The sequence below is a fragment of the Hyperoodon ampullatus genome (assembly GCF_949752795.1).
Source record: "Hyperoodon ampullatus genome assembly, chromosome: 8".
Taxonomy (NCBI): domain Eukaryota; kingdom Metazoa; phylum Chordata; class Mammalia; order Artiodactyla; family Ziphiidae; genus Hyperoodon; species Hyperoodon ampullatus.
The window spans coordinates 93536249-93680427 of NC_136921.1; the positions used below are offsets into that span (position 1 = coordinate 93536249).

General features: G+C 36.3%; 1 protein-coding gene across 1 annotated transcript; it reads right to left on the reverse strand.

Moving 5' to 3' along the window:
• Positions 1-9403: 9403 nt before the first annotated feature.
• SESTD1 (SEC14 and spectrin domain containing 1) lies at positions 9404-96209 on the reverse strand (the record flags this gene model as incomplete). The annotated part of the gene is made up of 17 exons (XM_079710496.1): positions 96140-96209; positions 92956-93064; positions 82617-82707; positions 78515-78628; positions 53240-53353; positions 46729-46826; positions 44467-44522; positions 41078-41289; positions 30596-30718; positions 22409-22603; positions 21770-21884; positions 20153-20312; positions 16871-16952; positions 15652-15774; positions 14696-14887; positions 12079-12200; positions 9404-9533 (listed from the first exon to the last, which is right to left on the reverse strand). The coding sequence occupies exons 1-17, from the start codon at positions 96192-96194 to the stop codon at positions 9404-9406; spliced, it is 2091 nt and encodes a 696-aa protein (XP_079566622.1). The 5' UTR covers positions 96195-96209.
• Between the last annotated feature and the right edge of the window lie 47970 nt (positions 96210-144179).

Below are 144179 nucleotides of genomic sequence, written 5' to 3' on the forward strand. Positions count from 1 at the left end.
CAATTTCAAAAAACATACTTCTGTAACAACATGATACTCTAACCTTACAGAATAAACTTATTCAAACCTTTGGATTCTTTGCAATTTTTTATTCTTATAAACATTTATTATTAAATCTTTTCAAGATTAGACTCTTAAAGTGGAAGTTAAAATTCCAAAGGTAGCTAAGTTACAGTTTGGTGCAGTGCAAGGCTATTTAATAAGGGAGTATGATTTACTAACCATTACACTTTATTTAATCGTGGTTACAAACTAACTTTTATGCTTATTGTTCACTTCTTTTCCAGTTTTTCCACCTATTGTTTTTTAGATACTTTTTTTGACTTCTTCCTATCACTGTAATTCTCTTCCTCTTGGTCCTGGCAAAAACTGGGTATTTCTTGTGCTTATTTTAACTTTCACATAAGAGTTTATGCTTATGAGAATACTTTTGGGTAGATTTTATGCAGAAGGTGGAACAACTTTGTGGATACATGTGACTAATGGGAAATCTAGAGATGAGGGTGGATACTGTAACTAGTAAAATGAAAATATTAATAATAAAGGTACATTCTTTTTCATACACATATTCTGCTTGTATGTTGAACTGTCACTCAAATGTACTTAAATTTATTGGACAAGGTATAAGGCATGCCAACTTCCAAATTCTGGCAACTCTAAATTCCTGGTAGCCATTCTGGAGCTGCTACTATGTATAGCATAATATGATTAATTGTGTTATTTTTAAATACAGCTAACTTTGTTCTAATATGCATTCCCCAGCCCCAAATACATATTCACCTTTTCAGTCTTAAAAATGGACTCCTTGAGGGACTTCCCTAGTGGTCCAGTGGCAAAGAATCCACCTTCCAATGCAGGGGACGTGGGTTCGATCCCTGGTCAGGGAACTAAGATCCCACATGCCCCAGGGTAACTAAGCCTGCACGGCACAACTACTGAGCTCGCACACCTCAACTAGAGAGTCTGCTTGCTGCAAACTACAGAGCCCACGTACCCTGGAGCCTGCGCACCACAACTAGAGAAGAGAAAACCAGGACACCACAACTAGAGAAAAGCCCGTGAGCTGCAGTGAAGAGCCCATGCGCCGCAACTAAGACCCAACACAGCCAAAGATAAAAATTGAAAAAAAAAAAAAAAAAGGACTTCTTGGTAGGAACAAAAGAAATTTAACTACTACCTACCATGATAAGAACCTAGCAATTTCTGACAAAGTAGGATTTAGAGAAAGCCCTGAGTTTCTGTGCCAAGCTTGTGGGAAGGTAGGATGGGGGCTATTGACAAGGGAAGGAGAAGCACAAGGGAAAGTGTGCTTAGCCTCTGTCTTCTAAGAGTCCAGATTATTTCAGAATAAAGGAGTTACAGTTTTGTTTTAATCAAAGATTTCAGAGAATATTGCTAGAAAAAATTTAAAGTTAAAAAACTATTTTTTTTTTTTTTTTTTTTTTTTTTTTTTGCGGTACGCAGGCCTCCCACTGTTGTGGCCTCTCCCGTTGCGGAGCACAGGCTCCGGACGCGCAGGCTCAGTGGCCATGGCTCACGGGCCCAGCCGCTCCACGGCATGTGGGATCCTCCCGGACCGGGGCACGAACCCGTGTCCCCTGCATCGGCAGGCGGACTCTCAACCACTGCACCACCAGGGAAGCCCAAAAAACTAATTTGAATAGATTCAGAAATGCAGAATTCATCAGATTATGTTATACAGACTAGTATGACTTAATTCTCCCTAGATGGCATGAACAATCTTTATTAACAGAAACCAAATTTATTGTCCAAAGTGATAACATACAAAGAAATACATATCAAAATCTGTTGCCATGAATTATAGTTTTTAACATTTTTATTACATTTACAATGTGTGTGGAACATTATAAGGATTTACAGTAGAAGCCAAATATCCCAGCCCTTAAAAATCAAATAGGAAAGACTGGATGAATCATACATAAATATCTTTGAACACAAGCATTGGAAACATACGTATGATTATAATTTTATAGCCTTATACAGGTAACCACTATATGTAACAGAACAGGCAGGAAGGGTAAGACAAAGGGGATAAAAGTCACTGGGGTGTGAAATAACTATAGCTAGCTGGTACAGAATAAAAAGACAATATTGAAAACATGATTTGTAAAGGCTAAAATGTCCTGCAAAAACGTAGCTATCCCCTATGCACAACTGTGAGGTAGAATTCTCCCCACCCCACTTTCTGGTTTCTTGACCACCATTTGGGGGATTTTCCTGTCCAGATGGTTCTCTCTCACACTGCTGTACCTGGGAATGACTAGTAGTTCATGTTCTTTACTACCGCCATTGAAGAGAATCTTTTCTGTTCAGTTATCAGTCTTATTTTACCTACTGAAAATGGGTGGCAAAAGTAACATAAACTAATGTTGTTTCTTCTAGTTAATATATCACCATGCTTGGGTAAGTACTTTAATCTTTCAAGGAGTTAAACTAATTCTAAAATTTCAGGGATAGGAACCATTTGGGGAGCTGTTTCGGGCAGACAGGCATTTGCTTCCCTCAACACCAACTGCCAACCATGAAGAATGCCATTTCTACCCCAAACCCACTTCTAATACTTCAAATATGGGTCATAAAAATAGTTTACACCTTTCTACACATTCAAAATATGGTGAAAATCCAGGACACAGAACCACCACAATGAAAAAAGGTATGGCAGTTTCTTTTAAAACTACCCTGTGACACAGAAATTCTAATCCTAGGTATTCACTCAAGAGAAATGAAAGATTATGTTCACATAAGACTTACGTTAAGAATAATCATAGCAGCTTCATTCATAATTGCCAATTCTGGAAACTGCCCAAGTATTTATAAATAGGAAAGTGAATAAATAAACTGTAATATAGTCATAGAATGGAATACTTCTCAGCAATAAAAAAGGAACAAACTATTGATACACCCAACCACATGGATAAATCTCCAAAACACAGTAAATGAAGAGGCCTTCTAGAAAGAATACATGCTGTGTGACTCTACTTATACAAAGATCTAGAATGCACAAATCTGATTTACAGTAGAATAAAGAAGAGGTTGCTTGTGGGGACAGGGGGCGGGGGGAACAAGGACTGACTGGAATAGCCATATGGGAATTTTCTGGTAACATTTTATATCTTGATAGCACTGTATGCATTTGCCAAAACCCAGCAGATACACACTTAAGATTTACGCATTTCACTGTATGCTAATTTTACATAAAAGTAAAAATGTAAGCAAACATTGAATTCTAGTTAATGATATGTATGCTAAAGTATTTAGTAGGAAGTGTGTAGATTTCTGCAATTTAAAATGCATCAAAAATAATCTGAATTGATGAATTGATAGATGGATAGGTATGTGATAAAGCATAATGCCAACTTGCATCTGGGAGGTGAGTACACTGTAAATTCTTAACTCTCTTATGTTTGAAAAATTTTATAATAAAATGTTGGGGGAAAAAATCCAGGGTGCAATGCTTGCCAAATAATGTCACTGAGAATTTCATCATTGATTTCATAGCAACATAACCATCAAATTCATCCAAACAGTGTCAACTTAGAAACTTAAGAGTTTGTGAAAGGATATTCCTGAGTGTGAGGTGAGCAGTTTTCAAATCTATGCTGACTGAAAATTGTCAAAGTGATACTTCGATCTCCTCATACTTTAATAAAAATAATACATACATTGATAGTATATTCTGAGCAAGTTTGTTGGCTGTGTAGACTAACATAAAAGTTAAGATGAAAAAACATTAAGGGAAAAACCAAGCATAGACATTTTTACTGACTTCTAAAACAACCAGGGTAACAATAATAGAAGAGATGTGTAGAACCAAAATGTGATGTGAGGCTTGATCATAGTGAACAGGTCTCTTTTTCTGAATGGAAGGACATCTGAACCATCTTCCTGTCTCTTCAGGGAGCAACACATTTGGGGACACCCTAAAGAGATGGCATTTGACTTGTAAATACTTCTGAAGTGGCACCTTGAGATTCACCAAGAATGGCTTCAGAATTTAGCCTTTTGGCAGAAATAGTTTTCTACATGCCTTGGATCCATAACAACGCTGCTCATAATACCTAAAGCTGGTAACTATTTTTAGTTATTTGCTAAGAATTCCTGTATCATGATACGTGGGTATTATGTGTATTGCCTCCTAAGAGTTTTCTAACAAAAATAATCTTCTTTTAAAATTTTACTTACTGCTTTCACACTACGTAGTCATGGTTGTGGCTTTCCTGTGATCTCTTAAGTTCTTCATGTTCTAGTACAGGCTCTGCTTTTTCTTGAAGCACACGGACTAGTTTTGACATGCTTTCAAGTCTGCTTTAAAATATTACGGTCATGTTATTCAGCATCATATCTAGGAGGCTTTTCAGTCTTAAACATTCCCCCTTATTTATGCTATTTCATGGAGCACCCTTTGTTCTATCAGCCTCTATTACAGGACCAGTCTTTTTCTGTTATTATCACTGCCCAAGTTTACCAGAATTACTCGTCTAACCATAACAGCACTAACGGTGGTCAGATTCATGCTCTTGTTTCTATAGGTTGCTGCTGCCTCACTAAGATTCTGAGTATGATTTTTACTTACTTTCTTACTTATTGATGGAACTGTGCCGTGTCCTGTCAACCTCAAAGTAGATGATACTCCTCATTTGTCCTCCATCTGGCTGGCCTATCATCCTGTCATAAAAGAGTTAATTTGTCAGATTTAAAAGGCTTGCTATTTACTGCCAAGCTCACTGACCCCACCCTTGGCATTTTCAGTGTACAGAATGGAGGGAAACGGAGCGTTGGGAGGTGAGCAGACAAGGTTCCCTTTCCCCCAAGACCCCATGCTTGCCATCTGTGACAAGAGCAAGGTTAAAGAATGCTCCATTTTCTATTCTGAAAAGATAATACCTTCCACTTTGAATGACATTTTGGCTTTCAATACTTTAACATGATCGTGCTTCATTCTTAAAATTATTTGATATGATTTCTCTATTTTACAGATCCAGAGAAATTTAGTGATTTTTTTTTTACCAAGGTCAGTAAATGGCAAAGCCAGACTTTGAAGTCAGGTATTTAAACTCCAAACTCTTTGCATTATATTCACTATAGTTCTTATTTTAGCCTTTATGATCCTTCCTCTACTATTCTTGCCATTATTCATGTATCTCGGCTAAAACTAGATTTACTGTAGCATACACTAAAGTCAAATAATGTCAGGTGTTACATCTGTGCTTCATTTTGCCTCATCAAGGTATTCATTGCCCTACATACCAAGAGCGTATTTTCCACTCCCATCTGGAGCTTTTTATTTTTAGAACTGAAAGTTAACACTGGTTAAGTTTGCTAATTAGGTTAACTGGTCAGCTATGTTCCAGCCCATCTTCTTAATCCTAGAGATTTTTTCCTTTCAAGGTTTAAGCAAAGACACCCCAATCATAGAACTCTTGTCATTGATGATATTTACTGATGTTAATTTCCTCTACCGTTTTCAATAGGCTCAAGATGGGGAGGACTTTAGCAATTATAGTATGCTTGGTTTTTAGTAACCACAGTATTTTATTATGGTCCTGTGAGGACGGGAAAAGTACACAGTAATTTCCAAACTCTGGCAGAGAACTTACAGTGTAGTAGAGAATTCTGAATTCTTTCTCCAAATGCAGATGGTACAGTGAGACAGGTTCACAATCAATCATGACATTTGTTACAGTGGGTTTATGTATGATTTACTCAGCACCATCAGAACAGTAACTGTCACGTTCACATTAAGGAGAATGCACTAACTATAATAGTAATACACTAAATAGCACACCCCACACATGAACTGACAGGGTAATGAAACAAACAACAAACACGTTAATACTAGGTAACGCTTTGGAGCACTGGCCAATTTAAAGGCCTGTGAAGTGAGAGAAATATCCAACCTTCTACACAGCAAGGAAGTCTAGAACTGCCATTGATATCTTAGCTGGCAGGCTGAGCAGTTTCAGCAACATGACCAATGAGTTACCATAGTAGAACAAGGTCACCACAATGTGGACTGGGAATAAAGTCAATTTCATCTGAAATGAAGTTATCATCTTCACATATCGTAACTCTGCCGGGTTAGACATGTGTGAAGAACAGAGGCCAAAACTATCCTTAGATATGGAGCTTACACGGGAACAAATATATGACATGAAGACAAAAGGAAAAAAACAAAACAAAATGAAGCTGGCCCAATTAACATTTCAATAGTTCCCTGAGATGAGCTAAAGTAATGTGGAAAGTTGTAGCATATACCAATTAGAAATGATGGTTCTTTCTCCGTTATATCTGCGGGGCTAATGTTAATTTATGATGTACAAAGAACTTGTCATTTCAAACAGACTGCAGTCACTTCCTTCACAGGTATTCCAAGTGAACTATGACCCTATGAAAAAAATCACATTAGGACACTGTTGGGTTTTCATTCATAACTGTCTATGTGTATATGGATACACAAATAGAAAGTAGCAGCAAAGTTACAAATGAAAAGCAACAATATTTATTATGTGATAAAAACATATTCATCTTCATTTGAACTACTCAAATTACAAATATTTCCAGATGTGCCTTATTTCACTCTTGCTGTAGACTGGATAGCTTAAGGCATATAAAATTAACTCATTTGACAATCAGTAGGTGAGTTGATGGTAGAACTAAAGAGTGTCTTTACTTACAAATTCCTTTCTGGCAAAGTCTTAATAAAAACATTCGAATTCTGTGAAATTCAGTAAGAGAAATAGATATTGAATACAACTAAGTATCTAAATTAGCCAGTATTTAAAATACCAAATGACTTCCTGATGAATAGATTCACTCATAAGTCAGTTCTAACTTTAGGAAATCTGTTTAAAACATACTTCAGACTACAATACAAGAGGGATTATTGCTAATGCTTACAACAGACCATTCACATACAGGGGAACTGAGAAACTATTATGCATGAGCAAAAGGCTGGGAACAGGAGAAGTCAGGCCCAAAAGATTCCTTCCCTCAAAAGAGCTTATAATGGGGCTTCCCTGGTGGCGCAGTGGTTGAGAATCTGCCTGCTAATGCAGGGGACACGGGTTCGAGCCCTGTTCTGGGAGGACTCCACATGCCGCGAAGCAACTAGGCCCGTGAGCCACAACTACTGAGCCTGCGCGTCTGGAGCCTGTGCTCTGCAACGAGAGGCCACGATAGTGAGAGGCCCGCGCACCGCGATGAAGAGTGGCCCCCGCTTGCCACAACTAGAGAAAGCCTTCGCACACAAACGAAGACCCAACACAGCAAAAACAGATTAATTAATTAACTCCTACCCCCAACATCTTCAAAAAAAAAAAAAGAGCTTATAATGTAGCAGGTACAGACATAAACAACTGTAGCGCGTGGTTAGCACCATCATGAAGACTGAAATAAAGAATCACAAACGTTTACACTCACAAAAGTTAAGCCCTAAAAGACTGAGGATTATCGAATATAGAAAAACCTTCCTGAATGTTCTCAGAGCAGTGGCAGCATGAGAGGGAACAGCTGAATGTGGCCCCAGATTTTCTGGCATGTCTGATTATTTTAAAAAGGCTACATTTTTTACCAAAATTACTCCAAGAGGCGAAAGGTGGAAAATATGATAAATAACTTCACCTAGGTTGGAATGTCAAGTAGGTAGCTGAAAGTACAGGCTTAGAATTTTGGACCAGATATGTAACCCAGGACACTGGGATAAAATAGAAACCCTAAGGATGAGATACTTCCAGAAGCATTCTGAAGACAGAATCAGAGAGAGCACATTTTAGTAGATGTATTTTAAGTAAGAGTTATGTGACTGGACTCAGTTACAGGAGAGGATAACATCTTCAAGGGAGGAGACACTGTCTAGGAAAGGTTGCTCAATGGTATAAATGCTGCAGAGGCAAAGAAGGATAAGGGATGCAGACTGAGAAAAAAAAAGTCATTCAATTCGGTAACTGGGAGCCCACTGAGAACCACTGCATTGCTGGTCTGTGTAAAACCAGACTGCAAGGTGCTGAGCAGTGAGTGATGAGGGTGCAGGGTCAATGGATATGGATTTCTCCAAGATGTCTGGCAGTGAAGAAGACTGGAGAAACCAGCAGGCTCAGAAGGAGCTTTTTGCATTAGAAGATACACGAGCATTTCTGTAGACAATGAAAGGAACCAGCATACAATTCTTTGCATAATTTTGTATTGATCACAGACTACAAATTATTTTTAATCTTTCTCAAAAACATTTTCTGAAATAAAAATTAACAAAAAATTATGTTTTTACCATTTAAACTTAATATAAACTTAAAAGCACTAACATTTTATAAATTTTATTTCTAAAAGAGTTGTACAATTTTTGTTATTATACTACTTCAGAATCTTGCTTCTAGTCTATCTTGAGAAATTAAATTTTATTAACAATTGCTATTTTAGTTCCTGAAAGATTACTCTGATATAAAGGATTACACTTAAGTAACTATGTAGGCCTTCTTTCCCAGCCCTCCTCCCCCAGAAACAAAATATCTTCAGGGTAGTTAATAATTTGGATAACATTTTTCAAGTTGAAGAAGAGAAAAATGAGAAATAGTATTCCATTATTCATAAGTTCTTAAAGATCTAAATTGTTCTTCACAATAATTTTTCATGATAAAACATGCTTATTTATTATATACACATGCTTACATATAAATTTCCTGGCTAAAATACATGCAACCAACATGAAAAAGACAAATACTAAACCATCCTCACAATGCTAAGAATGCCCTTTTAAATAAGGCACTCATGTTTGGAAATAGATATAACCACCAAATTAAATAAGATGTTTAAAAGAAGCCTTTTATTAAGCACAAACAACTTTTATACATTATCAATACAAATAGGAAAATGTTTTTTAATGAATATGATATATCAAAATTCTGAAGGTTTTCTTCATACTGACACAATAAAAATAATCAATTTTGAAGGAGAATTACAAAGTAAAATTTTGAGGACACCACTGTCTACTAATAACAGTTTAACTAGTCTAAATTTACTACATCACTTGGGGAGGAAGGGCAACCATTTTTTATAGAGAGAATTTCTAAACTCTTATTAGCACCATTCAAAGCTTATTATCAGTTATTCATCTACAAACTGACAGGTCAGGTAAAGCTTTAAAGCAAGTTTTCAGTGCAATGTTTACAGTTCCTTCTTTTAAGATACGTGGAGTCTATGGTCTCAAAGCATGTTAAATAATTCTGCCTTGGTAGTTACAAGGTGTTAACACGTGGAAAGAAGTGTGTAATAGAAAGAAATGAGGCTTATCCTGGCTGTGAAATGCATCTTAACATATTGTAGCTGATGCTGCAGTATGCCAACGACATGCGGGATTATGAACTGCAGATCTGCGCGAAGAAGGCAGCTATTAGCTCTCTGTAGTCATCATTTCGGGATGTCTCAGCTGCTGCCTTTTGAGACTAACTAGTTTCATCCTGTCTCTGATGTGTTCTGCAGTAGAAGCCATGTCACTTGGACTCCCAAAATATTGTTCAGTTCTAAAAATCAAAACAGAAAAAGCCCAGTCAGATTAATACAAATCCATTGACTGTAGTGAATGCAAAAGGAAGCAAAAATTACCATAAAAATTACCTACGTGGTATGGTGTTAGTTCTTTTTGCAGACCATACTGTTTACCTCTGAGTAGCAATTTGGTAGGAGAAACATTTTTTAAAATGGCATAACATATATTAAGACATGTTGAGAAACATTTATTAGAAGTATAAATGTCCTATCATGTACACTTATGATAATCTCAATAAACCAAACAATTCAACAAATAAACAAAACAATGCAACAGTATAAATGTTATACTTTTAGCTTGGGGCCCATAAGCATACACAAATATAAAATTTGTATGTGTACTTCAGTGCTAAGGGCTACGGACACCAGTTGTCTAATATAGCTAGCAAGTAAAATATCCGTTTAATGTTAAGCCATCATTTGGGACATTAATAGATAAAATTATTTAATTTTATCCCATCTGCAAAGACACAGTATTCAGAGTCACAGAATCTTTTAGAGCTCTAAGAGTTCTTGGAAATAATCTGGTTAAGCTCCTCATTTTTTAGATCAGGAAACTAAGACCTAGAAAATTAAATGACTAAGATAACACAGTGGAAAAAACAGAATTTGAACCTGGGTCTTCAAGCAGTGAATCCAGAGAGACCACCTAATTTCTTTTATTGTTCTAGGAGAATATTACAAAAGATAAATCTGACTAAGCTTACTGTCAAACTTTACACAGCATAAACAAATTATCATATAAAAGGGAATGAAATAATAATTGCAAATATTAAAGTTGTGAAATTAGAATATACAGCCCTAACTTGCTCTTTTATCTTAAAAATGAAAATGACACATGAACTATTTGTAGAACACAGGAGGAGAAGCCCAAGCAAAAATACCAGGGGTAGATGCTCCTAGGATGACTTAAGTAGAATGAGACCGACTTTATGACAACTGGTTATGAAACACAGAAATGAGATTTTGGCGGGGGGGCGGGTCCTGGAATGGAACAACCAGAAGCACCCTACTTAATACTGTTACCAGCTGAATTTATAAACTTTTAGATTTTATTCTCTTTTTAAACATTGGAGATATACATGACTTTAAGCTACTTCCGATTGTTCAAGTTTAGGTACGACTAGAGATTATCTAAGTATAGACTATGAATAGTATTTGTTCATGGGCATAAAGTTATATCTTCTCAATATCAATTCCAAATAATCATTTGAAGTTCATGACACAGTAGTAGTGGCACTTACCATGTGTCACAATTGTTTTAAGTAGTTTATATACATTTAGCTCATTTAATTCCCTCGCTCTTGTAACCTGAGGAGGTATGGAAAATATATCCCTATTTTTATTTTTATTATTTATTTATTTTTTTGCGGTACGCGGGCCTCTCACTGTTGTGGCCTCTCCCGTTGCGGAGCACAGGCTCCGGACGCGCAGGCTCAGCAGCCATGGCTCACGGGCCCAGCCGCTCCGTTGCATGTGGATCTTCCCGGACCGGGGTACGAACCCGTGTCCCCTGCATCAGCAGGCGGACTCTCAACCACTGCGCCATCAGGGAAGCCCCATATATCCCTATTTTTAGATGAGGGAATTGAGGCAGAGAAAGGTTAAGTGGCTTGCCCAAGATGTCATAGCTCATAAGTGGCGGAGCTGAGATTTAAACCCAACAAATCTGGTTCCAGAGTCCACAATCGTACCTATTACACTATGTTTCAATGGAAGGATACCTGTACTCAATGGTTTGGTTTCTCTATTGTTTTAATTCAACGTCCTCTGGATTACTTCTAAATTATTTTTACTGAGAAGGTCTAGCTCCTTGTAGGTAAAGCTCCTTCTGATTCATTTACTGGTCTGTTTATTTTCAAGAGGCTATTTCTTATTTTTATGATCAACTATTCGAAATGGAAAGGAATGTGAGAATCACGACCCCATCATTTTACAAATGAAGAAATTAGGACTCCATACAGCACAGTGAAAAGAGAATGGACCTGGTGCCAGACAGACCTGAAACTATATTCTAATTCCACTCAGAAGCTGTGAAATCCTGAGGACCTTACTTAATCTTTCTGAGCTTTAGTTTCTTCACTTGTAAATCAAAATAATCATACTGCTCTAGCCCTGGTCAAAAGTAATTAAGGTGAAATGTTTAACTTGGGGCTTGGTATATATTTTAAGTTACTAAACGTTAGTTCCCTCCCCGTCCCTTCCATGAATGAAGCCCAAAGTCACCCAACTCCTTACCATCAAAGTCAAGGCGAGAACCCAAGATGTCAACCTAGTCGATGATCTTTATTCTACAACAAGCTATCAAGAGCAATACATCTGACAGCAGCAAGTACCAACTGCTACTATTGTTAAGAGCCCAGTAGGGATTTCTTTTCATTTTAAACTAAACTTTTGTAGAAATTGAAAATGTGAACCAAAGCTAATTTACCAGGACTTTTAAGAAACAGACTTTCTTCTCTTGATATCCCTTTAAGACCTTACTGATAAAAACACAGATTATAAGAACATGCACCATACCCATCAGGATAAACCACAGGAACAGTTAGTCTATCTAAAAGTGATTTCCCAACTGCTTCAACTTCATCAAATTGCTCCTCATCATTAATAGATTCAGGCTCTTCTGGACAGTCTTGCAAAATCTGCAACAAATAAAAATGCAACATCAATCAAGAGACAGAAAAGGAATCAAGTTCATGCAAATTTAGTAGACTGAAGGTGCTTTTGCTCTGTTCTTAGCATCTTCATGTACGCCATTATAGAAGATTGATCAAAGCTGGCCCAAGAAATTCAAACAAAATGAAATACAAAATGAAATACACAATCCCTACTAATAATATAATACTAATAATATAACTGGAGTATGAAGAGGTTTATAGTGATTTCCAAGAAAAAAATAACACTAGACTACTATTTGGAATCTAAGCTCAAACTGTGCTTAAGTAACTATTTATTGAATACTTACTTACTTTATGTTTATGTAGCAGCTTGGGATATGAATGAGATACAGATTTCGACCTCAAAGAGCTTATAGACTTCAAAAATGAAAGAAAATATAAATACATAACAACATATACAGAGTACAAACACATAATTGATGTGATTACCTAGCTAGAAACCTTACAGTTATTTAAAAAAGTGATCCGCTGACCTGAGTTAAATGATGTAAGCAAACAAACAAAACAAAAAGAACAACAAAAAAGATGTAAATTGATAAGGTTTTAATTCAAACACTGGGAGTTCTACAGTCCTTGATATTATTTTTTCCTTAACTATTACCATTTAAATTTAAATGGTACAAAAGAAAATAAGGAAAGAAAGAAAAAAATGCTGTGATTTGTAATAGTTATGTCTACAAGTACAGACCCACACACAGTAGCCGCTAAGTACATGTGGCTAGTGAGCTTTTGAAGTATGGCTAGTCCCAAATTGAGATGTGCTATGGGTCTAAGATACACTCCAGATTTAAAATAATAATACTAATTTTAAAAAATTACCTCCAAGAAAAAAACCTGCAATATTTGGGGCAGAAGAAAGTATTTATTTTTAGAACTTTTTTTGCATTATAGTTTACTTAATCCAATTATGTTTACTTTAGCATTACTCATAAAGGACATTTTCATATTGTAAAATTCTAGATTCAATTTAAATATTTTCCCAATCACTATCATTTGCTATACAATTTGTTTATAGTTGTGGTTATATTTATGCTTACTGGTATACAATACAACACACTCAAAAGAAAAATAACATCTGATAACAAAAGGCTTTACATAGGTTAGCACAATAAAATAACCTTAAATAGACTTTATTATAAGCATGATAAAGGCCATGTACCAGAAAAAATAAGAACATTAATTTTCTATGAAAAAAAGTCTCAACCATATTCATTCTTACATAACTTCTTAAAGAGATCTAGGTTTTAAAATGTCCTTGCAGATGCATTTTAAAGCATGATCCTAAAAAGTTATCAGTGGTGTTAGAAATCAGGCCAGTGGTCACCCCGGGATGGGCAGCAGAAGCAGGGTGATTAAAAGAGGGTGGAGAGCCTCTCGGGTACTGGTAACGTTCTGTTGTTTGAATAGTGCACTGATTACACAGGCATGCTCACTCTATGAAAATTCAGTGAGCAGAACATTTGAGCTGTACACTTTTCTATGTTAATATTATACTTCAATAAAAAGTTTTCATTAAAACAATCAGTAGATAAACAAGTCAAGCCATTTTGTGTACTTTCATTCATCATCACCAGGCCCATTTTACACTAAAACACTGACCTGTGGAGTTCAGTGACCAGCTCAAAAAGAGTTAACTGTGGACATTTCCTAACAGATGTACTGCATAACACAGACAGAAACTGCTTAATTCCTGAGGTTCCTGGCAATTTCTCTTCTGTTCTACAGACTAAGGCTATCACATTTACATCTTAGGTTTCTCATATCTTAAATTGTATTGAACATTCCCTACATATAAACTGTGATCGTTAAGAGATCAAAACAAAGTTAACTACTTAGTAAGACTCCTCTTTGGAATGGAAATATAAGGCTTGGGTGCTATAAATTTTCACTGTGCAGTTGAGAAAAAGGTTCTATTGAAAATTTGCCTGCATATTTCATTTTTGGTTTCTGGGACTAATGAATTCATTAAATAATAAATTCTAGAATGAATCTTTAAAGATAACACATTAAAAAAGAGGTTTTATTTTTATCCTTACTCTCATAATTTTAGCTGGACAGTCTCTAAACATTATAAAAGTCACAAATGACCTTTTAAAAAATTTATGACAATTAGTAGTAGTTGCCAAAGCAAAGTTTCCTTTCCTGGCATAATGAAACAGATGGGAGTCATGACACCTGAAAGAACAGACAGTACATTCTGGGCACCAGGTCTGGTGAGGAGAGACATGCTGCTGAGAGAGGACTACTGGATAGTTTCAACTCCTCGAACCATAGTACTCTAGCACTGGTATGGCTTACTAAGAATCTGATTTGAACTGTCTAAGACAATACATTATATCTAAACAAGCTTTAAACAATGGAATTAATATAAATTTTTAAAAAACAGACTAATAACAAAATTACAAGGTTAACACATTTTAAACAAACACTACTGAAACTACATTTTTAAAAAAGCAAACCTTTTCAGCATTTGAGTGAAATGCAATAGCCATTTCCAGCCTATGTACCCTCTCTTCAGATGCTATTGTAAATTGTTTCCATACTCTGTTCAGTCGAGGAAGTGTATCCCCAGATGATCGAGAGGTGCAGCGCAAAGACTGGCACAGCACAACTGTGGCCTGTAGCAACTGTCTTCCATAGTCATAAGTGCTCTAAAAAAGAAAAAGTCAACATGAAATTATAATAAAAGAATTCTGAAAAGAGGGATGGGAAAGTGTGCAGGAGGACTGAGATTACAATTAGGCAACACTACTAGAAATCAATAATGAGTAAGTCCACTGGCACTTATTGCTACAAATTGTCTGCATGCATAAATGATAAAGGGGAAGCAATACTTTCAGTTAATTTTTATTAAGTTTATTTCTTGTCTGGCTTCCCTCTCTTACTCTGTTTTCCCCACCTCGGTCTGCTCAACCATGACCCCCCACCCCACACACACAAAAAAAGGTTTGCTCCCTCATTGATCAAAATGAATGGGTGGCAAGTGGGCACTTTATATTACATACAGGAAACCACAGTTACAATGTGAACTCAATAGTTAGGAAAAATAAATTAAGATACTTTTCACATGCAAAAAAAAAATCTGTGTTGTTATGCTAACACTAGTGAGATGCAGAAACTAGGGTTTGTCATTTACTGATTTACTTTCATGAATGAACAGTTACTGCCTAAAAATGTCATAATATATACCATAAATCAGAGGAAGCATACAGAACCTGTATTCAGGAAAACATAAACCCTCTCAAGTTTATGCAGGCTAGTTTTGATTCACCCGCTGACACTTTCTTAGTTCTGTAATATTTCTGGATTAACGTAACCAATCTTCTTGGACTTGGAAGGTTAAGTTACATTACAATCATGCAGAGAGCTATGCAAACACAGAGCCTGTAGAAAAGGAAGATAACCAGTTCTGCACCTGTGCAACATCAACAAATTTTCTATGCTTCTCCAGTAGAACTTTCGTTTCCTGAGCATCATCACCCAATCTGATGTGGGTCTTAAGAAGAGCATCCAGAAGTTCACTTAGCCATTCTACTGCCTAAATGAAAATAAATAACAGTGAAGCTGGATTCATAACTCTTTATGTCTTATATCAAAACATCATATTTATATAAAGAAAGATTACTATCATGTGATTAATTAATCCATTAGTTATAACCTTAATAGCTTATTTCATTCAATGCCAAACTACATGAACGACCTCTCCTCCCACTCAAAATTTTTAAAAATCTAAAGACTAGACCTATTAAAGAGAAGCACTCATTTAAAATTAACATCACATGATTTATATTAATAGAACATCATGTGTTTATGTAATATAATCTTATTGGAATCTCATTATAGATTTATGTTACTACTTAAAATCGTAAGTTTCTTCTATGTCAAGCTGGAATCATGTTGTTTGATGCTAACTACACAAAGATAGCAAATTGTTTATCTAGCTGAAAAACCTCCTTGTGGGTTAAAAAGCAATAAGCTACACCAGCCTTCATCCTGGGATGTGTAACTGACAACCAAATCAACAGTAAGAAGTAGTAAATAATCCCAATTTCTAGCTCAATAGAGCATTTCATTGAGAAGATAAGTCAAATGAGACCAGTAAGGGCTTCCCTGGTGGTGCAGTGGTTAAGAATCCACTTGCCAATGCAGGAGACACCGATTTGAGCCCTGGTCCAGGAAGATCCCGCATGCCATGGAGCAACTAAGCCCGTGCACCACAACTACTGAGCCTGCACTCTAGAGCCCGCGCACCACAACTGCTGAAGCCTGGGTGCCACACCTACTGAAGCCCACGCACCTAGAGCCCGTGATCCACAACAAGAGAAGCCACCACAGTGAGAAACACGCGCACTACAACGAAGAGTAGCCCCCACTCGCCGCTATTAGAGAAAGCCCGTGCGCAGCAACGAAGACCCAATGCAGCCATAAATAAATAAATTAAAATAAATTTTAAAAAAATGAGACCAGTAATGTAAGTGGGAATACAAAACTTTATTATTTTGACAGGATAAACTAGAATCTGACTTAATGAATTTACTTGCTTAGGATCATGAAAAGTACACTTTTGTTTATAATTAGGTGAAATCCATCTTCTAAGAAAAGACAAGTACATAATGTGCCTGATTGATCTTTACCTGGGCAGCATCTTCTTCACATTTAAACAACTGCACCATCTGAAGCATCTTTAATCTTCGCACATCTACCATGTCTTCACATCTAATAAATCCAAACATAAATTTAGGACATTTCAGTTTTGTTGTTAACTAGTATAACACCACCATCTGGCACAAGTGTTTTACAGTATACTAACATACTCAGTCTTACACTATGGAGACTGTAACTATTTTGTATTGATTTGTAAGAATTTTAAGGATATCTGTATCTGTGTTATATCAAAACCTTAAAATACCTGAAATAGTACTAAATCACAAACCCTTCTGAGTATAGTATGGATTCTGCAAAATACTGAAGCAAAGCACAAACACAGCAGTACACTAAAACCAGAAGCAATATCAACTGCCAATTAACATTAAACAACCTCCAAAGATAAAAATGTAACGCTTCTAAAATACTAATGTAGAGAATGATGCTCCAAGGGAATAAAAAAAAATAAAGCTTTTCATTACATTACACATTACCCAGAGTAATATCTAATTTTGAATTTTAAAAAACCTCCATCTATGTTCTTAAGAAAGAAAAAAAATTCTGTTGATCTCTGGGTGGAGAGAAACACAATTCAGAGTATTCTTAAATTTTACTGTGGTCTGCCTGGATAATATACAGATTACAATTTTAAGCTGACTTGATCTAGCTCAGCTCTGATCCCTTCATTCTGATTCCCTTCATTCCCATGCAATTCCATGAACTTTAGATGGGAAGGTGGAAACTCACTGCAGTACCAAATACCAATAACAAGCTACCCACGAGGCACTGGACTCCACTATAGTTGATATTCTTAAGGGAACTTGATAACAATAGGTAAGTCATTGTCACAAGGCTATTTTTTATAAGGATGCCCTCAACAAAAGCCCATAACATATTGTTAAAATGCAACTCGGTTAAACAATTCTACAGGGGACTGAAGGGACGTAATCATGATAAGTATTTTTACAATTTGAAGCTAAAAGACAATGTAAGACACTTCAGTGATGAAGATGATATCATACACATATTCAACACCTATTGTCAGGTTTGAATAATGTGCTTGAAACGGATAAGACATGGTTTCTACTATTAAGATGATGGTCTCATTTGGGGAGATGGACTTTTAAATAAACAATGTGACAAACACTACTGCGGAGCTGTATGAGAACAGGGAGGAACAAGTAACAAACTTGCCTTGGAAATCTAAAAAGGTTTCCAAGGATAAGTACCCCTGAGTCTTAAAGAATAAGTAGGAATCCACTAGGCAGAAAACAAGGAAAGACGTATTCTAAGTCATGGATGCATGAAATAGCATGATGCGTTCAGGAAAGTGAAAACAAGTGTGTGGTTTTGTAGAAAAATTAAAGGAGGTAAGATCACGCAGGATTGGATTATGAAGGGTCTCCTACACTATTCCAAGGAGACTGAACTTCATCTGAGAAAATAGGAAGTCACTGAGAGGGGTTTATACGAGGAAGTTGGGGATTAGATGTGCGCTTTACAAAAGACTGCGCTCTTGCGCGACAGACTGTAGACGAGCAATGCCAGAGGCAGCTAAGATCGGGAAGAAAGAAGTGTTCCTGATTCAGAGACAGCAGAACTTGGGCATCTGATTAGGCTGTAAGGGATGAGGAAGAGTAAGGATTTTAAGAAATTCTTGGGATAAACTCCAAGTTTGGTAGCTGATGGTATTTTGAACCTGGATAGGAAACTAAAGGAGAAGAGCCAAGTTTTGGAGGAGAATGATTCTGATCTGTCCATATTAGTTTTTTTGAGTAGTGTATGGGGCATCCAGGTGGAGACATTCAGTAAGTAAGAGGAACTACGGGTCTAACATACAGGAGAAGGGTCTGGGTCAGAGTCATAACTGCTCAATCACGGTCATATTAAAGAAAGTCATTAAAGTAGGGAGAAGACAAAGAGTGAGAAGAGAATTTGGCCTCAGAACAAACCCTGAAAGCAGTGAAATTAGCTAGAGGACAAGAAATCACTGAAGAAAACCAAGAAGAAACAGAGTGCCAGGAGGAGACTCATAAGGGTGTTTTCAAAGAAGACAGGTTGTCAGGAAGTTTCAAGAAGAAAGAAAAAGTCATTTGTGCCTAATTCTATTCAGAGTGGTCAAGCAACGTCAGGACCAAAAGTATTCCCTGCATTTTGAGCAAGATCAAGCATTTGTTACACATGGCAATTACAAAGTCACTTGTGACATCAGTAAGAGTAGGTCCAGTGAGATGGTGAGGGGAGAATAGAGACTGAGAAGCGATGAAAAGTAACTAGAAGCAGTGAGGAAGTATGAGTGCAGATTAGACCATCAATGACAGCTGTCAGGAAGGAGAATTCTAGGGCTAGAAGACAAAGGGTTGAAGGTATATGCATGTGTGTAGTTGTCTAATTTTTTTTTAATAGGAGAGATTTAAGCATTTAAATGAAAGGCAGGGATCAGAGCAGAGAATGGGAATTGACGGAGTGAGAAGATGACGGGGACACACGGCTTTGATAAGAGCAGACTTGTGATGAGAATAAATAATGAAATGGATACGTTTGCAGATATGAGGATAGAAGGAATTTCTGTCTAATGACTATTCTCTCTGTGATGTAGGGGAAGAGTTTCTGTGAGGTTTTTGTTGATGACCTTAGAATTTCTAAGTGTACAAGGATTTCACACAACCGTGCTAGCCTATATATACTAGCATATGTTAATTTAATCCTTTACTTTGCAATACTCTGCAATTGCTATTGCAAACTGAGTTTTCAAAGAACCCTTTAAATTCCTAGTTCTACATCAAAGGAAACTAAACATCATCTTACCCAGAGTTTACTGTCTAATCCTTCTACAGCAAATATGAGAACAATGGATGCATGAAAATTTCTGAGACATTTAGATGAAGAAACACATCAATGTAAATGACAGATTTAATAGCAACTCTAAACTAAATGAAAATGGAAAAGCAAAATTCTCCAAAAAGAGTTTTCTTAAAAGATAGAAGAGTCATAGGCTACACTGGGGATATGGAATGTGATGTACTTGAGCGGAACTGAAATTTTTACCACTGAGTAAAAAGGGAAAATGTACCCATTAATTGAACAAACTGCCATTATTTGTTAGTACAATTATATACAATAATCATTACATTCACCAAAAACCTACTACATGCCTACTATGTAACAGGTAAGAATTTTTACTTTGTATGGAAAATATAATTACATCACTTTTCATTTTAATTAATATTAGGTTGTCTTAGCAAAAATTAACATGAACAGTCAAACTTTGCCTTTGTTTCCTAAGCTGCATATCTTCCATCACTCCTTGTATGTGGTCCACATTTTCTTTATTTTCAATGGTTACATCCTTTCCATAGGCCCAGGATGCCTGATTGGAGATCTGATCCAGAAGACCTTGACCTTTTTCACGCAAACCTTGCAATCCTACATCTAAAACAAAAGTTACTATATTTAATCTCTTAAACCAGAGAAGCTTTCCCTCCCTTAAGTAAATCCTCTCAGCAGATACTATACTTGGATTCCAAGTATAACAACTTTGTACATTAAACTACTATGGGGTGGAGCCCTCTGAATATTTCGATCAATAAAACCCCTTTAAATGTGGCTCAAACTGGAGCTCCCTCTCATTCAAATTCTCCCTAAAGAGAATTTCCAAAAGGTGAATTTCCACAGATAACAATTACTTTTCAAAACTGCAAATAGGAAGTGTGAGAATTTCTATTTTGATAAGATTTTCAATTTTTTCCTTTCTGTTTTTATGTAGTCCAATTTTTAGGAGAACAAGGCAAATATTCTGTTCAAAAAATGTATGAGTTACAAGACATTAAAACATTCAAGCAATGTATTCTCACTGTAAAGGACACTGAACATTTTGAGTATAGGCGCTGTCCAGCTTACACCCAACGAGAAGCAACACTTAGGATATGTTTACAAGACTCTAAATTAGGTACATATACCAGAATTCTTTTAGCATTTTTAAAAGAAAAATATGGTTTAAGAAAACTTGTGACATTTTAAAATAAATTTCATTTGGCATATTAAATACTAAACATGTATTACTCATATCATCTGTTAAAAATAACGAAGACTATAAGCAAGTAAAATGCCAATACAAACGTGATTTTTCAAACCCATTCCCTCAAGTCCTTTTCAAAATTAATTAAATTGGTTCAATCACATGTCACCATTTTCCACTAAATCTCTGCCTTAAGTTACTGCTTTCCTCTCCTCCATTCTCCTTTGCCCTCCTGTCCCACTCAATACAACCCCCCCCTCCCATTTTCACATCCACTATCCACCTCTCCCAGTCACATCTTAAGGAAATTCACTGTATTTCCTACTGTAGTAAAATGTAAAAAGCCTTGGTGTCAAGTAAGGGTACTAACTTAATGAAATTGGACCATCCTCTCCTTGGAGAGTATGTAACCTTGGCAGTATTCCCAGTTTGGAGAAACAAATGCACAGAACCAAACCAACTATTTTTTCACAAGGTTAGGCTATATAGCAACAACAAAAATCATTGCATAAAACACAGTTTGGGGCATACAGGGTTTACCACAGAACACTTCACAGCTAATTACAGTTTATGCATGCACTACAAATAACTGTTCATAGAATATGCAAGACATAGCACCTGTAGATTCGGCTGGGTAAATAAGAAAGGCTAAAGGCCCTGTGAAGGAAGGGTGACTGACCAACAATGAAAAATAAAAACTGTAGCATAAATTACACCCTTTAAGGGGATAAAGCCTTTTTTATACCATTTTTTCCTATGGTCCCTGTAAATAATTATAATTAGATCAGTGTAAGTTGACTTGTCTAACCATGGTAGTGATATTTTTTAAAAAAAGAACCCTTATGTTTCAGCATTTTTAAAATCTGCTTACCAACACTTTTCAGCTTCTCTTCAAGCAGTTTTAAAGTTTGCTGAATCGATGCTCCATCAGCTGGTGCTACATCTACGCACAACATCCCTAATAAGCCATCCAACTGCTGAGACAACTAAAGCAGAGGGACACCAAAGAGATAACCCTGATGTAATCAGCATCTAAAGTGTTTAATGATTAATGAGGTTTATATCTAATGAGGTTATCACAATTATACTTGAAAAAGACTCTGCAGTTAAAAGACAAGGACAAATAATTAGAATACATGTTATGTGAATGACAGAACACACAGATGCATGCACCAGGAAGACAAAGTATGTCCAGGTCAGCAGAATGTTAAAAAGTATTGAAACTTCCATTTCAATCTATGTTATAAAGCATGAAGATTGAAAAACTATCCAAATGAAATATATCTAAGAGGTTGGGACACTCTATTTAGACACACACAAAAAAGTTTAGTTGCATGCAGAATGACTTAAAATTTTTTAAAAAATCAAAGAAGTGTATCTTATTTCCCCCACCAGTAAATTTTACTGTTCCAGAAAAATAATTAGGAGACATGCAAACCTGCAAAAATGATGTGCAGATAAGTATTCAGATAATTTGAAGAAAAGAAAAGCAATCAGAGTAGACACTTACATCTTGGGCAACACCATGAAATTCAAGAGCTGCTTGTAAGAGATTCTGCCTAAATTCCAGCTGACTGGCCTGTCGATAACAAACATCACTAAGTTGTTGCTGCAGCGACTTCAGTTCCACAAGATCTTCCTCATCCCCAGCATTTAAGAGTGCTGCAATTTGCTGATTAAGTTCCACATAAACTGCAAACCATTCCTGTAATATAGAGGTTGTAAAGTAAATTAAGGATCAAATCAGTTCCTGAAGAATACATTACATTTTACAATATCTCCAGACATACTGAGTAACATATATGAGAGTTTTCTAAAGCAAAATTATTTAAATTGAGGATGAAAAGTGCCCGGCACCCAAATCCTTCCCCTGCGATCCCTGGAATTCACTCCTGCCAATAGCAGGATCTATTTGCTCATCCTGGCCTCTAAACGTCCCCTTCTCTTTCTTGTTGTATGTGAAACCTGTCACGCTCAGAGGAAGCAGTTAGCTCTGCAGCCCTTCTGATGGCTGTTTTTGCTTGTACAGCCAGCCTACCACAAGCCTGGAAGTGGGGGAGATGGCTGCCTCACCCCTCATTACTCTTTCCAAACCATTTCTTCTGCTCCTTCTCTCAAAAACCACATCTCCAGTGAAATGCATGTAGTCGGATTACTTCCTGCCAACCTTTTCTGTTGCGTGCCCTCATCTCAGAGCTAGCGGACTTCCCTGAACTTCCTCTCAGTGCCAGTCTTCTTCCTCACTTCCACTGTGTAGACATCCAATCAACACTGAACTCTTAGTTCCTTGACTGCCTCCCTCACTTCCAACTATCCTGTCCTCACCCCACCTCAGCTACCTACTCCAATAGACACAAAATTTTGTCATTATCATATACTACTATACAGCCCCCAAATCTTAATGTCAAGAATCCCATTCTCTGATCACCAGTTGCTGACTCTCCAATTTACATCCTTTAGTATGCCTGCTCCTACAGCCCCATGAGGTCCACCAATCCATTGATCTCAGCACGTTCTACTGTCCAGCACTCAGGAGCCTCATGTCCTCCCTTCTACCCTTTGTCAGAGGCTATAACCACCTCCCAGGGCACAACCCATGCTCACGCCCTGTTCTCTTTCCTTCCATCAGATTCACCTGTCAAAAATGAAGAACAGATGCAGAAAAAGCATCCATTTATGAGAAAAACTCTCCAGAAAGTGGGCACAGAGGAGACAAACCTCAGCATAATAAAGGTCATATATGAAAAACTCACAGCTAACATCATACTCAATGGTGAAAAGCTGAAAGCATTTCCTCTGAGATCAAGAACAAGACAAGGATGCTCATTCTCACCACTTTTATTCAAAACAGTTTTGGAAGTCCTAGCCACAGCAATCAGAGAAGAAAAAGAAATAAAAGGAATCCAAATTGGAAAAGAAGAAGTAAAACTGTCACTGTTTGCAGGTGACATGATACTATACATAGACTATCCTAAGGACACCACCAGAAAACTACTAGAGCTCATCAATGAATTCAGTAAAGTTGCAAGATATGAAATTGATTACAGAAATCTGTTGCACTTCTATACACTAAAAACAAACTATCAGAAAGAGAAATTAAGGAAACAATCCCATTTACCATTGTATCAAAAAGAATAAAATACCTATGAATAAACCTACCTAAGGAGGTAACAGACCTGTACTCGGAAAACTATAAGACACTGATGAAAGAAGTTGAAGACGACACAGATAGAAAGATGTACCATATTCTTGGATTGGAAGAATTAATATTGTTTAAATGACCACACTACCCAAGGCAACCTACAGATTCAGTGCAATCCCTATCAAAGTACCAATAGGATTTTTCACAGAACTAGAACAAATAATTTTAAAATTTGTATGGAAACACAAAAGAACCCAAACAGCCAAAACAATCTTGGGAAAGAAAAACAGAGCTGGAGCAATCAGCCTCCTTGACTTCAGAATGCAAAGCTACAGTAATTAAAACAGTATGGTACTGGCACAAAAAAAGACCCATAGATGAATGGAACAGAATAGAGAGCCCAGAAATAAACTCATGCTCTTGTGGTCAATCTGTGACAAAGGAGACAAGAATACATGATGGAGAGAAGACGGTCTCCTCAATAAGTGGTGCTGGGAGAACTAGACAGCTACATGTAAAAGAATATAATTAGAACATTCTCTAATACCATATACAAAAATAAACTCAAAATGGATTAATGACCTAAATGTAAGACCAGATACTATAAAACTCCTAGAGGAAAACACAGGCAGAACACTCTTTGACATGAATCGCAGCAATATTTTTTTGGATCTGTTTCCTAAAGCAAAGGAAATAAAAGCAAAAATAAACAAATGGGACCTAATGAAACATAAAAGCTTTTTCACAAAAAAGTAAACCAACAAAAATTACAACCTACTCAATGGGAGAAAGTATTTGGAAATGATATGAAAAATAAGGGGTTAATATCCAAACTACATAAACAGCCAATGTAACTCAACATCAAAAAAATAAATAGCCTGATTAAAAAATGGGCAGAAGACCTGAACAGACATTTTTCCAAAGAAGACATACAGATGGCCAACAGGCACATGAAAAGATTCTCAACATTACTAATCGTCAGGGAGACTCAAATCAAAACCACAGTGAGATACCACCTCACACCTGTCACCTCACACCTGTCAGAATGGCTGTCATCAAAAGGAACACAAACAACAAATGTTGGCAAGGATCTGGAGAAAAGGGAACCCTTGTACACTATTGGTGGGAATGTAAATTGGTGCAGCCACTGTGGAAAAGAGTATGAAGGTTTATCGAAAAACTAAAAATAGAACTAACATATGACCCAGCAATTCTACTCCTGGGTTTATACCCAAAAAAAAACCCAAAACGCTAATTCAAAAAGATACATGTACCCCAATGTTCATAGCAGCACTATTTACAATAGTTAAAATATAAAATCAATCTAAGTGTCCATATACAAATGAATGGATAAAGAAGATGTGGAATACACACACACACACACACACACACACACACACACACACAATGGACTACTACTCAGCCATAAAAAAGAACAAAATGTTGACATTTTTAGCAACATGAATGGACTTAGAGGACATTATGCTAAGTGAAATAAGTCAGAAAAAGATAAATCTATATGATACTGTATGATAATCCATATAAATGTGGAATCTAAAAAAATACAACAAACTAGAAAATATAATAAAAAAGATGCAAACTCATAGATACAGAGAACAAACTAGTGGTTACCAGTGGGGAGAGGAAGTGGGGGGAGGGTAAGATAGGGGGTGGGGATTAAGAGGTACAAACTATTAGGTATAAAATAAGTCACAAGGATATACTGTACAACATGGGGAATATAGCCAATATTTTATAATAGCTATAAATGGAGTATAACCTTTAAAAACTGTGAATCACTATATTGTACACCTGAGACTTATATAATATTGTGTATTAACTGTACTTCTATTTGAACAAACAAAACCTCAGACCTGGTTTCTCTACCTGCTGTGTGCTTCCAGCAGCTGAAGGTGGCTGGATCAAATCAGCTATGTGGATAGGTGTCTTTTTAAAGTTGTGACCAAATAACCTCAAATGGGCCTTCAGAAACCCTGTTGTATTTCTCTACTTATTTCACCTCCCTATTCTTATGATATGTTTTTTTCACTTCTTAAATATCCAACTCCCTTTCACCTCTTCACTCTAGCCAAAAATCCAACTTCATAATTCACTACAACACCATCAGAAGAGAACTCTTTCATCCTCTCACAGACAAATCTATGACCTTCCGTGCTTCTGTAGCCCTAGGCTCTGTCTTCTCTGCTAAAATAATGAAGGAACTCTGCCTGATTCTAAAGCCAACTGCTCCACTGCACTCTATAGACTAACCTCTGCTGCCTATGCAAGGCTTTGCTCTTGCAATTATCTTCTCTTTTCAACTGGATTATTCCCATCAGCGTACAAATAAACTGCATCTTCTACTAAAAAACAAAATATATACTTAAGATATGTGCATTTTAATAGATGTAAATTAAAGATAAAAAACCTTCCCTTAAAGGAGATCGTTATATTCACTCTATCTTATTTCTTATTCTTTTTTTAATTCACTCTGATCGGGATTTTGTCCTTCCCACTCTTATAAAAAAATCTCAGTCTTTATCTTATTGGACCTCTCAGTTGATTTTAACAAAGGTGACCACCTCCCCCTCCTTTTTCACTTCTTTCCTGAGCCACACAGATCCTTTTCGGCCTCTTCTGCTGGCTCTCCTTCCTCTCCTTGCCCTCTAAATTTAGGAGTGACCCAGGGTTCAGCTTTCCAAAGGCTCTTTTCTTCTAAACCAATACTCATTGGGTTTGGATGATTTCATCTTGTCCCATGCCTTTAAGTAACATCTATAGACTAATAATATCTTCAACCTTGACCTCTTCCCCAGACACTGATTCTCCAGCCTCCCAAACCTACTTCTCTCAGTCTTCCCCACCTGAATAGTCATTAAGGCTAAACACATGACTCCTCCAAGAGCCAGTCCTGCCGGCTCAACCTCGTAAGCCTGACAACTTCTCACCACTTCTGCTGCCTCCATTCTGTTAGCTTCCTGTCTTCCTATTTACTGTTTGTCCCTACTCCCTATCCCCTATACAATAGCTGGTGATCTTTTAAAAACATAAATCAATTATCTGCTCAAATACTTCTCCAATGATTTCACATAATATTTAAAACAAACTTGAAGTTCCTTTTTCTGGGCTAAACTCACATGACATGTTTTGGCCCCTGACTCCCTATCTGGCTCACTGCACTCCAACACTGCCAACGTACCTGCTGTTCCTCTATCATGGCAAGTAAGCTCCTGCCACAGAGTGTTTCTACTGCTGTGTCCTCGATCTGAATTGCCCTTTGCTTGGATTACTCCTTCATATCATTTCAAGGTCTCTGATTAAATGTCATCTGCTCAGAGAGGCCCTTCCAAAAAGCCTTACCTATATTGCTCTCCACTCCCTCTTTCCTCAACTTGAATGTAAGTTCCGTATGATAAGACAGTGCTATATTCTCAAGAGCCCAGAACAACAAGTGACATTTAGTATGTGCCCTACTAGCATGTACTGAGTGAACATATAAAACACTTTTTATATTAGGTATCGTAGATTTATTGACATTAAATTAGGTAGGTAACAGGTACTGTTCCAAATGTGGTCTCTCTTATGCCCTGTACCTAAAACTTGGGTTTCCCTAATTTGTCATATTGTCTTATTGCCTGAACTACTATGGAATTTTTGAGTATGATTACAGAGATGATGTAGTCATACGTAATGCAAAGAACACTAGACTTGAAAGACAGACTCAAGGTCTTTTTCCTTCCTAAGGGTGTGATCTTCATCAAGTCACTTAATCTCTCAGAATCTTTTTCTTTCTTTACAGCAGTATGTTCAACTGGTGGCGATTTTGCTCCCTAGAGAACATTTTGCTATATTTAGAGACATTTCTGGCTGTCACAACTGGGAGGGAGGGATGTTACTGCACCTAGTGGGTAGAGGCCAATGATACTGCTAAATACCTACGATCACAGGACAGTCCCTACAACAAAGATTTATCAATAAATAAATCAATAATGCCAAGGTTGAGAAAACCTGTTCTCTACAGCTGTCCCTCCGTGTCCTTGGGGGATTGGTGCCAGGGATTCCAAATTCCAGCCATGCTCAAGTCCCAATTTATGTAAAATACTTTCTAACCACACAGTGATTATAAAGCTTAATGGAGACTGACTGATTTAAAGCAGAAAATATTGCCTGAGAAAACGATCACTGTTGTGTTCTAAATAGAAAGGGATTTCACAGTCTTATCTATAGTACTTACAAATTTAGTTAATGCTCTAAATAAGTTGGTCTAATTCTTTGAAGAAGTAATAACAGTGATTCAGAGAAAAATAGTAAACTAAAGGATAAAAGACCTGAGATATAATTTCTTGCAGTGAGAACTCTCTACATCAGATCACCTGGGGTGCTTATTAAAAATACCTAAGCGCCCCCCGACCTACCAAATCAGAGTCTGTGGGGGTGGGGCTCTGCCACAGGCCTTTTAACAAACACATCAGGTGACTCTCATGACCATTAAGGGTTAAGAACTACCATCCTCAAGCTGACTTTTTTTTCCTGGTTTAAACTTGCAAACTATAGGCCCTAATAACCAGACCAGAGATGCAAACAATTTAAGAACTCGTATGTCTCATGAAATTAACACCTGAAAGTAGAACTGATGTTGTCACAGAGAAATAATCAGTCTCTCTGGGATGTGGGGAAAAAAATCATACACACACACACACACACACACACACACACACACACACACACACACACACATTTTAATCAAAATGTTCCTTCCTAGGAAATTGGGGAACATAAAATTTATAGAACCTCAGATGAACAGGCTGCATTCAGTTCAGTTATGGTCATTCTCTGGTTTACCTCTCAAAAACATTTAACTGTATAGAAAATGATTATTTCTAGCCCCACCCCCCCCCGAAACACACACACACACACACACACACACACACACACGCACAGAAACAAAAACAAACTTAAAAAAACAATCCACCACCAAGATATGGGATTTGGATTAAGATGGTAGATAAGAAATGAACCTGGATGTTCACATACCAGGCAAGAGCAGTCATCAGGACGGACACTGGAAATGTATGTGAATTGGTGGTGATGCACAGTTGGTGAAATGATGGGTATTTATACTTTATACTATGATATAGGAATCTCAATCTAGGAGGAAAGAAACACTGCCAACACACTTAGGCTAATACCTTAGGAAGAAATGGGGTCTTGATTCTTTATGCAGACCTGTTTTGCTTACTATAAGGCACAACACACCAGTATTCTCCTCGGAGACCAGAAGTCAGTACTGTGGGATGGGGAGACACTGACAGAATCTAAAGCAACTTCAGAGATTTATGCTTCTGCACCTTCCTATTCTGTGCTTTTCCTACCGCTCACCTACCTCCACCTAAAAGCTAAAGTAAGATTACTGGATTAAAATACTTTAAAAATTATTTTAAGTTATTATAATCATTTTCATACACCTTAATATTCTTTCTGTTGTGCTTCCCTACTATTCAAAAACCAAGGAAACTTCTCATTGCCACTCCTTGACAAAGAACTATATATTAGTAGCATTTTCATTTTCTATATATTAGCATTGAATATCCTAATCAATTTGGGTTTATTTTTAGCTTTATTTCTGAATTATGGTTTTATAAAGAATCTAAAATTTAATACTTGACAGAGTGCTTTAACACAAAATGGTATATTAAAAGTTTCTCCAAATTCTACCCATATTAAGCAATCAATACACTAGAAATTTGTCATTATAGTTTCATAAGACCTGAACAATTCCAAAATAGGCTTTAAAGTGTTGACTTTTATTTACAAAGAGAAAACTTTTAATAAAATATTAGAACGTCTTAAAAATCATAAGCTGATACACGCGTCCTGCAGCAAACAACCTATTCTCAAGGTGACAGTGCAGTGCCACCTATTGGTTAAAACAGCGCAATTCAAGTTTTGCCTTTTAGAACTTCATGGAATTTTTTTTTCTGAATATTTTCAATCTCTGGTTGGTTGAATCCTTGGATGTGCGTGGAACCTGTGGATACGGAGGGGCCAACTGTATATATATTATCTTTGCAATTTTCCTAGTTAGTACTTGTAAGAGACTTAAATATGAAATTCCATAATTGAAAAATCTATATATTTTATGCGTTTCACAGGTTCCAACATAATGGTTTTTCCTTTTATGCTGAAAAATACCCTGAATACTTTGTATTTAACTTACAACTCCTGTACCTGAGGTTATACTTTTTAAATTCAGGACTAGATAAAGGTTGTATTTTTGTACTATCATTCTTTCTTCTGTTACAGTAGTTTTTAAAATTTCACATGAATTGTGTTTCTATAAAAATATATAATTAAGCTATACTGGAGACAAAACCAAAACCAAACTTCTAATGAGTATGTACTAAGGGGTCAAAATGTACTTGATAGCCATTAAACATACTGTACTTTATGCCCCTAAACCAAGGTGTACAGCAACTTATCACTTACTACCACACATGCTATTAATTATGCACATTAATAATAGCTCTGTAACTTGCAGAGGAAAAAGCCTCTCACACTGTGCTGGCTCTCGATCTCTTCGTGCTTCTGCTGTAGGGCTTGGGAAGCCCGAATGGAGTCTCCAATCCCCCACTGGGCTCTCAGCTGTTCTGATCCAGGCCCTTCAAGCCAGTTCACAACCTATGAACGGAAGTTGAGATGAAATTTTAAAATAATCAAAAACTTTTCAAACTTTCATTCTAATTGGTTTTCCCTTCCCAAAGTTCCTCGAGTATTTTTAATTTAAATTCTTTAAATTCTATTGTATAGGCAGTAAACGTTTCTTCTGGGAACTATACAGCTATAATGTGACAACTTTTCCAAAACCTAAATTTGATAAAATGTACACTACAGCACCTTAGGCTTTCAGCTATCTGATCACCTGCCAGGCTAAAAGAAATATGACATGCTCCCATAAGAGAGGCTTAAAAATTAACTTAAGATGATAAAAAAATTAGAGAACTATAGGATTTAGAATTGGAAGGGACACCAGAAATGACATTGGTCAAATTTCTTATCTAATACTTAAGAAAACTGAGTTTCAGAGAGATTAAGTGACTTGTTCACGGTAACATAATTCATTATTAAAAAACTAGGACTAAAAGCCATGTGTCCTGACTCATACTCTAAAGTTCCTTCCAAAGCACTCATAAAACAGAATCAATTAACTGATATAAAGTTAAAATACTATTTTTCTCACTTTGAAAAGAAAATTAAAAACTGTAGAATTATACTACTACAGTACCCTCTAGGGGGTCTTCTTAGGATCAGCCAAACATTCAGACCCACAAGACCATCTGAAGTCCCCCTGGCACCAAGTCTACTCAGAAGGATGAAGGTTAGGGACTACAGTCTGCCAGGGTAGCAGCACTGGGTGTTTCTCTTCTGCCGGGTCCAACAGTTCAGGAGATGAGATCCATATGGGACAGATACAGGAGACACACTGGCATCAAAACCTCACACCACACAGGCATCATGCCCATTATAAAAGTCACTGAGCTCCAAGATGCCCGAAGTTATGCCTTCCACCAAGTACTAAGAGTTCTCCCAGTCCAGAGCCAGAATAATTTTTACTACAAGCAATGTCCCTTGGTAACACAGTTGGCATTTTTATCAGGTTTTCAAGGGAACAGACCTAGATAGTTAAGCAAAGATCAAATTCTCATGCAGAAGAAAGGGTTTTGTTTTCTCTACCCACAAACATACATACTCTAAAACTACACAGACACAGTGAAGTAATTCTAACAGAAAAAAATATTGCCCAGCTTTACCAAGCTGAATTATTATTTATCAAGCTAAATTACAATCAGGAAGTCAACAACAGCCAAACTTAGGATAGGTCCCAAGAAGTGAATGAGGATGTCTGTGCAGCATAATATTAGAGACTCAGTGGATAGACAGGCTTACCTTATCACAGACCCACAGTGCATTCCATAGTTATTACCAGGGTAAAACATATTTAAAATCTAAGAGTTTATGTAATTTAAATAATCATATAAAAGTACCACATCATAGGGAAAAATCGTGTGTGTTTCCTTCCATTAATTTTTCACATGCACTGCATTTTCATGTTACTCCAGATTTAAGTGCTGCAGCCAATTGTCAGAGTACAAGTAATTTCTATCCTGTGTTTTTCACTTCCTTGTGGCTACAGTTATTACCATCTTAATGGCTCGAAACCCCTTTTTTAAGAAGGCCAGCCTCCTTGCCTGCCTCCCTCCTTCGCTCCCTCTCATCTGTCCGAACAACCAACCAACCCACCCGACTAAGAGCTAAGTAAGCAACGTTCTACCTCAAGTAACTATTATATCTGCTTTCACAACTCCAATTCTCTATTGTTGAGCATCTAAGTAATTTTAAGATGAACATATATATAGCAGTTATGCAACAGAGTTTTTCTCTAATTCTCTATTGCTTTCCTAGAAAACATTTTCAATAGAGATCGTGCGTCCAGTGATGATACAATGTTAATTGCTAATAGTATACATTATAAAATTACTCCCTAAAACACTTGTTTCTATTTGAAACATCCAAGTCACGAAAGTTTTAACTGAGAATAACCTTTGCAAGGTATATAAACTGACTACTGCTTTTGCTTTATTTTATTTTTATTTTCTGAGATTCTCAGTGCAATTTATTAAGAAACACCCACGTGGGGGCTCCGGGAGAAACAGTATCTCTTTCTAACAACAAATGTATTTTGTCATTTCCAAAAAAAACCCTGGAAATGGGATTCTTGCCCTCAGTCTACTTCAAGCTTAATGTAAGAGATGAGGTGGGTAGTCAACCAAAATAATGCAGCAATGATTACATTTAATTTGAAATCATTTATATTTATTACAAAAGTGGGTTAGAAACAGTAACTAAGAAAAAAGTTGGTTAGATCAAAAGAATGTTGGTAAGTTCCTACGTGAATGATACTAAGTTTGAGTAAAATTAGGGGAAAGTTTCCTGGAAAACAATGTAGACGTGATCTACTTTTGGATTTTATATCTTCTTACATAGATTGGTAAAAAACACCAAGACTTATTGTTTTCTTAATAACCAGAGGGGAAAAACAGAACTACATGCTAAATAAAAATCTTTTCATGAGGACCCAATACTCATCTTTGTTTAAATATTTCTCCCAGTGAGAAATCCTATACTGGTTCTGCATTACATTCGGGAGGAAATGTGGCTATCTGGCATGGCCATACTATGCCATGGATGATGGGGCCCTGCCTATCCTTCATCATTTCCTTCTTTAACCGAGCCTGCGTTGAACTTTTAGTGCTCCCCAAGGGCGCCATGTTCTCCCACTAGTCTTGCTTTGACATGGGTTGTCCTCCTACCTGAAATCTTTTCAGCCCCTTCTCTTCGTGACCTCTTTTTCATCTTTCAAGACTCATCTCGTGCTATAGATTTTGATGATTTTGGTTTTAAGTTTTCTACTGAACTGTTTATTTTTCTTTTGATCCATTTTTTAAAATGAGTTAGTTTTCATTTCCAAGGGGTTGGATACTTTTGATCTGTTTGAACTTACACTATTGATTTCTAGTTGTCAAACAAATTCAAATAAAGATGACATTCTTGTGATTATTCTCGCTATTTCTTTTTAATTTTGAAACTGCCTACATAATGAGAATACTTTAAAGAGCATTATTATGAATTATGCATTTTAGAGTTATAATTTAGAGCAATATTCTCAAACCAAAAACCCTTAGAGTCATTCTTAACTCTTCTTTTTTTCCTTTTACACCCTGCATATCTGATACCCCTGGAATCCTGTTGTTTTGACTTTCAAAATAAACCTGTTCCAAGCCTACTTCAGGCCTTACCTAGATCCTTGTGGTAGCCTCCAAACCAGGCTTTCTGCTTTTAGTTTTGCCCCCTACATGGCTGACTATTACTTTTAAAATACTTCCACCAAGTTTAAAACAGAAATGTCTTCAGGTGTATTTCTAAATATTAGTGAGAATGAATAAATTGCGAATGTTTGCTTACTAACAATATATGATCTTTTGGGATTTCTCTCTTTATGTGTGTGCCCATTTATGTACTAGTATCTTAAATATTAATATATTCTTAGCTTCCATCTTCTCTTTACAAGGTTTTAATACTAAAGAGCAAAAACTCAAAAACAAAAAAGTCCAAGTATTATTTTTGACTCACTGGAATAGCTTAACTGCTATGATTTTCTTTGCTAAATTCTGTTTTCAGAGTCCTAAATTCATCTGCAAACCTCTACTGCCAGGTACTCTTTAGAATACAATGTTTTGTTCCTCAACATCTCCACTTTTTCTGCTTTACTCTTTTGTATGAGCTATATTTGGAGGGGCAGGGTACTAGGATCCTGTTTGTCTCTGCTGGCCTGTGGAAAGTATCACTCTTTCACAAAAGAGACAGATGAGCAGTTCCATCTTAAGGAAGCACTAGGCATGACTGAAATTCTGGCTCTGCTCCTAGGAGTTGAAAGACTTTGGTCCATCACCTTTGAAATGGTGTTAATGCTACCTACTGTACAGGGCTATTGTCAGGATTATACAGTCATTACACGTAAGACACTTAAGCACAATAGATGATACTAATAGTTGTTAGCCTGTTTGCTTTCCCCACTTTTTCTGAAGAAAAAAGCCTAGCTCCTTCTATTTATTCACTCTTTATAAACTATGTCTCACATCTGCATTTTACAGTAAAACCCATATGCTTTTTAATCCCCTAAGTGTTTTAGTCTATGCTTTTTAAAAATGGAAATAAAAAGAGTAAGTTTTAAGAAATCATGTAAACATTTTGAAACAAGTTTCCATTCCCTTTGGGGGACTCAATTGCTTCTCACTGATTACTATATATTACGAATATGAATATAGAAACAGATATACAATGGCATTTAAGTATTTTAAACAATTAATATAATAAATTATTTCACCAAAAATGTCTAAATTCTAAAAATAAGGGTGGAATGAAAATAACTCAGAAATTTTAACTAATTAATGTGTTATATATTATTTTTAAAAACGTAAGGCAACGTTATTTAAAATTTAAACTTTGAAACTCTAGAAAACTTTTAAATGGTAGAAACAAAAGAAGCAGGTTAATATAAATCATGATAACTGGGGAAAAACAATTCATTAGCAGGAAACTTTCAAAGAGTTATAAATTTAAAAATAATTTTTTTTTTCTCTCTTTTTTTTTTTTCTGCGGTACGCGGGCCTCTCACTGTTGTGGCCTCTCCGTTGCAGAGCACAGGCTCCGGACGCGCAGGCTTAGCGGCCATGGCTCACGGGCCCAGCCGCTCTGCGGCATGTGGGATCTTCCCAGACCGGGGCACGAACCCGTGTCCCCTGTATCGGCAGGCAGACTCTCAACCGCTGCACCACCAGGGAAGCCCAAAAATAAATTTTAAATAAAGCAAAGACATCTCCTTGGCACACACACACATATACACAAAAACAGTTACACAGTCAACTGTACATATAGTTTTAACGTATGCTGAAAGTAATTTCCCTTGGAATGCAACATCAGTAACGTAAACACCATAAATGTACAACTATTTCTAATAAAAATGATGCAAATTGAGGTTGATGCCCCAGTAAATAAATCTATTTAAATGCATTAATGATGGTGGTTTGCCAAACTGGGTTATAAAACTTAATTTCAATCAGGACATCTTGCTCATCAGTCAATCTGAATATTAACTTACTGCAAAAACAGTTTCATGCACAATCCATATGAATGTGACCTCTCAAACGGTTACATTTATATGCAAAGTATAATCTTGGAGATGTGCTCTTAGAATCCACCATGACAAATATTTGCAGAGGCCAAAAATGCATGTGACTATCCATCATTTTTCCCTGGCCAGGCTGATTTCTAAAGACTGCATGAGAGAATATCTAGAAGCATATTAGGTCAAACAAGGTAGAAGGGCATATCAAGCAGATGTCAAGCATCTGACCAGAAGAAAGAATATGGAGAGCTGGGATCACAGCCTCCAGCTGTATACTTTAGCAACTCAGAGTTATCCTATTTTGCATCTATGGTTCCTTTCTACAAAGGAAGAAAATCACATGGATGATTCTAGAAATAATATTTGCAATGCTGGCAGAAATTACTGCCACAATAAATAATGAGAATAACGATAGCTTATTTCAGTGAAGTGGCATCATCTCCTATACAGAAGTACGTGAAATCTGATTTTTAAATGTAGCGGCAGCAACATGGAGAACTTCTGCATTCCACATGAAGTCTAATGCTACCGATTTGAACTGTGGGGAATAAATGGTTGACAAACAATGGTTATTACCATATAGTTTATCTATTAGAGCTATTGGTTTCTTTTTCATTATGTTCTGTTTTCAGTGATAAATCAGTAAAAAAAAGAGATGTGGAAAATTTCAACTTTCATTAACTTTACACAAGCAGAGGTAGTCAACTTTATGATTATCTTTACATAAACATCAAAAAATTTCATTTTCCCCCAAATTTGCAAGACTGAAGATGGTAGTTTATATTCTGTGTGTGCAGACATGATCAATATATGTTACTAAATAGCTAAACTTAAGTAATCACTTTGGCAAGAGAAATAGATCTTTCCCTAAAATATGACCTGTGAAAAACAGAGTGTAGAAACCATCACCTGGCGAATATTAATGCTCTAACCAATTCACATGTAACGCTTATAAGGAAAATTGAATTGCAATGAGGTTTGTTTTCAACAATAATCTCATGACCATCACCACCATCACTGTAAGTATCATCATCATCTCCTTTCTCTAGTTTCTTTATTCTTTATCCAGTTGAGCTGGTCCATCATTTCAAAAATGCATGTCAATACATTAACTCCTTTGTCCCTGATGTCACATAGCAAAGCACAAATGCTGGGGGAATCCCATCACCCACGTTCTCTGGTGCCTGCACATCAACAGCCAGCCATGAATTGACAGGGTCACATAACAGGCTAGAAAGTTTCCACCATAAGTTCAAGATCAGCACTATCTAAAAATACATCTATACTTCCATGGTAATTTCACTCTTCCAATCCCAAAAATGAAAATTTTGAATCATTTCCACTCCATTTAAACCTCTAACCCTCTTTAACCACTGCCCTCCCCATCCCTACACTGCCTCCAAACCTCCACCACCAAAGAGATTCCCCTTGTCTCTTACTTAAAAACAAACAAACAAAAAACAACCAAAAAAACCTAATCATTCAAGAACTACTTCATCTTCTTGATGCCTGACTTATATATATGGAGGCAACTCTGGATCATCCTACCATCTCCCTCCTGTTACAAAGGAAGAGTTCTCCCTCCTCCATTCTAAAGCTAATCCCTTCAGCTCTGCTTTGGAGTCCATTCACTTCCACATATACTTCCCCCCTAGAATTTAACCCCCTTAGTTTCCATCTTACAAACACAAACTAACAAAAATAAACTACACTTGACCCCAGCTGTGGGCTGAATTGTGTCCCCACACTCCCCATATGCTGAAGTCCTAACTCCCAGTGCTTCAGGATGTAACCATATTTATTTGAAGACAGGGTCTTTAAAGAGGCACTTAAATTAAAATGAGGTTATTAAAGTGCGCCCTAATCTTATATGACTGGTGTCCTTAAAAGGAGAGGAAAATTTGCTACCATCTCTATCACTGAATCAATTGAATCAAAAAAGAAAAATAGCTGACCAGTGGACACAGAATGTTTACAAAATCCTCCACCTTATTTATAATAAATGTGAAGAAGCCACTTTATAATAAACGTGAAATATCTTGTATTTCAAAAAAAAAAAAAAAAGAGAGGAAATTTGGATGCAGACAGATATAGAGGGAAGATGATATGAAGACATAGGGAGAAGGCATCAGTAAGCCAAGGGGAGAGGCCTGGAACAGATCCTTCCCTCACTGCCCTCAGGTGGAATCAACCCTGCTAACTCCTTGATCTTGGGCTTTTAGCCTCCAGAAAAATGAGGAAATACATTTCTATTGTTAAGTCCCCTAGTCTGTAGTACTCTGTTACAGCAGACCTAGCAAATTAATACACCCTCACTTCTAGGCGTTGCTCTGTTTCTCATCTTTCCTTCAGAGACAAAATTCTCAGTGAGTTCCCTACACTCCACGTCTCCTTCACCACTCCTCACTTTCATTCCTGAATTCACTCCAATGTGCTACTGGCCCTGCTACTCCTTACCCTGGGATCACCAACGACCTTGACCTTGTGGATTCTTAGTGAACATGTTAAGTCTTCCTCTTTTCCAATCTTCCAGCAGCATTCGACAGGGTTCCCAACTCCTTCCCTGACATGCTTTCTTCTTTTGACTTCCATGACACAGAGCTCTTCACACTTGCCTTCTTCGTCTCTGGCCAATCCTCCACGGCCTTCTCTTCAGGAGTATGCTCCTCTGTCTTGTCATTAAATGCTGGAGCTTCTCAAAGCTCAGTTACAAAGCCCTCTTCTCATCTACTCTCAGCTCTTTCCTTGGGAAATTCTCACCCACATCAATGCTTTAATTACCATTCATACACAGATGACAAACAAGTATGTCACCAGCCCAGACTTCTCATTTCTGGACCTGTTTGGGACTACCTTTATATATCTTCTCTTAGATGTCTCAGAGTCTCCTGAAATTCACCATGTCTAAAACCAAACTCATGATTTTCCACACCTTTTCCATCTGCACGTAAACCCAAACCTGTCCAATTTCCCTAATTAGACAACACCATCATCCATTAAGTCTTGCAAGCCAGAAAAATGCTTCATCTCTGATATAGTCTTCTTTCTCACTCTTCCTCCCTCCACTCTCCTTGGGACTTGAGTGGTTGCAATTTTACAACTATTTGTGTAGTTATGTAGCCATGCACCAAAAGGTGGGACACCCTGTCTGCTTTTACTCACCACTATATTCCACCAAGCACAACGTCACACTATTGTAGATATTCATTTCTTTAACAAGTGAGCAAATAGATAATACTAATAAAAACTTGTATGTGCCAAGCTAAACATTGTATTAAAATTATCTTCTTAATCTTTGTAACAGCCCTATTAAGTAGGTATTATTATTATTATTGTTTTCCTCACTTTACTGAGGAGGAAGCTAGGGCATTGAGGAGTACACTTCCTTCCCAAGAACAAACTTGAAAGTGGCAGAAGAGAGTGGACCCAGGTTACTGGGGTACTTGTATACCACTATGCTATTCCATCTTTATGGTTTTCAAAGATACTCTCAAGCTATTTAACTAAAGTTTACCTGAGTTTAATACAAGCTATCTTTAATTTATGAATATATTATGTAGAAAAAACTTATATATAATTAACATATGCTCAGAAATCTTGAGTTTGTATGTAGTTATCATGAGATAAAGCCTAAATCCTGTTGCCTGGAATTCAAGATCTTCCATGATCCAACTCCTTCCCTCTTTTCAAGCCTTTTTCCCCATGACACCTTGATGCTCTAATCAGGCAGCGTTCAGCGAACTACAGCTTGCAGGCCAATTCTAGCCTACCACTTGTTTTTATAAAGTTTTACTGAAACAGCCAAACACATTTGTTTACATAATGACTATGCATTACAATGGCAGTTAAATACCCACAGGTTCAAGAAAAACTGTATGGTCCAAGAAGCCTAAACATTTACTATGTGGCCCTTTACAGAACAAGTTTTCCAACAGCTGAATTAGAATTCTAGGCTACAATCTAGTTTAATGGGAACAAATATAATAGCTTCCATTAGCTCAGTGCTGGGTTCTTTCAACAAACCTTTCAAAAGAGGTCCTGTTACCCCTGTTTTATGTAATGAAAGGAAGGAAGGAAGGGAGAGAAAGAGAAGAAGGGAAAAAAGAAAGAAGTCAAACTGAGGCTCAGGTGGGTGAATAATGCAACCATGATCACACAGCAAATAAGTGGAAAAACTGGGATTCAGAGCATGCTCACTGACTATGTTCCATGACTCACAGGCCAAACACTTTCCCTGGTGCCTACTGCTGCCTTTTTCTTCAGTAGAACTTGGGATTTCATGTTATTGTTTATTCATGCTATTCTTTCTCCTCCACAGAATGCCAATTCTCCTTTAAAACCTAAAGGAGATGCCTGGTGAAATCTTACACATTCCTGGGGACAAGCTCAAGCACCACCTCTTTCCACTAAGTCTTCCAAGATCACCTGCAACCAGGGGAATAATCCCTCCGTTGAATGCCCACAGCACTTCAGGCATTCCCTTGTGACACCTAACACTTTCTCTCCCCTCTTAAGTTTAATGTAGCAAAACCCAAGTTTACCTTTATATCCTGTAGAAAAAGCACAATGCCTTCTATATAATAAGTACTTAACAAATACTTAACTAATGAATGAATCTAGATTAAAAACTTTGGAACACTTCTAATCTGGATTTTTAAAGTGAAATATTTAAGATTTACTTCTTAATAATTCAACAGATCAAAATCCAGAATGTAGTCTAAAAACAGAAATGTCTTCCTTAGTATCGATTTTTAGCATTTTTAGCCTACTTATAAAAATCAATTTTAAAAGGAACTAAAAATTCATAAGAATTAAATATACTTAAAGTTTTCTATCAGTATCATAAATAAGGAAACTTAGTATTATAATTACTTATATTACACATTAACATTTTGCTAGGATAGAAAAACTCTTCATAATGCCCAAATTAACAACAACAACAACAAAAAAAAAACTTAAGTCATTAGAAATTTAAAATAAATCTAAGGTCAACAATAAAATGTTATTTATTACAAGAATACAGAGACCACAAGTGATGTTTCCAACAGCTAGTTATTTTTGAAATTCTGATAGAGTGGGCTGAATGCTCAATGTCATCACTGTAGAAATAATATAATTTAAATGCAAATACTAATTGTAAAAATAGTTTGAGAGTCTGGTTTGACATTTCTAAAGTTCTCTATATAATGTAAATAAGGCTTAGTATAAAATCAGGTACAGAGTAGAAATTACACACACACATAAGAAAATTTAGATTTTAAGAAGAGTTTAATATGTTGGAATCAGACACCTACCTGCATCACCTTCTGTTGAATCTCTTCTAACTGTGTACGCTTACTACGTTGCCTACAAACTTCCTGGTAGCGGGTATATTGCTCTCGCAGTGAATCTAATAATTTCATAACCTGTGGCTGTGCTAGCAGTTCATCATCCATAGGAGACCACGACACCCCTCCATCTGAGCCATTAAATCGACGCTGCTGTAATTCGGATAACAATTCATGTCCTTTAAGAAGGAAAAATACTTATAATTAATATCCATGAAGAAATATAAATCTTACTTCTCAATCTTCTCAATTCTAATCCCTTATTTTTAGAACGTATCTGCCTATATATTTACCTACCAGGTCTTAAGTACTGAAATGCAATTTCTCAATTTATATAGAAATAAATAGGAAAACTGCATGCATACATATACATATGGATATATACTATGCCGTAAACCACAGCTCTATCATATACAGACAGTCCCCAATTTAACGACGGTTTGATTTACAATTTTTTGACTTTATGATGGTGCATTCAGTTGAACCCGTACTTCAGATTTTGAATTTTTTCTTTTTCTGGGCTAGCAATATGCAGTACGATACTCTTTTGCAATGTTGGGCAGCAGCAGTGAACTGCAACTCCTAGTCAGCCACATGATCATGAGGGTAAACAACTGACAGTAATACTGACAACCATTCTGTACTCATACAACTGTTCTGTTTTTCACTTTCAGTACATTATTCAATAAATTACACAAGATATTAAACACTGCATTATAAAATAGGCTTTGTTTTAGATGATTTTGCCCAACTGTAGTCTACTGTAAGTGTTCTGAGCACGTTTAAGGTAGGCTAGGCTAGGCTATGATGTTCGGTACTTTAGGTGTATTAAATGCATTTCAACATGATATTTTCAACTTACGATGGGTTTATCAGGATGCAATCACATTGTAAGTTGAGGAAGATCTGTGTCATATATTCTATATACGCCATACTATATAGTAAGTATATAGTATATATGGAACATATATTTTCTAGACCTTTCTATCTATCACATTCTTGTTATTGGTGGATTCACTCCTCAGGACATTGTGCCAACCATTTCTCTGTACAGTACAATTACAATCTGGGATTTCTGTCTGATGGTACTAATTAGTATGTTTTGTCTGATAGTACTAATCAATACTAAGCGTTATGTTGTAGCATTTCACTATTAATCCATAACCTTAATCACAGCACCTAAAAGAAATGTTGGTGTATAACAAATGTATGATTAAAGGGAGAAAGTCTTTAATACTGGTACAAAATAACATTTATATAATCTCTATTTATATAAATTTCTACAACATATTAACTGTGAATCATGAGGGGCCACACTAATGTAAGAACTGCACTCAATGTTATTTGATTACAGCAAACTCATGGAGAAAATCACTCATGAACAAGAAGTTAAAATTATAGAATGTGCAACATCTAAAGCTGTAAGTATAACATTAACAGTTTTACAAGATGACGCTGGTCAGACCACTGATGACCAATTTCAAGATGACTGTCAGAGCTGACTGTGCTGTTTCTGCATGTAGCTCCCTCCCTCCGTCTGTAATAGCTCCTGCCCACTGATCATCAGTGGGGGAAGAGGGAGTTGGCCTTTGGACACGAGTCTGCCCCACCGCCCTGTTGCCGGCATCCAAAACAAAGAAAACTATCCTTTCCACCAAAAAAAAAAAAATTTTTTTTAAGTAAATAAATTGCAAATTGTTTTTCTAGGATAATGCTATTCCAATTATCATTAAGGAACCCAAAATATGCAGATATTTAAATTCTCTTCTCTTCATCTCTATTCAAGAAAATTTCCTAAACTTAAATGGCTTTAAATAATAGAAACAGTTTTTATTATGATTTGGAGGTATTTCCAATTTCTGAATAATATCCAAGATTGTTTTAAATGTCCCCATTTTATACTCTTTCTACTTTAATAGTCAATAGCATATTAAAAAGGACTTAGTGACATAGAAAGATAATTCTAAAATACAAATGTAACAAGTTTCTGAATTCAATGGCTTAAGCAGCTTTTAAAATGTTAAATATAAACAGGGAACTAAGTTTTGAATCTAAAGCAATATTTTTACTGACAGTCTCTTGTACCTTCTAAACATGTAGTAATTCACAGATTACAATTATTTCTTTGTTCTTTCTGGAAGTAAGATCTAAATCGTACTGAAAAAACTCGGGAAAACTGAATCAATACAACGAAGATATTCAGAATTTATTTCTTTACTCTTTATTACACTTTATAATTGGAAGGACACCTGTTTTGAAGACTTATGGAAAGTCTTTCTATATATTAACACACACATTCATATTCTTTATATATATATTTCCATAAAAGTCATTAAGATCAGAATATATATTTTTTTCTTCTTTGATGACTGTTACCTTTAATGTTTTCCTTGTGGATACCATTTACATTAGAGAAGCAGCACCACATAATGATTTCAAAGACGATACTTCAAAACCAAACTGCCTTGGTTAAAGTCCCAAATCTAGCATTACTAGCTGTGTAATCTGCCTAAGTTACAAAACCTTTTAATGCCTCAGTTTCCCCATCTTAACACTGGAATGACAACAGTACCTACTTCAGTGGGTTGTAGTGAAGGATAAATGAGTTAGCATACATAAAGTGCTTAGAATAGTACCTGCTATGCAGTAGGATTAGAACTATGCCCTATTAGAAAAATATATTAGAAATAAAATTAAGGTATTTTCATTTAAAAGAATTCCAATGTGTTCTCTAGAATCTGTGAAACTACTACTAAAGCTATTTGGGCTGGAATATACAAACCATGCAGCACTGAACACACACTACGTGCAAGGCCATTGCAAGGTGCTAAGTGTTTTTACACAGATGATTGTAAAACAGTACAACTAGTGGCTTTGGATTTAGACCTTTTTTTAGTGCTATGGTGGTAGAACTTAATAGTTATTTGATCTTGAACAAGTTTTTTAATATCTCTAAGCCTTGGCTTCCTCAAGTAGAGAAAATAATACTAATTATCTCAAGGAGTACTTAGAAGAATGAAATATGAAATACATAAAAGTACAATGCTAGAATAATGCATATTCAATAATCCTCATAGCAAACCCATCAAATAGAAATTTTTATCTTCATGTCATATGTAAAGAAATAAATTCAAATTCAAATATTTCAAGATAATTGATCATTATTAATAATTTTTAATATTGTAGAGTCTATTAACACACTCTTAGGTTAAACCAAAGAGCAGTTTGAAACACTTCTCCTTCAGTTTCTACGACATAATACATATTCAAATCGATGTTTATTTCATAAGCCAGTTAATGTATGGTTGGTTTAATGGATTATGATTATCAATGATAAATATATTTTTTCATCTTACCTGTCTGAAGAACAGTTTCAGGATCAACTGATGGAAGAAAGTTTAAATCCACAGACCTGGCAAGCACCAAAAGAGTATTTTTTTAAAACTGTATGTATTTCTATTTATATAACTTTAAAAAATCCTTTACATATACTTACCCAAACAGGGGCCTACAAATATGAAAATCTGAAGCATACTGTCCTACCAGGCTAATTTCTCTTAAGCATCGGGAAACCCATTACAGATAATTAAACACTAGTAGCCAAAGAAATATCTATGTGATAAATAACAAAATATACTACTTGGAAAAATATAATTTATCGTTATTAACTACAGTATTATTTCAAGTATATCAAAGGAATCCATTTTATTATTCTTCCACTGGATATCTGCTTCAAACTGAAATTTGTCGCTATATAATAATCCAGAAACGTTAACATTAAAATCGTGTGCAGCCATCCTCCAATCCAAAGTTTACCTATCTATAGCAATCTTGATATTCGTATGTATGTGTACCCTAGCAGATGTACACTCTTTATGTACTAATTATGTTTCATTTGCAGCTGGACTATGGGCTTTATTTTCTTAAACATATATGGAAAGTGGAGAAGATGAAGGAAAGATAGAGTACTTGGCAAATCAAAGCCTAGGGCCTTGCTACTGTAACTGACAGGTCTTGCTCTATACCTTTCACTTTTGTCAACTGATCTAGGCCTTCACCTCTTGTATAGCCCAGATGTTTCCTGAGGACTGACATAAAGAAGGTGATGAAAATTTGCAAGAGGGACTTCATTGTGTGGAGTTTAAAAGAGACTAAGTAATAACACTTGAAAACTTAGGGAGGGATTGGCAAATACAAGATTTCACTTGACACTTCATGTAGTCACACAAACCATCGTTTCCCAGTGTTTCCCAAAACACTGAATGAGATACTACTGAGTAGAGAAGATGGGGTTCCACTGTCATGTAAGTACAGGAAATTTTAAGAAAGCAATTAAACAGGTTTATTTACTGCAACACTTTCTTGGAACATGTAATCTGTAAATGTTTACAGTCATTCCCAGAGAAGGAAACATAGTAAACAGCATTAAACTCTATGACCATAAACTCATTTTCTACCAGTATCCTCTTAGGGTGGCTTTCCTGGAGAACATGATTTTGAGAAACACCAGACTTACTCTGCTGGACTACTCAGAAAGCAAGAGGTTTGGCAAATTTTTGTCAAGTAACTTGAGTGATATTTTCAATTCCATAGTATATAAGTGTGTGTGTGTGAGGTCTATACACACTCACATATTTACGTATATGTAAAATTGTTATTTACATTTTATATGGCCTCTATCTATAAGATAGTAATGTCCCTAAATGTTTGTTGTAACTTTAGATTTATATTCAAACCATTTGTTTTCATATTTTTACTTTGTTTTAAATCAAGATTTGATGTTAAACTATGATCTTCTCACATCCCTCCTATATTATTATCTCAGTTAACTGGTCTGTAACTATATTTGGATTCATGGGATAACAAGATGCATTCTATCAAGGTTCCATTGTATTTTCAAGGTCAGATGCAAAAGAGATAGACAAGGATGAGTGCTGATCCTTTCAAATTTCCTAATGAAAAATTACTGCCTAGTGACTACTTTGTTACTGAGGATTAATTTGCTTTCTACAGTACTTTTTACCTGGGGAAAGGAAATTGGTCTGAGAACTGTTGAGGTTGAAAAGTTCAATGGAAATCTGTAAAATGATAAATCTAGGTAGTTACAATTAGATCCACTGTCATAAAATACTAAATTCCCAAAGTTAAACTCATGAATATCACATATTTTACAAGGATGTAGGAGTTCCACAAGATAGGCATTTAAGTGCTAACATATTTAAATAAAGTTGTAATGATTTTATTTCAAGCTGCAACATTTTCCATATTCTTTACAAGCAAAGTAAAACTCTAAAAAGGCAGAAAATTGTTACATTCTGAAAACATGTTCTTGCAAAATAATTATTTTACACAGTGTCAGAAAAAGGTAAATATATTACTATTCAACAAAATTAAAAGTCTTCTGTAAAGAAACCTGGATTCAAATCAATAAATTTTATATGTAAAGCAAATTCTCAAGTATGAAAAAATAAATTTAATACAACTTTTATAGGCCAAGTTTGACTGAATGGAGGCTTGCTTACCCTAGTTCTCTTGGCTTGCATTAACAACAGAGGTTATCTTTTAACACACTAATCACAGCTTTGCAAAGGTGTAATTGCAGGACAATAGACACTTACCTTTCTTTCTCTTGCTGGTTTCCTTTATCACTTCCATTGTTAATCAAAGCAAGTTCATCTAATAATGATGTAGACTCCTTTGTAAACTTCTCAAAAACCTAAGGTATGAGATTTTATTAACATGTTAAGGATGATCTTAAAAGTTGATATGTACATAAGGATTTTCAACTAAGAGCAACAGAATTAGTCAAGCAGGATTCTGGTTCCCTCTCTGGACCTCACTTAGTACACTTTAATCATCAGACCACACAGCACAGACAATGAAGACAAAATTAAAACAATGAAGACAAAACTGCTTCCTAAAACAATGAATAGTTTTAATGGATAAAGAATTTTTTAAATTTAAACACATTAAGAAATTATTTTTATTCCTGAGACAAGTTTATATTTATTCCTGTTCCCTTGAGAAATATGTGTACCAACAACAGTTTTAACTACATGAACATTATTCAGACCAGTTCTAACCCTCTAATTCCAGTTAAAGAACTTTTCTTTATGTTATTCAATTAATCATTCTGGTTGCATGTTAATACTTAAAAACTTTTATATATAAGCATGTAGAATAAAAATAAATTACTTATAATCTTAACACGATTTCTTAAAAATATTTCAAAAAAGGGATTTGGGCAAGTCTGCTTAGAATAAAATAGACACTCATTGGTTTTATATCATTGTTCAAATATGGTGAAAATAGAACTGGTTATCCATTCTCAAATATCCAAAAGTTCATTATTCTTCAAAAAAAATTAGCATATAATCTAATGTGAGTAAATTTTAAGTTTTTTCTTTTAGTCCCAGGCAGTTCGATTAAACAATACTATATTATACAGAGAGGCAAATTTCCAAAGTCTGCCCTGAAAAAGAAGATATATTTTCAGAAATGAAAACTTTATCCTGTCAAACTGCTTTCCAACTCAAATTGATGTCTAAATATCCTCTCTGAAAATGGTGTATCAAGGGCAGACAGAAGAAACAAGAAGAACTACAATCCTGAAGCCTGTGGAATGAAAACCACATTCACAGAAAGACACACAAAATGAAAATGCAGAGGACTATGTACCAGATGAAGGAACAAGATAAAACCCCAGAAAAACAACTAAATGAAGTGGAGATAGGCAACATTCCAGAAAAAGAATTCAGAATAATAATAGTGAAGATGATCTAGGACCTCGGAAAAAGAACAGAGGCAAAGATCGAGAAGATGCAAGAAATGTTTAACAAAGACCTAGAAGAATTAAAGAACAAACAGAGATGCACAACACAATAACTGAAATGAAAACTACACTAGAAGGAATCAATAGCAGAATAACTGACGCAGAAGAACAAATAAGCGACCTGGAAGACAGAAGAGTGGAATTTACTGCCACAGAACAGAATAAAGGAAAAAGAATTAAAAGAAATGAAGACAGCCTAAGAGACCTCTGGGACAACATTAAATGCACCAACATTCATTCAAATGCATTACAGGGTCCCAGAAGGAGAAGAGACAGAAAGGACCCGAGAAAATATTTAAAGAGATTACAGTCAAAAACTTCCCTAATATGGGAGAGGAAATAGCCACCCAAGTCCAGGAAGTGCAGAGAGTCCCAGGCAGGATAAACCCAAGGAGAAACACGTTGAAACACATAGTAATCAAATTGACAAAAATTAAAGGTAAAGAAAAATTATTAAAAGCAACAAGGGAAAAATACACAAATAACATACAAGGGAACTCCCAAAAGATTAACAGCTGATTTCTCAGCAGGAACTCTATAGCCAGAAGAGAGTGGCACGATATATTTAGAGTGATGAAAGGGAAGAACCTACAACCAACATTACTCTACCCCACAAGGATCTCATTCAGATTCGATGGAGACTTCAAAAGCTTTATAGACAAGCAAAAACGAAGAGAATTCAGCACCACCAAACCAGCTGTACAGCAAATGCTAAAGGAACTTCTCTAAGTGGGAAACATAAGAGAAGAAAAGGACCTACAAAGACAAACCCCAAACAATTAAGAAAATGGTAAGAGGAACATACATATCAATACTTACCTTAAATGTGAATGGATTAAAAGCTCCAACCAAAGACACAGGCTCACTGAATGAATACAAAAATAAGACCCATATATACATTGTCTACAAGAGACCCACTTTAGATCTAGGGACACATACAGACACATACAGACAGAGGGGATGAAAAAAGATATTCCATGCAAATGGAAATCAAAAGAAAGCTGGAATAGCAATACTCAGATAAAATAGACTTTAAAATAAAGAATGTTACAAGAGACAAGGAAGGACACTACATGATGATAAAGGGATCAATCCAAGAAGTTATAACAATTCTAAATATATATGCACCCAACACAGGGGCATACCAATACATAAGGCAAATGCTAACAGCTATAAAAGAGGAAACAGACAGTAACACAATAATAGTGGGGTACTTTAACATCTCACTTACACCAGGGGACAGATCATCCAGACAGAAAATTAATAAGGAAAAAAAAGCTTTAAATGACACAATAGACCAGATATATTTAATTGATATTTATAGGACATTCCATCTGAACACAGCAGATTACACTTTCTTCTCAAGTGCCCACAGAACATTCTCAATGATAGATCACATCTTGGATCACAAATCAAGCCTCGGTAAATTTAAGAAAATTGAAATCATACCAAGCATCTTTTACGACCACAGTTCTATGAGATTAGAAATAAATTACAGGGAAAAAAAAGTAAAAAATACAACACATGGAGGCTAAACAATACCTTACTAAATAACCAAGAGATCACTGAAAAAATCAAAGAAGAAATTAAAAAATACCTAAAGACAAATGACAACGAAAACACGATGATACAAAACCTACGGGATGCAGCAAAAGCAGTTCTAAGAGAGAAGTTTATAGCAATACAATCCTACCTCAAGAAACAAGAAAAATCTCAAATAAACAATCTAACCTTACACCTAAATGAACTAGAGAAAGAAGAACAAACAAAGTTAGTAGAAGGAAAAAAATCATAAAGATCAGAGCGGAAATAAATGAAAAAGAGATGAAGGAAACAATGGCAAAGATCAATAAAACTAAAAGCTGGTTCTTTGAGAAGATAAACAAAACTGATAAACCTTTAGTCAGACTCATCAAGAAAAAGAGGGAGAGGATTCAAACCAATAATATTAAAATGAAAAAGGAGAAGTTGCAACAGACACCTCAGAAATACAAAGCATCATAAGAAACTACTGCAAGCAACTCTATGCCAATAAAATGGACAACCTGGAAGAAATGGACAGATTCTTACAAAGGTATAACCTTCCAAGACAAAACCAGGAAGAAATAGAAAATATGAACAGACCAATCACAAGTAATGAAATTGAAACTGGGATGAAAAATCTTCCAACAAACAAAAGCCCAGGACCAGATGGCTTCACAGGTGAATTCTATCAAACATTTAGAGAAAAGCTAACACCCATCCTTCTCAAACTCTTCCAAAAACTTGCAGAGGAAGGAACACTCCCAAACTCATTCTATGAGGCCACCATCACCCTGATACCAAAACCAGACAAAGATACTACAAAAAAAGAAAATTACAGACCAATATCACTGATGAATATAGATGCAAAAATCCTCAACAAAATGCTAGCAAACAGAATCCAACAACACATTAAAAGGATCAAGCACCATGATCAAGTGGGATTTATCCCAGGGATGCAAGAATTCTTCAATATATGCAAATCAATCAATGTGATACACCATATTAACAAACTGAAGAAAAAAAACCATATGATCATCTCAATAGATGCAGAAAAAGCTTCTGACAAAATTCAACACCCATTTATGATAAAAACTCTCCAGAAACCGGGCAGAGAAGGAACCTACCTCAACATAATAAAGGCCACATATGACAAACCCACAGCAAACAGCATTTTCAATGGTGAAAAAATGAAACCATTTCCTCTAAGATCAGGAACAAGACAAGGATGTCCACTCTCACCACTATTATTCAACACAGCTTTGGAAGTCCTAGCCACAGCAGAGAAGAAAAAGAAATAAAAGGAATAAAAATTGGAAAAGAAGAAGTAAAACTGTCACTGTTTGCAGATGACATGATACTATACATACAGAATCCTAAAGATGTCACCAGAAAACGTCTAGAACTAATCAATGAATTTGGTAAAGTTGCAGGATACAAAATTAATGCACAGAAATTTCTTGCATTCCTATACACTAACAATGAAAGATCAGAAAGAGAAATTAAGGAAACAATCCCATTCACCACTGCAACAAAAAGAATAAAATACCTAGGAATAAACCAAGGAGGTAAAAGACCTGTACTCAGAAAACTATAAGACACTGATGAAAGAAATCAAAGATAACACAGATAGATGGAGAGATATACCATGTTCTTGGACTGGAAGAATGAATACTGTGAAAATGACTATACTACCTAAAGCAATCTACAGGTTCAATGCAATCCCTATCAAATTACCAATGGCATTTTTTACAGAACTAGAACAAAAAAACTTAAAATCTGTAAGGAGACACAAAAGACCCTGAATAGCCAAAGCAATCTTGAGGGAAGAAAACAGAGCTGGAGGAATCAGACTCCCTGACTTCAGACTATACTACTAAGATACAGTAATCAAGACAATATGGTACTGGCACAAAAGAAGAAATATAGATCAATGGAACAGGATAGAAAGCCCAGAAATAAACCCACACACCTATGGTCAACTAATCTATGACAAAGGAGGCAAGGATATACAATGGAGAAAAGAGAGTCTCTTCAATAACTGGTGCTGGGAAAACTGGACAGCTATATGTCAAAGAATGAAATTAGAACACGCCCTAACACCATACACAAAAATAAACTCAAAATGGATCAAAGACCTAAATGTAAGACCGGCCACTATAAAACTCTTAGAGAGGAAAACATAGGAAGAACACTCTTTGACCTAAACCACAGCAAGACCTCTTTTGACCCACCTCCTAGAGTAATGGAAATAAAAACAAAAATAAACAAATGGGACCTAATGAAACGTAAAAGCTTTTGCAGAGCAAAGGAAACCATAAACAAGATGAAAAGACAACCATCAGAATGGGAGAAAATATTTACAAACAAATCAATGGACAAAGGATTAATCTCCAAAATATAGAAAAAGCTCATACAGCTCAATATTAAGAAAACAAACAACCAATCAAAAAATGGACAGAAGACCTAAATAGAAGTTTCTCCAAAGAAGATATACAGATGGCCTAAAGGCACATGAAAAGCTGCTCAGCATCATTAATTATCAGAGAAATGCAAATCAAAACTACAATGAGGTATCACCTCACATCAGTTAGAATGGGCATCATCAGAAAATCTACAAATAACAAATGCTGGAGAGGGTGTGGAGAAAAGGGAACCCTCTGGCACTGTTGGTGGGAATGTAAATTGATACAGCCACTATGGAGAACAGCATGGAGGTTCCTTAAAAAACTAAAAACAGAATTACCATATGACCCAGCAATCCCACTACTGGGCATATACCCTGAGAAAACCATAATTCAAAAAGAGTCATGTACCACAATGTTCACTGCATCACTATTTACAATAGCCAGGACAAGGAAGCAACCTAAATGCTCATTAACAGATGAATGTATAAAGATGATGTGGCACATGTATACAATGGAGTATTACTCAGCCATGAAAAGGAACGAAATTGGGTCATTTGTAGAGACGTGGATGGACCTGGAGACTGTCATACAGAGTGAAATAAGTCAGAAAGAGAAAAACAAATATTGTATATTAATGCATGTATGTGGAATCTAGAAAAATGGTACAGATGAACTGGTTTGCAAGGCAGAAATAGAGACACAGATGTAGAGAACAAACGTATGGACACCAACGGGGGAAAGCGGGAGGCGGGGTTGTGGTGGGATTAATTGCAAGATTGGGATTGACAATATATACACTAATATGTATAAAACAGATAACTAATAAGAACCTGCTGTATAAAAAAAAAAAGGTGTATCAACTAGATTACCTCTCAGGAAATTATGCTGCTGTTATTCAACTCAAAAGATTTACAACTTTGACTATAATACTGCTACTAATGACAACAGTAATAGCTAATATTTGTGAGTCTGACTCCAGAGTATATGCCTTCAAGCATTATGCTATCATGTGGTATGCATTATATTTCTTTAGTTTTGTAAAAAGTAGACAATCTACCTTTCAGTTGATTAAAATTAAAAAGCTATCAAGGGGCTTCCCTGGTGGCGCAGTGGTTAAGAGTCCGCCTGCCGATGCAGGGGACACGGGTTCGTTCCCTGGGCCGGGAAGATCCCACATGCCACGGAGCGGCTGGGCCCGTGAGCCATGGCCGCTGAGCCTGTGCGTCCGGAGCCTGTGCTCCGCAACGGGAGAGGCCACAACAGTGAGAGGCCCGCGTACCGCAAAAAAAAAAAAAAAAAAAAAAAAAAAAAGCTATCAAAATATGTCTTATTTATATATAATAACGTTTCTCATTGTAATATACCAACCAGCCTCTTATTTAACCAGTCCATATGATCATAGGTGAGACTCCCACCAAAATCTTCTGTTAACTGGCATGGTTCTATATAACGAGTCAATTTATTGGCAGACACTAAAATAACCTAGAAAGGTAAAAAGAAAGAAAAAAAAAACTTAGTCACCATTAATGTCCATGAAAAGTGATGAGGAGGTAAAATTGATTAGCATATGCAATACTATTTCCAACATGATGAAATATTACATAGACATTTATTTAAATAATACAACAGCATTTAAAATCAATTCAATAAATTGTGGCTATCTGTTAAGAAATAAGCTATCACAAACCATTTATAATAACACATTATAAACAACAAGAGATGTTAGCAGCTCAGATGAAATATTTTCAAATCTTATCAATATGAATAATTTCTTGGTAGTAAAAGTCAATTCCTTTAGTACAAGGATGTATTCGTCAAAGAATTTTCACATGGTCTTAAAATTAGCTAGGTACACTACAATAATAAGTACAAATGAATAATAAATCTGGAAATCAAAAAATTATATACTTTTCTTACATGAAATTTCTCTATCATTCCTTTGATTATATATTAACAAAACATATCCTCTAATATTAGAGTAAAACTCAGGATAACATATACTAATATTTAATTTGAAAAACAGAACTAGAGGGCTTCCCTGGTGGCGCAGTGGTTGAGAATCTGCCTGCCAATGCAGGGGACATGGGTTCGAGCCCTGGTCTGGGAGGATCCCACATGCCGCAGAGCAACTAGGCCCGTGAGCCACAACTACTGAACCTGCGCGTCTGGAGCCTTGCTCCGCAACAATAGAGGCCGTGATAGTGAGAGGCCCACGCGCCGCGATGAAGAGTGGCCCTCGCTTGCCATAACTAGAGAAAGCCCTCGCACAGAAACGAAGACCCAACACAGCAAAAATAAATTAATTAATTAATAAACTCCTACCCCCAACATCTTCTTAAAAATAAATAAATAAATAAAACAAAATGGCCGCACTAAATTGATTGGCATCCTTTAAAAAAAAAAGAAAAACGGAACTAGAAAGTAGGGAGAAGTTCAGAGAATTCATAAACTTGAAACTTACCCGTTAAAATGATACTCTTTAAACTTTAAAAGATTTCAAATACAAATTACAAAATGAACAAAGATACCATTTTAGCACTAAATAAAACTTCAATGAGGATACACATGAGTATTAAAAAAATACATATGTGGGAGAAAGATATTCAAATGGTAGTGTTAATGCAGAAGACTTGATAAGAAAAATAACGTGTCCAACTGGAAAGAGCACCGTTCCCACCCTAAACAACAACAAAGCCCAGATAATCTACAAAATTAAAACTTTTCTGAAACTCCTCAGAGAGCTGAGGTCACAGAAAAACCAACTAGTCTGAATATGCAGAGAAGACAGGCACCATAGAGAGAGTGGTAGAAGGCGTGACTATCAAATGTGAGGAGCAAATCTTTGGGGATGATGGAACTATTCTGTATCTTAACTGTGATGAAGGATTTATGACTATATCTGTTTGTCAAATCTCAAAATTGTACGCTAAAAAAGGAATTTTACTGTATGTAAATTATACCTTGATAAATTTAACTTTAAAAAAAGGGGGGGAATAAACTCAACAACATAAGGAGGACTTGTGAAAGAACTACCAGGGAAAGAAAGAAAGAAAAGAAAAATTCAGAAACATACCCAATATGCAAAACTAGGTATATCCATACTATATATGAAGTTGTAATGTAAACAGTAAATAAGGGGAAATAACCAAGACTACAAAATGCTTTGCTAAAAGGGTGGAAGGGGAGTCACCTTAGGAAGATTACAAAAACATGGTATCAAAAGTTCATAAAAGGGGACTTCCCTGGTGGCACAGTGGTTAAGAATCCACTGCCAACACAGAGGACATGGGTTCAACCCCTGGTCCAGGAAGACTCCACATGCCGCGGAGGAACTAAGCCTGTGCACCACAACTACTGAGCCTGTGCTCTAGAGCCCATGTGTCACAACTACTGAGCCAGTGTGCCTAGAGCCTGTGCTCTGCAACAAGAGAAGCCACCGCAATGAGAAGCCCATGCACTGCAATGAAGAGTAGCCCCCACTCAATGCAACTAGAGAAAGTCCACACGCAGCAACAAAGACCCAATGCAACCAAAAATAAATAAAAAATAAAATAAAATATTTTTTAAAGTTCATAAAACTATCAGAGAAAAATAAATCCTGTCATAATTAGAGTTTATAACAAATTGCTATTGATAACAACACATTAAATGCCTTGGATGCTTATGTTAGAAAAGAAAGGCTAATGAATAATGAGCTAAGTGACCTACCTAAGAAGTTGGGGGCAGGGAGTGGGAGGAGAACAATAGAATACATCTAAAGAAAAGAGAAGGAAGGGGAGAAATTAAGAAATTAATAAAGCCAAAAGTTGTTCCTTGAAAAGACTAAAATGAAATCAACAAAGTTCTGATAACATAAAGCAAGAAGAAAAGGAAGGTACACATAAATTACACTAAGAATAAAAAGAACATGGCTACATAGACAGCAGTGATTTAAAAGATACAGATGGACACAGGACATGCTTTTGTCAATAACTGCAAATTTAGAAGAAATGGACAAATTCCTATAAAAAAAGTAATTTATCAAAACTGACATAAAAAAACCCCAGAACACCTATAATCAATGAGGTGAAGTGAATCACTAGATTCTTTTCATTTTCAGTGATCATACTGTTAGTGGTAGTTTTAGCATTGCTATTCAGGGATCACTTGATGAAAAAGACAGAAAATGATTAATATGGGTTATTCTTATTCTCCTATCCCTCATGTCCTTGAGAAAACAGAATTCTTGAGAAGGAAGACATGAAAGGGAAAAAGTTACCCTTATAGTCTTCAATTTGAATTGGAAGTATCAGATTAAACTCATGATGTATTTCATTTTAAATAAAAACATGCACACTCACATAATATAAATTTTCTAATTCTGTCCACTGAAACATTTAGGAAATAATGACGAAGGCGTTCTGTAGAAATGCACACTCCTAGCATCCCAGACTGTTGTCTTCAAATACTGTTTCCCCCTAAACGGAATCAAGGTTCCTTGGAGAAATGGCCAATTCTAGGTCTGGGGCTGGAAATACACATGGTGAGCTTGTAACATCTTCCCATTCAAATATCAAGAAAGCCATCCAAGACTTTTAGGGTTATGCCAAAAGGTCCGGAAAAGGCTTCCATTGGCCAAATAAGTAACAATTTGCATATCAATTCAAATTCTTTAATAAACTAAAGGATCTAGGCATTGAACATCAATGGCTGCCAATATCACAAAAAAAGAAGACAACTATTACGAGCCTCATGATCAGGGAAACATCACCAATGAACAGCCTTGGAGAAAGAAATTCAGGTCTTAATCTAATCAGCTGTTTGAATCCAACTATGAATTCATGGAAATACAGAGATGCAAAAGAGGAGAATAATATGTTAAACTATACCACGTGGATGCTCACTGAAACAAAAAATCCTGTAAAACACATACCCTGGTCTCCCCAAGAAAAAAAAATTGGGTACGAAAAGAGAAAGAGAAATTAAGATGAAAAAGCTTAATTTAATGGACTAACACAAAATTCCACAACCAATAATAAGAGAATTACATATTCTTTTTAAGCAAACAAGAAATATTTAAAAACTTGAGTGTATATCAGGTCATAAAGAAAACCTTGGTACATTTCAAAGGAAATAACTCATAACGTTCTATCACCACAATGAAATTAAGTTAGAAATCAATAACCAATCAAATCAGAAATCATTAACAAGATTTTAAAACCTATCCATTTGGAAAGGCATCTCAAACCAATCACAATATCTGGACAGTATCTGGATCCTATTTCAAAGAAATAAATCAATCTGTGTGCATTCATAATTTATGTATAAATTTATGAATAAATTTTAAAATATATTATTTATACAGAATATTTTTATATATTACTAAGTCTTTTTATAACATTCATCAAATGTGAAATCAACTGGCTCTTTGATATTAAGGAACTGTTTATTTTAAGGCATGACAATGGTCTTGGGCTATATTTTTTAAAAAAGAGTCTGCAGACATTCAAATGTCTTAAATTTCCTTCACTATAACATCCCCAGCCTTCCTTGGGCGCAGTGGATAGGGGTAAGGATGGGGCAGGTGGACCATGGGTTGACAGTTGTTGGCACTGGGTATAGGGATACATGGAGTTAACTATAATATTCTGTTTACTTTTTGATGTATTCATAACTCCTTATAATAAAAATACTAAAAAACTAAGACACATATAAATCTCTCTTTTAAAAAAACCTTCCCAGAAAGAAAATACCAGGCCCAGCCAATTTACAAGTGAGTTTTAAAAATTAAAGAACAAAGGATCAATCAAGATGGCCAAGGAGGAGTATGTGGAACTCACTTCCCCCTCATGAACACATCAAAAGTACATCTACATGTGAAACAATTCTCACTGAAGATGAACTGGAAACTGGCAGAAAGATTCCCATAAAAGAAAGGCTATAAGATCCACATGGAATCAGGTAGGAAGGGAAAAGACATGATAAGGTCGAGACCTGTGCCCCTGAAAGGGGACACAGAAGAAAAGAAAGATTACATGGGTGGAGACCCACCCTGGGGAGTGAGCAGTTCAAGCCACAGACTGGGCATCTCACTCTTGGGGTCCAACACAGGGGAGACAGGCCCGTGGTTGGCTGGAGGACTGCTGGGACTAACTGGAGGAGTATGGGAAGCCTGGACTCCATTTGTGAGAAGCGTGCATGCTGGTTTGCCCATGAGGCAATGAGGAGAGAACAGAGTGAGGACCGTCCAGTGGCTGCAGGGTCTCCTGTGACTGCCTCAGTGCATATCCCAGCCGAAGCCAGGCAAAGGCTCCAGGCCTGCTTACTCCAGGTTACAAGTGGTACTGGATCTAGGGGGTCACATGACCAGGAGAAAGCTCAGCTGTGGATTCAGAGGCAACTCGGTTGCAGAGCAGCGACAGCCACTCTTGGCACATACTCAGGCAGTGCATCAGAAGCAGCCCAGAACTCTGATAGCAGCCTCTCCCCTACAGCTCACCTCCCAATACACACTGAGACCACAAGGCCCCACCTGCCCTGTGGTGTGGCTTCATGACAGGGCAATGGTGGCAGAGGCTGCGGGTGTGATTGGCTGGGGCTGACAAAGGGGACTTGGACCCCAAGGCTGTGTCTGAATGAAGGGGGAGAAACAACTGCTGGCACCTGCAAGGCGGTGCAGCTTAGAATCTGTCTGCAGGCAAAACAAGCCAAGAGAGCACACAGGCCCCACTTGCTTCAGCACTCCCCCACTCTGGGTCAAGGGTCATGGTGCTGGGAAAGTAGAAAGCACACACTTAAGGGGAACAAAGTCAGAGCAGGCCTGACCTTCAGGGCTTCTGCTCCACCAACTTGGGATCAGACCCCACACCTGAAAGGCCAGTGATGGCCACTGAGCAGAGGAGAAGCCTCGTCTCATACCTGGCTACAGCTCTGCAACCTCCATCTCCAGCACCACCTCTTACCAAGGTGATAGTGGCCAGCACACCCTGAGGAAAGACATGACTGGCATCCACGTCAAATCTAGCTCTCCAACTACTGGGCACTGGGCATATGCAGTCTGTACATAAACGATCCCACATAAGGACAGCCCTTTAAGACCCAATAGGTAACTATTTCACCAAAATTCATAGAGACAGAGAAAGTTAAGTAAAATGAAAAGGCAGAGGAACTGGTCTCAAATGAAATAGCAAGAGAATAACCAGGAAAAAATAATGAAACAGAAATGAACAATTTACAGAAAAAGAAATCAAAGCATTAGTAATAAGAATGTTAACTGAACTAGGGAAAAGAATAGATTAACACAGTGAGAATTTTAACAAGGAACTAGAAAAAAGCAAGAAAAACCCAATCAGAAATGAAGGATTCAATAACTGAAATAAAAAACACACTAGAAGGAATGAACAGCAGACTAAGTGGTGCAGTCTTCTGCACAGAATAATGGCAATCATCCAGTCAGAACAGCAAAAAGAAAAACAAATATTTAAAAATGAGAGCAATTTAAGAGATCTCTGGGATAACATTAAACATATCAACTTTCACATTATAGGGGTCCCAGAAGGAGAAAAGAGAAAGAAGAGGATCAAAAATGTATCTGATGAGATTATGGCTGAAAACTTCCCAATCCTGAAGAAAGAAGCAGATATCTATGTACAAGAGGCACAGAGGGTCCCAAATAAGATGAAACCAAAAAGATCCATACCAAAACATACCATAATTAAAATGGCAAAAGTTAAAGAGAGAATTCTAAAGGCAGCAAGAGAAAAACAGAGATTCATATACAAGGGAATCCCCATAAGGCTATCAGCTGATTTTTCTGCAGAAGCTTTGCAGGTCAGAAGACAGTGGCATGATATACCTAAAGTGCTAAAAGGGAAAAAACTGCAACCTAGGATACTCTACCCAGCAAGTTTACCATTGAGGAACAAAGAGGAGACAAAAAAAAAAAACTTCTCAGACAAGCAAAAACTAGAAGGGTTCATACTAAATCAACTCTAAAAGAAGTGTTAAAGGGTCTTCTCCAAGTGGAAAGGAAGTAAGAATCCATGGAAAAGGGAAAATCTCACTAGGACAAGCAAATATACAGTAAGGGCTGAGGAACAACCACTTAAATAAGCTAGTACAAAGATTAAAACACAAAAAATTATAAAAGCAACTATAACTTTATATAAACAGTGAAGGCATAAAATGAAGATATAAAATGTGACATCAAAAACACAAAGTGTGGGGCTTCCCTGGTGGTGCAGTGGTTGAGAGTCTGCCTGCCGATGCAGGGGACACAGGTTCATGCCCCGGTCTGGGAAGATCCCATATGCCGGAGCGGCTGGGCCCATGAGCCATGGCTGCTGAGCCTGCGCATCCGGAGCCTGTGCTCCGCAACGGGCAAGGCCACAACGGTGAGAGGCCCGCATAGCACAAAAAAAAAAAAAAAAAAGAAGAAGAAGAAACAGACAATCTGAACAGACTGATCACTAGTAGCAAAACAGAATTTGTAATTTAAAAAATTCCTAGCAAACAAAAGCCCTGGACTGACTGGATGGCTTCACAGGGATATTCAGGGATATTCTACAAAACATATAAAGAAGAACTAATACCAATTCTTTTTTTTTTTTTTTTTTTTTTTCTGTACGTGGGCCTCTCACTGCTGTGGCCTCTCCCGTTGCGGAGCACAGGCTCCGGACACACACAGGCTCCGCGGCCATGGCTCGCGGGCCCAGCCGCTCCGCGGCACGTGGGATCTTCCGGGATCGGGGCACGAACCCGTGTCCCCTGCATCGGCAGGCGGACCCTCAACCACTGCGCCACCAGGGAAGCCCTAATACCAATTCTTAACAAACTATTCCAAAACACCAAAGACGAAGGAACAATCCTAAATGGATTCTACGAGGCCAGCATTACCCTGATACCAAAACCAAAGAAAGACACTACAAAATAAAAAGAAAATTACAGGCCAATATCTTTGATAGATATAGATGTAAAAATCCTCAACAAAATACTAGCAAACTGAACCCAACAATATATAAAAAGGGTCATACACCATGATCAAGAGGGATTTATTCCAGGGATGCAAGAATGGTTCAATATTTCAGAAATCAATGTCATATACCTCATTAACAAAAGGATAAAAATCACATGATCATCTCAATAGACACAGAAAAAGCATTTGACAAAATTCAACATGCATTCACGATTAATACTCTCATCAAAGTGGGCACAGAGGGAACATATATCAACATAATAAAAGTCAGTTATGATAAACCCACAGCTAACATCATACACAATGGTAAAAAGCTGAAAGCCTTTCCTCTAAATTCAAAAACAAGACAAGGATGCCCACTCTCACCACTTTTATTCAACACAATTTTGGAAGTCCTAGCAATAAGTGGTGCTGGGAAAACTAAACAGCTACATCTAAAAGAATGAGATTAGATCATTTCCTCACACCATATACAAAAATGAACTCAAAATGGATTAAAGACCTGAATGTAAAACCTGAAACCATAAAATCCTTAGAGGTGAACATAGAACATCCTTTGACACAGATTGTAGCAATATTTTTTTGGATCTGTCTCCGAAGGGAAAAAAAAGAATTAGTGAATAAAAGCAAAAATAAACAGATGGGACCTAATCAAACTTAAAAGCTTTTTCACAGAAAAGGAGACCATCAACAAAACAAAAAGACAACCTACTGAATGGTAGAAAGTATTTGGAAATGATATGACCAATAAGGAGTTAATATCCAAATAATATGACCAATAAGGGTTAATAAACAGCTGATACAACTCAATATCAAAAAACCCAAACAGGGCTGCCCTGGTGGCTCAGTGGTTGGGAGTCCACCTGCTGATACAGGGGACATGGGTTTGTGCCCCAGTCCGGGAGGATCCCACATGCCACGGAGCGGCTGGGCCCGTGAGCCATGGCCGCTGAGTCTGTGCATCCGGAGCCTGTGCTCCGCAACGGGAGAGGCCACAACAGTGAAAGGCCCGTGTACTGCAAAAAAAAAAAAAAAAAAAACCAAACAACCTGATAAAGAAATGGGCAGAAGACTTGAATAGACATTTTTCCAAAGTCATACAGACGGCCAACAGGCACATGAAAAGAGGCTCAATCTTGTTAATCAACAGAGAAATGCAAATCAAAACTACAATGAGATATCACCTCATATCTGTCAGAATGGCTATCAGCAAAAAGACCACAAATAACAAATGTTGGTGAGAATGTGGAGAAAAGGGACCACATTACATTGCTGGTGAGAATGTAAATTGGTGCAGCCACTGTGGAAAACAGTATGGAGTCTCCTCAAAAAAACTAAAAATAGAACTACCATATGATCTAGAAATTCCACTCCTGGGTATATATCCAGAAAAAACAAAAACACTAATTCAAAGATACATGCACCCCAATGTTCACAGTAGCACTATTTACAATAGCCAAGATACAGAAGCAACCCAAGTGTCCATTAACAGATGAATGGATAAAGATGTGGTGTGTGTGTGGATATATGTGTATATACATGTGTGCATGTGTGTAAATACACACATGCACACACATATATACATATATAAAATGGCATATTACTCAGCCATAAAAAAAACAAATTCAGCCATTTGCAGCAACACGGATGGACCTAGAGATTACGCTTAGTGAAATAAGTCAGACAAAAAAAGACAAATACTATATGTTATCAATTATTTGTGGAAGTTAAAATATAAAATGAATGATTATACATAGCAAAACAGAAACAAACTCATAGATACAGAGAACAAACTAGTGGTTACCAGTGGTGGGGGGGACAAGATAGGGGTATGGAACTAAGAGATACAAATTACTATGTATAAAATAGATAAGCAACAAGAGTATATTATACTGCACAGGGAATTATAGCCATTGTTTTGTAATAACTCTTAATGGTGTATAATCTCTAAAAATACTAAATCATTATGCTGTACACCCAAAACTAATGTAATAGTGTAAATTAACTATACTTCAACCAATTGATATCAAAGAACAGATCATTTCAATCTTTAAAAAAAATTTTTTTGAAGTATTTATTTATTCATTTATTTATTTATGGCTGCATCAGGTCTTAGTTGTGGCAGGAGGGATCTTTCATTGCAGCACACAGGCTCTCTAGTTGTGGTGCACGGGCTTAGTTGCCCCACAGCATGTGGGATCTTAGTTCCCCGACCAGGGATCGAACCCACGTCCCCTGCATTGGAAGGTGGATTCTTAGCCACTGGACCACCAGGGAAGTCTCCCAGATCATTTCTATCTTAAACAAATGCTTCCAAAGAATAGAAATGCAGTGAATATTTCAACTCATATTATGAGACTAGAATAACATTGAAACCCAACAACAATTTGAGAAAAGAAAAAACCATAATGAATGGCAAATATCCAGGTTTAGCTGGTATCAAGTGTCAGCAAAGCTGTTGGGCAGCATGAATTCTTACACAGCAGAAATGCATACATAAATTAAAACACCTTTGGAAAACAATTTGGCATTATCTTGAAAATTTGAACATTTCTGTAACCTATGCCTGGATATTCTGCAAGCAGAAAAACCTTATACATATTTATCAGGAGACATATGTAAGAATGTAAACATCATTCATAATGTCAAAAGAATGGAAACAACACAAATGTCCATCAATAGGAGAATAAGTAAATTGTTTTTATTCACAGAATGGAATAACATTCAGCAGTGAAAATGAATCAACTACATCTACTGCAAGAATATGCATAAATCTTAAACATATAATGGTGAGTGAGAAAAAGCAAGATACTGAAGACTAAAATCATGATATTATTTATAAAGTTCAAAAATAGGTGAAACTATATTATTTAAGAATAAATAATATCTTTAAATGGGAACTCTATAGAAATAGATATAAAAGAATAATAAAAGCTAAACACTCCCTATTTTCTTCTAAAGATTCTGTCTTTCCCATTTATGTCTTTAATACACATACACACACACACATGAGAACATGAACAAAGGATGGGTGGACACAAATAAGTTAGGCGTTAAGGGATGGGAGGTACGTGAATGAGACCAGGGAGGGGCACTCAAATTTATTTCAAGCTGTTGATATTTGGATTCTTAGGTTGGGTTGTGGGTACCCAAATGTTTTATTATTAAGCTTCATGTTGTATGTATTTTTTAAGAATATGTTCTAAATACTATATTAAAATACTAAAAACAGAAAGAATGAACAGAAGTAGGGAATCACTGACGGAAGGGGCACCACGAGATCTCAACTCACACTGAAGGAAGGGTAACTCTTCTGAGGAAGCAAATAAGGAGGTTAGAGAAAAAATGGACAATCTTGTGGTGGTGATGACAGAAAGCAGAAGGAATTTATGTGCCTCTTTTTTTCCATTAAAAAAATAAAAAAGATATTGAACATCAAATTACATTTTTGGTTAGTTTAATAACAACAAACTATTTTGCCCATCTATCTTAAAAGGCAATTTAATGCTATCTCTACTATGAAGAGTTTAGCATATCAATTTCACTGTTCTCCTGTTTTGGCACTAATGGGAGCTAATTTAAGATAAACAATAAAAAGAACACAGAAAATGGTTTTCTCTTAGTGAAAAACTTGTTAAAGAGGGCCTCTATTTCATCCTCTTATTCTAATGCAACTTCTTTAGACTAGTTCTTAGAGACAGGTATGATGTTAAACATGAAATAATAAGTGGAGTTAGGCCACGGAAACCATTTAATCTGCCACCAACTCCTTTGGGGATCAAGACAGAAACTTCCACACTAAGAAAATTAAACACAATCAGATCCCAGGGAGGGGCTTCGCCTTTCTTCAAAACTGTCAATCTATTAAACAGAAATATACTAATAATGAAACAAAGAAATATGTATTTATTCCGTGAGGAAATAAACTACTTGCTAAATTGAGCATCAATTCACATCTGAAAAGATAACATTTCCATAGCACTCTCTCCTGAAAAGAGGACTGAATAGAAAACTTAAATAACATAATGAATGGTCTTTTTGTTCTTCTGCTCTTCTAGTTCTGCTCTCCTTATTTGGCACAATATTCACTTCAAGCAGTGAAAACATCTCTCTTGAGAAACTGCTATCATGTCCTTTATAATTTGACATTTTAATGTCAAATGCTCAACATTCATTATTTACTGGACATCAAATTTATTTATTAGAAGTTATGTGTTCTAGTGCTGGGAATATAAGGATAAATAAGTCATGCTTCTACAAAGTAAATGAGCTTTTTATTTCTGTAATATTCCAGAGACAGTTGTGCACACTTTTATAAAAAAGAAATAGATTAAAGTTTTCTGGTTTGCTTCTAAAGCCTTTACTGAAAATACTCTAACTAAATTTAAATGTTGTCCCTTTGGTCATAGTAGCACAGAGGGCCAAAGGCTTTACTAGAATACCCCAAATGATTTCCAAATCCCTTTCCTAGGTTAAACACCATTATATGATAATTGGAAGGATACTGAGCCAGGAGCCAGTCATTCCATGTTTGTGCCCTAGCTCTGCCACAAATTCACTGACTTGTAGAAGTCAACCTAAAGGAATTCACTCCAGGCTTATCTCCCCATGTGCCAAAGAAGGCAGCTGCATTAAATTATCTGTGATGTCTCTTTAAGCTCTAAGAGGTCATAATTCTAATGAGTTGTCATCCTATACATTTAATCTGGGCCATTTTCTCTAATATATGACCTGTCTTGCCCAATGAAAAGAGCACTTGTCACTTTCTACCCACTCTGGTTAATCTCTCTATTATACTTAAATACATTAAAATCATTTTGCAGTTGAAGTTCCTAAATACAATAAAATCATTAGCAACAGATTTCAAGTTTAATAAGCCAAAGGGAAAATTCGCAGTTATTGTTATATATGGCAAAAGTTTATTTACATCTGAATATTCCTCTTGAAAGCTTTTTCCTAAAAAATCAACTTAAATGTAAATAGTACAGATTCTTTCATGATGTAAAATATATTTGAGAGTATACTAGCCCTTACTAAATATAATTTTTTAAATAGTTGGCTAAGATTACTCCTATTATATTTTTACTTATACAAAACAAACGTAAACAAGGGAACATCATAATTATAGAGACCTGAATATAACAAATTTTCTCCATCATCACAAAAATTTTATAGAATCCATATTCTTATAAAATTCACTGGTGGCTGTTCAAAGTGAAAACAGTAGATCTGCCATGTAGATATACAGAATTATATCAATAGCAAAGGTATCTCAAAGCTAAATAATGTGAAAAAAAAGCGCAATAGTTTAAACAGTCAGCTGACTCAAAACTACCATCACTTCAAATTAACAATTTAGAGAACTATCTACCGTGGTGAAATATCTCAGTTTCCACTGCAGTAATCTCATCTTTACTTGAGAGGAAAAAGTGTAGAGGAGGCTGGCAAAACAGCTATAACTACTTCTATTTTATTGTATAATACATGTTTCAAAAAGAATGAGGGAAACATTTTAGGAAGAGTTTGCAGTAGTAGGAAAGAATCTTACTGTATGAAAATGCTGTATACCTAAGAATCACCTTTTTCGAAGGGAGTCAGGAGTGGCATCCCAAAGAGGAAGGAGAAGCCCTACTCCCAGCACACAGCAAAAGTACACTCTGTTTACAAAGGTAAACTGTTCACCGGCCTCTGGAAAATGACACCACTTGCCAGAATGCAATGTATAGACTACAGACAACTGCTTCCAAGAGGATAAATCAAGTTTGGACAGATAATTTAACTCTATTCTTAAGTGATAGCAAATGTCACAGAGGGATGTGATTTCACAAAAAGAATAAATTCAAAGGCACAAGCAAAAATAAGACACTGCGTTTTTCGGGGGTGGGGTGGGGGAGAGTGGGAGTTTCAGGCCTGAAGTAAAATGTTAAAGAAATGCTAAAAAAAAGAAGTTGTGTAGAGAAAGATTTCTGGACGTTAGAAAGGCACAGAAACATTAGAAAATAGATAATCTACATGATAAAAAAAGAGAAATCTGACACATTTCAGAGCCAATGTGGCAAAACAGATTTGGAATACCACACTAGGTTATTTTCTCTAAAATCATTCATTGCAGCTTCTTAAATTACAAAATACTAGTAAAATTTTCTATATTCCCTTCTGTTACAGTTCTTAAAGAAGCCACTAATACAGCAAACCTGTACAAAAGTTTAAACATAAAGCAATGCAAATCAGGGAGTCACTTTATCTTATAGGAAATGTTTTATTACCGGCAAAGAGGAAAAAAATGATAAATAAAAAATCCAGTCCCCCAAAGCAATGATCACCAAAATTAAAAACAAAACTAGAAAATAAGAGTCTAAAACATAATATTGAGGTTACATGTATTATGTCTGACCCCTTTTCACCTATGATTCTAAATATGAAAACACAGAAATAATGACATAACTGCTGAAAATTCTAAAGAAATATTTTCGAAAGCTATAGAAAAAGCTAGAATCTTTAGTTAAGTGACTCCTTAACGAATAAGAAATAACACTATGAATTAGAGCAAAACTATTAAAAAGTACAAAAAGACTCTAGGCATTAGAATATTCATTTAAACATTATAGTCAGTTGTTTATTATCTACTATAAAACTTCCAAATATCTATTGACATTGTCATCTACTCTAATTAAGTGGTTAATTGATAGGAAGACCATTTTTCTAGCTCAAAAGCAAATCTCCTTAAAAATCACACAATGCCTTGCTTGTGGAGAAGATGGAACCATGAACTCAACATTTCATTTTTTTCAAAAAAATACTTAAAATAATACATTTTCCAAAGGTACTGTACATTTTAGAAAACAGTCCACTGCATCACTCTAAAGCAGTACTTCCCAAACAGGTATGAAAATCTTATATCATTCTACAGCATTTTATCACTTTTTCCCAGAACATAATGTAGAATATACAATGAGCTTGTTTTAAGTTTAAAAAAAGAATTCACTAAATTATTAATACTATAAAATACTGAATTAAAGTGGACTTCATAACACCATCTTAACATATACCAAAGTAAAAGAAAGACCAATTCTGGCTCTTCCCATCTACAAATGGAAGTCATAATCTTTAATTTTAAAATAGCTATGTTAACATACAGAATGAATTGTAAATCATTTTTAAAACTATGTACTTTCATGTTGGATTTTAAGACTACATATAAATAAGGATGAAAAATGGTATTATGCCATCAAAAACAGAGGGAGAAACTATTTTTATAACCTGATCTTTGAAATTTAACTTTTACACTTAAAAAAAAAATCCAGCTGGTTTATTTTTATAATTTTTACATTTCTTTTTAAGCAACTATATATGAGAAAACGTCTGCAAGCCTGGCCTGGTAGACAACTCACTGACTGTGTAGAAAGTCTTTCATTCCCCATAAATGAAGATCCAAATTCGATTTAATCACATTATATACTATCTTTTTTACCATAATTTTTAGAGTACTAAAGACATCATGATATTGAAATAATTTTGATGAAATGAGTACAATTTATTCATCTGGGGATAATTGTCTTGAGGCAAATTTTCAGGATTACCATTCTTATGCTCCTTATTAAGTTGTTACATATAACAAATACCAGTGAATTTTATGGTTTCTGTTATTGACGGGTGTTTCATTTAAAATAAAACCACCGTATCATTTACGATTTCTAGCTGAGTGATAAATCTTGAATGATTGACAGATCTCCAACTAACTAGTCAACTGATAATATCAGAAAGATTTTAAACTCAATTAAATTAACTCAAAATGGTTTAAAGATTTCAACGTTAAGACCTGAAACCTTAAAACTCCTGCAAGAAAACATATGCTGTAAGTTCCTTGACAGAGGTCTTGGCACTGATTTTTTTTAATCTGACACCGAAAGCAAAAGCAACAAAAGCAAAAATAAATAAATGGGAATACATCATACTAAAAAGCTTCTGCACAGCAAAGGGAACTATCAACAAAATGAAAAGGCAACCAACTGAATGGGAGACAGTATTTAGAAATCATATATCTGATAAGGGACTAATATCTAAAATGTATAAAGAACTCATACAACTTAATAGCAAAAAAGCAAACATTCGATTAAAATATGGGTAGAAAATCTGAACAGGTATTTTCCAAAGAAGACATAAAGATGGCCAACAGGTTCAACATCATTAATCATCAGGAAATGCAAATCAAAACTACAATGAGATATAATCTCACACTTGCTAGAATGGCTATTATCAAATAGACATGAAATAACACGTGTTGGCAAGAATGTGGAGAAAACAGAACCCTTGTACATTGCTGGTGGGAATGTAAACTGGTGCAGCCACTATGGAAAACAGCACGGAGCTTCCTCCAAAACCTCTGTACCTCCTGGTTAAATCAGAAGGAGAAAGAAAAATAGCATCTCTTATATGTGGGATCTTAAAAATTAGCAAACAAAAACAAAAACAAGCTCATAAATACAGAGAACAGCTTGGTGGTTGCCAGAGGTGGGGTGGGGGGTGGAGGAAATGGGTGAAGGGGGTCAAAAGGTATAAAGAAAAAAATAATAATGCATTTTAAATGAAAAAAATTGCTTATATTTTTAAAAAGGGGAATATTGTTTTAAATGAAGTCTTCCTTTAAGCATTTAACAATTTGGAAAATAATATGAGAAAACACTAAAAAAACACTAGTCCTGGCTAGGAATACAAAGCTTAAAGAGAGACTGATATGAAAATCATAATATCAAACTTCAGAAAGTAGTTTCTATTATTCTGCAGTGATATGAATGTTCAGTATGTCACTAATGTCCAAATTCAAATTTTACAAAATATAATCCTATAAAAAATATAATTCACATTCTGAAAAACTATCTAAATCTTAGGGAACGGTCAAAAGATAATACTGGGTGTTAGTTCATGCAGTGCTGAGCTCGTGCCTTCGACTGACTTTCTACAGACTAATCAATAGGTACTAACATCTGTAGGGACAAGGGTTAACTTTTAGATTTTGTCCAGAAGAAATGCAAATAATTTATGATCTGTGCAGTAAATAAATTTCTGTCCAGTAGGATAACAGAGAACCTCGAAGTTTAGAATTTATGGATCTGCAGGACATTAACTAGTTTTGTATCTAATTTGGCAATCTTATCTGCCTATAAAAATCCTAAATTCTTCAAATGCTCTTTGAACCACACCTCACAAATTACTGATAACTTCATTAGTTAATGATTTGCATAATATGTTTAATTTACACTTATTTTATATTTACATGGGAGTCATGATTTTACCCTTATGAAAATCACACTGTAATATATGCTTTATCTTATCTGTTCAGGGATGTGGTGGGGATTATATTCTAATTTTTATCTAGTAAGCAATTGTTAATTATCTTCAAATATCCAGCTCCATGAATATCCTAATATGTATGGATACAATTAAATTCTTGAAGAAAATGTTTATTGGTTATATTCAAAGCAGCTATCATTTTAATAATCAGAAATCTAAATTTCAGATCTATTTCCAGGGAAATCTGAAACCTAGTAACAAGCACAAACAGAACCAGAGTAAAATGGAGGAACTACAAAAAGGAGGGAAAAGGACCACTACCTATATGAGTTTTTGCCAAGTCTTTTCAAAGGAAATTAAAAAAACATAATATTTTTAATATAGTAAAGTCCTACATAAATATTACTTTTTCCTTTATTTTATATATGTTAGAGAGGTTAAGACAAGACAAATTGAACTAAGCCACAGTATTTATTAACTAGCACACAGCATTGTTCACCAAGTTTGAGGAGAAAGATATTTATCATATGGCCTTTAATCAAAACATCTATGAAGGTTTTCTGGAATTCAATTTACAAAAAGACTTAAAACTTATTTCTCCTTTACTCCCACTCTTCCATCTGTAACTAAAACACTTATCCTCTCCTAATGAAACATTCCCAAAGAACCTAACACTGAACCTTTCACTCTGTAGGCACTCAGATGTTTTATTTTTTTATTTTATTTATGCTAACAATGTGTGTGCAAGATCTAAAATGAAAATGTGTCTTTGTATATATCTCTGTGTGCTTAGTACAGATTCATGTGTATGTGTTATACACATACTATTTCAAAGTGTATGTCTGCTTATATCTGTTTGTGGAAGGATCTTTTTCTCACTAAAGGAAATAACTTTCTGCAAAAACTACAAAGAAGTCAGAAGAGATGGAGCCAGGGGTATTCTTGACAGAGAAACATGAAGGAAGTCTTTGGTTCTAGATCCTAACATTAGTATGGCCTCAAAAAGAGAATAGGATCAGATGTAGTAACAAGACGAGGTAAGAGAAGAAAACAACTTAGAATGGTGGCTTGTTATCATTACCAGTAAAAAAAACACTTTGACTATCATGAATGACAATCAAGAATGAGAAGGTGAGATCATTTTGATTATTACTTTCTCAATTTGAGGATAAGGTTAACGCCAGTACTACTTCAATTTTACCTTGTCATTAGACAGACTATAGATACTATTATCTAACCAGCAAAAGGTATCAAAGCCACCAGGTATAATGTTGCTGAAGGTCAGAAAGTACTGGAATATCTGAGTTGCTAAAAAGGAAAATGAACAGGTAGGTATCAATTTCAGAGACAAGAAGGATATATAAAGAAACATTTAGGTGACCAATGAGAAAGGAATATTCAGTTGCTGATGAAAAACATTAGGGAAGTGAACAAGAGGAAGCCCATCTAGAAGAAAGAATTTAGAGAGGATGACAGGCAAGAAAATGTGAAATCATGGGAACAGGTTGTCATTAAAATGACAACTGGGTGTTTATTTGATGAATATTGTGGACAGCTAGTAATAAGTCTTTGTTATGAGTAATTCAATAAGGTAAAACACAAACTTTTGCTTACAGGAACACCAGTACTCATAACAAAGTTATCCTTTTAAAAATATTTAGAATATATACAAAAACATAGGCTTAATTACAACAGCCCAAATGATCCAAAATAATATCAAGGAAAATAATTATTAATCAAATAAACATCTATATTGAATTTAAATATATATAACTCTAAGTATCATTTAAATGGCTGGTGTTGAGTTGCCCCTTAAAGCTGATTATGTTTGGCGGTATATTAGCCAGCATTTGAAATTACTCTCGTCTCATTAGGACATTAGGTTTTTAAATAAGTGTCTAGTGCTTATTTACTTGAGAAGAATATTCTAACTGAATCTCTCTAAAAGAAAATATAATGACAGAAGAAGCTTTAACATCTGAGTCTTAAAACATCAATCTATGATATCAGTTCAAGGCAGATAGGAATTCTCTGTCTTCCATTTTTTCCTCCAAGATGCAAGGTATTTAGCCACTACACATTCATATAGCATGAGACCCAACTAGGCATACGTTTCTGATCAGATGCACACACCTAAGCAGGATGTGACAGGTTCCTCACAAAAAGGATCTTTGCTTCTATTTGGAGTTCACAGAGTTAGTTTCTGAACCACTAGGCTCCGTACACTGCATTCCTTCAGAGCAACATTTCCTGCATGCCCCTGGCATGAAAGGTAGACTTCCCTGCCTGTATGAAATACTCATTCACCATGGCAACATCCAGGCCTCCTACATTCAGCTTTTGCTTTCTTCCCTCACTACACTTTTGATTCTCCTCCTTGGTATGCAGCTTCCTATCCAGCAATCAGGGTAACACCTTTCCTAACATAATCCAGCAGCCAGGGCTGCCTTCCCTTACACTGCTGGCACACAGCTTCTAATAAGTCTACATCACAGTCAAGTCAACCAATGACAAAAGTTTGCAAGATAAAACTGAACAACAAAACAACTGTCTTCTGCTTAGGATATGTAGAAAGATGGAAAGAGCATTGTTCCAATCCTTACAACAACAAAATAATGCATATTAATCTGAAAAATGACAACTTTTCTTGAACCCATCAGAGAGTTGTAAGCCCACAGGAAAACCAATTAACCTGAAATCTAAGGAGAGATGAAATCCAAGGACACATGGAGCTGGAGCACTTGCTTACCTGGGGAAAATACCAGGTATGATACAAGCCAGGTAAGAATTCAGCTAAAGTTTTTAATGAATTGCTTAAGGCCACATGTGGTTTAGTATGAAAGCGTAGAACCTGTGGGAAGCAAAGATACAAGAAGAATTCAAACTCACTTGTAGACTCTTCTCCACAGACCTCCCAGGGACTCATAAGAAAGAATGGGGGTAGGGAGGATAAGAAACTTCAAAACAGGTCTGGGGGAAGGGAACAGCAACCACCAACCACTGTAAAGGCATGAAGCTGAAGCACAGCCCAGATTCTTCAACTCTTTCTCCCCTAGAGAACAAAAACCTTCAGGTCCCGAGGGAAGGCAGCAAGCCTGGATGACCTTAGAGCACAAATAAAACCCCACTGTTGATATAGGAAGGGGAAAGACAGGCTCTCTATCCCAATGGAGGCAGGAATATATTATGAGCCCAGACTACCATAGGCCTCCTAAAGCTGGGGAAGAGGGCCCTATCCCCTAGACCCTGGGTCACAGAGCCTGCCTAAGACTGAGGCTGAATCAGAACAACAGAAAATGCCCTACCGACAAACACTGAGTAACAAGTAACAGCACTCTATTCCTGAGGAGGGTCAACAGTGCAAAGAGAGACCTTTTCTAAGGTACAGGTGCAAAGGAAAGACCTACAGCTGAGGGTGAGACAAACACTAACTCTAGAGGAATCTAAAGCCTGTGATACACTGAGGAAAAGAAGAGCAACAACAAAAGCCAAAGCCAATTCAACTCCTGGCTAGCCTAAAGCAACCCCTCCCCTGCCCCACTAAAATCCTAGCACAAACCAAGATGGGTCCATGTGCAGGCAAAAATACGATTTATCTCAGTCTTTACTGTCCTAAACAAGATGTCCAACACCCAACATACAAAAAGCAAGAAAGAAAACAACCCACTGTCAGGAAAAAAACCCAAACAACATAACTAGAGTAAGACAGACCCAGATATTGGAACTATTAGGTATGGAATTTAAGATAACTATGATATATGCTAACAGTTCTCATGGAAGAACTGCAAGACAACATGCAAAACAGATGGGGATTACAGCAAAGAGACAGAAACCATAAGAATCCAGTAGAAATGCTACAAACCAAAAACATGGTAAAAGAGATAAAGTGCATTTACAACTGGCTCATTAATAAACTCAACATAGCCAAGGAAACAAACAGTGACCTTGAAAATGGATCAAGAGAAAATACCCAAACTGAAACACAAGAAGAAAAAAAAATAGAGCACCAATCTAGAATGGTGAGAGATTTTCAAATGGTCTAACATACATGCAATTGGAGGTTAGAAGGAGTAGAAAAACAAAATGGGGCAGAGGAAATATTTGAAATGAAAATGTCTAAGAATTTTCCAAAAGTGATAGCAGAAGTCAAACCAGAGATCCAAGAAGTGCAGCAAACAACAAACAGAATTAACACCAAATAAAACATGTCTAGATATTACAAAATGTCTAGATTTGAAAAAAACTTTCGTTTTTTGCTGAAAACCAAAAACAAAGCAAAAATCTTGAAGGTGGCCAAGGAAGATACAAGGTATATAACGTATAGGGGACCAAAGTTACAAATAATAGTAGAGTTCTCCTCAGAAACCAAGGAAATGAGAAGGCAACGGTGTGATACAGTTCATGTGCTAAAAGAAAAAAAATCAAACAAACAATGAAAGAAAAGTCTATACCGACAGAACATAACTTTCAAAACTGAAATAAAGACTTTTTTCAGGCAAACAAAATCTGAGAAAACTCAATGCCAACAGACCTGCAATGTAAGATATTTTTAAAGGAAGTTCTTTAGGCAGAAGGAATATACCAACCAAAAAGCTGAAAAGAAATGAAGAACACTGGGTGTTGTGAGCAACCATACTTCCAGGAGATGCTTCCCAAAGGAAGAGCCCTGGGGAAAACTAAGTATGGGAAATGCTATATGTTAAATGTATCTTATGATCATTCACAACACATATTAGCAAAGTAAAAGTTTGTAGTAAAGAAATGTTTAATTAAAAAAAATGAAGAACACTGGAAATGTCATAAATGAAGGTAAATATGAAATTCATTTTTTATTTTAATTGCTATAAAAGACAAGAGACTATAGCAAAAACAGTAGCAATATATTGTGTGCTTACACTATAGTAAAAGTAAAATGTATGTAAACAATGGAAGGAAAGTTTTAGAGATATACTGTATTAAGGAATTATCAGTGTTAAGTGGTATATTATTTGAAGATAAGACTCCGTTAATAAAAGATGTATATTGTAAACCTAGGGCAACCACTGGAAAAAAATACTTAAGAGATATAAATTACCAGTCAATAATGGAGATAAAATGTAATCATAAAAATACTCAATCCAAAAGAAGGCAGAAAAAGAAAAAAATACATAAAATCTAGCAAGATGGAAGATTTTAATTCAACCATATTAATAATTACATTAAATATAAATGGTCTCATAAACCAATGAAAAGACAGATTGTCAGACTGGATATGAAAATAAGATCCAACTATACTATACTTATAAAAAATCCACTTTAAATGTAAAGAAATAGGTAAATAGATGATATGTAAACAGGTAATATAGAAAAAGATACAATATGCAAACAGTAGTCAAAGGAAGCTGGAGTAGCTACATTAGTATCAGACACCTCAGAACCAGATTATTATCATGGATAAAAAAGGGACATTTAATAATGAAATGATAAACTGGTCAACTCAGTAAGAAGACATAATGGTTTTAAATCTATGAACTCAACAGAAGAACTTAAAAATACATGAAGAAAAAACATAGAAATGAGAAATAAATCCACAATTATAGTTGAAGAATGCAATATTCCTCTTTCAGTAATTGATAGAATAAGTGGACAGAATATTACAAAGACTATAGAAGACCTGAAGAACACGATGAACAATCTTGACAATTACAGATCACTCCACCCACAACAGCAGAATACACACGCACAGTACACGGAGAACACATGTGCATAAGGAAATCACCAAGATAGAGCATATACTGGGTCAAAAACCAAACCTTAACAAACTTAAAATAACTGCAGTCATAAAATACATATTGTCAGACTATAATTTATACAAATATTAACTCAAAATGGATAGATCTAAATATAAAACCTAAAATTATACAACATCTAAAACAAAACATGAGAGAAAATCTTTGTGACCTTGGACTAGGCAAAGATTTCTCAGCTATGATACCAAAAGCCTGATTCATAAAAGAAAAATTTAAAAATCAGACTTCATCAAAGTTAAAAACTTCTTTAAAAATGCTGTTAAAAGAATGAAAAAGCGAACAACAGATGGAGATGCAATTTTTGCAAACGACATATCCGATAAAGGATTTCTATCCAAAATATATAAATAACTCTCAAAATTCAATAATAACAAAAAGCCTTAATTCTTTTTAAAAAATTGGGTAGAATTGAATAGACACCACCAAAGAAGGTACATGGATGGCAAACAAGCACTTGAAAATATACTCACATCATTAATCATTAGAGAAATGCACGTTAAAACCACACTGAGATACCTCTACACACCTACTAGAGTAACTATAATTTAAAAACAAAGAAAACCTGACAATGCTAAGTGCTGACAAAGATGCAGCTGGAACTTTCACACTATGCCTGTGGGAATGCAAAATGATACAGCCACCTTGAAACTGTCAATTTGGAAGTTTCTTATAAAATTAAACATACACTTACCATATGACCCAAGAATCCCACTCCTAGGTATTTTATCTCTTAAAATAAAACTTCACACAAAAGCCTATACACAGATGTTTACAGTGACTTTATCTATAATCACCAAAAACTGAAAACAACCCCAAATGTCCTTCAACTGGGGAATGGATAAACAGACTGTGGTACATCTACATAGTGTATTACTACTTAGCAATAATAAAGGAACTACCAGTACATCCAACAACATGGATGAATCCCAAATGCAAATGCATATGTGAAAGAAGCAGATTAAAAATGCTACGTACTTTATCATTCCAGTTACATGGCATTCTGGAAAAGGCAAAAACTACAGGAACATAAAACAGATCAGTGGTTGTCAGCGACTAAAGATGGAAGAAGGAGTTGACTAGAGAAGAACATTAGAGAATTTCTGGAGTAATGAAATATTCCTTAGTTTCTTGATTATGGTGATGGTTACAGACCGGTTTGTGTTTGTCAGAACTCTCAGAACTGTACACTAAAATGGATGAATTTTACTGCAGTTAACTTTTTTTTAAGTGCAGAAAAAAATCACACGTTTTAGAGACACTTTGTATTACCTCATTTAAAAACTTTTAACTAGATTTTTTTTTTTTTTTTTTGCGGTACGTGGGCCTCTCACTGTTGCAGTCTCTCCCGTTGTGGAGCACAGGCTCCGGACACACAGGCTCAGCGGCCATAGCTCACGGGCCCAGCCGCTCCGCGGCATGTGGGATCTTCCCGGACTGGGGCACGAACCCGTGTCCCCTGCATCGGCAGGTGGACTCTCAACCACTGCGCCACCAGGGAAGCCCTAGATTTTCTTAAATCTTTATCTCAGACACCTTGGAGACTTTTCCTCCATACCAAATAAAAACTGACTTTACTGAAAATAAAAATGACTATTGTAGTCAGGCAAAGTCCACAATGAGTCTTTATTGTCTGACTCCTGTAAACATTCCAAGGCTAGATTCTACAGGGTTGAGTTAGGTTTTGCACCCTTCAGTGCTTCCACACTTTAACTAATGTAAAGTTTAGTATCTATCAACTCTCCTACTAGGAAGCTGGGATTAATAGGCTGTGGAAGGAAAAATATGACTGAATTGTTTAAATTTGTATTCCATCTTAGGACTTCTTTCTGATCTACAATAATATGTACAGTCCTCCCTCAGTATCCACAAGGGATTGGTTCTAGGGAACCCCATGGATACCAAAACCCACAGGTGCTCAATTCCCTTATATAAAATGGCAAAGTACAATGAATACAGTTGGCCCTCTGTATCTGTGGATGTTAAACCCAAAAATAGGGAGGGCTGACTGTAAAAATCTACTTGTAAGTGGACCTGTGCAGTTCAAACCCATGTTGTGCAGGGGTCAACCAAGCTTTCACCTAAGAAAAGTAAGAGGGAGAGAGTAATGCCAATAGGAAAGGATGGATAACTGTGTTCATGTATCAAAACCAAACCAGATACTAAGAAATAATTATGACATCATACAAAATAGGCTCTAACTTCAATTTCTAAATGTCTAGGATTTCCTAGTATTAGTTAAATGTCTTCTTGGTAATGTAATAAAAATGTTTTTATTTTCATTTATTTATTTATTTTTGGCCGTGCCACACAGTATGTCGGATTTTTAGGGAAGTCCCTAAAAATGTTTTTAATAAAAAGCTTCTACTTATTCCAAAGATTCACAAAAAGTGATGAAAATGAAAACAAGAAAGCATTTGTGGCCTTGACAAAGAATCATAATTCATTCAACAAGTATGTGAATGCTGACTAAATATTAATCATTACTTAGGCACTGATTGAGCATTGCATAAGCACTGCTTAGTATCCAACGCTGAACAAACAAAATAATACCAGCAAAATGCTGTTTTTAAAGATATAACACACTTCTATTTTTTTATAGAGTATATTTACCTCAAAGCCAAGTCTATCCTTTTCCTTCCAAAAACAAAAATGTGTTACTTTCTTATCCCAGAATTCATCTGGCTTCACTACACAAACAAGGGACACTTCAGCTGGAACAACATTCTATAGAATACAAAAAAAAATTACAAATTATACATGTAAAATGAATAATTTAGTAAAGTTATAAATTATTAGATATTCATGATTAGGCTGAGTAATTAGGAGACCTCTGGAAAATAATTAAAATAATAAAATAGAAGCAATACTGCAAACTTCAAAATGTACATGGCAATACAGAAATACTTGAAAGACAAGCTGATTCAGAGATTTCAAAAAACAATGTAATACAGACAGTACATGTGAATTATTTTTGTATTTTACTGAATCTCTCTAACAGGAATATATTTAAGCTGCAAGATAATTTTTAGTTGAGAAATTATTAAATTTGGTTTTTCTATGATATGAAAAACATTTTTTATAACACAATCATCTTAGAGAATTTCCTCCAATAACGTAAATCAATATTCTCACAAAATAAGTTTCTTACCAGCCATTATGCAAAAAGGTCAAGATTCTGCGTGACTATTAACTTGAAGAAGAGGACAAAGCTAAACCTCGACAAATACAATTTCACATTTACTAGATGAAGTTATTCATATCAGCTAAAGAATGGAAATTAACATTTACTGAGTTTAATATATATTCCACATATATTTTATCAGCAAGTCCCATGAAGTCTATCTTTAAGATATATCTTAATTAAACCTACCCATTTTTACCACCTACATTGCTAACATTCCCAGACTAGTCAGCCTTTTGAAATATCCTCTTAGCAGGCCTCCCTGCTTCACGTTTTCTCATGCTCAGAATAAAATTCAAACCCCTTACCAAGGCCAAGAAGGCCCTCCAAGCTCAGGGTTCCATGACCTCAGACCTCATCTCACACCTCTCCCCTCTCAGCTCACTCCTCTAACACAGCCACACTGAACTTCTTGCTGCTCCTAGAATGTGACAAGTCTGCTCCCAGTTCAGGACTTTGCCCTTGATTGTTTCCTCTGCCTGGAATGTTCTTTGTCCTATACCTAGGAGTACTTCCTCAGTTTATTTAGGATTCTACTCAAATATTCCCTCTTCAGAGAGACCTTCTCTGACCACCCTATCTAAAGTAGCAGCATCTGACTCAGTCTCTTTTCACCAATTTATTTTTCTACATAGCATTTATCCTTATATGATGTTACATTACTTAGTAATTTGCCTAACTGCTTATTGTCTGACTCCTCAAACAGAATACAGGCTTCCCAATGGCAGGTACCTTATCTATAATGTTACTCCTATATCTCCAGAGCCTATGACAGTGCCTGACATATAGAAGATACTCCACAAATCTTTGTTGAATAAATGAATTCACATTAACAAGTGGATCTCATCCTTCCAATTTTACAGAAAAGTAAACTGAGCTTGAGAAAACTAAAGTAACTTGTCCAAGGGAACAGAGTTGTGAGGGATGGCACTGGATTAGAAGCCAGGTCGGTCTGATGCTAAAGTTCTACCGTACCATTCCAAATGTTCTAAACCGGGGGTCAGTAAATTCTTTCTGAAGGTCCAGATAATAAATATTTTAGGCTTTGCAGGCTATACAGTCTCTGTTGCAACTATTTCAATTCTGTCCACATAGTATGAAAGCTGCCATAAACAATATGTAAACAATAAAACTCTATTTATAAACTCTATTTATAAAATAGTGGCCAAACACTATTCTAGACCATAAATGGCACTACTGAATAATAATAATGTTATATAATTATAATAATAAGTATTGATTAGGGGAAAATAGAAAACTTTTCAATTTAAACATGTCACTGTGCACATCACAAATCTAGCGCCTCCTGCAATGACTGGGTTGTGAATAAAGTTAAAAAAAACCTTCAGTGTTATCAAAACTTTTATCAGAGGGGCTGGGAAATTTAGGGTAGAATGAGGTTTATTTATATGTTGATTGTGTTTGAATATTATTTCAAAATCATCGCGTATTAAAGCTGTGAGAAACAAGAGAAACCAAGCCACTCATTTTAGAGAATATTTGTTACAGGCAGAGCCAGCACTAATCTCTGGGCTCCCAAACAGCCAGTACCAGTACCTTCTGAAATAGAAGCAATGAATAACTTTGTATGTAGATACTGTTTGACTAGGAGCAAACAACAGGCCATTGCAACTTCTGAAAATCTTAACTATTAATAAGTCCAAAAGTTGTTAAAATACCTATCAGAAAAGAAATCGCAAGAGGGGATTAAATCATCCATTGATTGTTCTTCAAAAGTGCCACTGATCAAAGTCCAGTTCAAACAGCAAGTCCCAAACAGCTCATCTGTGACACAGTTGAATGGAAGAACACAAGGTCATAATTAATGGATTTCTCATCTAATAGTTATTTTAACAACTCGTACAGAGAAGAGTTCATCTTCAGGGTTTGGAATACAAAAGTACTGGGAACATATTTGACAGAAAAAGTTATTATGGGACACCAATCTGTGTTCCCTTAAAAACTGATCCACTGGAACCTCTGTCCTTTCCAACCCAAAGGAGTGATTCTAATGATGAAGGTTTAGGCCAACCAGTTAAGAATAAGGTAATGGGGAGATAATTTGGGAACCACCTCAGATACATCCCACTGGTAAATATACACTTTTAAAGGATAAAAACTTGGGGCTGAGGTTGTGCCAGGTTCCAATCGTGACTCTCTCCCATGTTCACCACGAGAACCTGGATACATTACTTAAAATCCTTGAAGACCTTTGGGGATCGTACAACCTGCCTCCCAAGTTTGTGAGGATGAAATTAAATGAGATCATTTATATAGCAAGCTTACTGCACAGTACCTGAACCATACTAAGCACTAAAACTAAAAACTGAAATTACCAGTTCCCATCCCTTGAATTTCTTTTTCCTAATTATCACAAATAAAAAATAAACCATTAAGAATCATTCTCCCTAGTTATCATTTAAAATTTTAAATTATATTCCTTTCCACAGAACCCTAAAGCAGCTACCGATTATTTCCCAGTTCATTTAAAATTCTTGATCTTTCCTTCAGTATCACTGATATTTACTTAATTCAATGTTCAACATCCCACGTAACAGCCAATATACTGCCCCCAAACTGGCCTGTCATCAGCTCCTTTCATTGTATTCACTTAATTTTTGAGCTATCACTGAATCAGTGTCCCTGCCAGGAATGCCCTTTTCACCTTCTTTCATTTAAATTAGATAATCTCTCTTATTTAACTCACTTAGCTTTTACTTTCTATACAAGCCCTTCTAAGGAAACCCAGGTACATGAGAGTAATCTGTCCCCTTTGAATCACTCAAATACTGTATTTTTCTCTGTCAGATCACAGTATCTTCAATACTCTCACAATAAACCAACAAATATTTACTAGGTACCTACTATGTGCAAGGGATTACAGAAACATTCTGTGAGGAGCACAAGGAAATATAAACATAAGACTAGGACCAGATCAGGGATTCTATAATCACAGCTGTTTATGAAATGCTTATCTGTGAGCTGTGCTAAAGCCCCCAAGGACACAGCTGTCGAGTACATTTCTTCTAGATCAGAGATAGATATAAGACTATTATGAATCCTGGTGATTTTTGAAGGAAAAAGGGTAACAGAAGGGAGAAACCTATCAGAACCACCTGAGAAGCTTCTTCAGATTAGACCTACCCAGTTCTACTCCCTACCTGTGGTATTAGGAGGGGGTGGAGGTGGGACGATGCAGCTACTACAGTGTGCAGAAGCTCCTAGATGAGTCTGATAACCTCTGCCCTCACACTTTGAGACTCATTGGCCTAGTTGTTTAAATTACTTAAACATGACATATTATTTTTGGTCATTTACAAACCTTTAGAATAAGGTTGAAATTTATTTTACTACTCAAGTAAAACCTATAAGAATTGAATCTAAACAATCCAATAGTGACCTGTGCATTTCAGAACTCAGTCACTGCTGAGAAGCTTGGGCACAGTCCAATAAATAAAATGCATTTGCCACTATCACCTCATCTGTTGCTGTACAATAAAACCACTTCCTAATAGTCAAAAATAAAATTACCTGTAGCATTAAGACTACTGTTTTCACCACATTCCACTGGGATTTTCTGCCATCCACAATCACGGTAAATCCTCTAGCCTTACATTTTTCACTGAAATGAAACAAAATTACAGAGTATTAAAACAAGCTTCCTATTTTATTCTTAATAATCCTAAATAAAGTTTACAGTGTAATCATACATGGAGCAGCATTAATCTCAATTGACTTGATTTGCACTGTCAATAAATAAAACTCTTCAGCGTCCTTTCAGTTTTCTCAAGCACTTTCTCATTTAAGGAACACTGACAATCTATAAGCTAATTTGGTAAGAAAATTACTCTAAAAGCATGTAAATTCAACGTCTTAAAAAGAGAAGAAATCAAAGCAACATTCAAATAGTCTCACTAGCCTCTCAATCTCTTCATCTGTAAAATGGGATCACAGTGAAGTAGGTAACTAATGACTGCCAAGTGTGGACGGACTTCTTGTCTCTCCTTCCTGCCAGAAGTGTGAGGTTGTGAAGTGATATTTCAAAACAGGTAGAAAATAAAGTAAGCTATTATTAAACCATTGGAAATAAGCTTCTTGGTGTTCTTTTGGGGAAATTTAATGAGGTGAAGTAGCATTGGTGTATATAAGAATTCAAAGCTTGAATACACCATGTCTGACCCACCTCTGCTTTCACTTTTGCATTCTTAGTCACCTGACCAGCACAATATGATCTTGAGTGTTGGAAAATGTGTTGTTGCTATATATTATATTTAATTATTCAAGTACCAACTAAACACTTCTCAGAAGCCTGCCCTAGTAAAATGCAACAACAACATGGAAAAACTGTACCTATGACCAAAACTACATAGTTATATTATTATTATTTATTATTACTATTACTATTTGTTTTACTTATAAAATCAACTTAACGTAAAGATCTCAACTGCCCTCCCTCTAATATAGTGGAAGAAACTGCAGCTTTGCTTAGCAGAGCAAGGATTTGTTAGTGAAAATTCTCTCCACACAAAGTTCTCCCAATTGTCTACATTATAGGAAAGGTTAATAGCAGGTCCTTTCCTGAGATTTAAATCCAACAGTCCAGGGAATTTTACTAATCCTCCCTTACTCTCTCCAAACATGCACATGAAACTCAAGAGGATTACTGGAGAAGGATATCCAATTCTACTGAGAAACAGTACGGTCACAAGAATGAGGATGATATTGCTAGAAATTTGGAAGAAGAACAGGTGACTCTGTAGGCAGGGACAGAAGCTGAGCTTCCAAAGAAAGCAGAGAAGTGTTCAAGAGGTGAGGCAAAGTGAAACATACGTCCACACAAAAAAACCTGCACAGAGATATTCATAGCAGCATAATTCATAACAGCCAAAATCCAAAACAACTCGAATGTCCAACAATGGATGAATGGGAAAAAAAACGTGGTAATCCATTCAATAGAGTATTATTCAATCATAAAAAGAAATGAAGTACTGATATATGCTACAACATGGATAAACCTTGAAAACATGCTAAGTGAAAGAAGCCAGATTCAAAAGTCCATATCGTATGATTCCATTTATACGAAATGTCCAGAATGGGTAAATCCATAGAGACAGAAAGCAGACTAGTGGCTGACAAGGGCTGGGAGGAGGGGAGAATGGGATGAGGAGGGACTACCAATGGGTATAGGCTTCTTTTTTGGGCTGATGGCAATGTTCTGGAATTAGAGAGTGATGGTCGCACAACCTTGTGAATATACTGAAAACCACTGAATTGTACGCTTTAAAAAATGATGTTTATGATATGTAACTTATATCTTAATAAAAAATGTTGAAGTATTCTATTTTTGGATATTGCATTACAAAATAAAGGATCCACTAAGCATTCGTGGGGGTAAGGCAATACAGTGATCTCTTCTGCATCAGCAACAGCACATAAAGACTTGCTGGGGGAAGCAAATCTGACATCTAACCGCTCGTTGTGGGATCAGGTAAGGAGAAGACCACTCTGACTTAGGGAGGATACAAGCCCAAGAAAGACCAGCCTAGTAGAGTAACTGTCAGTGAGTGGTCTTCAGAGAAGTGGCGGCAACTCAGGGACTCTACCAGTGCAGTGTGGAAATTTGCAGGAAGGGGAGCTAAGATACATGAAGCCAGTGGAGGGCCTTCCCTGGTTGGGACTAGAGCCCAAGCGAAGTAAGTCATCCCCATAATTTGGCACCTGCGTCTATGAGGTACAGGTTACACAACCATTTTGTTAAACAAGTAAGTTTTACACAAATGAGACATCTATATTTCAAAGCACACTAAATTAATCTGTATATTAAGACAAAGAAAGTAATGAAGCTTGCAAATACCATCTGCAGTGATCTTAAGGGCATAAAATACTCTAAATTTATCTTTTAGAGTACTTAAAAACACCCTTAATCATAATTTTCTCACATTTTACTAAGATAGATAAAGAAAATACACACAATTCAAAGATACTACATATTTGAAAATTGTAAGACCAAGTGATCTTTCAAACTACTTGAAAGGAATAGTTTGTTTGTTTGTTTATTTAAATTTTTTAGCTGTGCCACGCGGCATGTGGGATCTTAGTTTCCCGACCAGGGATTGAACCCATGCCCCCTGCATTGAAAGTGTGGATTCTTAACCACTGGACCACCAGGGAAGTCCCTTTTTAAAAAAAATTGCAATCCTACAAGTGGAGTGATGGTTTAAGCTGTTTTTAACAAGAACATACTTCGATTTAGAAGCATATTATGTCCCTTATAAAGGGTGTGTAGCTGCAGTGCTATATTAGTAAATTCCTATACTACTATTAACATTTTATAATTTTAAGACCGCTAACCAAAAAAAAAAAAAAAGAAAAAGAAAAATCTATTAAGACCCCACTTCCTTGTTCTTACTCCGTTCGAGCCTTTCAAGGGTGACGTGGCTAAGTTAAAACAGCGATTAAAGGAGGAGCAGGTCCTTAATAAGCTCACTCACTTTGGCTAGAAAGAGACTGTCAGTGGATTTTTCTGTAGCTCTTCACTAATTTCTTTGATTACGACTAAGGGCTCCTTCTTTCCACTCAGAGAGCTCTGCTTATACTTACTTAATGGCACTAATTTTACTTATGCTTTTATTATAATTGCTTGTTTATAATTCATCTTCATTAGATAACATGCTTCCAGAAAGCAAGGACATTATTGTCTTACTGATATGTTGGCAGCTTCCAGCTTTAAATACAGAGGGCCTCTAGAAATGTTAGAAGATGCAGATCATATCACTCCTAGGTAGGAATGTAACAATGGCCTTCCTTCTCATTCAGAACTGAAGCCCTTACCATGGCCTACGAGGTCCTCTAAGGTCTGACTGCAGCCCCTCTGAGGGCTCTCCCGGAACCCTCCTTCTCTCAAACTGCTCCACCCACACGACCCTCCCTACTGATCGCACAACACAGAGCCTGCTCCTGACTCAGGGCCTTTCCCTTTACTGCCCCCTCTAAGATACTCTTTCTTAAATGCTCTTTCATCAGCTATCTGTATGGCCTGGCCCTCACTTCACTCATCTCTGGTAAAACGTTACCTTCTCATTTTATAAAATATTGCCACACACTCCTTTGCACTCCATCCCTCCCTTAATTCTTTTCATGCTCTGTTCTATAGACTTATGAACCTCCAACACACTATGTATTTATTTATAATATTCATTTGATCATTAGGGCATCAGGCCCATAAGGGCAGGGACTGGGCCTTTGTTCACCCATTTCCTCGGCACCTAGAATGATGAGGAACTCATTGTAGGATCTCACATATTTACTAAGTGACTGAAGACTTATGAGTAATCTCTGTGTGATTCTTGGCAAGTCATTAAACCTCTGTGTTCTGTTGTTTCTTCTGTGACGTAAATGAGTTTTTCTACAATTAGGAGGAACTGACCTAAAATCCGAATTTGAAAAAAATCAATACTTGAGAGAAACAGAAAAGTAACTTCTATAGATGTTGACTCTCTACAGAATTAGATTAATCTGGGCAAGTACTTGGCAGCATTTCTATAAAGAGGATTTAAGTATGGGTAAAGTGGTTAGTCTAGATGATTGAAGATGTTTGGTCTAGATGGCTGTTAAGGTACTTTCTAATCCTGACATTCCATGATTCTATAACTAGATGGCTGTTAAGGTACTTTCTAATCCTGACATTCCATGATTCTATAACTAGATGATCAACAATTTCCCTTTGAGCCAGAAAAATGCTATGATTTTAAATATACGCTGAATATACTGTTGAAAGAAAATGTTAAAACAAAAAAGATTTCCAAGATTTCCATTATGCTCAACTATGTTCACCATAGTTATTTTCATATGTCAATTCTCAATTGTGATAGATGCAGGTTAAATGCGAATGAATATTAAAAGTTATCAATAGCTATGGCACTGTGATTATAACAGAGGTAAATACAACAGTGGCTAGAAACACAGGCTTGGAGTCAGACCACCAGGTCCAAATCCCCCTCCAACCCTGGTATGACACATGTTCTTGGTCAAGATACTTAAATTACCCACTCTTTCTATGACTCGGTTCCCTTATATGTGAGGAATAAGGATGACAGTGCTCGTCTCATAGGGCTGTTATGAGAATTAAATGACTTACTGTTATCTATTATTTCCTTAAGTATAGGATATTCTTTTTCACATATGCCTCCCAATCATCACCCATAAGTAAATTCCCAGGTCCATTTCAAATTTAATGTCTTCAAAGGAAAGCAAGACCAGCCTAGACAAACTTCTTATCCACCAAAATAGCTTCTCCTGAGCTGCAACTTCTACATGTTTGATTTTCCAACAAATGTGAGATGTTCTGAAAATGATCAGCCAGCCTGCATTTGAGTACACAGAGCTATGAAGAAACTTAAGTAAGATAAAGAGCAGAAACCCATATCCACTGACTACTGATTACTAAGTATCAATATGAGGTACTGCACAGGATTATGAAAAAATATGTATTATACAACACAGTTTCTCCCTTCAAGAAGCTTAAGATAATTTAGAAAGGTGAAAAGGTAAAATAAAAGTATTTTAATTAGTGTCTACTTTACACTCACTGACGTCACCTTTTTAATGTTACTAGGGAAACATATATCTCTGAACATTTTTTAAATGTAAAACTTAAATAATAAATGTAAAAATTCAAGCATTATCATTAAACACATTATGATTAAATGCCTAAAGAGTCAGAAACGGCAAGTGCTGTATGTTTGGAGAACAGCTGGAAGACTCTGGGAAGTACCTACAGAAAGGAGCTAATGAAACTTAACATAAAAGGATACAGAGCAAGAGGAATATAAGCAAAGGTACCACTTGTTAATTTGGGTAAGTTTCTTAAATTTCTCTGCCCTCATTTTTTCATCTATGTAATAGGGATAATAATATTGTTATTTTGAAGACTGAGTTAATACAAGTGCTACAAAACTAAGTGCCTTGCATGATAAGCGCTCAAGAAATATGAAATGAAAGGGTAAGTTAAATCACACAAGGTCTTGGCATAGCAGTTAAGAAGCTGAAAGACTGTCCTTGAGAGCGCACACCTAGTCTTTCTTGTCTTCACAATGCACGGTGTACAATGTCTGCACTTGGTAGCAACAAAATAAATGACTATTGAATTAAATTCATTGTGTGGAAAGGAGAGGAGGTCCTAGAAAACTGAGAAGGATGATAGAACTGTTGTTTTGGTGAAATTTATCTTGTCCTTGTGTACAAACTGGGGAGAGACTGGAGATAGAGAAATCAGCTTGGCTATTGCTGTATTATCCAGCTTGACGACTCAGCCATCCCTTGACCTGAACTTAAGCATATGAAGAGGGAACAGAGGAGACAGGAAATTTAAAAATACGTGGTAAAGAAAGGAAATACTAGCTTACCTGTCACATTTTAAAATGGACATTACAAGTTTTCAATATATATTCATTGAATGAATGAAGTAAATATTTAAAAAGCACTCCTCAACAGCATAAAGCATGTTCAGAGCATTTAACTACAGTGCTTTGAAGTAACTCTAAGATCAACACAATTATACCGTCATTTGCCAGAAGTGCATTTGCTAAGGAGGAAAAAGGAAGGCACTGACTTAAACTTTCTTAGAAGCACGTCCCATAAAAAAAAAACAAAAATAAAGAAGAGCCATCCCAGTGCGTATAAAGTAGATAACGAACAAGAATCTGCTGTATAAAAATTAAATTAAAAAAAAAAAAAAGAAGAGCCATCCCAGTCACACTCTCACAGACTATACTGAACCAATCAGTGTTATATTCATATTCAAATTACCTTCTAAGTCTTGTAAGCTCCAAGGAGGCTCCTTAAAAGCAGGTGAGGGGGCACTGCAGTGGGAGTGGAATTTGAGAAGGCGGGGATGAGCAGAATGGCTGTGGGCCTACACTTCGAGCTCTTTTATAAATTTAGTTTCCCTGTAAGATTTTCTTTGAATAAAAATGTCCACAGATAAATTTTTTAAAATTCTGAATGTACAGACTATATGCCCCATAGAATTCTGGCAGTTACAAAACTACTTGTACGGGATTCAAATGATATTTCACCATACACAGATGTTATATCTCCTTTCATAATATATTTTAAGTTGTTTCTATGACTTTATTGCTAAGTCTGGTTGGTTCCTTCAATATCCATATAACAAACACCTAAGGTCTCCAAATCATTTTTATTGGTCTTGTGAATATGGAGATAAATGAAACATGGCTCTGCACTCTAATATCAGACTGATTTAACAGTAAACTCTATGACATCAAGCAGAAGTGAATAGGAAAAGTTGCCTAAAAAGGCTCCTTACAAAGATAACAATGACAAAAAAGGTTGAGAAACACTGATGCATATGTTTTGCCACGCTTTTAAAAAGCTGGTAGTCTCAATATCTTATAATCATACTTTGTGTAATAGTACTGATACAAATTTCATTTTATACTTTGAATGTGAATATGCTTCTGACTTAAAATTTTGAAATATATAAAGAAATGATATGAGATAAAGATCTACTTGTGAGGTTTTGTTTAGTGCCAATCTCAATATTTACTTTTTTAATGAAAAGATTTGCAGATTAATTTATATATCTTTTCTTTATCTCCATAAGGTAACCTTGAATTTGATTCTGCTTTCTGGGTCATGGACTCATAATTTCTAATCTTGTTGTTTATGTCTAAAATGTACAGCAATCACTGGTATAACAAAAGAAAAACTCCATTTACCTCTCCTAAAATTTAACACTCAGGTTGGCCCAGCTGTGTCAGTCTATGTTATTTTTTATTAAAAACCCTTTGTAGAAAATGGAGCAGTAATGGTTAGTCTTGAACTCCACACAGACCTGGACATGAGGAGTTACCTGAACATAAACTTAGTATTCAGGTCAGGTTACGATTAACCTGAACTTCTCCTTTCTTCTCAGCCCTCTGCTCAAGAGTCAGAAACCAAAAACAAGCTTAGGACCAAGCTGTGTGTAAAGGAATCAGGAAATGACCCCATTTTCAACTGTACTGGGTTACCCATTTAAAATAGGTATGTATCACACCTTGCTCCTGGTCATGAAACTAAGCATAAAATATGGGTAAGAACTGAATAAGTTTCTTTCCATTTTTAAGTAACTTTTAAAAAGCTGTTACTATATTCAGAATGTTAACATTTTCACTGCAATGAAAGACTACTTTTGGACATCTCCTATAACGAAGAGGCCGCATTAGCTAGCTACACTGCTGGAGCTGTCTGGAGACATTCACAGTTGGGAGGAGTTAAGCTTTAACAGCAGGGTCTGGGAGAAACAAGTCACACCAAAAAAAATGCAGACATACTAAAAGAGGAAAAACCTTCTAGACCCAAGCTGAGACTGATATAACAGGGTAAACTTAAAAACAGTTCTGGGATGGAAAGAGGGGTGGATGAACATATAGATATGTGATAAAGTATTACAACATTAGTTGCAAGCTTCAAAGTGATGGGCACAATGGTGTTTACTGCGCTATTCCTTCAACTTTTTTGTGTATTTGAAATCTCTCATGATACAATTTAAAAGCAGTTTTGAATGGCAGGCATTCTGAAGGAGAAAAATCAGTTTTGAAGATTGCACCTAATAAACTACTCTCCAGAGTTGGAATGAAGAGCTCAAAAACCCTCTAGCTCTCTAATGAAATGGCAAGCACTGATATAAAGCTGCCAGCTACGTTTTTAAACGCCAAAGTTATAGGAGGTTGATCCAAGAAAGCAGAAGGCTAAAAAGTCAGGGCGTTCACAAACTTTAGCAGAACAATTATCAAAAATAAAGTATCCAGGTATCTATTTTGTCTTGCTAAATTAAGTTCTTTCATCTTGCTTCAACTTACATCTTCTCTATTAGCTGGCAGGTAGGTATGTGTAGCTCTGCAGAAACTGATTCATAATTTACATTGAAATAGTACTATATGTATATCTATATAAGAAAGAAAGAGAGAGAGAGAACGTTTAAATAGTGTAGGCTATTTTGCCCTCCACTCTACTTCCTGTTTGCACACCCAGAGTGAGCAGACAGGCTGCATGAGTGAAACTGCTCGTTTAGCCTACAGTGTGAACATCCTGGCAGGCTGAGTGTGATTCTAGTATATACAAGCGTGCTTTTCTTATCACAAACCTAACCACAAGCCGACTGTGTCTTCCAGAACTCAGCCTCAATGACTGACATGTTCCAATGCTGGAAGAAAATCTAGCATGTTCATGGAAAAATAGTTCATAAGTCTCTTAATTCTTCCTTAGGCATTTTTCAAGGGTAATTTTGACTATCAGTAATTTTTGCATTACATTCTAACTTCAGGACCTCACCCCACATAAGATGCAACTACACTGTACTCTATTCATCTGAAGTATGAGGAGCTCTGGATTGGTGTCAGGAACTGCAGATTCTAATCCCAGCTCTACTGCTAATTAGCTGTGTGATCTTGGGCAAGTAACTAACTTCCGAGTCTCAATTCCCTCAACTGTAAAATAAGGCAGTTGATTCAGATGGTCTCTAAGTTCCCTGAACACTTTTAACCATCTAAGAATCCATGAATATTTTTTCATAATTTGTTAGCTATATGTTTAGCTAGTGTCATTTACCTAAAAAGCAGTTCGTTATCTAATGATGAATAATACAGATTGGCAATCAGCAGCTCAGAGAATTAGCAAGGTTATTCAGTACTAATACACTGTGAAGTCTGATAACTTTCTTTTCCAGAAAGTAAAAAGACTGAAAATTTTCACTTTAAGACCTCTATTTTCCCAATATTGCAAAAACATTCAGCAACAGAATCATTATATTATACACCAATATTGGAAGCAGATGTGATTAAAGTCAGTTGTTCTAAAACATAATTTTAACCCTATATTCTTCAAGGTGGTTTAAAATGAAATAATCTATTATGTCAATAATGCAAATATCGGAAAAGGATACAAAGAATTGTTTGCTCTGACTAAAATGTTTAAAATTCACTATTTTGAGCTTAAGAGCATTATGTAAAAGATAGTTTTGTTCCTTTTACCACCTCTATATTTTACAAACACACACCAAAAAATCTGCCCTCATTCTTGCACTTTGCTGCAGTGGTTTGCAAATGTGACTGCATATTAGAATTATCTGGGAAGCTTAAAGAATTTTTTAAAAATCTGATGAGCAGTCCTCCCAAAAACAATTGGATTAGACTCTCTGGAGGTGGACCCACAATCATTAAAATTTTGGAAAAAAATCTCCAGACGATTTTAATGTACAGTCAGACTTCAGCCCCCAAATATCACATATGGGAAAGGAAGTTGGGGAGGGGGTTTTTCTGTTCTTGTTGTTGAAATGATGGGTAGGCTCAAGCAAATACAAAGGTTTAAGTTTTGTCTTCACCAAAGAAATATAAAAATTAAAAATCCAATGATCTTTGGATTAAAATATAAACATTTTTTGCATTTTTTAAAAATAAAAATATGTTTTAAACTCCAAATAGCTTTCATTCAATATATTAAAACATACAGATGTATTTATATCTATTTAGTGAAATAGCTACATAAATACAAGAGCTTTCTACTGAATTCACTTTTCTAAGTTTTCTCAAATTACGTGGTATATAGACAGATGCTCAATCTTTGCATTCCTTAAAAGTTGACAGTATATACATTTTAGAAATCGGTATCATTTAGTGCATCAAGAATATAAAATGTCTTTATTTTATCTGCTGTGGCATCATATATTATTGATTCTTGTGTTTTCAATTATAATTTCACTGCTAATAAAAGCAGGTAAGATAGCAAAGTATACTTTAACAATAGCAGGAATCATTCGTAAGTAAATGAAAACATATTGAAATTTAAGAAAAGACACCTTTAGAGTCACCTTGGAATGCTGAGTAGGTAGTCTAAGGTGACACTCAGCTCATCCATATTTGTCTGTTCCAGGCATAATGGAATTGTCAGAATGAGGCCACTTCGTCTGTCCTTTCCTCCTATTAAAGAAAAAAATATATAAATTTAACATGTAAGAGATATTAAAGCACTAAATGAATTAAATATATTTGCATCCAATGTTACTACATCAATTACAAGTTTCAGACATCAGTAAAAAACAATCTAATGGCTGTTTATTTTATATATAGTAAATGTTTACAGTAGTACAGCAAAATTATACAAAGTTTAGAAAAAATAAGAGGAAAAAAATTCACCAATGAAATATTCACTTAAACATAGCAATTCTCATTGTTCAATTTCTTCCATTTAGTCTGCTTCTGATTGTAATCAATTCATCAAACACCTATTGTGTGCCTAGCACAGTAAGCATTTGCAAGTAAAATAACAAATTTCTTATCAACCTAGGAAGAAAAACTTTAAGTCGTAAGAAATAACAGTATGAAATATGACAGATAATTTGCTAGGCTGTGTTGTACAAAATGTATAAAATATTATAAAAAGGGATTTAGAAAATGGAGAAAATGATAAGAGATGTAATAAATGTAAAAAACTTCATAGAAAAGTTAAAACTCAAGAAAAATGAATAGAATTTATAAACCAAGTCAAAAGAGCATTCCGTGATGAGGAATGATCTGAGTTAACTCACAAAGGTCAGACAGGCATTCTTTGTTCATGAGGCAATAAAGGGAAAGCCCTGTCCAGCTGAGAAGAGTGCACGGGCCCTGGATATAGAAGTCTGAAAGCCAGGAAGTGGAATGCACTTACATTTCATGGATGTTCAAGTTCTCTTCGATTTTCCATAAGCATTAAAATATTACTACTTTTATACACACGCAGCTTCTTTGAAAGCTTCCCACATGATTGATTTTCACACTGAAGTCCATCTTTTGATCCAACCAACATTTATGGCAATTTTAGAAACTTAAAAGCCAGCAAACACTAAAGCAAACAATTTTATATGATCTCTATCACTAAAAACTTAAAGGACTGAATTGAAAAAAAATGATTCCTATGAATAACATGGATGCAATTCACAAGGTACCAACCATAAATGATCTTTTATCAGATTAACCATGTAAATTACTGATAGTCAACCACTTTGTTTAATCTCAAAAAATGGTAATTTCAAATGGTTCAACTTAATCGATAATCAATAGTGACTTCAACTGCAAATGTTGTTTTGTTTAGAATACAGGTTTGTTTTTTTTTAATAGACTGCAACCATGGTTTTCAAACTGTATCCGCTGAATGATTTTGTTGGTTTGAGAAGTTTTTCTCTATTATTAAAAAAGTTTGAAAATTACTGGTTGAAATAATTAACGGTCAAGAGCAAGTCAAGAGGAATTGGGTTCAGAGAAGTTTCATTTTCTCCTCAAAAATCGCTAAGCCCTGCATTAAACCAAACTGCAAAAAGGTTCATATCTGAACTGCAGCACTCTGACCCACTGTGAAATTGTCTGCAGAGCACAGGTCTAACATACAGGATTACATTTAACCTCATGACCTCAGCTTTCACTAAGGAACAATAAAATAATCACCAGTGTAGATGCAAAAGAAGGCAGATGTCAAGAAGAAAAAGACTTTCAAGATAGGTATGGTCACCAGGGTCAAATGCTGCACAGAGACAAGTAAAATAAGAATGCAAAAATGTCACTGATAAAGATTTTTTAAAAATAGTAATATCCACTCTTGGCAACAGTATGGGCAAACTGGCTTTTTTTTTTTAATTGAAGTATAGTTGATTTACAGTGCTTCAGATGTACAGCAAAGTGATTCAGTTATACACATACATATGTATCTATTCTCTTTCAGATTCTTTTCCATTATAGGTTATTACAAAATATTGAATATAGTTCCCTGTGCTATACACTAGGTCCTTGTTGTTTATATATTTCATATTTAATAGTGTTTATCTGTTAACCCTAAATTCCAAATTTATCCCTCCCCTCTTTCCCTTTTGGTAACCATAAGTTTGTTTTCTATGTCTGTGGGTCTATTTCTATTTTCAAACATGCATTTTCATACACTGGTGGGAGAAACAACAATTGACACAATATTCTTATAGGGCAATCTGACAAAACCTTTACACGTAAATGTAAATTCTCTTTAATACTTCCAGTTGTAGGAATTTATACTGCTGGACTTGTACAAAATGCACAAACTGTGAATAAGAACGTTTCCTACAATACCATTCATATCATAAAAAAACAGAGAGAAAACGTTAAGTGTCAACTGGTAAGGGAAGAAGTTTTTTTAAAAAAGAAAACACATATTAAATAAAGAACTAATATTACTGGTGGAATTCAATATCTTATTTTCTCCTTTATAATGTACACTAGAAAAACATGCCAATTTATAGAGAGATACAATATATATTGAAAGGGACATTAGTAGCCTAAATATCAAGACAATTCTGATAGGACCTAAAGAGTATGAGAGAGAAAAAGCAAGATAATATAACTTAAATAATCGTCAATAGGTGGGTCACAGTACCTATCCTAAAGCATGTGCAAATTTACTCAATGGTCCAAAATTCCAGAAAATTGCTATACCCAGAGTCACCACTGCTTTCACACTAGTAACATATTTCGAAGCTTCTCTTTGACTCTTCTTAGTCAATGCAGACTTTGGGTTAATAATGGAAGGTAAATTCAAGCCTTATAACCAAATTCGAGCAGTAAAAAGTGAAAACCATGTAATTTATATTTCATAACTCCCCCTCATAGGAAGATGGAAGACAAAAGCTAGGATGGGATAACACAAAAATGAATTACTCTATATTTCAGAAACAATACTTTAGATGCTGGTTAGTCAATTATTCTCAGCCTGTATTAATTATTTCATTTTTATATGAGAAGTGAGATGTCATGACATCTACCTTGTAGAGGTCATTTAATCAAATTACAGAACAGAATAAAAACTGGCTGCCAAGCACCAACAGTGACAGAGTTGGCTTGCACCACTATCCATTCTGAGTAAAAGGTATCTCAGAAATACCTTTAAAACAAAACCTTCAGAGAAAAATGAAATGCCTTTCTGCCAAACTTATCAAAGAAAAAAAGATTAAACAAATTTATACATCAAACACTTCCAATTTTAAGAAGAAAACATACCTGAAAGGAAGGCCAGTTTTTTCTTCAGAATGGGTAATATTACTGAGGCCTCCATTTTACTCCAGTAAACTTCCTCCAGTAAATTTTCCTTTCTGAAAACACAGAAAGTTAAATGTCAACTACACGATAATAATTACTCTATGAAATATATACAGGCATACCTCATTTTATTATACTTCACTATATTGCGTTGTTTACAAATTGAAGGCTTGTGGCAACCCTGCATCGAGCAAGTCTACTGCTCATTTTTCCACCAGCATTTGCTCATTTCGTGTTTCTGCGTCACATTTTGGTAATTCTTGCAATATTTCAAACTTTCTATTATTATATTTGTTATGGTGGTCTGTGATCAGTTATCCTTGATGTTACCACTGCAAAAAGGTTACAACCCACTGAAGGCTCAGATGATGGTTAGCATTTTTTAGCAATAAAATATTTTTAATTTAAGGTATGTACATTGTTTTTTTAGACATAATGTTATTGCACACTTAATAGACTACAGTATTACATAAACATAACTTTTATTTGTACTGGGAAACCAAAAAATTCATGTGACTTGCTTTATTGCAGTATTTACTGTGGTAGTCTGCAACTGAGCCAGCAGTATCTCTGAGGTATGCCTATACTTAATGGCTTTCGCAGGGTTTCTCAATCTCAGAATTACAGACATTTTGAGTCAGATTATTTATTCTTTTCTGTAAGGAGTTGTCCCATGCCTTGTAGAATATTTAGCAGCATCCATGGCCTCTACCCACTAGAATTACTAATACCATTCCCCCTTCCCAGTTGTGACAACCAAATGTCTCTAGACACTGCCAAATATCCTCTGGCAGGCAAAAATCACAGCTAGTTGAGAATCCCTGGCTTAACTGTTTTTCGGAGCAATGCTCTTGGGCTAGAATAGTGCCTGGTACATAGCAGTAACTCAATAAATTATTTGTTGAATAAAGGAATGAATCAATTAATCAAACTTGCAATATTCTATTACTCTCCTTATTATTTATGCAGCTTAATTCCAAATATCTGATTCTTTCAGATCCACTATTAAATGGCTTTCTCTCACTTCTCATATTTTTGCTTCCCCGTAACACATGATAACTCACCTTATCCTCATGTTTACCTCAAGTTATTTCCCAATACACTATTTCAATTTTTGTCCTCACTGTTAACTGTCTCTATCTCTCCACATTTTATATTTTAAATTTGCCAGGGAAAAATCTGATTAACCTAGTTATCTTTTTGTACCAAGCCATAATTCACTGATCTTGGTTTAGTTTTTTAGTGTCCACTCAGGTACCCCCAGGGGTTATGGAAAATACAAAATGGGACTATTCATACAGTAAGGGCTAAGAGCAAGACAGTTTCCTTTAAATGGGAGCTTTGGCATGGCAGGCATCTGTATGCTTGGCCAGCCCAATACACCATCAAAGCAGGATTTTAAGAAAAGCAGGACCTTCAAAACAAAACAGAACAAGAAAATCAAAGGTTCAATTATATTAGCCACCTAAACTTAATTTCATGTCTGAGAGAGTATTCTCCATCACATTTATCCCTCCTTCCCTTTTCCTACACCCGCGTACCATCCTATAATAGTGACAGTTCCTTGGAGAACACTGTAAAATTGCATTGCATTTAGTGAAAGTATACTCTTTTATAAACAGCCTCCTCTTTTTTTATTGAGCTATAACTGACATAGAAAATTATATTAGTTTCAGGTGTACAGTATGATTTGATACTTGTATGTATTGTGAAATGATCACCACAATAAATCTAGTTAACATCCACTACTATAAATAGTTGCAAAAATTCTTTTCCTATGATGAGAACTGTTAAGACTTACTCTCTCAGGTCTTTCAAAATATGCAAAGTGTTATTAACTACAGTAATCAGAAAGCACACTCTCTTGAAAATAATTTTCCAGCAGAGCAGAAAATGTGACTCTATATTACTTATTCAGCAAATACTTGCTATGAACCTATCCCATTTCAAGCACTGTGCTTTCAGCTGGAGCTAAAAACTCAAGTCACAGCCTTGCCCTGAAAAAAATGTAGTCTTTTGAAAAAAATCCCAGATTACTTCGAAAAAAAAAGATGTAGTCTTATTACTTGTCAGATAATGACTACACAAGCAAGACTACTTAAAGAAGTATATTATTTTACAGCTTTTGTATATACAACTAAAAAAATCACTACTATTTGTATATATCTACAAAAGAAAACATGTTGTCAAAGTAAATATGATATGTTCTCTTCAAGTTTTATCCTTGAATATTTGTTTGCTATTTGTTCATTCAGTTTTGTTCTACATCAGCCCAGGCTAACATACAATTAGTAGGAAGAATGAGGGAAAAGCTCATGTTTCACATGTTTAACCTAAAATAGTAGCACTTCATGTTTCCAGATCAGTATCTTGACCTGATGAGTTTTTTCTCCAGCACTACAAGAACCAGACAGTTCAGACTCATGGCTAGGCTCCCTTCTCTGGTGACCAGCTTGTCAAAGACCAGATGTAAAAGTCTGATAATGATGATTAAGCAAGTTAACATTTACCAAGTGTTTACTACACGGCATACATTGTTCTAAATGATTTATTTATATTAATTTAATTACTCCTTGCAACATTTCTATGATAACTACTATTATTAACCCCATTTTATAGAAAAGTAAAATGGGGCTGAGAGAGGTTAAATGTGGCCCAACATCTCAAAGCTAGTAAGTGGGGAAGTTAGGATTCACACCCAGGCAATCTGGTTCCAGTAATGATGTTCTCATATCACATGATCAGCTTACCAATAAAACAGCCCTGAAAATATCCAGTGACATCTGGCCAATTGAACAAGATGGAGTTCTAGCTTTTGCATTATCGGTGCAAATGTCAACACAGTGAAAGGGGCATTACTAAGAATTATTATTAAAATAGTTTTGAACTCACAGACTCCCCGAAACCTAGTAACAAGAGAACTGCTGAGCTAGGCTGTCAATGGGATGCTTCAGACAACTTCTCAACTGCCTTTGTGTCCTTCCTATTTTCTGAGCCTATTTCTCCATCCTTCTCATAAATTCTGAGTTATATACATCTTTCTAATGAACCCCTTTCTGCTTAAGTTTTAGCTAGAGCAGCCTTCTCTTTTAGTCAATGGAGAAACTTGGTACAGGAAGCAAAACTGCAATTCAGAGTTTGGTAGGTCATACCTGCAATCACTCAGCGCCGCTGCTTCTTCTTTGTAGGTTTTTTTTTTCCCCAATCTGTTGCCATTTATTCTGAATGAAAATGTCCATCAATACACTGAGGGCTAAGCCTTGCCACAATAAAACCTAATTAACCAGTATCCAAGAAAAAAGAACCTCTGGAATTCCTAAGGCATAAGAAATGATAGCTGCAGGTAACCCTTTGAATAATATCTGTGTTATCTAAGCTTTGCAAGTCAGGTTATCAATTTTATGCCAGCAAGTGCCAAATTTTTCACCACTGTGTTCTCCACATACTTAAAGTGCAAAAGGGAGACAGTTTCAATCTCTGGTCTAGATTTACCTTGGCAAACTATAGTACCCAGAAGCAATCTTACATTTCATCACTGTCTCCTGAGACACAGATGCTCTTTCCAAACTTTCCATGACTTCACAAAACCACCTCAGCATGGCAAAATACTAATTTTTTTTAATCCAACAGCCTTTTTTTTAAAGAACATTTTGAAAGTGATGAAAAAGTAATTTAAAGTAATGAGAAATATAGATTTTTGGCTGTGTGGGCCAATATCAAATGAATTGATGAATAAAATGTGAAGCAGTCAAGAGATGAAAGCTGTAATGTTTACTCTTTCTATCTTCCTCCCTTCTACAGTCTCCTTTACATCAATCTCTTTCATTGTTATCATAAAAGGGATAGGTAATAAAAAGTAATGATTACTGTACTACTAGTTCCAATTAAATGCGGTTTTGCAAAAGTCATTTGTTTTACATTTTTCAAGTCATTAGCGCAGCCATAGGAAACAAAAATCTGCCAATTTCTAGTTATATAGTTCATAGAATAAAATAATGTACAAAACACACAAAGTAAAGAGAAAATCCTTCAAAAGACAATACAACCATTCACTACCATCACCACAATAAATGTTAAATAACATGAGGTATCTGCTCATGCTCTTCTCCAGTGGGTAGATATAGATCATTATTTTTCACAAGAAGCTTATTCAACCTAAATATATCTGAGTGAATTATATTCTCAAACAAGGAATGAAGTCAGTGGCAGACATATACCTGATACGAATCAATGGAAAGTGACAAGGAAAACACATTTTTAAAAAAATTTGCCAAGTGAAGCAGGCCAAAAAATGGCAGAAAATTCAACAATTCACAACATGCTTAACACAAACATGTCATATTTCATATATGGCTATTTAAAATGATCTATTTTAAGTCACGATTTATAATACATAAAAGAGGCAGAAAGCCAGACTTTATAGCAGGTGAAGTGCCTTGGAAACTGGTGAACATAAAGGAAAATGTGCAACCATGACTGCATGTTGCTTTCAGCCAAAAGCAAGAAACAGCAAAGTAAATAAACATCGTTCCTAGGTGCAAAATAAACCCTACCTAAAAACAGAATCCTACGTTAGGGATGATGAATTCTGAGAAATTCTGAAAAATGTAAGGAGACTAGGTTTCAACTGATATTTGTATCTATCTTCTAGTTTGAACATCTTTCTCAAGATCTTGAAGAGTTAAAAGAGGAAAACTGGGGTAACTAAGTAGTTAGAGACCAAGTCCTATTTATCTTTACATTTATTTACTCATTCATTCACTCATTTAACAAATCTACAATAAGCACCTACTAGATCGAGTCAAGGCAAGGCGCTGGATATATTTGGCATTCAAAAAATATCTGATTAAAAAAATCTGATTAATGAATGGATAAGTGAACGAACAAATGAACAAACATATGAGACCAACAGTAAAGTGAAACACATACCCTAGGAAACCTAATGTTATCACAGCTACCTGACAGTCAACACCTTGTGGTGTGATCATAGACCACCTGTGCATACTTTTCCTTCAAAGCGGCTCCTCCCAGCTCCTTCTACTGGGACACTCTCCCACAGATCCAGCCGCTACGTAAATCACTGGATGCCAGAGGAAGGCAGGTCTATGATGATGGTAAGGGGGACCTCAATGGGTGCTACCAATGGGCAGCCATTAGAGGGCAGCAGAGGATGTGTTTAAGGAGCAGGAAAAGAGAACTGCAGGCCTTTTAATCAAGACTGGGCAAATTACACTTCATAAGAGACTGTAATTGATGATGTGAGTGGGTACACTGGAACTCCTCTCTCAATAAGTATAAATCAACCAGTTTATTTGGAAAATTTAGTTAGATTCTTCAAAGAGGCATTTTTAACAACCAGTGAAAAACCCATTAAGATAGCCCAAGGCTAACTAAATCATCTCTAATGAGTCTACATCATGTAGACACATAATGGCAATGAACAAAATCAGAATGCATGCTCCTCAGCCCTGCATTTTCAGAAGAAATACTATAGCTGTCCTTAAATTCAGATTAGAAATACCTTCAACTATTGTGACAGAGCAAGAGCAATCCTAGATGAAAACAAACAAGCACACATAGGTACTCACTACTACCTAACTGGGCTCATCACACTATGTATCCATATATAAAATTATGCAGAAATAAACATTATTCAACGTTAGGAAAACATATCAGTAAAGCAGATCAACAGTTGAAAATATCTGTCATTTTTTTATTATTGTAGGTGCCAGTGTATGATGACTAATCTGGTTTTACAATAACATTGACAGTTCTAAATGAAAGAAAACCAATCCTTTTGGACAGACTTTAAATGAAAATGATAAAATAATTATTAACTTTCATCAAAATACAGATCTATCCAAAACAGTAATTCTTCTAAATAAAATTGAAAGCTGAAATATCAAGTATTTTACAGATGCATCAGGACCTAGTTTATTCAGTGAGGGAGGGAGGAAGGAAACGGAAAGAGAAAGTTCTGAGGTTTCTATGAAAATATAATCTACCTTGAAAGACAAGAAAATTCTGTATTTAAGGTCCAATGGGACATGAAAAGTCCTACACTGTATTTAAACGTCAAAAATTCAAAAGCTTATGGTAATGATAGCCTACCACTTAAAAACCCTTTTCAAAAACAACATAAGCAACTACCCCTACATCACCCTCCCTGTCCTGCCCCCTCTCCACAGGAGCCAGACACCAATATCTACAAAGTCAAAGGGAAGTCAGTTCTTTAAGGATTTCCCCACCTCTCTAGCTAGTCTACCAAACCCTTAGCAGTGGCAAACTTTCATTTTTGAAGGTCCAGCTTCAAGAAGTCCTTTACTCCATGACTTTTTCAAACCTTTGGCTTTTCTTGTCTGTGTTAATTTATAGATAAATCCTCCTTCACCAAAACTGGGGCAGCAAAAGGAAAAAGGAATATTGCTTTAGAGAAGTGAATCAGGCTGATGGAATTCCAATAAGGTAAAGGTATTTCTGGCATCCCCAGCTATAGAGTACCCTATAGCTAGAGCTTCTTCACCTGCTGTCAGAGCTCTCTGAGGTGAGCTCTCTTCCTGCACGGCTTCTGCATCTGAGTATTGCACTCCAAGAAGGCTGGACCGCTTCCTTCCCCAGGGCAATGGATGTGTCCACTGAGTTCCCCTGCCCGGGTACAGGTCTTCCTCCATTATCAGGGGAAGCACATGATAACTTTACAAACTCATGGTCTTATTTCTAGATCCCAACCTCTCTTGACCTGCTGTAGGTGTCTCCTCCCTTCCTCTTTATCTCACAATTTCTCTGGGTCATCACTAAACCTGTTCTCTACTGACCTTTATCCTAGAAAGAAATGTTCCTCCTCTACACTTGGCAAAGACATACATGCCTTTCATTGAGCTAATCTCAGGCTAAATCTAATTCAGACATATAATAGTCTAACGGATTTGAACAGAAGTTCATATGTATCATCAAGTTCCTAATTCTAAATAACTGGCATACAAATTAATTTTTAGTACCAAATTGTTTATATGTTGGATACCACACATATACAAAAGAGTACTTTTGTTCAAATGAAATAATATATATATAAAACATGAATTAAGACTTTGGCACTATTAAGTTTTTTTGTTTATATAATGAAAATATTTGGTATATACCAAACACCACACTGGAAAAAAAGTTAAAAATATAGTACAAAAGAAAGTTTAAAAAATTTAAGTTAACTAAAGAGACAGAAAACTGCTCAAAAAAATGGAAATTATTATGGCATTACCCAAGCAGAAAGAAGCCAGTGGAACATGTGAAAGTTGTCTTCCATCAGATTAAAAGTCCATTAAAAAAGCCCATGTATATTATAATGTATTTTTGAGGTAAAACTACAAAAACAATACTGAACATACTGCAAATCCTTTAACTTGTTCAGTAACTAAAATGTCATATCACAATCACATGGAACAAAGTAATATAAGACATACGGAAAACTGTGAACCAGCACCTGTTATCCCTCAGAAGGATTGTTAGCAATACTAGATATCTTTCCCAAGCAAAGTTCTCCCCCACTGAAGACCTTTCTGCCATGGGATTCTGTTCCAAAGAGCTGTTCTCCCTGAAAGGCAGTCTGGTGCAGTGGTAAACATCATGGTCTTAGTTAGAGCCAGGGTGTGACTCTGAGGCAGCCACTTACTAGCTAGGTGGTTTGGGCAATTCCTTTACTTTCTTTTATGGGCATAATCACCGAACCCACAGGACCCAGGATTAGGTGAGCTAATGTATGTATAGTCTTTAGTATACTCCTGAATGTTAAACACTCAATAAATGGTACCTATTATTAGCAGCTAAATTTTCCTTCCTCCACCAATTACTAGCTTACTACCACTGATTCTCCACGAAGGCCACAGCCAAAGCATTCCCACTAAGGCCTTCTTGCTCCAACAAACTAAAATGAGCACAAACATATTACACATAGCTTAATATATCTTGGAATTTTTTTATGTTCCAAGAATATTATTTCATCCTCAGAACAACATATAATTATATTAATATCTCCATTTTTTCTGATGAGAAGACTGAGGCACAGAGAAATTAAATAATTTGCCCAAGGTCATACAGAAATTAATAGATTTATAACCAGGGATTTAGAACCATGGAGAGCATCTACTTCAATTTTTTCATTTTATTAATAAGGAAACTGTCTTAGTACATTTGGGCTGTTATAATAAAAATATCATAGATTGAATGGCTTATAAACAACAGAAGTTTACTTCTCACATTTCCGTTCAGGCTGCTACAATGAAAATACCATAAAGTGGGTGTCTTATAAATAAAAGAAATTTATTTCCCACAATTCTGGAGGCTGGGAAGTCCAAGATCAAGGCACAGGTCCACACAGGGACCCACTTCCTGGTCCTCAGAGAGCCATCTTCTACATTTGTCCTTACATGGTAGTAGGGCAACGGAGCTCTCCGGGGTCTCAATACTAATCACCTCCTAAGGCCCCATCCAAACACCATCAACTGGGGATTAGTTTTCAACATATGAATTCTGGGGGGATACAAATATTCAACCTAGAGCAGAAACAGATCTACAGACATAGATTTACCCTTCTAAGGCCACAAAGCACGTGAGTACTAACATGAAACTCAGACTCCTAAAACCCTGCACAGAGCTCCTCTCCACTATATTGTCACATAATAAAATCAAAATTAAAAACACATGAATAAAGGAGAACCAACAGTTCTACATATGTTAATATTTTTTTAAAACAATTATGTCCCCGTGAAAACTTACACACAAATGTTCATAGCAGTATTAGTCAAAACACTAAAGACATGGAAACAACCAAATGTCCATCAATTCTGAATGGATAAACAAAACATGGCACATCCATATAATAGAATATTACTTAGCAATAAAAAGGAACGAAATATAGATACATGGTACGACATGGATGAACCTTGAAACATTATGCTAAGTGAAAGAAGCCAGACACAAAAAGTCACAAATTGTATGACTCCATTTATATGAAATATCCAAAAGAGGCAAATCTATAGAGACAAAGTAAATTAGTGGTTGCCTAGAGGTGGGGTAAGTATGGGGAATGACTGGTAATGGGCAGAGGATTCTTTTTTGAGGTGATGGAAATGCTGTGAAATCAAACTGTGGTGATGATGCTGTAAATCTATTTTAAAAAATCACTGAATTGTACACTTAGATTGGGTAAGTTTTATTTTTTTTTTATTTTATTTTTTTTTTATTTTTTTTTTTTTTTTGCGGTACGTGGGCCTGTCACTGTTGTGGCCTCTCCCGTTGCGGAGCACAGGCTCCAGACGTGCAGCCTCAGCGGCCATGGCTCACAGGCCCAGCCGCTCCGTGGCATGTGGGATCTTCCCGGACCGGGTCACGAACCTGTGTCCCCTGCATCGGCAGGCGGACTCTCAACCACTGTGCCACCAGGGAAGCCCCTGGGTAAGTTTTATGGCTATAAATTTTACCTCAATAAAGCTAACAAAAAATAATTTAAAAAACAAAAAACAGAATTGCTCATTTTGTAAATCAGGAAAATCTGCATGAAAGTGATGAGCACTTTTTTTTTTTTTTTTTTAGATTATCAACTGATTTTAATTAATTAATTTATTTTTGCTGTGTTGGGTCTTCATTTCTGTGCAAGGGCTCTCTCCAGTTGTGGCAAGTGGTGGCCACTCTTCATCGCGGTGCACGGGCCTCTCACTGTCGCGGCCTCTCCCGTTGCCGAGCACAGGCTCCAGACGCGCAGGCTCAGTAACTGTGGCTCACGGGCCCAGTTGCTCTGCGGCATGTGGGATCTTCCCAGACCAGGGCTCGAACCCGTGTCCCCTGCATCAGCAGGCGGACTCCCAACCACTGCGCCACCAGGGAAGCCCGATGAGCACTTTAAGTATTAAAAAATAAAAACTAAAGATGTGTAAGCATTATGTTCCAGGAAGTCTGTACAATGAAGTGCATATGCTGAGCATTTTATCCCCTGACTTCCACTATAATTAGAACACACTACTATGAAAGAACTTCAGCTGCAAAGACACATTTCCTTCAACATTGTACATTCTGGATGGAGTAAGATAAGAAAAAAAAGATTAAATGGATTAAACAGAGGGAAGAAAAGAGAGTGTAAGCAATAATACTGATACCACTTTTATGTTTACAGTTGCCTGAACTATCACTTTAGGTAAACTGGCATTTAGATTTGCTTTTTATTTTTAACCTACATGGAGATTTATAAATAATGGTCTTATCTCAGGGTATCTCAAAGTTTTCATACCAACACACGTAAAAATATCCAAGATTTAAGTAAAGGTTAAATATTTATTGCTTTCAACAGTATCAAATGTCTTAAAACAGTTTACTTTTGAGAAAAGTGTAAAATATACCTTTGAATTAAAATAATACTAAGACTTTTCGGCATTCCCTAAAACTCAAAGGCTTAGAGGATCACTGAATGCAAATCACTTTGAAACATCACCTACACTAAAAGGTGGAATGTGAAATTAGTTGTCTGTACATTTCCTTATACCTCCAAATAAAATAACAACAATGACTAATCTTATTGAGAATGTTCTATATACAAAGCAGTATCCTAATCACTTCATGTTCATTGCTTCATTTATAACTCACAACTATCCTATGAGGCTAGAATTACTGTTATTACCATTTAACAGCTAAGGAAACTGAGGCTAAGTGAGATGAAGAGAGGTTAACGTGCCCAAGGTCATGCAGTTAAAAAAGAAGCAAAACTGGCATTTAAACCTAAGGTTGAGTCCAAGGCTTAAGTGACATTACTTCTCATGCTCTTGTTTAACACAGTGACCTGTATTATGATATGAATAATAAAGGTCTTTAACATCTCTCAAATAGAATTGTTCATTTTTTCAGATGTAATGACAGTAAGGTTATATTTATTAAAAAGAGTACATTATCTTTTAGTGACAGATACTTTAATATTTACAAACAAAATATGTCTGGGATCTGCATCAATAATGGGGAGGGGGAACATACATGAAATAGGATTGGTCACACTGACAACTGTTGAAAGTAGACAGATGATGGGTGAACAGTGGTTCATTTTACTACTCTCTCTGCTCTTGTATGTCTGAAAATGTCCATGATTAAATTAAGAAAACTGAGTCTGTAAACATACCAATACTGTAAAAGAGGAAGCTACAATCCTTTACTTTTTTTACATTTAGCAATATTTTATTTCAAAATCAAGAAAAAACAGGAAACAGACCACATACAATTTTTTTTAATATTCACATATTCACCAACATATCCCAAAGTTCTTTATGTAGAAAGATCTGAGTATTTGGTCCCCACGTAAAATTGCTGAGGAGGAGGAGACCAATTCTGATACACAAAATAACCAGAAGATAAAAAGAAGCAGATAGGCAGGCAGAATCCCTGCTTTCACCGCTGCGTTGGCACTGGAGACTTTTGTTTCCTGTCCCTTTAGTTTTTTCTCACTTTGTAACTGGAGTCATTTTCTCAGCAGTCTCCCTCTCACTTTCATACTCTTTTATATATCACTATATCATACTCTTTTATAAGAAATTAAATTACTAAGAAAAGCAAAAGCTTATGTCCACAACAGGCATTCACTGTGATGTAGTGGCTGGTCAGAAGACAGGAAGATCTCTTAGGTGGAAGACTCAATTAATACCATACTGTTTGACTCAGAAAAGAAAGAGAGTCCAAAGGTTTTGCATGTAACACATATTAACACTTAAGAGCATGTTCCAATTTAATAACAATTTGTTTTACCTATACAGTCAACAGAGCCAAAAAACTTATTTCTGAAATCTTAAGTAGGTGTTAGCTCAGTCATTTGAATGCATCCACTTGTTTGCCCAGGACAAAGCCTGGCACATGACCAATGCACAATAAATATTCATTGAATAAAATCCCTTCTCACAATCCTGCCAGCTTTCTCGTTTAAGTGCCACTGGGCAGAATAATTAGGAAGAAGGAGAAGAAGAAAGGGAAAAACGATCAGATAATTTTAAATTTGACAAAGCACTATGAAAAGAGCATGCATTTACTCTGAGGAGAATATTAAATTACATAGTTCAGGGACCTTTATTGAAACATCTTGGGACCTGGCCCATCGGGATCATGAATGAAGAGAGGCATTTTATAAAGCCTTCTTTATGCTGAGCCAACTCTAAATTTTGGCTTTTAGAAATGGCTTATTTAACTTTACTACATTTATAGCCTAAGTAAGTTTTCATTATCTATTTTCAACACTTGGAAAAAGTCACTATTTAAATGAACACTTTTTTCATTTTCTGAAATTGCACCTTCACTTTTATTACAGCATTCACCATCAGCCCCTCCTCCACCTCACTTTCTCATTTTAATATCTATAAATACTTTCCAGTTCCTAGTTCTTTCTTGCAATATTTAGATGGCTCCTGATCCTAGCACCCACAGTCTCACTTGTCAGGTCATCTGATCTGTAGAATCCACAAAACAACCACAGAGGAAACTTTGGGATTCCTCTGGACAGCCAAAAAGAAGCTTTTGACAGCAAGTATTTTGAATAATTGAAGCAATATCATGTCTGCCATCAACTAATCCTATATTTTGGAAGGGAGACTATGGCAACAGCAATTAGAAAGAATACTACTTTTTTATTGGCACACACTACATACAAAATCAAATTTTTTAAAGTGAGAAACTGTTTACTTTACAGAAAAATGATTTAAGTTTAAAAGGGCTTTCTTGAAGTGGTCCCTGCTTCTAGTACAAAGCATACCAGTTAGGTAGGAGGCAACAAAGCAACACTTCCCATTTTTAATGACTTCTGTACTGTTTGTGGAAGCCCTGAAAATAAGCAGAGGCAGAAGGGTGTCATAATTAAGAACTAGAGTCAGACTGACCTGTGGTCAAATCCTAACTCTGCCCCTTATCAGCTGTGTGACCTTAAGAAGGTTGCTTTACCTCTCACCCTGGTTTTAGTACCTAAGAGGGCCCAGCTGCCATTCTGTGTAGGGTGAAATCCCAGCTTTCAATAAATCCCATTTTAGCTTAAGCTCATTACACTGGCTTCAATGCTTAAAATTAAAGGGACTAAAAATAAGACAATCATCCTTCCTGAACTCCATCCTTAAGATCCTCCCCGCTCCCAGGAATCTTCCTTGATATCGGTATCTATCAACCAACCACTGAAGCAAATTGAGAGGCACACAATCCTTTCACCTACCAAAGGTAGGTACTCTGCTACAGGAGGTACTCTGCTACAGTAACGGAGGAGGGTACTCTTAAATTAGTATTCTCGTAAGTCCCTAAAACATCAGCCTTGCTCACATAAATGCAGAGGCATGAGCAATTTTCATCTCTATAAAACTACTACAAAATTAAATCAGAACAATTACACTGATGAAAAATACCCCCCAAATCGATAACAAAGCAGAAAACGTTAATACACATTCCAAACTCAATTGTATCTCCTTAAATACAAATTTGGTATATGAAAAAACACGTTGGATCACAAACTTAAAAATGAAAAACAGAACAAACAAAAGCTAACAGAACTGAAAAAAAAGAGGTGAATGAAAAAGATAAAATTCTATCAGAATTGAAGACCAAATTGCAAGGTGCTCAAGAAAAAATTCAAATAAAAACTGAATAAAAGACACTGAAGAAAACAGTAAAAGAACCAAGAGGATGAAAATGAGATAATGAAGTAAACATAGAAAGTTTCTGAAACGGAAGATAGACAAAGAAGATATAATTATGTGTAACTAGAGTCCCCATAGAAGAAAAACAAAACATTAGAACATTTAAAACTACAATCCAAAAAAAGCTTTTCAGAAACAAAAGGCCCAATAATACATATTAAAAGGATCCAGTAGGTAGAAGGGAAAACTGACCTGCTACAATAAACTCTAAGACATATCCTAATGAAACTATTAGACTTTAAAAATAAAAGGGAAAATAAAACCGAGCAAAAGGGTCAAATAACTTACAAGGGCAAGAAAATTAAGACTGGCAACAGATTTCTCAAAAGTGACATAAAAAGCGAGGGCACACTGTAAGCAAGGAAAAAAAGTGTGAACCAAGCTGTCCTTCCAGTATCAAGGCTATAGAAAAACAACTTTACATATGCAAGAACTCAGGGAAAATTGTGCTCACAAGCTCTTCTTAAGGAATCTACTAAAAGTTGAGATATATCTACCAGTAGGTGACTGAGAAACCTCAGCAAAAGACTGATGGTGAGGATTTAACACATTTAACTGTAGAACTAAGAGCAAAACAAAGTTGCAGTTAAGTTTGAAGAGAAAGTAGACATAATTCAACTAAAAACATGGGAGGTGAGAGAAAAAGATCCCAAAATAAACTCATTGATTGTTCAAATAGCAATAGGTAAGAATCAAAGCACACCATTAAAAACTAAAATAAAGGACAGTAGAAAGTTAAACAAGAAAACAAGGAAGACAGCATTTTAAAAAGGCGTAAGTACACAAGTAGCTACTATAACAAAAACAAAAAACAATAACTCCAAAATACCCAAAGAAATTTTTTAAAGGGAAGTGTAAAGAAAGCACATCACAAAGAAACAAAGAAAAATATAACATAATGCATATAGTAGTATATATATAACATAAAATGACAAAACTGAGATTAAGCTCAACAGTCATTAACAGAAAATGATTTTTTAATACAGCTTATAAAAAAAGACCTAATTAAATGCTGTATGCAAGAGATAACCTAAGAAAGGAGGGGCAAGATAGGGGTAGGGGATTAAGAAGTACAAATTACTATGTATAAAATAAGCTACATAGCACAGGGAGATCAGCTCAGTGGTTTGTGACCACCTAGAGGGGTGGGATAGGGAGGGTGGGAGGGAGAGAGACGCAAGAGGGAAGATGTATGGGAACATATGTATATGTATAACAGATTCACTTTGTTATAAAGCAGAAACTAACACACCACTGTAAAGCAATTATACTCCAATAAAGATGTTAAAAAAAAAAAAAAGCTACAAGGACATACTGTACAACACAGGGAATACAGCCAATATTTTATAACAACTAAAAATGGAATATAACCTTTAAAAATTGTGAACCACTATGTTGTACACCTGAAACATATAATATTGTACATCAACTATACCTCAATTAAAAAAAAGATAACCTAAAACAAGGTAAATCAAAAAGACTAAAAATTAAAGAGATAGGTAAAAGCATATCTAAGCAAATAAAAACAGTAAACAAAAAGCAGGAGTAGTGATCCTGATACACAAGAATTCAAGTCAAAAAAGCATTAAATGTGACAAAGAGAAGCAACATTTAATGTTAACAGCCATATTACACAATGAAGATATAATACTTAAGAATACTTATGCTTCAAATACCACAGCAATTACCTTTAAAGGCAGAAACTACAAGGGATGCAAAAAGACTCAGAAAAACAACTTTAGTAATATGTAAGACTAACACACACTCATGAACTTAACTGAGAATATAAACAACTTACATAACATAAAAAGGTAAATCTTATATATCAAACTTTATACCCCAATAATAAAAACTCCTCCTCAAGTGGACCTGAATACTGACCAAAAATATGGGGGTGGACAGGGATCATATGTAGGTCTTAAAGAAAGCAACAGTATATTTCATGAAGCAGAAGTAATGCAAAGGCTGATCACAAGTCTAATAAAATTAGACATCACTAACAGAATCAAAAATCCAAGGGCATTCTACTCCGAAGTTTTAAAATTGTCTACTATTAAACAACTTGACTTACACAAGTAAGTATAAACCAAAATTACAGATTTTCTAAAAAATGATACATTTAATGCATTGAAAAGAGGAAAATCTGTACACTTGAAAATTTATATCATAATAAAAATAAATTCCTAATTCAAAAAGAACAAAATAACAAAGGAAAACACAAGCATGGAAATAAAGATTAAAAAAGAAATTAATGAGGTAGAGAATTTCTAAAAATTTATCTAATTCACACATCAAAATCTTAGACTTTTTTAAATTAAGAAAACAGACAAGATTAATCCAGAAAAAACAAAAGGAGAAAACATAAATATACAAAATAAGGGGGAAGATACACTTTCAACAATATAAAAACAAATATTATGCAAGATTATTCATTACAGTATTACCTGTTATTGAAACATACAATTAGAAATAACGTGAATGTCCAAAGTGTAAGAACAGTTGAATAAACAGTTGGTATAGCCACACAGTGGAGCACTATGCAGCTCTAAAAATGAACGGAGATCCCTATGAAATAATATAGATATCCAGTACACATAGACAAGTGGAAAAAGCAAGGTGCAAAAGAATGCCTGCAGTGTGCTACTTTTTGTGTAGTAAAAAAGAGGAAAGAAGAATATATATATGTACATGCTCATCTTGTGCAAAGAGAAACAAAAGATAAAAGAGAAACTTAGACTAATTGCCTATGGGAAGTAGGAGAGAATGGATGGAAAGGATGGGGGACTGGAAAGGAGTAGAAAACATGGGAGGGATGACTAACATTTCTCTTTCTGTATAGTTCTAAAGTGTGGAACTATGGGAATGTTAAAATAACATTTGTCAAAAATAACAAAATTAACGATGAGAGAAAAAAAAAGAACCCTAGAAGAGAAATCAAACAGAAAGAAATGTCTCTAATGGCATTTCAAATGACAAACACAATTACACTCAAGAGGAAAGGGGGAGGGGAGAACTAACCCAAGGAACTTTTGAACACAGTAGTTTTAATAATACTCTCAGGATATAAACAAACACATGACATTGTAAAGCAACTATACCCCAATTAAGGAAAAAAAAAACCAGGGAACTAAATAAACATTGAATTCCAATAAATGTTTTGTTTTGTTTTTCACAGTGTTAAAGATGAGCAATTCTGAATTACTTTCTGTGTATTCTAGGGTTGAGCAAATAAATAAGTAAACTGTGGATAATGGGAGCCGGAGTTCTCATGGTCAAAGAAGAGAGTTACAAATATGTAAAGTGGGGAGGGAGGCTACAATGAGCCCCATAAAGATGGCTGAAGAAAAGTAATATGCACTCATAGCTTTCACTTAATATAGGTGTGTGTGTATCCCCTAGCTCCGCCCACTGAGCAGGCTCTGACGGTTGATTTTATGTGTCAGTTGGCCCAGAGTGACCAGATGTTTGATTAAACATGATTCTGAATGTTTCTGCAAGGATGTTTTTAGATATGATTATAACATAATCATATGTAACATATATACATATAACATAATCATATGGAGGGCAGCTTGCCCTCCATATCATGGGTGGGCCTCATCCAAACAGATGAAGGCCTGAACAGAACAAAGAGACTGACCTGACCCTCCCCAAATGTGAAAGAATTCTCCAAGTAGACTGCCTTCAGACTTAATCTGCAATATTGGCTCTTCTTGCCTGATGGCCTTGGAACATTGGTTCAATGGACCATCAAACATTAGTTCTCCCTGGGTCTCTAGACTGCCAGCTCACCCTGTAGATTAGACTTGCCAGTCTAATCACATGAGCCAATTCCTTACAATAAATCTCCTTATACATATTTCCTATTGGTTCGTTTCTCTGGAAAATCCTAACTGATACAAGGTTCTAAAAATCAATGACCTCTCAGTAGCAACGAGCACAGTGCCTAGATCTTGATTTCTAAATACTACTGCCACTAAAATGAATCAGGGCTCCTTGAAAAAATGGCAGATTCCAACACTGGGTAGGGAAAGTACAAAAGAACTCTGAAACACCTTGTTGCCAGAACAGAAGGAAGTGCTCAAAGATTTATGAGTACGTGTCAAAAGTACACAATGATTCAGGTAAAAATTATTATTGTGTGTTAAAACTATTAGGCAAAATTTTAGGAGAAACAGGATATTTGCAGAGTTTCAAAGTATTTCCCCAAAAGACACCTATTAATTACAAAGGGAAAAAAAGTAATTTTATAGTGGAAAAACCTGGAGGACACTACCATACCAGGTGATAAGAATTTCCATCACCAGTAACGAAACAGTAGTATGGACCTTCAGATATGATACACTGATACACTTTTGTAGTATTCCAGCCAAAAATGCATAACCTAAATCTAATCAGCAGGAAACACCAGACAGACCCAAATGGTGGAATATTTCTACAAAATAATTAAACTGTAGTCTTCAAAAATTTTTTGTCAAGAAACACAAAGACCAAGGAAGTGTTCCAGATTAAAGGAGATTAAAGAGATACAGCAATTAAAAGTAACAAATGATCCTAGACTGAACCCTATACCCGGAAAAAAAATTTTTTTCTTTTACTCAAAAGGACATTAGGAAATTCAGCAAAATTTTAATTAAGCTGATTTAGTGTTCTATCAATGTTAATTTCCCAATTTTGATGACTGTACTGTGGTTATATAAGAAAATACCCTTGTTTTTTGGAACGTGTAAACTGAAGGATTTAGGAGCAAAGGACAATAATTTAGCAAATTACTCTCAAATGGTTCAGAAAAAAATATTTATTTATTGTTTTATGAAGAGCGACTGTGGTAAAAAGTTAACATTTGGGGAATCTGGGGTGAAGAAGAGTATAGGGGAATTCTCTGAATTATCTCTGCAACTTTTCTGTAAGTCTGAAATTATTTCAATATTTTTAAATTAGGTAAAATTACAGTAGTATCTGATAATAAGCTTTCCTACATTATTCCCCTACAATATTTGTGCACCCACACACACATATTATAAAAACCAAAGCCAAAAACCTAAGAGAGGTTCTTCTTTTCCTATACCCTCTATACAAATGGCTACATAACCTGCTGACTCTATCTTCTTCTCTTCAACAGCACTATTGATTCAATTACTGTATAATTTCTAAACGATTTCCTGACTCCAGACTCTCCACTTTCACACACTTGCAAAATTAACCACCTCACTACTCCACTTTAAAACCTTTAATGGTCTCCATGGCAACCCTTTTACAAGACTTAAGTCTTCTCCAGATCATGCCCTTTCCGCTCTACTTCATGCCCTTCTCATCAGGAAGAAAGCAATTGCAGTTCTCTGAACCTGCAATGCTCTTGCGTTGCTTGTGCTCTGGCATATGCTATCTATGCTGAAATAACCTTATCTATCCAGTCAAAGAAATTCCTATTTATTCTTTAAACCTTATCTTAGCTTCACCTTCTCTGTGAAACCTTCCCTAACACAATACACAACATGAGGGTGAGTAACCATTCTCTCCCTCCTTAGTGCTATTATTTTATCTTATACTATCTCTATTACACTTCTCACACAGTGTAAGTCCCATTTTAAGGTGAATGGGGATTCACTGACAGAGGGACCAAGTCATATTTATTTTTGGAATTACTTAGAATACAATAGGTCCTCAAGGGTAGAAAATGTTAGGAAAGTCTTTATCTACATGATGAAAAAATAAAAGCTAAAACAAAATGAAAATATAATTTTAAGACTGATGTACCTTTCACAGGGAGATGACATATGCTTTTGCTTCTTATTTAATATAAGTTAGAACAAGCCCTAGACTTAATATTTTGCACTCATCTTTGGAAAGCAAATAATCTGATGCAGTTTTCCAATTTTTTATTTTCTGTAGTTTGTTAAGAACACTGTTGTTCACAGCCTTTTAAGTTATGAACTGGGACTAAAATAAACGTATGTATATGAAATAATACAAAACCAAAAGTAGTTTTACTTTATAATACTTAAGTTCAAGAATCATCTTTTTGCTCTAAGTGCTTTAAATGCAGTAATTCCTGATTTAAACTCAATTCTACAAAAATCTAATCACTGCTTAATCTTATTTTTCTTGATATAAAACTAAGCCAATTATATAATTTTCTATCAGAAAGAAATTTAAAGGAAAATATTACAAATGGTTCACTTGCCCTCCTTTCCAATATATACATTACAGGGATAAATAAAATTATTTTCTAATCTTAAGAAATGGATCCTTAAATTATTAATCACATAACAATACATGTGAAAGATTCCATGAAGAAAATGCTATTACATACAAATATGCAAAATCATAACTGTTATTGATGTCTTCTATACCTCACCCCCCCTGGTTTTCCTGATGGCTTTCTGATGGTCACTTTATCTTAAACTTTTTGGGGGACCTAGCATGTGACCGACCCTTGTTTGCCTTGCCCTTCCTACATGTTTCTTTCATAACCTATATTTCCAAGTATAAAGTTTAGCATCTAGTAAAAGTATATGCAATTATACTCTAATAAAGATGTTAAAAAAAAAAGTATATGCTCCAGAAAGTCAGGAACTGAGCCAATTTTACTATTATGCAACTGCTCCTTCCCTACAAGTGCCAAGTACAGTGTCTAGAGCATAGAAAGAGCTCAATAAATGTAAGACAAATGGCTGAGTTAGTCTGGAGATATTTTAAGTGGTAAATTTTCACAAAGATTTAAGTTATTTCATTTAGGAATAAGGAAAGTAATTATTTTCCATAAGAAGCACTGGTAATCAGACATGTGTGCCAAAAATGGCAATAGGCATACCTTCAGTAGCATAGAGAATACATTCAAAATTTCCCCTCAGTGTTTGGGAGTACAGAGACTTCCCCTAGCCCTGTTCACCAGACAAAAGAGTCCATGGGAGTTGGCACCTTTATTTCCTACCAGAAGGACCAAGATACAGCCATGGTAAATAAAGTTTGAAATGAATCTATACATATAATGATACTAATAAGCCTCTAGAAAACTGTTGGCATAATGAAAACTAATGTCTTCTCTTGATTTTCCCTTAGGTATCCTAGAATCATTAATTAAATTCCTTCAAAATTCTTAGAATCCATTAAAATATATATTAAATAAAACATTATTTAGAAAAACAGATCTGACAAGTATTAATACTAATTTGACAATGAGCCAATAACTTTGTCACTGTCATTCATTAAAATTAGCGTAATATATAAAGTATCAGTTCTTTTGCAGTAGTCCCCTCAGTTATGCCAGTTCCTGTATGAAACTAGAAACTTATTACTTAATAAATTACTAACTGTAGGAAAAAAGTCAGTGTCATTTTATAATTCTTTCTGTATCTTGCTTATAGAGGTCATACATAATACAGTAAACTGAGTAAGTGTCCCTAAAATAAAGAATGAACTAGAGCACCTAATTTCTTCTTCCTCAGAGGAAAGGCTTTGTTGTCACAAAAGTTAATTGAATTCTTGTGTTTGATCCTATTTCTTTTCTCTACATTCTCTATTAACTGACCTCTTTTTCTTTTTCTTCCTTTGACTTGCCTTTCTTTCCTTAGCTGTAACCACTTTTATTATTGAAACTAAAAGTCCTGTTAACCTTTTTAGTCAAACATACTAACTACCTAGATGTCAAATGTCTACACCAATTTTAACATAAGACATTCAAGAGTGCTATACTTACTAATCACTACCAACGTCTGATTTCTCTGCTCTAGTGGCAAATTCCTTGTTTACAACTAGCTAAGATACTATATTCTTTCTATGTATCTTAAGTGTTTGACAAAAAACACTCAAGGTCAGTCTAGTTTAAATGGACTGTATAACAGGCTGCTACATTATCTTACTGTTCCTACAATCATCTTTTTAAAAAAATCAATAAAATAAAATAAATTTAAAGAATTAAAATAAATCTTTGAAAAAATCTTAGTAATTTTAAGTACCTAAAGAAATATTTTCACAAAATGTTGTCTTCTCTTTGCAAACCAGATCATATTTCATATAACATACAACATGGTTTTTAAACATCTGCTAAGGTAAAAACTGAAAGACAAAGTTCAAAGCTGCACAGCTGGAAGCATCCTGGGACAAAACTTTAAAAGTGACTGAAATCACTGGTGTTCACTTATATTTTTTAATAATCTGATTCTAGACCAGTGGTTCTCAACCCAGCTATGTATTAGAATCACTTGGGGAGCTTTTAAAAAACATCCACTCCAGGCTAACTGAATCAGAATCTCTAGAGTCTGGACCTAGGCAAAAGAATTGTTTCAGAGCTACCCAACTGACCATAATTTGCAGTTAGGATTCCAAACCATTGTCTGCGTCTTTATAATTATTAACACAGACTAAAATACTAAGGCATCATTTAGCACTAATAGCATTTTATTCTGAAAGAACTGTCATTCAACTAAATGTAAATCTTTAAATTACCTAACAGTATTCCAACATTTAAGTCCATTATTCAACAAAGAGTAGGTCCTCCACAATCATTTGTTGGTGACGTAGATATTTTAACAATTAAAATTACAACAATCCCTGACTTTAGAAGGAATATGTAATTGTTATAATACAGAACGTATTATTTTGACATTTTACAATAATTCCAGCTTCAAATCCTCTGGAACAACTGATGATGCAGTCACCAGTTAAGGTGAGGCAGCACCTTAAGATGAAGGACTGGGTCATTTCAGGCCAAAGAACAAATTGGTGAAGACCATGGTACACAGACAACAGGAGTGAAGAATCTATTTATAACAGAGGGGAAAATTCAGTATGATGGTGTGACGGAGACAAACAGGAGTAGCTGGAAATGGGAAGAAAAGCGAAGATTGTGCACAGATTGGGAAGGTCTCTGACAGACTAAGAAACTTAGATATTCATCTACAGGCAATAGAGAGTCATTGGAGGTTTTTAAAAAGGGATGACAGGATGTTCTACTTCCAAGATGATTCAATAAAGGTACTTCACCCTATTCCTCCCACTAAGTGCAACTGAAAGCCCTAGACATTACACATAAAATAAACATAAGAAGTCTGTGAAAGGTGGACAGACGAAGGCAAATGCTTAGGAACCTCAAGACCTGAGCAACAAGTCAGTGGTGAGATCCCTGGGTTTTCTTTTTGCCTCGTGTATCTCAGACTTGCAGCTGAAAACCTGGCCACACCAAGAGGCAAAGACAGGGACTTCCCTGGTAGCACAGTGGTTAAGAATCTGCCTGTCAATGCAGGGGACAGGGGTTCCAACCCTGGTCCAGGAACATCCCACATGCCACAGAGCAACTAAGCCCGTGTGCCACAACTACTGAGCCTGTGCTCTAGAGCCCGTGAGCCACAACTACTGAGCCTGCATGACACAACTACTGAAGCCCATGCACCTAGAGCCCGTGCTCCACAACAAGAGAAGCCCCCACTTGATGCAATTAGAGAAAGCCCACGCACAGCAATGAAGACCCAACGCAGCCAAAAATAAATACATAAATAAATAGATTTATTTTAAAAAAGAGGCAAAGACAAAAAAGTCCCAACAAAAGCTTGGTCTCTTTAGCCAAAAGACCAGGTAGGGACAGTCTAGCCAAGACAGAAAACTTTTAGACAATAACAGTCCTACTCTAGCTAAACACTACACAAAAAAACGTGACCCCGGGCTTCCCTGGTGGCGCAGTGGTTTAGAGTCCACCTGCCGATGCAGGGGACGCGGGTTCATGCCCCGGTCCGGGAAGATCCCACATGCCACGGAGCGGTTAGGCCCGTGAGCCATGGCCGCTGAGCCTGCACATCCGGAGCCTGTGCTCCGCAATGGGAGAGGCCACAACAGTGAGAGGCCGCGTACAACAACAACAAAAAACAAAAAAACAACCATGACCCCACTCTCATCCATGCCAACAAAGGCTGAATGAGGAGCCTAGACTTCCACCCTCACAAGGTTATAATGAGGCATACCCAGCAGAGTGGTGTCATAGAAGGCCAAGGAGGAATTCAAGACTTTCATCTGATAATGAGCCCCCACGTTCCAGTACTCCCCCATCCTTGTGTCAGTGGAGGTCACGTGGAACACTGTTAGAATTATCTGACAAAGATCTTAAAGCAGCCGTAATGAAAATGCTTCAATGAGCAATTATGCTCAAAAGTAATGAAAACACAGAAAGCCTCAAAAACGAAACAGAAAATCTCAGCAAAGAAATACAAGATATGAAGAAGGATCAAATGGAAATTTTAGAACTGAAAAATACAATAACTGAATAAAAAAGATCAGTAGATGGACTCAAAACAGAATGGTGGGGACAAAGGAAAGAATCAGTGAACTAGAAGAGAAAGAGCAGAAATTAATAAAGAAAGAAAACAGAGTGAAAAATAAATGAAGGGATCCTCAGAGACCTGCTAGACTACAACAAAAGATCTAATATTTTTGTCACTGGAGTCCCAGAAAAAAAGAAAAAGGGACAGGGGGTGACTGAAACAGTACTTGAAGAAATATGGCAAGAGACATAAACCTATAGGTTCAAGAAGCTGAGTGAACCCTAAACTGGATAAATGTAAAGAAATCTATGCCAAGTCACATCATAATTAAACTTTTGAAAACTTAGGACAAAGAAAGCATTCAGGAAAAAACCAAAACCTTTCCCGCAAGGAAAAAACAACTCAAATGACAGTGATTTCTCATCAGAAACCATGCAGGCCAGAAGGAAGTGGCCCAATATTATTCAAATGCTATACCCAGCAAAAATGTCCTTTAGTCATGAGGGGGAAATCAAGATGAAAAAAACTTTTCGTCTTTTCAGATAAAAAAAACTAAGCCACCTGGAGGGGTGGGATAGGGAGGGTGGGAGGGAGACGCAAAAGGGAGGGGATATGGGAACATATGTATATGTATAACTGATTAAATTTGTTATAAAGCAGAAAAAAAAATAAAATAACTTGGCAAAAAAAAAAAACTAAGCCAATTTGTCCCCCACAAACTAACCTTAAAGTAATAACTAAAATAAGTTCTCTAAACAGAAAGAAAATAATGAAAGAAGGAACTTCCAAATATCAGGAAAGGAAAAGGAAAACAGGAAGCAAAAATATGGGTAGATATAATAGGCTTTCATTGTCCTCCTGAGTTTTCTAAATTATGTTTGATGGTTGAAGGAAAAGTTACAGCTGTCTGATGTGGTTCTAAATTAATGTACAGTAAACACTTGAGGACAATTATATAATAAAGAGGGGAGGGTGCAGAGATGTAAAGAAAAGTAAGGTTTCTATACTTCACTCAAAATGGTAAAATGACAATAGACCGTAATAAGTTATGTATATATAATATCTATAGCAAACACCAAAACCAATATATAAAGAGATATATCCAAAACACAATAGATAAAATAAAAATGGAATTCTAAAATATGCTCAAGTAACCCACAGAAAGAGAACAAAACAGAGAAAAGAAAAATAGAGAGATAAACAGAAACCAAAAAGAAAATGGCACATTTAAGCCCTAACAAACCTAAAACTACATTAAATATAACAGCCTAAATACATTAAGACATATTAACAGAGTGAATTAAAAAATATAATCCAACTATATGATGTCTACAAGAAACTATATGTCTACAGGAAACTCACTTCAAATATAATTATAAAAGCAGATTGAAAGTAAAAGGATGGAAAAAGACAAATCATACAAACATTAACCAAAGGAAAGCAGGAATGGCTATATTAATATCAGATAAAGTAGACTTTGGAGCAAAGAAAATTATCAGAGACAGAGAAGCATATTACAGAATGATAAAAGGGTCAATCCATCAGGAAGACATAGCAATCCTAAATGTACCAAATGAGAGAACTGAAAGATACGTGAAGCAAAAACTGAAAAAACTGAAAAGACAGACAACTCCACAATCATAGTTGGAGATTTCAACATCCTTCTCTCAATAACTGATAGAACAACTAGACAGAAATCAGCAAGGATATAAAACTCGAAAACACTTCCACCAACAGGATGCAGTAACATTTATAGAACACTCTACCAAACAACATCAGAATACATATTTCTTTCCAAAGGCCCATGGAACATATACTAAGATAGACCATACTACTAAGGCAAACCCTGGGTCATAAGGCACACCTCAACAAATTAAAAATAACTGAAATCACACAGAGTATCCTCTCTGACCACAATGGAAATCAAACTAGAAAGCAATAATGGAAAGATAAAAGGAAAACTCTTCAACTACTTGGAAACTAAGTAATACTCTTCTAACTAACCCATGGGGTCAAATAGGAAGTCTCAAAGGAAAGTAAAAACAAACAAACATTGAACAGAATGAAAATAAAAATACAATGTATCAAAAAATGTGGGAGACTTCTCTGGTGGCATAGTGGTTAAGAATCTACCTGCCGGGCTTCCCTGGTGGCGCAGTGGTTGAGAGTCCACCTGCCGATGCAGGGGACACGGGTTCATGCCCCGGTCCGGGAAGATCCCATATGCTGCGGAGCAGCTAGGGCCGTGAGCCATGGCTGCTGAGCCTGCATGTCCGGAGCCTGTGCTCCACAATGGGAGAGGCCACAACAGTGAGAGGCCCGCGTACTGCAAAAAAAAAAAAAAAAAAAAAAGAATCTACCTGCCAATGCAGGGGACATGGGTTCGAGCTCTGGTCTGGGAAGATCCCACATGCCGCGGAGCAACTAAGCCCGTGCACAACAAATACTGACCCTGCACTCCAAAGCCCGCGAGTCACAACGACTGAAGCCCACATGCCACAACTACTGAAGCCCGCGCGCCTAGAGCCCGTGCTCCACAACAAGAGAAGCCACCGCAATGAGAAGCCCAAGCACCACAACGAAGAGTAGCCCCCGCTCGCTGCCGCAACTAGAAAAAGCCCGCATGCAGCAACGAAGACCCAACACAGCCAAAAATTAATCAATTAATTAAGTAATTTTAAAAATGTGGAACACAGCTATAGTGCTGAAGGAAAAATTATTACACTAAATGCATACATTAGAAGAAGAGAAATCTCAAATCGATAAATCTAAGCTCCCATCTCAAGAGAAGAGCAAAAAACCTTAAGAAAGCAGGATAAAAAAGGAGCAAAGAAAAAAAAAGAAACACAAATTACCAATATCAGTAATGAAACAGGGATATCACTATAAACTGCAGACAGCAAAAGGATAAGGGAGTACCATAAACACCTCCACACACTTTAAATTGACAACTCAGACTAAATAGGCCACTTCCTCAAAAAATACAAATTACCACAATTCACCTAATATGAAACAGATAATATGAATAGCTCTTCAAAGGTTATCAAGAAAAATACATTTATAAGACTCAAAAAAAAAAAAAAAAAAAACAAACTCTTAGCCCAGATAGTTTTCACTGGAGAAATCTACCAAATGTTTAGAGAGGAATTAAAATCAATTCTACGCAATCTATCTCAGAAAACAGAAGAAGAGGGTACACATCCTAATTTATTTTCTGAAGCTAGTATTACTACCAAAACCAAAACCAAAGAAAGACACAAATATAAACATAAGAATCCTTAATGAAATAATAGCAAATAATATTCAGCAATATGTAAAAAGATGAAAATCAACTGGGATTTATTCCAGGGATGCAAAGCAGGTTCAATATTCAAAAATCAATGTAATCCACCATATTACCAGGATAAAGGAGAAAAATCCCACGATCATATCAGTTGTTACAGAAAACAGAACTGGCAAAATTCAACACCCATACATGATAAAGAAAAAAAAAAACTCTTAAAAAAACCATGAAAAGAGGGGAACACACTCAACTTGATAAAGAGCTTGTACAAAATAAACCTTACAGCTAACATACTTATGGTGAAAGACTGAATGCTCTTCCCTATGATAAGGAACAAAGCAAGTATGTCTACTCTCACCAATCTTATTCAATACAGCACTGAAAGTTCTAATCAGTGCAATAAGACAAGAAAAAGAAATAAAGGGCATACAGATCAAAAAGGAAGAAATAAGACTGCTCCTCTCTGCAGGTGACACCTAAGTAGGAAGTCCCAAGGAATCTATAGAAAATTCCTAGAACTAATCAATGAGTTCAGCAAGGTTGCGGGATACAAGATTAACACAAAAACCAACTGCATTTCTATATACTAGCAATAACATGTGAACACTGAAAAAAAACACCATTTATAATCACCTCAAAAAATAGAATACTAAGGTATAAATCTAACAAAACATGTAGAATACTTCCATGCTGAAAACACAAAATGCTGATGAGAGAAATCAAAGGAGATCTATAAAACAGGGAGAAACATACCATGGATTGGAAGACTCAATATATCAATTCTCAAGACATCAATTCTCCCCAAATTGATACTGAGTTTCATGCAATTTCTAACAAAATCCCTCCCATCAAGATTCTTTGTAGATATAGAGAAGATTATTCTAAAGTTTATATAGAAAGGCAAAGGAACTAGAATAGCTAAAATAATTTTCAGAAAGAATAAAACAGGAGGAATCAGTCTTACCAGGTTTCAAGATTTATTATCTACCTATAGCAATCAAGACTGTGACATTGGCAGAGGGATAAACACACAGCTCAATGGAACAGAACAGAGAACCTGGATATACAACACAAGTATGCCCAATTGTTTTTTGACAAAGGTTCAAAAACAATTCAATGAAGAAAGACAAATGGTGCTGGAGCAATTGGATATGCATAGACAAAAATAATAAACCTTGATCACACCTTATACAAAAATTAACTCAAAATGGGTCATGGACTTAAATGTAAATAGAAAACTGTAAAACTTTCATTTAAAAAAAGTTTTCTAAAACTTTAGGAGTGAATTTTCAGGATCTAGAGCTAGGCTAGACTTGATACCAAATGCACAATCCATAAAAGGAAAAAGTGAAAAATTTAAGTCATCAAAATTAAGAACTTCTGCTCTGTGAAAGACCATGTTAAGAGAATGAAAAGAAACCACAGAGTGGGAAAAAATATTTGCAAACCACCTATCTGACAAAGAACTAGTATCTAAAATATGCGAAAGAATGCCTGAAATTCAACACTAAAACATAGACATTTCACCAAAGAGAACCTACAGATGACGAATAGGCACATGTAAAGATGCTGAATATTGTTAGCCACCAGGTAAATACAAATTAAAACCACAGTGAAACATCACTACGTACATGTGAGAATGGCTAAAATTAAAAGTCAAAAAGCAAATGCTGACAAGGATGCAAAAAAAAAAACTAGATTATTCACTGCATTAGTCTGCTAGGGCTGTCATAATAAAATACCACAGACTGGGTGGCTTAAAGAACAGAAATTTGTTTTCTCACAGTTCTGGAGGCTAGAAGTCCAAAATCAAGGTGCCAGCTTGTTTGGTTTCTTTTGAGACCACTTTCCTTGGTTTGCAGATGGCTGACTTCTCACTGCATTCTCACATGGTCTTTCCTCTTGAGTGTGCATATCCCTCAAGGATGTGTGTCCAAATTTCTTTCTCATAAGGACATCAGTCAAACTGGATTAGGACCCACGGTAAAGCCCTCTTAATCACCTCCTTAAAGGCCCTATCTCCAAATACAGTCACACTGTGACATGTTTGGGGAGTTAGGGTTTCAACATATGAACTGGGAGGGGAACAATATTCAGCCCATAATACACATGCACTAATGTAAAAGAGTACTGCCGCTCTGGAAAACATTTTGGTAATTTCTTTTAAAAAGTAAGCAAGCAACTATCATACGACCCAGCAATTACACTCCTGATCATTTTTCCCAGAAAAATGAAGACGCATGTTCACAAAAAAACCTACAGACAAATGTTTACAGCAGCTTTAGTCGTAACAGCCAATAACTAGAAACAACCTAGACGTCCTTCAATGGATGAATGTGTAAATAAACTGTGGTACATCCATACTATGGACTACTACTCAGCAATTAAAAAGGAACAAACTACTTAAATATGGAATTAAATGAATATCCAGAGAATTATGCTGAATGAAAAAAATCAATCCCAAAAGGTTATATACTATAGATTCCGTTTATATAGCACTTTTGAAATGATAAAATTATAGAAATGGAGAATGGATTAATGGTTTCCAGGCATTAAGGAGAAAGGGGGTAGGTGGGAAGGAAGTAGGTGTGGCTACAAAAGGGAATTCTTTATGTCTTGCTACAGATGGGTGGGAAACTTCACTGAAACCTTTTTCCACTTTCTAATATTTGAATGATGTGCTCCAAAATAAACTAGATGACAACAATCAAACGGGCGGATGGGGAGATATTAGTTACCACATGTGAAATGATTAAGGAGGGCGAGGCTCTGTGCTAATCCAGACTTATCCTGGCTCCAGCGCTGTGCTTTACTTCGCCAAGCTGCACTCAATTCTTAAATGTCACCCAAAGTTAACAACCACAGTGTCTAGCATGATCCTGCACAAAAGATGTAAATTATAAAATTACCTCTCCTCTTCTACCCACATGCTTATTTCCTTAGTATCTGATCTCATTCAAGAATTAATGAGAAAAGCAATAATTATCTGCTTAAATGATTCACACTAAGGTATAAGTAACTGATAGGTTTAAATATTGTCACAATGTAGAAAAGCAGGTTAACTCAAATGGCATTTTAACAAAAATTGTATGTTTAAGATAGAATTAAACTGTAGTCCAAGTGTTGTCATCTGTTTAATTCAGATGCCCCAAAACATCACTCCCCATCCTGATCTTGGAGTTCTTAGGTATTTTGGAAGTAAAATTAGATACAAATCCTAAATTCAAAGTAATAGTAATAGCTTCCATCTCACCACAACTCAAGATACATGTCTGGTTAGCTGCCTGTCCTACAGGGAGGAAATATTTGTAATAGAGCTTTTAATTGTCCATGAATAAAGATAATCCGAGACCGGTGAAACTTGTAAAAATCCATGTTTGTTTTCTCAGCTGCCTCTACGCATCCCTTTCTCCTGCCTTCTAAGTTCTCTACCACTCCCAGTGCATCCTTCATACCTCCTGCTTTCAGGAGGCCATTATCTTCCAGTTTGTCCAAAGCAGTAAAGGACTTAAGCAAGGGCTGAACTCAGTCTTTCAACAGACTGATTTGTAGTTTAAGGCAGCCAGGAGAAATGTTCGCCTTTTGGTTGACCTGGATTGACTGAAAGCCTAAGGGCTTCGTGTGTTTTTACTGTGCTTAGTCCAGTAGGAAAGCTGCCTTAGTACTGCCTTAGTACTTAGTACTGGGGGGACTGGGTCAAAAGAGTTAACAGGTCACTTGAGCTCTCCTTTGCCCCGTTCACTCTATTAACCTTAATTATTCAGAAGCCAAGAATCTCAAATTCCAAGGATTCAGATTCCATTTTCAGGGTGTCCACTACTCCCTTCTGCTTTGATATCCCTTTCCTTCTTTCGGAATGGTGGTCATTTTCTCTTGCCCTTCAACTCCTATAGCAATCTGTTCTCATGCCCCAGGGTTCTTGCAGCCTCCAGTGTGTGAGAGGTAAAGAAATTATGGATGTCTGGAGTGGGTAGGCTGGGCTCATGGACTCCCAAACATGAAACTCAAACTAAGGAAAAGAGCAAAGGACCATCACCCCACTACCACCCACTTCCAGCTAATGTAAAGTTAGACTTAACACTTTTGTTTTTTACAGTGTAGTTGTGGGGGATGGGGGGTAGTTTAATGATAACAACAACTGTGCACAATACATGGTATCAGAAAAAACTACCAGCTGGCAATGACTGTACATACTGGGGAATGGATGGAGAAAGAAACACTTCTAAAACTGGATGTTAAAGTTAATTACATGTTGTGACCTGCTTTTAATTTCTGCCTAATCATTACACAACATAATAAACATGCATCTCACAAACGATGTGTCAGATTAACTTTCAGTTTTATTTTAATGCAACCGCAGCCTTTTCTTCCAACCTCCACCCCTGCAGCTTCGTTCATCGCTGGCTGCAAATGTAAGATGGAGATTCCTTCTAAAACAATTACCAAGACACCATGCTGCCACACTGGAAGAGAGGCCAGCAGTTGGGTGTCCCACTTCACAGATTGTCCATCTTGCAACAACTGTACTTCTTTTAGTCTCTCCCAGGTCCAAACTATGCCTCTTCTAGTTACTGTAATTATTTCCCCCAAACAACAATTTTTTTTGATCACTTCCCAGCCTATGAAGCACAAGTTGTTTCACAACCAGCAGCATCGAAATCTAAGCTCTTAAATGGCTCAATGAAAAGATGGTCAAATTAATTCAAAATATAAGATATGCATCAATGGATTGGCAAAGATCAAATAATTTGGTAAAAGGGACACAGAAACACAGATGTTCTCATATATCCCTGGTAGATATACAAAATGGTTCAACCTCTATGGAGGGAAATTTGGCAATATCTATCAAAATTACAAATGCAAGTACCCATTTGTAGGAATTTATCTTACACTATACTTGCCTGTCCCACCACTGTGTTGAAATAACAAGTTATTCATTGCAGTATTATTTTAAGGACAAAAAAGTTAATAATGATAATAGCAAACACTTATCTAGCACTTAGTATAGTGCCAAACACTGTTCTAAGCACTTCACATATGCTCATTTAATCTTCTGAACAATCCCATGAGGCAGGTGCTATTAACATCCATATTCTACAGATGGAGAAACTAAGAGGCCAAATAAAATTAGCCCAAGACCACATAGCTAGTGTGAGCCAAGATTTGAGTAGCTCCAGAGCCTACTATCTTAACTATTACAATATACTAAATCATCTAAATATATATCAGTAGGAGAATATTTGACTAAAATATATGATACGTCCGTCTAAAGGAACATTACATTTTTAAAAAGAAAGCTCGTTAAACTGCCTCTCCCACTTTGGGAGTAGGTTAAACTTAGTGACTCACCTCTAAAAATAAAGTATGGAAAGGGAAAAACAGCAATTTTACAGTGGAGAAACCTGGCAAACACCACCTTAACCAAGAGATCTAAGTTAAACACCACCAGTGATGTCTTGTAAATATCAGGTAGTACTCCCTTGCTGAGACACTGAGAAAGACAAGTCAACTTTGTGCAGTATTTCCAAAAATCCATAGCCCCATTCTAATCATGAGGAAAACATCAGACAAACTCAAGTTGAGAGACAGTCTATAGACTGGTACTCTTGAAAACTGTCAAGGTCATTAAAAACCTTGAGAAACTGTCAAAGGAGACTAAGGAGAAATGACAACTAAATGTAATTATGGTATTTTGGATGGGATCATGGAACAGAAAAAGAACATTAATGGAAAAACTGGTGCTATCCAAATAAACTCTGGAGTTTAGTTAACACTAATGTACCAATGTTGATTTCTTAGTTTTGACAAATGTACCACAATAAGATGATAATATTAAATAAAGGGAAATGAAACTGGGTGAGGTATATATGGAAACTATTTGCAACTTTTCTGTAAATCTAAAATTATTCCAAAGCAAAGTTTATTTAAAAAAAAAAAAAAAGAAGGAAGAAAGCTCTTTGTGCACTGATATGAAAAATAATCTCCAAGAAGTGAAAGATGTAAGGTAAAGTGAAAGACATAAGGTAAAGAATAAAGGACTTCCCTGGTGGCACAGTGGTTAAGAATCCACCTGCCAATGCAGGGGACACAGGTTCGAGCCCTGGTCTGGGAAGAGCCCACATGCCGCGGAGCAACTAAGCCTGGGTGCCACAGCTACTAAGCCTACGCTCTACAGCCCACGAGCCACAACTACTGAAGCCCGCGCACCTAGAGCCCGTGCTCCGCAACAAGAGAAGCCACTGCAATGAGAAGCCCGCACACCACAACGAAGAGTGGCCCCTGCTTGCTGCAACTAGAGAAAGCCCGCATGCAGCAACAAAGACCCAACGCAGCCAAAAATAAATTAATTAATTTTTAAAAAAAGAAGAGGAAAGTGTATATAGTATGGAAGAAGCAGTATGTGCATAGGTACAGAAATATCATTTGTGTAAAATGGTTGGGAAAGCACATACGTATACAAAAATTATTTCTGGAAGGATACATAAGAATCTGATAACACTGGTTGACTTTGTAGAGAGAACTCTGTAGCTGAGGAACAGAAATAAAAGACTTTTGATTGTGTCCTCTTGCACTTTTTAAATTTTAAAACATATATTACCTACTCAATTAACTTTTAAAATTAGAAGTATGGGGCTTCCCTGCTGGCGCAATGGTTGAGTCCGCCTGCCGATGCAGGGGACACGGGTTCGTGCCCCGGTCCGGGAAGATCCCATATGCCGTGGAGCGGCTGGGCCCGTGAGCCAAGGCCGCTGAGCCTGCGCATCCGGAGCCTGTGCTCCACAACGGAAGAGGCCGCAACAGTGAGAGGCCCGCGTACCGCAAAAAAAAAAAAAAATTAAAAGTATGACAAGGACCTGAACTCAGGCAAAGCCCTGGAAATAACATAGGGGAATAATTAGAGAGAATTTTAGGAGATTATAAAATCTGATCTCCTCCACCTACCAGTTACCCACCCACCCACCCCACTTTTCCCACCAACCTCATTTCTCCTTATGCAGTGCGAACATTTTATTCTAGCCAAACCAATCTGACTCCCAACCCCAACAAATCAGCTTGTTCCCCAATTCCTTATCCCTCCCAGCAAAACCTAGCTCTTAAATTAAAAGCCACCCACCTGTTGAGCTATTCAGCATCCTGTAGAGTCTGTCTGTAACAGGGATGGCAAATACAGACACTCACGCCATCACTACTCCTGCATCCATGACAACAACACTGCTCAATGATCACAGGAGCCTTTCCCACTAAATCTACACACTGCCTCCAACTACTTTTTAACGCGGTCCTCCATGCAGCCATCAGTATCAGCCAAAGCTGGCCCATGAAATAAAACCTATTCGCCATACTACTCTCTCCTATATTGATCTGTTTGCCTTGATACGTTCCTTCATGAATTTCATATATATTCATTTACATATACCCCTATTTTGTTCTGAAAAGGATTAACGAGGCTTACAAGAATACATGAACTACAAAAAGTTAATAGATTTAAAATATTAGCAGAAGAATGAAGAAAACACCAAATATGATGCCACGTAAAAAGCTGAAAAAATGTACAGCATAAAACCTATATGCCTACTCTGGGGTAGGCCACAAATCTGGCTCTGGCTTTCTAACAGCCATCACAAAAAGAAAAACCCAGTCCACAGCCCAGGAGATATACAGAAAAGTACTCGGAAGGGGAACTATTCTGGGTACGTAGGCCAAACAGTAATTTTTACAAAGCAAAGAGAACACTATAGAAAGAGCAAGACATACAAGATACACAACTACCAGTTTTCAAAGAGTTGGGATGTTTCTGATAGTATCCGTCAGGAGAACCTACAGTGTCTCACCAAAGCCCAATGCAGCAAAACTGATTTTACAAGGAACAGACACAAGCTTTAAGAACTCTCTGTGTCCTTTCACTTGGTCTCCTCCTTCATTGCCCCCCTAACTAAATATAAACTCTTTGAAGACTAGAACCATGTTGTGTAACTCTTATAAAGCTCACAGTGTTCTGTATCCTGCAAAATAGCAAGCATTCAGTATCGGTGAGGATTTACCGAGAACAATTCAAGCCTATTCTGAAAAAATTCTCTAATCTAAACATAGGAATTCCCACTCATACTAAATAGGATAAAAATGATACTGAAGCCTCAAGAGATAATCTCTAAACCTTCTATACTATTACTGAACCTCAATTTAATTTATGATGTCTCAACAGCATTTTTTGTTCTGCATATCCCTGGCACAAGGCTTGCAGAAATGCCAAATCAGTATCACTAAATCTGATCAAATAAAATGGCAACCCCTATCAAATGAAAGACAATATTACTATCTTTCAAGAATATAAGCAATAGTTCTTTATAAACCAGCTGACAAAGGCAGTTTCATTTTTTAAATGACTCTGCAAGTCCTGTAGCAGACAATGAATTATAATGCAGATATTCTCTACCTCTTTCCAAGAAACTGTAGTTTCTGTAAATGCCAAACTGCCAGAGAACTATACTTCCCAGCTCTTCCATACATACGTCCATTCATAAATACATACACACACACCACTATCAAACACTGGTGTAAAGCTTATCTTTCCCTTTACAAGCACTCCCTACCCCCTCTTCTTTACCTGGTCAAACTGAAAATGAATGAAGCCTAATAAATTTAGGTAAAGCAATTATGAGCAGCATAAGTATTAAAAAACTTAAATTACTACTCTTAAGCAGAGGCATTAGGACACATTAACAATCTCTGTATTTTATTAATGGAAATCATTAATAAATAAAAAGTCTCATCCTACATTGGTTTAGCTTTTTTAGTACACTTAGTATTTCAGTTTGCAGAATGCTCCTCATTTGGTATTCCCTGTATGCAGGGGAACACCCTACCGTCCCGGGAGGGGATAGCTGTAATGAGTGAAAGAACATGGACAGGACTGCGGGGTCCACCAAATGGACCTCAGAAAATCTAATTCCTGTGCCTTTGTTTCTTCACCCATAAAATTGAGAAATGACAATCATCTCTATCTGATAAGATTACTGAGAGGATAAAATGAGGTAAGGTTTGTAAACTGCCTAGTAAATTGCATGTAAAATAGATCCTCAATAAGTGTCAGTTCTCTTGCTCTTTTTTTATAGGTAAGGAAACAGAAGGAGCTTAGCAGGTGACTGGTCCAAGGTCAATGCCTAGTCAGTGTAATACGTAAGCTAAAACTCTAACTTAAGGACTCTTGCCACTACATCACACAGCCTTAAAATAAGAGAACCCAATACCTCATGTTCATCACTGTTGGGCACTCATTACATGAAAAGAAAAAAAAAAACCTAACAATTTGTACACCTATTAGATGCCAAGCACTATATTAACCTCTTTCCTCATGACTACCTACAAAGTAGGTGTATTTATCCCATTTTACTGAGAGAAATTAATTCATCCAAAGTCACAAGGCTAATAAGTGATAATGCAAAATTAATCCAGGTCTGTTTACTACTTTCCCCTACCATCCTGCCTCAAAAGCATACAAGTATTTAAAAATAACTGTCTACCAAAATTAAATTCTAAATGGCCTGGAAATTTTTGTAGATCCTTCCAATTTATTAGTGGAAACTGTCCCTAGCGTCACCATCCTTTCTCCTTAAATTTGTTCTTGTTAGGCTAAAACAATTTACAGTAACCTCAGTGACAAATTTACATTTGTATAGCATATTACAGATTAGTATTATAAATTTTTTCATTCTTATTGGATGCAACAACAGAGGTTTTTCATATATTACTAGCTCACATCTCCTTTAATACTTTCAAGATTTCTGTAATGTAGAGATTATTACCATTTTACAGATAAGGAAACAGAAGTTTGAAAAAGGTAAGTAACTTGCTTAGGTTATACAATTAGTAAGAGCAGGACTCCACCTCGGATCTCTCTAAGAGAAAAGCACATATACTCCTGCATCCATCGATTCATTTAATCATTTGCGTTTGTCAATTTACTCATCAGAGCTGGGGGAAGGGATGTGTGTGGGGGAAGAACTTGTTTACCAAAAATGTAACAGAAAATAAAGGCCAAACCTTGATAAAACAATAAAAACAGGAAAAATCAGAAAGGTTGTCCCAGATCTCTTCCCTCCCTGCAAGGTTGCCAGGTGATTGCCAATAAATGTTTACAGGGCAGTTTCAACTATTCCAGAGCACAGAGGAAAAAAGGAGAGTTTCCCAATTCATTCTTAGAGGCTACCTTAATCTTGACACCAAACCACTCAAGAATAGTAAACTAAAAGTGAGACATAAATATTGTTTATCCTTTGTGATTATAGAGGCAAATGTCTTAATAGATTTAAGTGAAAAACAAAGAAATATGTGTAGTAGGATCTCTTTTATATAAGAAAAAGCACTGAATACACATGTATGTACTAAGTATGGCATACAGGTGTATTCAGTGTGTATTTGTACATATATACACATAAATTCAAAGGTACAGGTTTGGAAATATAAACCCCAAACTGTTAACAAGGTTACCTGGGACAAAATTGGTCTCTGGGGTGAAAGAAGGGAAGGGGACAAATAGTGAAGTGAGATTTTTTACTTTTACTCTATATATTCCTGTGTTAGTTGAATTTTTATGATTAACATGTATATTTGACAATTAAAATACACAAATGAAAAGCAGGGCCTAATAGCCATTTGATGTATCTCCTCTACTTGTTATAGTGAAAACTAATTCTTTTATTCACTCATTGGGCATTCATTTATCTAACAAACACTTAGGGTACAATCCTACATGTGGGCACTGAACTAAGTAAGCACTTGTGCCAGCCACCAGGTACTTAGAGCCTATGTTTTTAATCCCAGGATGGAACATGTACTTCCTTCCATAAGACAGTGTTGTTTTAAGTCAAGTTCTAATTTTTATCATTTATTATTTTTTAGGTCATATGCCAGGGATAAAAAATATTTTCTTTATCTAGAATTTGTACTGCCTTTATTCTAAGAAAGAGTACTGGATAATTTTTATTTAATTTGTTTTCTTTGCAATTAAAAAATTCATTTGTATTCATTCATTCAACAAAGGTTAGAGTACCTCTTATGACATGTCTGAGCACAATGGTAGACAATGGATATGCAAAGATGAATAAATAACATGTGACCTCTACCTACCCTCTAGGGAGCTGAGAATTTCATAAACCTGCTATGTCTGATACAGAGTAAGTAGCACATAAAAACTGAAATATATACCTTAGTAATCCTGCACTTCAAAGTGAATCTGGCAAACTGCCCTGCTCAAAAATAAAAGTTAATTTGTGTAACCCAGAAATATCTTTATTTATTTTTTTTTGGACTATGGTCATGTATGTCATCTAATACTCTATCAGATCATTTTTTTTAAAAAGATGTTGTGGGTAGGAGTTTATTAATTAATTAATTAATTAATTTTTGCTGTGTTGGGTCTTCGTTTCTGTGCGAGGGCTTTCTCTAGTTGTGGCAAGCGGGGGCCACTCTTCATCGCAGTGCGCGGGCCTCTCACTATCACGGCCTCTCTTGTTGTGGAGCACAGGCTCCAGACACGCAGGCTCAGTAGTTGCGGCTCACGGGCCTAGTTGCTCCGCGGCTTGTGGGATCTTCCCAGACCAGGGCTCGAACCCGTGTCCCCTGCATTAGCAGGCAGACTCTCAACCACTGCGCCACCAGGGAAGCCCCAGAAATATCTTAATGTTTATGAAAACTGTGAAATTACTCAATAACTCTAAGGTAAAAGGGTATAAATTAGTGGGAAAATAGAGAACATGGAAGCTCCAGGGGAATAGACAGTGCGATGACTCAGTGAACAGTGGGTTCTAGGATTAGCTATGCCAGTAAGAAGCTGTTACTAGGTTTGTTACCCAAAGAAAACATGGAAATCATATCTACCTTATTAGGACAGGAGAAATCAAAGAATTTATTCGAAAAAGTATAACAAAACCTGGAAAACATGAGGCAGTGTGGCCACAACACCTGCTTTTTGTTGTTGCTTGGTCTCATTTATTTTATTTTGCTCCTACTCTGTCAATGATTAGCCAAGCAAATCTGCAAACACAATTTAACCTCTGTATGCCTCATAAAGTGGCAAGAATGCAGGAAGCAGAATCAGAAGACCTGAGTTTACATTCAGACCCTGACTCTTATTAGCTCCATAAGGAAAAAATAAGCAAATTACTTAACCTCTTTAAACCTTAGCTTCCTAGCATTAAAATAGGGATAAATATTTCACAGTGTTATTTCAAAGACTAAATGAGAAAATACGTGTGAAAACATAAGCTTAGAAACTACGAATTTGGTTCAAGATGGCAGAGTAGAAGGACGTGCTCTCACTCCCTCTTGTGAGAGCACCGAAATCACAACTAACTGCTGAACAATCATCAACAGGAAGACACTGGAGCTCACCAAAAAAATACCCCACATCCAAAGACAAAGGAGAAGCCACAATGAGATGGTAGGAAGGGTGCTATCATAGTAAAATAAAATCCCATAGCTGCTGGGTGGGTGACTCACAAACTGGAGAACACTTATACCACAGAAGTCCACCCACTGGAGTGAAGGTTCTGAGCCCCATGTCAGGCTTCCCAACCAGGGGGTCCGGCAACGGGAGGAAGAATTCCTAGAGAATCAGACCTTGAAGGCTAGCGGGATTTGATTGTAGGACTTCGACAGGACTGGGGGAAACAGACTCCACTCTTGAAGGGCACACACAAAGTACTGTGTGCATCAGGACCCAGGGGAAGAAGCAGTGACCCCAGGGGAGACTGAACCAGACCTACCTGCTAATGTTGGAGAGTCTCCTGCAGAGGCGGAGGGTGGCTGTGGGTCACTGTGGGGACAAGGACACTGGCAGCAGAAGTTCTGGGAAGTACTCCTTGGCGTGAGCCCGCCAAGAGTCCACCATTAGCCCTACCAAAGAGCCCAAGTAGGCTCCAGTGTTGGGTTGCCTCAGGCCAAACAAGCAACAGGAGGGAACCAAACCCCACCCATCACCAGACAAGCGGATTAAAGTTTTACTGAGCTCTGCTCACCAGAGCAACACCCAGCTCTACACACCACCAGTCCCTCTCATCAGGAAGCTTGCACAAGCCTCTTAGATAGCCTCATCCACCAGGAAACTTGCACAAGCCTCTTAGATAGCCTCATCCACCAGAGGGCAGACAGCAGAAGCAAGAAGAACTACAATCCTGCAGCCTAAATCCTGCAGCCTGTGAAACAAAAACCACATTCACAGAAAAACAGACAAGATGAAAAGGCAGAGGGCTATGTACCAGATGAAGAAACAAGATAAAACCCCAGAAAAACAACTAAATGAAGTGGAGATAGGCAACCTTCCAGAAAAAGAATTCAGAATAATGATAGTGAAGATGATCCAGGACCTCAGAAAAAGAATGGAGGCAAAGATCCAGAAGATGCGAGAAATGTTTAACAAAGACCTAGAAGAATTAAAGAGCAAACAGAGATGAACAATACAATAACTGAAATGAAAACTACACTAGAAGGAATCAATAGCAGAATAACTGAGGCAGGAGAACGGATAAGTGACCTGGAAGACAGAATGGTGGAATTCACTGCTGTGGAACAGAATAAAGAAAAAAGAATGAAAAGAAATGAAGACAGCCTAAGAGACCTCTGGGACAACATTAAACACAACAACATTCGCATTATAGGAGTCCCAAAAGGAGAAGAGAGAGAGAAAGGACCCAAGAAAATATTTGAAGAAAAATTCCCTAACATGGGAAAGGAAATAGCCACCCGAGTCCAGGAAGCGTAGAGAGTCCCATATAGGATAAACCCAAGGAGAAACACACAGTAATCAAATTGGCAAAAATTAAAAACAAAAAAAAATTATTGAAAGCAGCAAGGGAAAAACGACAAATAACAAACAAGGGAAATCCCATAGGGTTAACAGCTGATTTCTCAGCAGAAACTCTACCAGCTAGAAGGGAGTGGCATGACATATTTAAAGTGATGAAAGGGAAGAATCTACAACCAAGATTACTCTACCTGGCAAGGATCTCTTTCAGATTCGATGGAGAAATCAAAAGCTTTACAGACAAGCGAAAGCTAACAGAATTCAGCACCACCAAACCAGCTCTACAACAAATGCTAAAGGAACTTCTCTAAGTGGGAAACACAAGAGAAGAAAAGGACCTACAAACACAAACCCAAAACAATTAAGAAAATGGTCACAGGAACTTACATATCGATAATTACCTTAAACATGAATGGATTAAATGCTCCGATCAAAAGACACCGGCTAGTTGAATGGAGACCCATATAAAAACAAGACCATGGGCTTCCCTGGTGGCGCAGTGGTTGAGAGTCTGCCTGCTAATGCAGGGGACATGGGTTCGAGCCCTGGTCTGGGAGGATCCCACATGCCGCGGAGCAGCTGGGCCCGTGAGCCACAACTACTGAGCCTGCGCATCTGGAGCCTGTGCTCCGCAACAAGAGAGGCCGCGATAGTGAGAGGTCCGCGCACCGCGATGAAGAGTGGCCCCCGCTTGCCGCAACTAGAGAAAGCCCTCGCGCAGAAACGAAGACCCAACGCAGCAAAAATAAATAAATTAATTAATAAACTCCTACCCCCAACATCTTAAAAAAAACAAAACAACAAAAAAAACAAGACCAATATATATGGTGTCTACGAGAGACCCACTTCAGACCTAGGGACACATACAGACTGAAAGTGAGGGGATGGAAAAAGATATTCCATGCAAATGGAAATCAAAAGAAAGCTGGAGTAGCAATACTCATATCAGATAAAATAGACTTTAAAATAAAGAGTGTTACAGGAGACACGGAAGGACACTACATAATCATCAAGAGATCAAACCAAGAAGAAGATATAACAATTATAAATATATATGCATCCAACATAGGAGCACCTCAATACATAAGGCGACTGCTAACAGCTAGAAAAGAGGAAATTGACAGTAACACAATAATAGTGGGGGACTTTAACACCTCACTTACACCAATGGACAGATCATCCAAACAGAAAATTAATAAGGAAACACAAGCTTTAATGACACAAGAGACCAAATAGATCTAATTGATATTTATAGGACATTCCATCCAAAAACAGCAGATTAGCCTTTCTTCTCAAGTGCACGTGGAACATTCTCCAGGACAGATCACATCTTGGGTCACAAATCAAGCCTCATTAAATCTAAGAAAACTGAAATCATGTGAAGTATCTTTTCTGACCACAACACTATGAGATTAGAAATCAATTACAGGAAAAAAACCGTAAAATACACAAACACATGGAGGCTAAACAATACATTACTAAATAACCAAGAGATCACTGAAGAAATCAAAGAGGAAATAAAAAAATACCTAGAGACAAATGACAATGAAAACATGATGATCCAAAACCTATGCGATGCAGCAAAAGCAGTTCTAAGAGGGAAGTTTATAGCAATACAATCCTACCTTAAGAAACAACAAACATCTCAAATAAACAATCTAACCTTACACCTAAAGGAACTAGAGAAAGAACAAACAAAACCCAAAGTTAGCAGAAGGAAAGAAATCATAAATATCAGAAAAGAAATATATGAAATAGAAGCAAAGAAAACAATAGCAAAGATCAATAAAACTAAAAGCTGGTTCTTTGAGAAGACAAACAAAATTGATAAACCTTTAGCCAGACTCATCAAGTAAAAGAGGGAGAGGGCTCAAATCAATAGAAATGAAAAACGAGAAGTTGCAACAGACACCACAGAAATATAAAGCATCCTAAGAGACTACTACAAACAACTCTATGCCAATAAAATGGACAAACTGGAAGAAATGGACAAATTCTTAGAAAGGTATAACCTTCCAAGACTGAACCAGAAAGAAATAGAAAATATGAACAGACCAATCACAAGTAATGAAATTGAAACTGTGATGAAAAATCTTCCAACAAACCAAAGTCCAGGACCAGATGGCTTCACAGGTGAATTCTATCAAACATTTAGAGAAGAGCTAACACCCATCCTTCTCAAACTCTTCCAAAACACTGCAGAGGAAGGAACACTCCCAAACTCATTCTATGAGGCCACCATCACCCTGATACCTAAACCAGACAAAGATACTACAAAAAAAGAAAATTACAGACCAATATCACTGATGAATATAGATGCAAAAATCCTCAACAGAACACTAGCGAACAGAATCCAACAACACATTAAAACACCATGATCAAGTGAGATTTATCTCAGGGATGCAAGGATTCTTCAATACACACAAATCAATCAATGTGATACACCATATTAACAAACTGAAGAATAAAAACCATCTGATCATCTCAATAGATGCAGAAAAAGCTTTTGATGAAATTCAACACCCATTCTTGATAAAAACTCTCCAGAAAGTGGGCATAGAGGGAACCTACCTCAACATAATAAAGGCCATATACGACAAACCCATAGCAAACATCATTCTCAATGGTAAGAAACTGAAAGCATTTCCTCTAAGATCAGGAACAAGACAAGGATGTCCACTCTCACCACTATTATTCAACATAGTTTTGGAAGTCCTAGCCACGGCAATCAGAGAAGAAAAAGAAATAAAAGGAATACAAATTGGAAAAGAAGAAGTAAAACTGTCACTGTTTGCAGATTACATGATACTATACATACAGAATCCTAAAAATGCCACCAGAAAACTACTAGAGCTAATCAATGAATTTGGTAAAGTTGCAGGATACAAAATTAATGCACAGAAATCTCTTGCCTTCCTATACACTAATGATGAAAAATCTGAAAGAGAAATTAAGGAAACACTCCCATTTACCACTGCAACAAAAAGAATAAAATACCTAGGAATAAACCTACCTAAGGAGACAGAAGACCTGTATGCAGAAAACTATAAGACACTGATGAAAGGATGATACAAACAGATGGAGAGATATACCATATTCTTGGATTGGAAGAATCAATATTGTGAAAATGAGTATACTACCCAAAGCAATCTACAGATTCAATGCCATCCCTACCAAATTACCAATGGCATTTTTTACAGAACTAGAATGAAAAATCTTAAAACTTGTACAGAGACACAAAAGACCCTGAATAGCCAAAGCGGTCTTGAGGGAACAAAACGGATCTGGAGGAACCAGACTCCCTGACTTCAGATTATACTACAAAGCTAGAGTAATCATGACAATATGGTACTGGCACAAAAACAGAAATATAGATCAATGGAACAGGATAGAAAGCCCAGAGATAAACCCATGCACCTATGGTCAACTAATCTATGACAAAGGAGGCAAGAATATACAATGGAGAAAAGACAGTCTCTTCAATAAGTGGTGCTAGGAAAACTGGACAGCTACATGTAGAAGAATGAAATTAGAACACTCCCTAACACCATACACAAAAATAAACTCAAAATGGATTAGAGACCTAAATCTAAGACCAGACACTATAAAACTCTTAGAGAAAAACATAGGAAGAACACTCTTTGACATAAATCACAGCAAGATCTTTTTTGATCCACCTCCTAGAGTAATGGAAATAAAAACAAAAGTAAACAAATGGGTCCTAATGAAACTTCAAAGCTTTTGCACAGCAAAGGAAACTACAAACAAGACGAAAAGACAACCCTCAGAATGGGAGAAAATATTTGCAAACGAATCAATGGACAAAGGATTAATCTCCAAAATATATAAACAGCTTATGCAGCTCAAAATTAAAAAAACAACCAAATCCAAAAGTGGGCAGAAGACCTAAATAGACATTTCTCCAAAGAAGATATACAGATGGCCAAGAAATACATGAAAAGCTGCTCAACATCACTAATTATTAGAGAAATGCAAATCAAAACTACAATGAGGTATCACCTCACACCAGTTAGAATGGGCATCATCAGAAAATCTACAAACAACAAATGCTGGAGAGGGTGTGGAGAAAAGGGAACCCTCTTGCTCTGTTGGTGCGAATGGAAATTGATACAGCCACTATGGAGAACAGTATGGAGGTTCCTTAAAAAACTAAAAATAAAATGACCATATGACCCAGCAACCCCACTACTGGGCATATACCCAGAGAAAACCATAATTCAAAAAGACACATGTACCCCAGTGTTCACTGAAGCACTATTTACAATAGCCAGGTCATTAAAAAAAAAAAAAAAAGAAACTACTATAAATTAAACAGACATTTTTCCAAACAAGATATATAAATGGCCAATAAGAACATAAGATGCTCAACATCATTAGCCATTCGGGAAATGCAAATGAAAACCACAAGATACCACCTCACACCCACTAGAATGGCTATCATCAAAAAGACAACTTTGACATGTGTTGGAGAAAATGCACCCCTCATACTTTGATGGTGGGAATGTAAAACGATGCAGCAGCTATGGAAAATAGTTTGGCAGTTCCTCAGTTACAGTTACCTTGTGACCCAGCAATTCCACAGCTAATTACATACCCAAGAAAACTGAAAACACATGTCCACACAAAAACTTGTAAATGAGTGGTCATAGCATTATTACTCATACTAGCCAAAAAAGTGGAAACAACTTAAATGTCCATCAACTGATGAATGGATAAACAAAATATGGCATATCTATACAGTGGGACATTATTCAGCCATAAGAAGGAAGTATCTTGATACATGCATAATATGCATGAAACCTGAAAACATTACGCTCAGTGAAAGACACAAAAGGCCACATATTGTATGATTCCATTCATATGAAATGTCCAGAATAGGCAAATCCATAGAGACAGAAAGTAGACTGGTGGCTGCCAACTGTGGATGAAGGGGAATGGGAGTGGCACTAATGGGTACAAGGGTTTCTCTTCAGGATGTTCAAAACGTTCCTTGAATTAGTGATGAGGTTTGAACTACCTTGTGAATACACTAAAACCACCAAATTGTACGTTAAAAAAGTGAATTCTACAGTATGAGTTATATTTTAATAAAAGAAAACTATTCTAGAAATTTAAGTTTCTGCTACTTTATTTATTTATTTTTGACCATGTTGGGTCTTCGTTGCTGCACGCGGGCTTTCTCTAGTTGTGGCGAGCGGGGGCTGCTCTTCATTGCGGTGCGCGGGCTTCTCATTGCGGTGGCTTCTCTTGTTGCCAACCATGGGCTCCAGGCGCTCGGGCTACAGTAGTTGTGGCATGACAGCTCAGTAGTTGTGGCTTGCAGGCTCTAGAGCGCAGGCTCAGTAGTTTTGGCACACGGGCTTAGTTGCACCACGACATGTGGGATCTTCCCAGACCAGGGCTCGAACCCGTGTCCCCTGCATTGGCAGGCAGATTCTTAACCACTATGCCACCAGGGAAGTCCCTCTGCTACTTTTTAATAGTTAATATCCTACTTTTTCCAGGAGGCTCTTCCTGCTGCTTGTAACAGCTATGAAAGGTCTTTGAAGTTAGATGTTACACAGATGAATGGTATTTTTAGTAAAGTGAAACTACTAATTATGCCAGAGAAACTTTCTGCAGATCAGATTAATTTGGTATTATTTTATTTCTTCAAAAGAAAAGTCCTTATTAATATCGTTTGTTTTTAGGGAGTAGAGAGAGGTTCAAGGAGTCTTTATAGAGTACATTTAAAAAAAAGCTAAAATATAGTATTTTGTTTTTAAATTAGTGGACATTTAGTTTTCACACATGCCCATCAATCAACTAAAACACAAGCAGATGGAACTTTGCAATCTCTACCTCTTTCCATGTTCTGCATTCTGCTGTCAGATTCTAGGTCCATCACCAGCTCCTTCCAATTATTATTCACAGGAGTTTCAATGCTTGGTAAACTATTTTAAGTGCAATCAATTCATTCCCTAATGCTGGGGAATTTACAGAGTAGGCCCAATTTTTAAGGTTAAATTTAGTCTAGATTGTTTGAATAAATATACAACAAAATGATTTCCTCGAATTTGGAATACAAAAACAATCTATAGAGTTGTGTAATGCTTTCTAAGTCCTTTGGGAATTTTTTCCTGAATTCGGTCATGGGGTAAAGACAGTCACTAACTTTTGTCCACACAAAGTATTATGTATAAAAGCTTCCTGGTTCTAGAACAAAGAAGTACTTTATTGCTCAAAGCAGAAGGCAGATATTTTCCTTCCATTTAGTATTGTTATACTAAAATAGCATACCAATGAAACCAGCTAGGTAACAGCATGACCCAAGGTATGTAAACAAAGATATTGTTCTTCATTTTGTATTCTTCCTTGGGGGGAAGAAAAAGTTTCTCACATCTAAGCAAATAAGATTCATCAAGCCAGAGTAAAAACTACGGGTTACTATTTCCCAATATGGGGGTATTTTGAGTGGTGATCTTAATTTGAGGGTCTGCCAACCTATGCTAGCATGCATGGTGGGTATACTTGGCACAGACAAAATGCGAAGAAAGAGGCGACCTGTCAAACAGCTGTATCGAGTTACTCCCTCAACGGCGCTTCCAACTTCTTGGGTGATGTCTGTGTAAGAGAGAAAGATGTCAAAGCACCAAGAAGAGAACCACGGCAGCAGTCGCAGCAGCAGCCAGGTCCAAACGGTGCATCCCAGGGTGAAATGCCACAGGAACCCTCAAGAGCCGGCCACACTGCGGTTCCTTTCCAATATGAGTCTACCTCACATACAAAAATAAATACACAGCCAGATAACCCTGCCAACCCGCTCTCCCTTCCCGTTGTGACTCCTCCAAAGGCTGGAGGGAGGTTAACAGCCCGCAGGCCCGGGAGAAGCCAAGCCCCACGCCCCGAGGGAGGCGTCCAGGAGCCTTGGTGCAGCCCGGGGGCCTCGGGCGGGCGTCCCCCACCCGCCGGC